The sequence below is a fragment of the Saccostrea cucullata genome, unplaced genomic scaffold (genome assembly GCF_032062105.1).
Source record: "Saccostrea cucullata isolate Sc308-1 unplaced genomic scaffold, CSIRO_AGI_Scuc_v1 ctg4925, whole genome shotgun sequence".
Lineage (NCBI taxonomy): Eukaryota > Metazoa > Mollusca > Bivalvia > Ostreida > Ostreidae > Saccostrea > Saccostrea cuccullata.
The window spans coordinates 3,142-121,141 of NW_026920346.1; the positions used below are offsets into that span (position 1 = coordinate 3,142).

Genomic DNA, 118,000 nt, shown 5'->3' on the forward strand with positions numbered 1-118,000 from the left:
TAAACCATTAAGAGTATCTTCCAAATTGTAATTTTTTAAAGATTTGTATCAGAAATTCAACAAATATAAACAACCTCAAAATATTTGCATAACAGCCCTTTCTCTTGGAACTGTCGGACCCAAAAGGTTGTATCCATTAATTCCATGAAGTACGCCCTTTTCATGGAGGAATCTACCATACTTCTATTCCAGAAAGTATAAAGAAGTTGTACACGGTGAAGGTTAAATTATTATGTTCCTAAGCGTTTTGAATAGAATGTAAAATTCCTAGATTATACTAAATTCACCATGTAATATTGTGTCAATTGAAAAGTCGGTTCTAAAGTTCAGAATTTATTGTAAGTCCAAAAATCTAAATTTCACAAATATAATTTGCAACAAATTTCGTAGATAGACTACAAAACTGAATAACACAAGAATGTTCCTAGATTGCCTTCCTTACAAACTCACAAATCTGTTCTTTGACAACTCTGCCTACTTTCATACTGACCGGTCAATTAAAATTAAGGATAGAAAATGTCATGAACATAGGGAATCCGTAAGACATTAATTTACCACACTGAAGTTAGGTTAGCAAATTTAAAGAACGCAATCCTAGGATCTAACCATAAATTTGATAACAAGATTGAGTTAATAACATTGCTATCGTCAGACAGGAAAGAAATGTCAAGAATGAAATACTGCCACCATGTGCAAAAATGCCCTTTCCTAAATATCAAAAGAAAACGATTATCTTTCAACTACAGATGTCAAACAAGACCGAAAAATAATAGAACATTTATATAAAAATATGTTAGAGAAAATTTTACATGGGGTTAATTAATGCAAATTAATATTTAAAGATAAAGACCGCAGAAACGTACAATGTACAACATGAGCTAGTAACTCCAAACAATGTCTTTCATTATGCTGTCTATTAGAAACATTTTAAAATAATTTATTATTATTATTATTATTATTATTATTATTATTTTTGCGACATAAGAATTAGATTTATTCAGTGACCTGACACCCATGGATGCTGCTTTAAGGCGGAGCTCCGTAACAGGTTTTTCTCAAGGTAAATTTGCCGATTCTCTAATCTTTCTAAACGATTCATCATAATTTCTCCAGGCTTGATCAACATGAAGCCTGCTGATTTCGCGGACGGTGTAAGCGTATTTAATCAAATTGCATGCCTCTTGGGGAAATTTTTGTAAGTAAATGCAACTGAAAATATGAAAAGCATCTGTCCATTGATTTATTGACAGTGGGGTTTTGTTATTCGATGCTTGTTGAAATTCAATTTTGCCTGCCTTTATTGTTATTGATAAGGGGTCCTCATTTGTGGATGGCAATAGTAAGCGCATCTCAAAATACTCATTATTCCATATTTTTTTGCTTGATTTTGGGAGACACCATTGCCCCAAGAGGCACACAATCACTTATTTCGATGGGAAGATGCTCATATGACCTGCTTGCTGACTCACCTGCAAAAACTGTGTCTAATAAAGATGTGAGTGACGAGACAGCTGCGGTAGATTTTTCTGTAGATAGCGCTGCAGCGGTCTGTAAATTAGGCTGGCTCGTTAACGCTACAGGGGGAATCACCGTTGTCGTTTGATTCAGAGGTAGAGATTGGGACGCTGATAGGGCAGGTGCGGATGACCATTCTGTAGATAAAGCTGGCGCAATATGTTCATTGGGCTGGCTTGGAGTTAACGTCCCGGGGGACACCACTGTTGTAGCTTGATTCAGAGGTACAGTTTGTGATGCTGCAGCTGTGCGCGTATCTAAGTTCTGTTGTTGCATCAGTATTTGTTTAGCCAGTTCAGCGTAATCAATTGAGACCTGATTTGCTATTTGATTGACAGCCAGCCTCGGTTCAAGAGTTTCAGGTTGTCGAATGGCTCCCTGAGAGCCAGCGGTCGGTACTCCTATGCCGTTAATCTGAGGCAGGGGTGGTACAGATGTCAATGTTTCTACCACTGCGCTCCCCGGGGACTGCATCCTCCTCCTTTTTCTCGGTGCTTTTCCGGCTTGCTTTGGGGGCATTGTTCCTGAAAACAATACTAAAATCGTGTAAAACATGCCAAAATGATAGAATCTTGATTACAATGTTTACCTGTTACCCAGCAATCACTTTATATATCTTGTCGCCTTACGATATGTGCGAATTAATGAAAAAATTAATTAAACTAAACACTGGGTAACGTATCAACAATTACTTAAGTGAAGCACACAGTGCAATCGCAACTGAACTTCCTCAAACGATCATTAGCAATAAAATAATATAGAACTTATCAATCCAATGTTTTTCGCTAGGTACATACCATAAATATTAGGCACAGTTTAGAAACTTGATAGACAAAAACCATTTTTTTTTTTAATCAAGTGCGACTGGTAAAAAACATGTAGGAAGACTACAATTCTGTACTGTTATTTAATACTTGGATAAATAGGTACATAACAACTTTGAACCTAAAACTCCCACACAATAAGTACATATATGCGGCCTAAACCGTACCAATGTTAAACATGGGTAGTCACAGATAAACTTTGCACCTAAACTCCCATACAATGAGTACATATATGCGGCCTACTCTGTACCATTGTTAAACATGGGTAAGCACAGATAAACTTTGCACCTAGACTCCCATACAATGAGTACATATATGCGGCCTTCTCTGTACCATTGTTAAACATGGGTAAGCACAGATAAACTTTGCACCTAGACTCCCATACAATGAGTACATATATGCGGCCTTCTCCGTACCATTGTTAAACATGGGTAGGCACAGATAAACTTTGCACCTAGACTCCCATACAATGAGTACATATATGCGGCCTACTCTGTACCATTGTTAAACATGGGTAGGCACAGATAAACTCTGCACCTAGACTCCCATACAATGCGTACATAATATGCGGCCTTCTCCGTACCATTGTTAAACATGGGTAGGCACAGATAAACTTTGCACCTAGACTCCCATACAATGAGTACATATATGCGGCCTACTCTGTACTATTGCTTAACACGTGGGTATGTTCATATATTGACTGTGTACCTCTACTTCCAAACAATAATTACATAAGACCTAAACGTCATACCGATTGTTATCAATAATAATCAGACAGAATATATACTTTGACTTCTAGTTTCCTACCTATATTGTACGAAAGAAACGAGATAATGCGAAACAATGCCCAGATAAATAACTGCTTCATAAGACGAAACCATTGTCATTATGAGCCACCTGGTCCTGAATATGTCTCGTCAGTAACAAGTTCACCAAACATGCATGCATGATTCTAAATATTTCGAACCTTGATTTAATTGCCTAACAGCAAACAGCCATCAAGACATCAACTAGCCTTTAACAAACAGCACTGACTGACAGAGCAACTAATTCTATCTTATGACCTTAAAACTTGGTAGCCTACCACAAGCATAAGCACTCCAGTATGCAATTCATGTAGAATGAGACAAAAAGTTATACTGGCCTTAATAAGCTTGGCGATTGAATAACTGCATTCCTTATACTTCGAAGGAACTTCCGCATAGGCTGGTCGTGCGAGGGGGTGCAGCACAGATGTAAATATGGGAAACTGATTCATATGGTAAATCTAAATCCGTATAACCGTGTCTTAATTATTATTAAGACGACTGAATTATCTGCATTCCTATACATCGAAACCACGTCCGCATTGGCTGGTCGTGCAAGGGGGTGCAGCACAGATGTACACCAACTGGACTTGCTCTGTGGCTCCAAAAGTGAAACCCTGACAAAGACTGTCATGATCTCCAGCTGCGTATTTGTTTTCCATCAACGCCATCCTGCATATACTGCCCATGATGAATATTATCACAACTTCTCGCCAAACAAATCCGTGTCTCCATTGATATAAATGTGTTCAGTTTTAGTCGTTTAGTTTAACAAACAACAAAAATCAGAAATCACGCGCATTATGTGGGTATATGGGAATCTCTGTCCTTTAATTTACGAAAGAATGCCAGTTCAAAACACAACACAAAGTTAATCAAGTCCAATCATCAGAAAAATATACTCCACATGACTCCACCTGGGCACTGCAAAATCTGTACATGTGAATAACCCGCGCACGTCTATCACAAATTGTGGGCAACACCCTCGGTTAAGTAAACAAAAAATAATCTCAAACAGCACAAATCTTGCAAATTGTGACAATAATCAACAAAATGATGGAATAAGAAAGCACTTCTCTTGGCTGACTATAACGATCACAAAAAAAAAAATTGTTGGCTCTTCAAAATAGACGTGCTTCATGTTAGCGGTGGTGAGCGCGCGAGTGTGAATGACTCGCTGAGCTGACCACGTGACCTTACACAATCCCTCAGGCAAGGCGTGGATCTGAGAATTTTCACAATTTACCAACGTAAATGTTTCCGGAAACCTCCAAACAAATTATCGCATTAAATACATAAATACAATTATTATTCTAATAATTGTTGTTTGTTTTGTAGGGATTTGAATTTTTGATTGAAAGTGTTGAGTAGCAATGTATATCAAACATTTAGTGGTGATCATGGATTTGTTGGTCTCTCTATACCTCGAAAACAGCGAAAATTAAACCCCCTCTAAATTTTGTGATTGCACAGAATGTTTTTACAGTGTGTTTATTTTAGGATTTTATATTGTAGTAAACCTTATTACGGGTTTTATTCCGACATCAAGACTGATCGTGATTACAGATTGCTGACCGACAGACCCCATAGACATTGATGACAAACCCGAATCTCCAGCTGCCTCTGAAAATCCATTTAGTACTGTAAGTATCTTCTTTAAAAATGTCGTTGATTGCTTTATATTTCCAAATGTAAATTCGTTTTTCTCTGTAGTAACTCTTTCAAAATTAGTACATGTGTAGGAAGGTCTAATATGCTTGTAAATTCTGTGTGTCTGTCTTTGTGTGTGATGCTAAGGAAGCTTTATATAATATGCATGGATGTGTCGTGCGGTTGTCTTTGCGTTTATTATCAGTGGACGGGGTGTTTTGAAATTGACATGGGAGGGCTCTTGTAATTTAATTTATTAGTGTGTATTAATTTTAAAAAGTCTAAATTTAATTTTTTTCATAATGAAATGAAAATATAAGTAATCACAGTCTAGTAAATAGAGAATGCCAGGAACATCAACAATAATTTAAAATATGGGAAAATTATGCATAAGGGGCATAATTGGCTAACTCTGCTAAATAGACAGTGATTCCTTATGGTAGAATTCTTATCATTTTCTTGTAATTAAAATTGATGAAATTTTCACAGAATTAAGAAGGCAATATCACTAAACGATGGTATCAGTGAAATTAAATTTGACCATTTTATATTAGCGACAAGTTCAGTTCAAGGTCATTACTTTTATCCTAGAAATGAATAATAAAAAAAATACTATTGCCAATTATGCGATTCTTACTTGTATTGCAGAACATTAAATATTTTTCTGTTTGCATTGTAAGATACTTCCATAAAGGGTCTATAAGTTATATTACCAAATTACCAATATATATTTTAACTTAAAAGGATATTGGTTTATCCGAATTTTCTCTAATTTTCTTAAATTGTTAGGATACATTAGTTATTTTTGCATGCTTCCTATATTTGAATTTTCATATTTCACATATGGTAAAATGGTCACATGAAGATAAGAAAAACAAAATTGTGTACTTAGAGAGATAATTTAAAAATACTTTTTACGTATTTTTGGCTCAAATCTGTAACCAGATTAGAAGCTTATAAAAGCTAACATAGTTCTAGTTTGTTTGAACAATCTATTTATTTGATATATTTAACTAAAGTCCATAATCATCAATTAAACTTACATTTGAAAAGTTCCTGAAGTCTTTGACTGTGAAAAAATTATAACTTAATTCACTGTTCTATAATAAGTTTGAGAAGCAGAAAAGAATATAGTTTCTTACGCCACTGTCCCGTAAAAAATATAGTCCCTGCTAATTATCAAACACAGTTCACCAATTCTATCTAACGTTGTATAATTGTGATGAGGAAATAAAGATATTGTCTTTTAAATCTCTCAAACCTAGCTAACACTACTGGCTTTTAAAAACCATGTCTTTCTCTGTATCCTACAGCATTTTCACAGATCCACACAGATCCATACGGTATATCTACAGTTTGGTATAGTATGCCAGTTCTGTATATACAGTTAATCTCTGTACAGTAAATATATTATTGAAAGTCCAGGGAAAAATAGCCAATTTTAACACAAACTTGACAATTTGTAGTAATATCGAAAAATTTACATTATATACCCTCATTTTTGATGTTCTTTTCTGAATATTAAAAAAACGTTGACCTATCTGCTTAAATTCAGCAAAAGTTTAAGACTTTTAAATAATTTTCTTGCTTATTAAATTTTCAGTGCCGGAAAAATAACATTTTGTGGGTGCAGAAAGGTCAAATTATTCCTTATGCGAAGCAATTTGAAACTTTTTACTTCGTCACAATTTTAAAGTGTCGTTTTAAAAAAAAAACTTATTGTTCATTTTCCTTAATGCTTTATTTGGCTAATAATGTTAGGGGGCTAATGTCGACATTCAGTGCCAAAGGCCATATTAAATATACTGTAGCACCAAAAGAAGTATATTGACCACAATTTTTTGATTATATTTTTAATTTTAAAAGTTATGTGTGCAGAATCTAAGAATATACTTGACAAAAAAGTTTGAGACTTTAAATATAAGGGGTCAACCTCGTTAAATGTTTTTCAATATAAAATGCAAAAGACCAACTTTTCACGCTTCTGCGTTTTTTCTGTGTCCTTATTTTAAAAATTCCTGGTGTTCGTACCTGCAACTGACAACATCTGTCAAATTTAGGAAGTAGTACTTTTTATGATGCAACAATTCTAAAAGTGAATAAAGTTAGAAACCAAAGAGTGATCACATTCCCTTCTTACAACAGAAGTTCGTAATGCGGAAGTAGAAACTAGTTTTTGATATTTTATATTATAAAAATAAAAACATATATATTTTTAAAAGTTATAAAGTAGTTTTTATTAATAATGAGTCGAAGTTATCAAGATGAAGCTTACTGGCAGGAAAGAATAAGGAGTGAAATAATAGAACGTAAGTATTTCATGTGTGTGTACAGATTTTGCCAAAATTATTCTTTGTAAGAAATATACACGAATAATTCACATATCCACCTAAAGCAATTTCAAATATATTTCAGTTGTATTTTACGTATTTCTTTCCTGAATAACCCTAATACATATGTTTCAGAAAGTTTGCGAAACACATGTATATTGCAATTCATTGTTTGTAAAACTTTCGCAAAACACAGCATATGCAGGGCAGTGGAGTCTCTATAGTTTTTGCTTTGGATACATCAGAGAGAAAGACGAAGGATTTTGGGAGATGAAGGAAGCGTTTGTATCGATCATTGAAGGCACGTTACAATGTAATATCGATAAATATTAGTAAATCATATTTTGTTCGGTTTGTTTTAAACAGAGAAACGAAACGTAATTAATAACTTAAGAAATAGTTTTATGTTTTCTACTTTTTATTTAATACAAAAAAAAGATAATTGTAATTAATTGTGATTACTTTGGTTTTAGACTTTTACCATCATTCTTAATTTGATCATAATGTTGTTGTCATTTAGTTTGGAAGGGATGTCAAATACCTACATTATTACTCCAACAACTACTTGACCTTAAGGAGGAACAGGACCTTTTACTGAAAAAATTCCTGTAGTGAATTTTTTTCGTATTTTTTATACTACTAATTGAATATGTACTTAACATTCTAAAACGGTCCTGTCGTGGGATTTCTTGACTTGTTTTAAAAGATATCGCCCCACAAATACCGCCTTGTGTAGAGTTTGTACGGAGATTAGATACTTCGTGTTTACGGGCCCATAACGTAGTCCATAATGCGAATTTTTACGCACAAACGATAAATATGATAGATTACACTATATAATCAAATATTTCAGAATATTCATAGTGTTTGAATTATCTGAAAGCAATTGTTTTAATTTTTTATAGAATTTGGGTGGGATAATTTCTGCATTTTTCAAGGTAGCTTCAACGACAATCACCTCATTTGGAAAAAAATCTGTCAATAAATATTTCTAAATTTTCGATTGAATGCCAGTACTTCATCGTAATTATTTACTGCATAAATATCACAGGATGAAGCTTACCTCAATATTGCACAGGTCATCGTTGGATTAGACGTAAGCATGATAAAAACGCTTCACGTTCGTATTTTCCGAGTGCGGGAAATTAATTGTGACATCACACGAAAACTTAAACATTTGAAAGTATCTAAATAGAGATAATTTCTGCTACTAAACACGAAAAAATATTAATTTAAAAATCTGCTTCAGAAATTTTTCACGATACATTGACTGTGACCTGTTTATTATGAAATAAAACTGATCATGACGGGTGTGTGTACTTCATCTCGCTGTACTGAGAATTCAAACACTACGTCTATGACGTAACTGACGTCAGACTGTAGGGTAAAGAGAAACAAATGGGTGGATTGGGCAACTTCACAATATCTAAATGATGGGAAGATCTTTAAGATTTTATTAATAATAATTTCTAGAATTAAATGTTTAAAAAACAATTTTAGAACTTAGAATAAAATTACACAAGAACTGTTGATTTTAACAACGTTTTACATGTATATCATCACCGATTATGACGTAATATGTCCTTTTAGTCATGTGACATGTGTCCTGTCTCCCCTTAAAGCAAGTTTTAGGTTTGTTGAATTGTTGTTTTAGCTGTTTGATACAAATGAAGTATGTTTTTTTATAAAGTATAAAGGGAATGTTATAAAGGGAAAGTTATTTACATAAGATCATTAGATTGGTATTGATTTTGTTTCAAGTATGCTGCTTCTGAGAGAAAAAAAGAATCTTCATTACATCTGTACCAAGTATACCGCTAATTTGATTTGTTACATGTACGAATTAGATATATGTAGATAACGAACAATATTCAAGTTCATAGTCCATTAAACAATACAAAATAGGAGCAGAGCAAACAAAACATCAAAGGTGGAATAAGATGCAAAGGAGGAATGAGCATCTCCTGCCGACCGGTCAAACCCGCCTTCTGTTTCTTGTCATGATCGGGAAATAACGTAATGATCAGACGAAAATTCATTGTGTAAATAATGGCCTTACAATTATATACTTTTGGCTATTTTCTCAAATGCTAGGGACAATGCTTTATACAAATCTTGTTGATTGTTAGATTATATTTTTCAAGCATATATTTTACTTCTTAACTTCTAAAATCATTTTTGTAGATGACATTACTTGTGAAGGACCATCAACAATTATGGAGGGATTAACATTGTCAATTTCTGCCCTAGATGATGGAAGTAGGTACAAATATAGCAATTTAACTGTTACATGTTACATAAAGCTTAAACTGACATCGATTATGTTCAGTCATAAAGTTTTAAAAACATTTTCAACAAAATCGTTATCGATTCCGATATCATATCATGTCTTATTAGTAATGTGTAAACTTTGCTAGTTATTTTTACATAAAATGTCACAATTTTGATTTATTTTATTTAATTCACCAGTTTTTGCCAAGGCTAATAATTTTCAATTGGCTGTTCGAATTGTGTAACTTCTGCAAAATAGATATTCAAAATGAGGCGTCACGTCCTTTTTAAAAAAGACATCAATTTTTTATTATAATTTGATATCATACTTTACATATTTAGATTAGATCGATTGACCATTGTTGGACCATTTACCAACAGGGCTAGAGTGGTTTTCATTTCGAATGGCAGTACGAAGAAAATCAATCGTTTATGCGAAGATGGACATTCAACCGATATCTCTAGAAGAGAACAGGAAGTAAACTAAAGTTACATTAGATTTTTGAGGGTGTGAAAAAGGTCTTGTATTGCAAATTGAAATCTTTTTTCCGCAAAGACAATTCTAACATTTTAGATAAGTATTCCTTTTATGTGAAGTAGCATTTATATATTTTTCATATTTTCTAAGAAAGTGAATATCTTAAACCTCGCCAAGTGAATAGGAAATGCAAATCCAATTGTCTGTATTCCTGTTGGACAAGAGCCAAATGTTGTAAGTTAATTTTATATCACGTGAACTTGAAAGCAAGACACACACACAGCGAGAGAGAGAGAGAGAGAGAGAGAGAGAGAGAGAGTCAATTTTCCGTTCATTTATTTTCAGTGTTTACTTGGAGCAGTTGCATATTGGTCGAAGGACGGAAAACTCCTACATCACAAAGGAGTCAAGCAGTATGCAAGATATACTTTTAACATGGTATATATTTCTAAATGCATAAAGAGAATTTTTTTGATTTTTTATCTTTATTTAAGGAATGAATTTAATAGCGAAGCGGTTTATAAAAAAGCGTAAACTGTTCCAACCCAGTTTATACCGTATAAAATGGGTAGCTATTAAATTCATTGCTTATAATTTAATTTTCATTCATTTGATGCAAGAAAAAAAGATTGTTGTTCTAAAAAAATGACTTCAATTTGTACAAAAATTTGAATGTAACGTCAGGCGGATTGATACGTTTTTGACGTAAGTCATTGTGACGTAAGCAACCCATTTTATACGATATGAAGTAAATTTTTTATCCAATCAAAAACAGCGTTACAACCTGAATTAAATTATTTTGTTATGAAAAAATCATATTGATGTAAAACACTGTATTTTTTTAAACTATATTGTTCAAAATGATTTGTAGTTAGTTGCCGGAGAAATTATGGGACGAATTTCTCCGTCTGTATATACAATGGATGATATAAAGACAGCTGTCTTCGTTTGAAGAAAGCAACATGATTTCAAAGAAAAGGATGTGGTATTTATTTGATCGAGACTTTCTTGGATAGATATGAGTGTTGCTGTCTGTTGTTTAGAATTTAGCTATATGTACGTGTGAAAAGTAAGAGAGAGAGATAGAGAGAGAGAGATAGAGAGAGAGAGAGGATAAGATATGATATGATATGATGATTAGAAATACATGTATTTGTATACAAAAGTTACAAATAAATTTACATATGCGAAGAATATAAATGAAAATATTCAGGGTAGCTTATCATGTTGTTTTTCAATTTTTCAAAGAATTTAAACCAAAGTTTAACAGATCGCCCTTCCTATTTAGGAAGACGTGTTTGAAATTTCGAATAACAGACATGCTTATGATATGAATGTGTACTCTAATGAAGAATCAATGGAGGAGAGTGAGTACCGTGAGCGTGATAGTCGACTTCCGCCTCCAGGAACACGTGTTTGAAGAGGAGCAAATTGGCATTATAATGATCAGGACTCAAACGGTCCGGGAATCATAATTGGGCATTGGACTCGGGGTTTGAAAACACTATGTTCCTGGTAAAAATTATTTTGAAAAAAAAAATCATCGAGTATTTCATGAAAAATAAAATGATTTCTTTCGGATTTGGATAGATGCCTTGGTTTATGTTGAATGGGATACCGGAATGAATTTTCCATATGAATATGACACTGAAAATGTCGATTTCAGAGATATCGTCATCACTGATGAACCTTGGTTATTGCAAAGGGAAAACATCGGAGTTGGATGTCTTGTTCAGAGAGGTCATTTTTGTTTAGAGCGACACATCATTGATGGACAGTCTAAGGTTTTTTGTGTGATGCATGGTTATTGATCTCGTGACCTTTAAGCAAGACCTTTGATCTACTTCGCAAAATAGTTATTAGTGCATATAAATGGATGTACTTTGTAACAGCTTCAGTGTACTTAACAAGCTGAAGATGAAATACTTTGAAAATACATTGCCTGATCAGGAAATATATTCCCAAATAGATCACTGTAGACTGTGCATTACAATTTTAGTTTACACCTTGAAAACTTTTTTCGAGGATATTAATAAAATAATATATTACCTGTATTACCTTTATATCCAATCCAATGGTCTATGTAAAATTTGTCTTTTTAATCATGCATGGTTTAAAAGACAAATTTTACATAGACCTCCTTGATTCTATACACCGTCCCAATATTTCAAGGACCGCCATCTTGGTTTTTCCATTTCCAATCAGGACCTAAAATAAATGATACTAATAAAATTTGTCTTAGCATTTTAAATAATTATGATTTAAGACTTCGAACGTTGACTAAACAGGATACTGGAAACTAGTGTTAAAGAAATTAGTATTAACATATATTGAGATTCTGATGGAATCAAGCAATCAAACAGAAAGTAGCTAAATAATTAAAAACATTGAAATCATGATTTTTCTCTTATTTTTATTATATTTAACTTGAAGGTACGATGAAAAAATGGAAATAAAAGCAATTACAGATTTGGTTTTGATGACAAAACAGATTTTGTCGTTTGGAAAATAATATATTCTTGTAATGTTAGTATTTCCCAAACGTTAAAAGGCTGAATTCATGACAAAAATATTATAGATTATTTCATTTAACTGAATGTTCTTATTTCTATCTTTATTTAATTTTTTCAGTGATCCATTTGACGAAAGCATTTCCCATTGCATTAATTAAATAGCCCGTATATCAAACAGATTTCCCAGTTAAACCACGGACTCCATGTTTTACTGACACACAGTATCTTCTGGGGGGAAGAGTACCAATTAATTTCTCTTAGAACTCTATACAAACCTTATGCTCCCTCAGTAATTTACTTATTCCCTTTCAAAAAAATCTCATATCATTTGAAAGTTCATTTGAAGCACTTATTAAAAATACGGAAAAATATATACCGTGCCAGCGCGTTTGTAGGTCAAATTTGCAGTTATTTGCAACTTACAGCGATCGGCAGTAAATAACACCCTACCAAAAATATCAATCCCCACTCCTACAATCTCCCCTGGTATTTCTATATTTTCTGTAATATTCCTTCATTCCATCATTTATATCAAATATTAATATTTTTACTTTAAAATGAAAATATTTACATACCTGATCATGAATTCAGCGAATCGGGTAAAGCCTCCCATTTATTACTCTGCTTCATTTTGTTGAACCAGGAAATGATGTAAACTTCCGGTGATTTGGTACTCTTTTTCGGTAACTAAGGTACTGTCCATATTGTGTATCTGCATCATTTTGTGAGCCCTAGCAGATTCCATTAAAAAAAGTGTTATCCTGTCTTCCTTCTGGTTTTCGTTTTGAGAAAATTGAAAGATCACGTTGTCAGCATATTCGAGATTATCCTGCAGTTTCCACTGAAATAAATAGACCCCTCCTAGTGATCCCAGGGTCCGTGTTTACTCTGCTCCTGTTTTGTATTGTTTTATGGACTTTGAGATTGAATACTGTTCGTTACCTCCATATCCTTCTTGCATAATGTTACAACTACTTAAGACATAAGGTACATAAGGTCATAAACCGATCCATTTCGGAGATAAAAGCAGTTACATGTTGTATCAAGTTACAGGACCTAGAGGCAGGTTTCCTCTCTAGTCTTATAACCTAAAAAAAATCAATGAGACACAATTTTATCTGTTGTCACCTTAGAAGCTGATTTCTTTAACTCTGTACACAAAAACATAGCGTTTAAAACAACACACATGATAGTTGTAGGATCATCTGAAGAAGAAGAAGACAGGGGTACTGAAAGGTACCTTAATTACTATCACTCTTCCTCTTTCTTCTTGTCGTTGACTCGGTCATGTAGTTTACAATTACTAAAGGGGACGTCACTTCACAATTTTTGCGGTGTACATCAAATTGGATAAATTTTTCGTATTTTACTTTTTTTTAATTAGAAACAAGACTGCAGAATCAATTAGAGTTATTATGTAAATCACTCAAATTAAAAACTTCAAAATTTTATTTGCAAAAATCAGAATAATGAAATTTGAACAAAATAAATCACAAAACTCATATAAATGCTGCTTACTGTGTACATTTTTTTTGTTTCTATATGAAAAAAAAAATTATCCAAAGTTTTATACATGTTTAAGAATAAAAGCACTTGCAGTAGCCTTCAACTCGACTTTTAGAAATATCACAAACGTATTATCAATTATCAAAGTTCATTTCCATTGATTTCTTATGTCGAGACGATATATCCCAGTGAGCTTGGAATTAAACATAATACAATGTCTGACACATCTGTTCCATACTGGTATTTAGATATTTTACTTGAAAAAGAATTTAATGAATACCTTACTGCTAATGTTTATCTTAAAAATGATGACTTTAACTATTCAATCGTCATCTACGTTTACTTATGCAGCAATATAATTATATCTTCATTACCTGGACACGGGATTTATATCTCTCAGTTGATTCGATACGCAAGAGCATGCTCAATGTATGAGAATACTAAACCAGGGCAAATTATTTACAAATAAGTTGATAAAAGATAAAAGAGTATTAGCAGTCTCGTTTAAAGTCATCATTGCAAAAGTTCTATGGTCGATACAATGGTATTCCCAGCTAATACATTTTATCATTGAGTCAAATGCCGACTGACGTTTTTTATACTTATTGTTAGATCATTTTTCATACTCTGAATTGTCGAGGATTTTTTTTAATTTCCTGATCATAATAATGAGCACACGGCGGGTGAGACCGGTTGGCAGGGGATGATCACGTCTCCATGGCCTGCTCTGCATTTGAGAATGATAAAGGTTTGTTATCTTATTTGGGATTTATCTGATGAAAATAATCTCAGTGTCCCTCAAAGTCCTACATGTGTATTGGACAGGCTCTTATAAATAGATAAAAAAAATGATTACAGACATAATCGTCATATGAACATCAGAAAACAAACATTTAAATCACTGTACAAATACATACGGGCTTCACCAGTACAATAACAGGTAGGACCAAAGGACGTTATAAACTATGTGAAACACCACTAAATATAAGAACTACTGTAAAGGTATTAATTTACCAAAATTAAATTACAGCTTTTAGTTTGATTTTTTAGGGTTTTATTTTTTTGCTTTTTTTATTTGAAGATTATATTTTTCATTTATGATGGCGTTGGTGAAGTATCTATTTTGATTTAAAAGTTTGACAACTTATGTCTTTACAATTGCTTTTAGCAGATAAACGTAAAAAAGTAAACTGTCTACATTAAACATGTCTCTCTGAGCTGTTTTACTGATATGTGATGAATTACTTAAAGATTCTTTTTCTTTTAAATAAGCAAAAAGCCATGGATCCACAAACTAGTGCCCAAGAAATTCTGCAATGTGTAAATTGTAGTTCCTTTGAGGTAAAGGTTCTCTGTGCGCTTTGTGATGTTAACCTCTGTAGAACATGCATTGGGACACATGTCTTATCAGATGTCACCCGGTGTCATACGTTCGTGGGTTTTTATTTACGAAGTGAAGCTACCATTTTCCCTCGTTGTCCTTCCCACCAAAAGAAAACTTGTGAACTTCACTGCAAGAAATGCAACCTTCCAGTTTGTATAGATGCACAATTTCAGAAAAACACGAGAATCATACATTTTTAAATATTTTTGATATTTTTAAGAAAAAACAATCACGATTTAAATCGGACTTGGAAAAACTGAAGAAGGTTTTTGCTGAAAAGTATAAAATTCTTCTATCTGACGTAGAAAAACAAGAGTCTGAACTTGAGGCGGATTTTAAGAATCTTAAAACAGATATTTCTAATCAAAAAAAGAAGTGGTACATTGCCATCGAAAGACACTTCAATAACCTGAATTCTGAAATAGCAAAACTGGAAAACAAACACAGAGATGAAATGAAAAGATGCAAGGCCAAAATAAATCAGAATATTCAAAAAGTGGAACAAAATATGGAACAAATAAATGGCATCCTTAAATCAAATAATATTTCTAAATCCCTAAAATTTCAAACAGACTTTGAAATGGAGATCATTCCTCAAGTAGAAATACGTTTACCAACCTTTTCCCCGCTTCGAGTTCCAGAGGAGCTAGTTTCTATGTGGATTGGGTCGCTAAGATTTGATGCGGATAAAATAACACCAAGAAATATCAAACAGATTCTTCCACAACCTGGTATCATCGCCAGCGTAGGCACACAATATACCTCTAATCTTTATAACGTAGTAGGCTATACTGACAGACAAATCTGGACAAGCGGAGATGACTGCTCTATAAAAGTATTTCATTCTGATCAGAAAGCACTTTTGAAGACATTCAGCACATTGTCCGGTCATCGTCCAGAAAGCATAGCAATTATAAGTACTGGACATTTAGTTTATACTTATTATCATGAAAGATCTGTAAATATCCTAAAAGATGAAGAAAATTACCATGTAATCAGACTAGAAAACTGGATACCTCATGGAGTCTGCAAAACCTCCTCTGGTCGTTTCCTTGTAATAATGATCAGCAATGACTATAAACAATCAAAAGTTGTCCGTTTCGTAGGTTTCAGAGAGAAACAAACCATTTTTGCTTATAGGGGTATCCCTCTTTTTTCATCAGGAGATTTTTACAGATACATAACTGAGAACAGGAATCTGGATATCTGCGTATCAGACCATGGGGCTGGAGCAGTAGTGGTTGTCAATCAGGCCAGGGAACTAAGATTTAGGTACACCGGCCTTACTCCTGATCCAAAGAACAAACCATTTGATCCACGAGGAATCACCACAGACAGTCAGAGTCACATCCTTATAGCTGACATTGAAAATCATTGTGTTCACGTTATCGACCAGAATGGACAATTTCTCCGTTATGTAGAGTGTGGCCTGGGTTTTCCGTGGGGACTATGAACTGACGAAAATGATTTGCTACTTGTTGCTCAATATAGAAAAAGAAAAATTGATATTATCAGTTATATGCAGTGAAAGACATGAGATTTTATTGAAAGTCAAGGCGTAAACATCACAGAATACGTATATAAAACATTATTGTGTTCGTCTCATAATGTGTGATTTTCTTTCAGAAACATTCTCTGGGTATTCGACTAAAACTATGCAATCGCTAGTTTAATCAACTCCAAAATGCCAAACTATAAATCTGGGATATTTTTAAATGTACTTATAGTACTCAACATGTTATCTTTTTATGTCTCTTTGCAGATAATCACCAAGTATTGTACAAAATACTACATTCAAATATTGTTTGATAACATCAGTCAAAACACATACATACCCATTCTGCTATTTCACTTTAAGACCTTATTGGAAATTACTCAATATTATGTGAACAGATTTCTCATAGTGTTCTCCATTTAATATAACTTGGACACGACGAAAGAATATCTGTCATATTGACTATAGATCATAATGGCGTGTCACTGATTTTAAAATAAAACTGCTATACAATGAAATATACACACCTTTCGTCCGCTCTATTTTCAGCTGAATATTGTTGCGATCAACGTGGTCTGTCCCTAATGCATGTTCCTCCCAAACACTTTCAATTTTGCGTGCAAGGAGCTCGTCTCTGTATATGAATTGTGAATATTTTCTCATTGGTTTGAACATTGTTCTTGATAAATATTTATTCAAATACAGTAAACATACATATTTATTTCATAATACTTATGAGGTATGTTTTCAAAAAACATAATACCCATACTTCCTGAATTTTTCATTCATTTTGGCCTGATGCTCCATTAGTATCCTCGGTACATCCCTGCACTCCCCTGAGGCATGTAGCCAGTTACATGGAGATAACAACACCTGATTTTGAAGTGTACTATTTCTTTCCGGAACAATGTGTATGCTGTCTGTAAAACACTAGCAGTACACTTAACTCTTTACAACTTACCGAACTGTTATGCAACATACACTTAATGATCACGTCATAGAAATAGAAATTTACCATTTCCCCGCAAGCACCTTTTAGCGTGGTACACGTTTCTCTAAAGTTTAGCGTAAATAATATGACGTACGTAATATTTTGATACAAACAAAACTTTTCTTATTTTATGAGATATTTGCAAGTATAAAATAGAAGAAAATTGACAATAAATTTAAAATTAAATGAACTTTTTAAAGTGCGTGAAAATGCGTGATTGCGAGGAAACGGTATATGCGTGATTTTGCGTTAGAAAAAGGAAATGGTATATGTGTTAAAATGCGTTACTGCGGGGAAGGAGGTAAAACCCCAGTCACATTTCCAAAAACGACCAACGGTCGATGGGTTTTGAAGCAAAAATGGGGTTCTTCGGGTGACAGTCGTCAGTTCATCGGCCGTTGTCCTGGCCGATTTTGACCTCTTTTTTTGTCGGCCGACCAATTTTGTGTCCATCGGTGCAAGTTATAATTTTTTCTGCGTCGGTGGCCGATTTCTTCAATTGAAGCAATCCGTCGACCAACCTTCGATCATCGTCTGACCATCGGCGGTCAGTTTAAGTATAAGTCACATTATCCAACGATGGGGTATACGATGAGAAACCGATGCGTTTTTTGATGAAAATGGCGTGGTTGCCGGCCGGGCACCATTAGTGATCGGACGGTGACTGAGTCGTTTTTGCGAATCGGTGGGGTCATCGGTAGGAAATAATTCGTAGTTAAAATTCAGCGATGTCTCTACCGATGCCTCACATCGCTCCTCATCGGCAACCCATCATTAACAAATCTTTCAAGGATCGGCCGATGTATGACCGAGCATCGTCCAATATACGTTGAATCTGAGGTCATCGGGGAGTTAAGTTGTGTTCAACAGATAACGACCGATCATCGGTCGATGTTCGACCAAACATTGGCCCGTAGTCGACCGATGTACGACCGATGTTCACCAATGTATGAGCGATGTAATATACATCGACCGATTATCCTGGAACATCGTTTTATGATTAGCAATGTATCGCTGGGCCTTCGTAAGTCCGGCCGGCAACCACGCCATTTTTCTCATAAAACGCATTGGTTGCCCATCGTATGCACATCGCTGGATAATGTGACTGATACGTTAAGGACTACTAGGCCGATGTGGACCGATGTTGGGGCATCGTTAACACCACGGAATACTACCGATTACCACCGGTCTACGGCTACCGGCCGGGAAATGTGACCTAGGCATTATCAAGTCGGTTGTCCTTCGTTCGACAATAAGGGTGTTTAAAATTTAGACCGACGGTTAAAATCAAACTTTAGTTCAGAGCTCGATGATAGGCGACGATTGGCCGACTTGTGAATATTTAACCTATTAAGGATACATAACACAAACAAAATTTTGATGCATGAATTGATACATATATCTTGAACGGAAATTACATAGATAATTAATCCGTAAGAAATAAAGAAATCTGAATTATTCTTTGCTGCTTAGATATGCACCATTTGTCGTTTTTATGCAGTTCCATACACAAATTTGCACACATTTTGAACTTTGAGTCACAATTTTATAAGATTCTGAAGCTTTGCCTTGCGAACATTTCTCACGTTACCTATCTGAATATAGATGTATGAAAAAATATTGCTGATTTCTCAAGAAAAAAAATATGTATCCAAGTCATCGGTGTCCCTAGAAATTAATGTGACTGCTCCGTGTCGCCCGATACTGTGTCGGCCGATCATGTTCTTTCAGCCAACAAGACCAAAAAAATTTAGTCGCCCGACCAACGGCTTAAATGTGACCTAGGCATTAAAATCATACTGGACTCTCCATTTTCTCTGCAGGATTTGAACGTAATTTATGAAACAATGATTTGCAATTATGGAGAAGATGAAATGGATTACATTCAGAAATTTTATTGGAACATTTTTATTTAAAATTTAGATGAAGGAGACCTGCACATCAATCTGCATTTATAAATCTTAAAATAATAATGAATATACTATATAGTATATGAAAATATATAGGTAATAAAGCTGCTCCAAAGCCCTGACCTTACATACCCCCATATTTCTATCCCCGGATAATCCATAGAGAAATGAATTTATCAGAGCACGCCAAAATATTTGGTTGCACTTCTGTTACTTACTTGGATATTTTACTCGAAAAAGACATTAATGGTAATCTAACAACCAAGCTATATGATAACGTGATGACTTTAACTTTTCTATCGTCAACTTCCCTTACTTATGCAGCAATATACCTTCATCACCTGCATACGGAGTATATATGTTACAGTAAATATGTGTAAACAGGAATTTCACGTATTTCCTGAATTTTAGGAAATACATGAAATTACTATTCTGCTTAGGGAATACACGTATTTACTAATTTCAGTTAGGAAATACACGTGATTACTGAACTTTTCAATACTTTTTACATATATTTACTGACTGCGTTTTCGTGGGATAATTTAGAATTTGAATCATAAAATATGAATAGATGAACAGTATAATCAATGTTCATATCAATGAGCATACCATATGTGAATAAATAATATTTGAAATAAACTTTTATTTATGTATAAATTTTGAAAATGTATTATTTGTAAATATTAACTTAAAATATAATTATACTCTGCTTTCATTTTTACTGGAATGTGTTTTCTATATCACAACATACTTTAACTAACTTTCAATTATTTTTATATATTTTTATCTAAAGAACTAAAATCGCTTACTGGCATTTCTTATTTTATTAGCTATTCATACACTGCTACAGTTTTTGACAGTAAATTTAACACCCTGAAGCATCGTATTTACAAATAAAACAATTTTTATGCTGTCTCCTCAAAAATGCAATAAACCACCACCCCCTCCCTTTGTAAAATACACATAATGTAACGAAATTAAAGTATATATATATATATATATATATATATATATATATATATATATATATATATATATATATATATATATATATATATATATATATATATATATATATATATATATATATATATATATATATATATATATATATATATATATATATATATATATATATATATAAATATATCTCAATTGATTCTATACGCAAGAGTATGCTCTACGTATAAATAGCTTCTCAAATAAGATAAATTATTGACAAAGAAGTTGACGAAACAAGAATAACAGCAGTCTCGTTTAAAGTCTTCATTTTGTAAGTTCTATGGTCGATACAATGACCTTGTCAGCAAATACAGTTTATCATTGAGTCAAATGCTGACTGACGTTTTTCATTCCGATTGTTAGTCCATTATTTTTACACTGAATTGACGAGGATGTTTCCGTTATTTCCAGATCATGACAACGAGCACACGGCGGGTGTGTCCGGTCGGCAGGGGATGGTCATTCCTCCATGGGACCTGATCCCACCTCTGATGTTTCGGGGGTCCGTGTTTGCTCTGCCTTTATTTTGTATTGTTTTATGGACTTTGAGATTGAATACTGTTCGTTATCTCCATATCCTTCTTGCATAAAGAGGAGAAATGACGTTTCTTCCCCCATTGACTTATTTTGTATACCCTGCAAAGGGAAACAACTTTTGCAAATTGTTGACTGGACTATCCCAACCTGTTTAAGGTATTCAATCCCCAAGAGGAACAAATTCAATGAAATTTAATACTTAACATATATGTAGGCATTGAATACTCAATTTATTTAGACATGCTTCCCATTTATTACTATTAGTATGTATTGTAGGATGTTTCCTAATTTATGACCTTGAGTGTAAGTAAAATTTATCTCCCCTTTTTCATTAATAAAATAAAAAAAATTAAAAATCTTAAGTTTGTAAAAATATTGTTTTCAATTGTCATTCTATTTTTAATATTTCATTGCATCTTTCCACCGCAGGATTTATTGATATTCAAATTATATGAATTTTAATTTTGAAAAAACGCTTTTCCCCATAACGTACGAGTACCCATTATTGCCGATTTTCGTTTTTACGTTTAAAAATCTGTCAAACGGTAGTTATTTGTAATTTTTTCGCATGATTCACGAATTACACAATTTTTGTTTAAAACCACCAATCCTATTGGAGATAGAAAAGGTTTTTTTTAGAATTTATAAACTCACCAGTATTTTTCAAGTCTTGGAAAACACACACAAAAGCAGTCGTGCGACAGGACATGCCATAGAATTTTCGACTAGATTTCCACTTTCCTGACAGAACCAGTCATGTTTTTGTGAAAATCGAATGAATATTTTCCTGCATGCAATGATACTAAATGAAATTATCCAAGATAATATTTCTACTTGCAGTATTTCACGAAAATTACAAGGAGTCTGCTATGCGACGCCATTTTGTTTTAACCGATAGCGGATCAAAATCCACCACATGCACCTGTTCTTAATAAATCTACATTTTTGTATGGATACGATGTATACCAGTGAAATGCATGATTTTTTAATGCAATTGTTAACTTTACAGCTATTCTACAAGTCTCACAGACAAAAAGACCTGATTTTGCAAAATTACCCCCAAATTTTGATCTCAATTTTCATTTGTTAAATTTAGATGCAATTCCTTCAGGTACAAAAGGAGCTATCAAAAGCGGGGGTTCTCGATATTTTGAACCTGATTTATCTAAAAAATAAAGCTTCCTAAAAATGCTGCATCTGAATGTTGCATAACACAAAAAGGAAAAAGGGCGACTGGAAGCAGGGGTACCGCAATCTACAATTGCAAGAGGTTTTAATGTTACACACAGACCATATCTAACCTATAAAACATAAACCATTAATATCGAACACCCAATGTTCGCAAAAATATAGTAGACTACGTATGACATCAGCAGCACAGCATCACTTCCGAGGATTACGTAAATTGCATGAATGTAATGCAAGGCCGTCATCTAAAACATAAGCTATCCCTGAACTGCACAAATCATCTAACAAGACCGTTTTCAGTTGACTAAGAATGATTGCAAGAGGAATTTACATGAGATTGTTCCGACCCCACAACACCCCAAATATCGACTTCAAAGATCTCAAATCAATTGAGTATGACCACAGCATCACTGCTGAACATTTTGGTTAACCTACTAGTCCAGAAAATTTATCTGAAAGCATCTTATAAGTTTAAGAGTGCTAATGCTTTGAAATGAATGTTAGACAGATAACTGCCTCCAGGACGTTAAAAAAGTTGGTGGTGGTAGTGTAATGATATGGAAAAAGGTATTATAAGAAAATAAGATTGTTTTTTTCGAATTCAATGAACTTTGATGGAAAAAGGTACTCTAACCATGTTCTACCTACACATACCCATTCAATTTTGCAGCATCCTAATGCCGTATTGCAATCGCACAATGCACAGACACATATGGCTCGTCTGAAACATCTATTCTTGCAAAGAAAAAACAACCTGTTTCAGTCAAAGTCATCTAAATCGCTAGATTTAATCCAAATTAAACAGCATTGGACATAATGGATTGACATGATTTGCCAAAGACAATCGCATCCCCAGACTTTGCAACAGCTGACCAAAGTTCTACATTTGGAGTGGGAGAGTATTCCTATACAGTTTTTATTACACACATTTGCTTCCATTAGATGCCGTTTGTGGCTATCACTTGTGTCTGCGGGGGGCATACCAGATATTGATCTTTAATGGTCTTAAACTGACTACAGATTAAAAATTGGTGAGTAATTATGACATTTAGAATTAGTATTCCTTTTGCTTACCTTTTGCATTTCTGTTTTATCAATGCACCATTTTACTGAATAATCTTTATTTTCAATGTGTCACTAAAATTCTACTATGCGTTTCTTTTTTTGAAGAGTATATTATTATTTTTTATTTAAAAAATATTTATAAACAGCCACACAGCATCGTTTTTGAAAGTAGGGGGGGGGGGGGGGCAGCCAGAGAATTTTTTTTTACTTACCGAAAAAGTTAATATGCAAAAAAAAAGGAGTGAAAAGAAATTTTGCCCAAAGTTGAAAATCCTATTTCGCAAGGGGGGAGGATTAAAGGCCAATTTTTTTTAATGTTTGGGGGTAACCAACCTTTCAATAAATATTTCCTATAGTATATGTATTGTTGTGGAAAAAAGGGGGGCAGGCCCCCCCTGACCCCTCCCTACTGTTGCTACATGCCTGATAAATTGGAATATGAGAAAAAATACACAAGTTCTGGATGACATGAGAGTACATACATTCTGGATTCATCCTTGGAAAAACAATATACTCACTTAATAACTTGCTCTTATTGGTTTTTTTTTTCTTCAATAGATCACACAAAATAAATATTATGAAAAATTATATTCTATTGAGGATTAGGTGCCAGCTACTTTCCTTCAATGACCCTTTTTACAATCACCCAAAGCCATTTTATAGCTTCAAAAATTGGAAAATGAAACCCTTGGGCTGCAGGGTCCAAAGCCTCTATTCATACCTTATAATTCTTTCAAAAAAATAATAACACGGTCACCCTCAGCTACTGACAAAAACATGGACTGTAGTATTTAACACTACTCTGCTTTTGACATACATGTCCAAGAACGAATTCGAGGTCGATATAGACAATATTATGTCGACATCGTATCGATATCGATCGTGATGAGCACAATTATATTGAAATACTTGGTACCATATATATGAGACTTTGTACTATGTCGATGTCGTCGATATCGACAATACCAAGACGATATCGTATCGATATCGATCCTTTTTAGAAGAATTTTTTTTCACATTGCGGTATAACATAATTTTACAAGGTCATAAGTGATAGCAAATTTTATTCATTATTAGCATAAATATGAAATAAAATTATGATAAGGAAAGGGTTAATGGTTTTATTATTTTGGATTACGCTAAGAGTAAGATGTTTGGTGAGGGTGAAAGTTGTTAAATGTGTTTTAACAATCAGGATTCAATATCGATACGATATCGTCGATATCAACGATATCGACAGTAGGGTAAATTTATTAATCAGAGAGTAAATATGCAAAAGCATTTCATGAACTAATTGTCATGGGATATGTTAATTTAAAATATATATGAAGATTTTGTATAAGGGTGAAGGTTGGTTATGTAATATGTCTTAACAATCATGATTCGATATCGATACGATATCGTCGATATCGATGATATCGATGGCACGTACAATCTTCGTAAAAGTAAAGTAATTAAACATAAAAACACATACAAAGTAACAGTGACGGTATTTATAAGGGGCTGGGCAAACACGATTCGATATCGAAGCGACATCGTCGATATCGACGATATCGACACTACAGGGGAAGTTTTATAAAAGACAGTTTTCAAGTAACACAATGTTATAAACAAAATACTAGAATTCTAGATGGAAACCATAATTCTTTAAGCAATCCTGATTCGATATCGACACGATATCTTGGATATTAACAGTAAAAAAAACTTTTCAAAACAAAAAGTATTGTAATAAGCACACAAAAATAGAGAAATATTATAGTAAACTATAAAAAAGTAATGTGTCGATATCGTAACTACATCGTGTCATGGACATAACTCGCTTTTGAAGGGGGAAATAAATTATTTACCACAACAAATCTTAAAATAAACACGCATTGCCAAATACATTGTATACTTCATAGATTATTAAGTTTAATTTCTGGAACATGATGGACAAACTTACACAATTTTCTTTTTTAAAAAAATGGAAGGCATTGGGAAAAAAAAAATACCACACCAAAAAATTAAATTTGCATTGCAATCCAATTTTTCTCAGTGGAATTAAAGGTTTTTTTTTTTTTTTTTAATTTTTATATTAAAGAAGGTGGAATAATATTAGTTACAAAGTCAGTGATATAATACGGAGTCAAACAAGGTGTGAAATGGAAATCCGTATTGGGTGAGGCGCAGCCGAGTCCCAATACGGATTTCCATTTCACACCCTGTATGACTCCATATTAGGTCACTATAATTGACTGTGTTACGAATTTATCCCGCTGAAGACCCTTCTAAATATTAAAAAAAATCTTTACGCATATTATGAAAATTTCAAGGTTTAATCCAATATCAATCAACATAAAATATCGTTACAAGAAATTTAACTAAACTACCTACTGTCCTTTCTGACATAATTTATTTTATAAAATAAACTCTGCAATTGCAGAGTTTATACGATAAAATAAATTATGTCAGAAAGGACACTACGCAAAACGTTTCTTAGCCGCCATTTTATTTACAATAATAACGCCTCGAACGGAATCGTATGCCCGATTTTCATATTACTCCTCGACGGAGACGTAATACGGAAAATTTCAAGGCGTCATGTGATTAACTTTTATCCAATCAGTAATGTACAAATTTGTCTGAGGCGGGATAATTGTTCAACTGGAGATTGCCTGTGTAAAATGCAGATGAATTAGATATACAGGTATTTAAAATATCTGGTTTATGATAGACATAAAAATCTACTTACTGAATGTAATTGGAATGTATTTATAGTTCAAAAACATTTTTTCCTTAGTGCTAACAGAAAAGACAAGGAAACAAACACGTGCTGAAAGTGTTTCATTTGCAAGCTACATCAACATACATGTGTGTAACAGAAAATGTTCAAATAATTATTTGACTGCCGTTTTGAGAAAAGGACCCTTAAAGTCCGGCCCGATTTATAGAAAAAATACTTCTAACGACAAATAATTATTATTTGGTCCAGCATAGTTTTTTAACCTAATTCAAGTATGCTGATTCCGAAAAAATATGCTGGCCTTCATGAAAATGGCGTTAAAGAGGTCAAAATGGCGATTCAAAATGGCGGACATCCAATTTCTCTTAATATCGGTCAAAAAGGAGAAATAATGCAAAACGACTCAGAATTAAGCAATTTGAGTATTTTACGAAAATCGAGTGTATATGTGTAAACCTTGGTTGTATATTGAAATAAAACAACAGGTTTCAAAGTTCAGCAGGTTATATTATTTCAATTCCGATTTGTTTCACACATGGTAATTAAGACAATTATCATGATTATGGCCCTGCAAAATCAATGTACAAAACTTTGGCAATGTATACAATAATCAAGTGTTCATATTATAACACAAAACACTAATCATAAAATAGTCTCTCACTGATAAATACGTATCTGAACGCATTTACTCAATATATTTATAAACACTTTAATTTATAAAGTGATCTCCACTGAACCTATTTAACTATGAAAGTTTAGTGATAAAATAAAACAATTATTTACACTTATATTTACAAATAATTTTTAACAAACAACTTATCAAAATTATGGAATTTAGGCTCTCCAAAAATATCGGAAATTTATCTACATTTGTAGGTGCTGTGCTGTGCTAAAATAATTAAACATGCAAGTTTTTAACTACTGGAAAATGCAGAAATCTCATCCTGAAACAATTCTCAAACTTCAAAGTTAAAAACCAAACAAAAAGTCAAACATACCATGACTGAAAATCCAAAGTCCACTAAAGTAAACTAAATATAGACACAACTTGCTGGTACCACAGCACTGGACAAGAATGACCAACACCCCAAAAAGATTCAAAAACCTGTCTATGGTCACTAGTCAAGTGCTATGTTTACACCAATCGCTCAACAGAGCTTTTGGCGGGAAAATAATTAATTCAACAAAATGTAAAATAAATCAACACACACACTTTTAATAACTTTGTAATTTTATATATTTGTAAAACTTTTATTTATCTACCTATATTTCATAATTATAAACGCAGAAAAATAAAAACACAATTTTAAAGTTATATATACAAAATTCTTCTATGCTACATCCTCCCCCTGGCTATGAAATGATGTCCCATCATTTTACAATGGAATCAACCACTTTCTCAGGTTATAGCTTTGGTTCTTCCTGTTGCTCATGTGGAGTTTCTTCTGCTTTTCCTTCTTCTTGAGCTTCCTCTTCTTCTTGAGTGACCTCTGGTTCCTCATCTTGAGTTTCCTCTGGTTGTTGAGTCTGCACTGAATCTGGCTGTGGTGCCACATCACGTCTGACTACAACCATGTAAATCTCATCTTCAGTCTCACTATCACTACTTTGATATTTTCTCTCCTCTCTGTTTGAATTGTCCACCTTCTTAATCTGTGAACTCTTCTTCTCTGTTTTCCTTCTTACACTTGTGTCAGGCCTGACATCTGTAAGTTCTCTTCTTGTTCCTGTAGGAATTATCAAATTCCTGTGGACTGTCTTCTCTACACCATCTTCATCTGAAATTAGAAAAACTGGAATATCGGGGTTAGGTTGTGATTTTATAAAATAAATTTTCTCCTCAAACGTATCTGCTATTCTATGCTTTCCTTCATATTTCCTTCATCCAACCCTACCCAACCACCAAAATATCAAGAAGAGATGTGAACAATATCAGAATGAAGTCAATCATTGAGAAAACCTCATGAAAGTCAGATCTGAGTTTAGGGAAATGGGTTGTAACAATGCCAGTAAGTGTATCAAGAGTATTTCGAAATCTTAAATTTGAGTTAAGTATGTCTGCATACAAGATTTCAACGTTTAAAATCAAATGACATTCAGAGCCGGGGTAAAAGTTTGCAAGATTGACTGAAAGGAAGAGTGAAAGAAGTGGACACCAAATAACACATACCGGTAGTTCTGAAACGAAACATTTATTTAAATGCAACTTTAAATAAAAATAGATATGCACTTTGGGGGTTCTAAAAAGCCAGATATAAAACAAGAAAAGTCTCAGAAATCTTACAGAACTTACAAAACAGTGATCAGAAATTTATAAACATTAGTCTCTTAAGTTATTTAGGACAATGTTGGGAAAACACTTGGAGAATAACATTTTAGGATTTGTTGCCATCGTAATTGAGGTGGTGGATTTTGGATACTTCTGACTAAAAAAAATAATTTTGAATATATGCCGATTAAAATGATATATAAAATGTGTATGTAGCTTTTGTTGTTATTTATCTATCTGTCTTTAGATGTGTGACATATATTGTGAAACACCCTGTACTATAAAGTTTCTGCTGTTGTTTTTTGCGTTTGGTTTCTTGTTGGAATGTCCATGGCATATCTGGTATAGTGATCAGTAATGACCAGTAATGACTAAGATGTTACAAATCCCTCCTTTGCATGGTTCCAATGTCAAGTAATCTAAGCAAACTAATTCTAATGGATGAGATGATGTTATGCTGACCAACGGAGCTTTCTGGCATGTTGACTTTCTCCTTAGACATCTGTCACAGTTCTTTATCCAGTTTTCTGTATCAAAACTCATCCCTACCCAATAAAATCTGTCTCGCAATAGAGCTGTTGTCCTATCTTCTGCGGGATGACCCATGTTGTTGTGAAGTCCTATAAGTGCTGATTGAATAAGTTGTCTAGGCAGTACTAGTTGGTTTACGTTGTTTTCTTGAAGCTTTACAGTCCTGTATAGTACCCCTCTGATTAGTCTAAAGTTGTCAAAATTTTTCATCATTGTACTGTGGTCTTTTGTTCTGGGTATAGCGTGTCTAGGTGGTAAACGTTTGCTTCTATCCAAAATCTTAACAAAGTATCTTCATGTTGTAATTTCCTCAGTTCTCTAATTTCCATTTGAGCTAACGGTTGTCCTGGAAAGTCTGTTATTTCTATGATGTCCAATGGTTCCACAGATTCTGCCATGTTTACGATATGTGTACTTACCTGAGTTTTCCTGCATACTGCCTGTACTGCTTCTGAGGTGATGTTCCTATTGGCCAGTGGGTACCTGGACAATGCATCTGCATCCGTGTTGATCTTAACTGGCTTGTATGTTATATCGAAATCGCATCTAGCTTGGCTGTTGTCAGTATGTAAGTTAAGGGGTTGTTGTCAGTTTTTACCACAAATTTGTGTCCGTATAAATAATCGTAGAATTTCTCGGTGACTGCCCATTTCAAACATAAAAATTCCAGCTTCATTGCCGGGTAATTTTCTTCTGAATTTCCTAATGTTCTGCTTGCATAACTTATTACTCTTAATTTTCCTCCTTGTTCCTGACATAAAACTGCTCCTAAACCTTCTGTGCTGGCATCTATATGTAGTTCGAATTCTTTGTTGTAATCTGCATATGCTAGTATTTGGGCATGCGTCATATGATATTTCAGCTTATTGAATGCTATGTCATGTTCTGGCTTCTATCTCCAACCCTTTCTTTCTACTTTGATCCTCTTTTTCCTTTGGTTCTGTGATGGCATTACTTCTTGTAGCGGCTTGACGATTTTACTAAAGTCTTTGATGAAACGTCTATAAAATCCTGCAAATCCTACAATCTGGCGCACTTCATCTAGATGTGTAGGCACTGGCCACTCTAAAACCTTCTTGACTTTTTCAGGATCTGTTGAAATTCCACTAGCTGATACTATGAATCCTACATATTTCACTTGTTCTTTGAACAATTTGCATTTCTTGGGATTTAGCTTTAAGTTGCATTCTCTTAGTCTGCTGAAAATAATCTGGAGACGTTCTAGATGTTCCTCATAAGAATTTGAAAAAATGATCAAATCGTCCAAATAAATAACGCAAATCTACATGTTTAAATCTCCAAGACATCCTTCCATGAGACGTTGATAGGTCGCGGGATGTTTGAAAGGCCAAAAGGTAAACGGTTAAATTCATAAAATCCAATGGGTCCTACTGTAAAAGCTGTCCTATGTTTGTGTGATTCCTCAATTTCGATTTGGTGATATCCCGATTTCATATCTAAAGCAATAAAGTATTTTGATCCAGAAAGTATGTCTAAAATGTCCTCAATCCTCGGTAATGCGTAGGAGTCCTTGATGGTTCTCTTGTTCAGCATCCTGTAGTCCACGCACATTCTAATGCTGCCATCTTTTTTCTTCACCAGTACCACGTTAGATGCAAAGGGTGACTTGGATTTTCTAATGATCCCTGCTGATAGTAACTGTTCTATATGTGTTCTTACTTCATCAATCATAGACAGGGGGATCCTTCTATATCTTTGCTTGAATGGGCTCTCATCTGATAAATTGATCTGGTTTTTCACATCTGTAAAATGTCCAATGTCTGTATCTCCTTTGGAAAATATGTCATTATATTCTCTCAATAATCTCCATAGTTGATCTGTCTGTTTCTTAGATAATAATAATGTCTCTAATGACACACTTCTCAAATGCTCTGGACCTATATTTTGGTGATGTTCTTCATCTGGCAAACAGTAACTGTTGCTAAACTGTACCGGTTGAATTTCACATAATACTGATCTAGGCTGGACTGAAACCATTCTTGTTGTCACATTCGAGATATAGATGTCCACTTCCTTGATGTTCATGGAATAATTAAAACAAGTTGGGGTTATATCCAAATCCTTTGGTAGACATGATTTTTCTGTATGTTCAAATATTGCAGATGTTGTTGGGTGTTGTACCATACTCTTACGATCAATATATCCCTTTATACAGATGTTACTATTGGGCTTTATGATGATCTTATTCTTTTCTGCCGATCTTACTAATCCTAATCTGTTGTTTGTTTTCCTCAGAATTTTCTCCTGAATGATCATCGATCTGAACGCCAAGTACCACGGAGTGAACAATGCTGCATTTTGTAAGAATCTCTCCCCATAGTCCATTTTGCAGTTGTCCATCAGATGCCTCAAAATGTTCGTTCCAATAAGAATGGGAGTTTTCTGACTATAAGCAGTTGTTGGTACTATAAGAAAAATACTGGTTTGAGAACTTCTAATGGGAATACCATATGATTCAAAATCCACTTCAATAAAACCTAAGTATGGTAAATTCTCTCCATTGGCACATTCTATTTGCAGCTCCTCAAATGACTGTAAAACTCTATGGCTAAGATTCTCTCTATAGAATGTTTCGCTAATGGTATTCACACCACTGCCAGTATCTACTAAAGCCTTAGCTTGTATCCCATCTACTTTCGCTTCTGCCTCATTACTGCTTCCTACTATCTCTACTGGTGGGCTAGTCCTCTTATCACCTAGTACCCGCCCCTGGTAAAAGGTGGTCTCTCGTTTAAATGTTTCATATGATCTAACTTCACATTGCACTGCCATTGATAATGTCCATACTGTTTACATCTGAAACATTGAGGTCCGTTGTTGTTAACTCCTGACTGGAATCCTCTTCCCCTACCATAATTCGAACTAAAAGGAAATCTTGGTGAAGGGTTATAATTTTGTCTAAACCTTGAACGACCTCTTCCTGATTGAACGTAGGGATTGGTCCTCATAATTGTTGTTGTATGTTGTTCTTTGAAATTTGTAATCTCCTTTCCCATGTCATTCATTTTTAGTGACATATCCTGAATCAAGGTTTTTAATTCTGTTATGTCTGACTCCTGTTGACTTTTTTCAGAAACTTGTTGTGTCAAATTTGTTGTTTTTTTTGTTTCCTTTGTATCCTTTTCTGTTACTACATGTTCTTTTTCTATTTTTTTTTAATTCCACTCTTAATTTGTCGAAGTCATTGATCATTTCAAACTTAAATCCAGAGATATCTTTTAAATCCTGTCTTAGGCCTGCCCAAAATTTTGATCTTAACATCTCCTTTGAGTTATAAATTGTGATAAGGTCCTGTTCTATGATTCTGTTTAATATATCTTCAAGCCTACATGACCAAGATGTGATATCCTCCTTTTCGCCTTGTTAAGCACTGTAAAATTTGGTTAATAATTCTTCTTTGGCGTCTACTGTCCCATACACACTTTCAAATTTTTCCAGTACAGCACAAATACTTATACCTAGACCCAATTGCATCAGTATTCTTCTAGCCTCACCTCTGGCAGATCTCTTAATGGCTTGCATAATAGTGTCCTCTTTGTATGTTTTCTCAAACAATAAACTCTTCACCTCATAACGCCATTGTTCATAATCTGCCTCTCCTTTTGTTGCACTTTCTCCATAAAAAATTGACAATCTTGGCATGCTTGTGTGGCTTGACTGCACAATGGTAGTTGAAATATCAGGTTTTGTATCTGGCTTGGCTGATGCTGAAAAATCCTCTATCCATTTTTGAAGATCAGCTGATGTTTCATACTTTGGATTCAAGCCAATATCTTTAAAAGCTTGTATAAGCTTTTTCTCTTCTTCGGACGCCATGATCAATGTTAAGGAAAAACACGACAAAACCGAACGCAAAAAAGTGCACTTATGTTCCACGACTGAGCGGTTTCCTTTACACACACACTCTCACACTATGAATCAATGATCAGTACAATAACATATAACTGTATAGCTTAAAAAATGGTGACCTATTGACGACAAAGGTCAAATGATCAACATAGCACTTTGATCAGAAAATGCAAGTTTGTCATACACTCTCAATCTAATCAATCTAAAATTTCTAACACAGTACCCAATCTATTGAGTAGTATTACTGATAATACCCTTTGGACAAGTACCCTGTAGACAACAGACAAACTTCAATCAGTATGCGTGTAAGTATCTAGGTCATTGTCTACAATGTCAACTCAAAATACCCACAATTCTTCAATACACTTACTGGACGGCTTATAAGAGAACTGTACAACAGAATAGACACCTGTGAAAACATTGCTTTGTGACTGTAGATCTATAAATACTACAACTTACCGGTTAGTGATACCATGCATTGTTAGTAGTGCCATGCAATTACCTACTGATTGTCTTTCTTAATATTATTTCTTAATGTTTTAAAAAATGTTTAAGTATTTTAATTCGTTTAGCTTATCGTTACTTTACTTGATGCTGTTAACTTTGGTTTCACTTTCACTTAAGTGGAGACACAACACAATTTAGACTCACAAAAACACACAGAAAAGAAATATAAATCCAAAATGAAAAGAAAATAATAGAGATGAAAATAAATAAATCCAATAAATCCAAATAGAAATGAATTAAAGTCACAAAATGAAAACACACTCGGTAATCACAGTTGACACCACACTGTTTACATCCAGCAACACATGTTTCCGGTTCGCAGTTGTAGGTGAAGTCGTACACAAAATATTCGACAAGGCAACGGCTATGTTCGTTCTTCGGTGTAAATCGAAACACGTCACTGGTAGGAAATTTTCAAGTTGCCTGGGTCTATATATATAATAACCGGAAATCCAAATGGAAATGTTGTTGATTATAAATCTATAAAGTTTGGATCCATCTCTATGCTTACTTTCACGTCAGGAAGTGACTATTTCCCGGGGTTTTCCATTCTTAAATTAGGACCCAACAACAGGTACGCGTCACTCAGGTGTAACATGAATAGTTCTCACCGCACAAAACACTGTGTAAATCCCGTGAGTAAAAATAATGGAATAAAGAACACAAACTAGTTCTGCACAAATTCGATCACAAACTAGGGGGCTCCAAATGTAAACCTTGGTTGTATATTGAAATTAAACAACAGTTCAGCAGGTTATATTATTTCAATTCCGATTTGTTTCACACATAGTAATTAAGACAATTATCATGATTATGGCCCTGCAAAATCAATGTACAAAACTTCAGCAATGTATACAATAATCAAGTGTTCATATTATAATACAAAACACTAATCATAAAATAGTCCCTCACCGATAAAACATATCTAAACGCATTTATTCAATATAATTATAAACACTTTAATTTATAAATGATCTCCACTGAACCTATTTAACTATGAAAGTTTAGTGATAAAATAAAACAATTATTTAAACTTATATTTACAAATAATTTTTAACAAACAACTTACCAAAATTATGGAATGTAGGCTCTCCCAAAATATCGGAAATTTATCTACATTTGTAGGTGCTGTGCTGTGCTAAAATAATTAAACATGCAAGTTTTTAACTACTGGAAAATGCAGAAATCTCATCCTGAAACAATTCTCAAACTTCAAAGTTAAAAACCAAACAAAAAGTCAAACATACCATGACTGAAAATCCAAAGTCCACTAAAGTAAACTAAATATAGACACAACCTGCTGGTACCACAGCACTAGACAAGAATGACCAACACCCCAAAAAGGTTAAAAAAAACTGTCTATGGTCACTAGTCATGTGATATGTCCACACCAATCGTTCAACAGAATTTTGGCGGGAAAATAATTAATTCAACAAAATGTAAAATAAATCAACACAGACACTTTTAATAACTTTGTAATTTTATATATTTGTAAAACTTTTATTTATCTACCTATATTTCATAATTATAAACGCAGAAAAATAAAAACACAATTTTAAAGTTATATATACAAAATTCTGCTATGCTACATATGATGTCATTTTGAATCACCATTTTGAGCTAATTAACTCATTTCAAATTTAAACGACTAAATTTTCCGAATTAAAGTGATAATATTAGTGATCAATTGTCAATTTACATAGTTATTCTATGCTCTGTTAGATATTCAAAAATCCTTTCTCCTATTTAAACGACATTAAGAAATAAGTTGGAGAATATCCGCCATTTTGAATCGCCATTTTGACTTTTAATTTACAGCTGCACCATCATTCTACTGAGATGTAGAGGAATAAAATACAAATCTGCAGTGTATGAAATTTTGCAATTGTAAAATTCCGAACAAAGCAGATTATAGAAGCAATAGACAAATAAATCAGAGAAAATTCGAATTAGGTGTAGAAACGACTAAATTTTCTGAGTTAAACTAATTATATTAGCATTCTATTATTATTTTTACACTTGTATTATACCCAGTGAGATATTCACACATTAAATTTCCTTTTCTAACGATATTGAGAGAAAATTAGAAAAGTGTGATGTCCGCCATTTTGAATCGCCATTTTGACCTCTAACGCCATTTTCATGAAGGCCAGCATATTTTTTCGGAATCAGCATACTTAAATTAGTCTTTGAAAACTATGCTGGACCAATTAATAATTATTTGCCGTTAGAAGTTATTTCTAGCCTTCTTTTTAAAAATCAGGACCAGGCTATTATCGTTTAACGTCATTATGCTCAGAAAACGATGTCAACGGTATTGTAAACACGGAAGTAATTTTTGTCGACAGCGTATCGTGAACTAAAAAAAATATTTGATTTCAAAGTGAACAAAAATTTGAGATTTGAGGTGGACATTTTTGAATAGGTATGTAATATGATACTAAAATTTATTACGTGAATTTATTCATAATTCTGTTTAAGTATTCAACTTGGCGTTGATATACGCGACATTGGACATGCACATTGCTAGGAACATCGATTAAAACGATGTCTACGCATGACTACATTTAAGATGCTGCATATTTGTTTTTGAGCAATTAACTAATGCTTAAATTTGAATTCATGTTAAGAAGTCTTAATATTTAAAGGTATATCCCATGCACACGTACACTTTTTCTCAGAGAGAGAGAAAAAAGAGCAATAGATCAATGCATTTATACTATTACCCGTTCTTTTACACTTTTCTTTTTTTTCTGATTAATTATATACCATTATTTAAAATGTATTCAGCCATTTTAATTTTAATCCATATTTAATCATACTGATGTACCCCGATAGCCAGCCCACGGTGAACGGTCGATTTTAAAATGTGTGTAAGAAGGATATGGAAATAACGAACAGTATTCAATCTCAATGTCCATTAAACAATATACAAAATAAGAGCAGAGCAAACACGGACCTCCGAAACATCAGAGGTGGGATAAGGTGCCATGGAGGAGTGAGCATCCCCTGCCGACCGGTCACACCCGCCGTGTGCTCGTTGTCATAATCAGGAAATAACGGAAAAATCCGTCGTCAATTCAGTGTATAAATAATGGACTAACAATTGGTATGAAAAACGTCAGTCAGCATTTCATTCAATGATAAATTGTATTTGCTGACAAGGTCATTGTATCAACCATAGAATTTACGAAATGATGACTTTAAACGAGACTGTTGATATTCTTGTTTCATCAACTTGCTTGTCAATAATTTACCTCTTTTGAGAAATTGTTCATACGTAGAGCATGCTCTTGCGTATCGAATCAACTGAGATATATATATTCCGTATGCAGGTGATGAGGGTATATTGCTGCATAAGTAAGGGAAGTTGACGATAGAAAAGTTAAAGTCATCACGTTCATCATATAGCTTGGTTGTTAGATTACCATTAGTGTCTTTTTCAAGTAAAATGTCCAAGTATGAAGCAGAAGTGTCGAAGAAGAATAGATAAGGCAAAAATATCTTCGAATAAAAAGACGTTTCGGTTAAAGTTCAAGCTAAAAAATATAACCCCTCTTTGACTGGATATATAATCTGGTAACATGCGAGATCCAATTAAACCTTCTACTTCATTAATAAATAATTCTATACTAAATCAACAGTAAGAGAATATGCTAAAGGGAAAAAAAAAGAAAAAAAATACGAAGGATGGGGATGCCATGAAAATGTTGCTTAAAATAATTTTGTTTCAAAAACGTATTTAAAATGATCCAATAAATATATTCAAAGAAATGTATGTTTAAATTTTCTTAAATCCTTCAGATAAACTGAATTCCAATATGTTTATAAATAATTAATCAAATACAGCTATTGTAGACTTTTCCCATAAACATTATTCCCAGTGTTGAAGAAATTAACATTTCATCGACAATGATATTATGAATGAGGATATTCATAAACCAGGAAAAAAAACTATAGATTAAATGCAAAAAGACCGACGAATTTATGGCAAATATCAGATATATATGGCGACATCTGAGAATCACTGATAGAGCAATAATTATAAATGACAAGTGGTTATGGATGTAATTTCCAAAAATTATGAAAATGTTTAAAATCATAAACCACTTCAAACCTTAGACAACAAGGAAGTCTAAATTTTTGAATAATGAAAAAATAAATTTAAACACTGGTGATGTTAATTGCGGAAAAAAGACGTTCGTGCAAAACTCTAATGACCGTGAAATAATTTCACTGACTGTTGAATTTATTATATAAAATAAATTAGTCTCGTTTTGCGTTGCAATCTTCAACTCTGATACATGTACATGTATCTAAATATCCTGCAAATCTCGACATTCATTAAAGTTCCGTTGAAATCGAAATACTGAAGTTTATATCATAATCCTTAAGTGACTCTAAGGAAAGGAATGAATTAATAAACAAACACAATTATTTCTGCATTTGTCTATATTACAGTCGCACGCAAGTAGCATCTGGAGGGGGGTAATCCAAATCATCAAAACTCATCATTCACTCACCATCACACTCGCACGTATCTTCATTCCCTTTAATGTAACAATAGGATAAAAACACCATGTACAATATTTATTTTCTGCATGGAGTAGAAACATAATAAAGAGTCAAATAATGTCGAAGGATTGTCTTATGAATGGTTTACTGTAGACAAATATTCACCATGGTTTTAATTTCGCTATGTTCGCGATTTATTAATTTTCCGCGAAATTAAAACCTTCGTGAATGTTATCATTACTTTTTGATAATGTTAAATTGCTTATTCGAAATTTTGAACTAATTTCTTGCAGCGTGAAATTAAAACCATCGCAAATGCTACTTTTTGAGATAACGTGAAATTTTAACACCGTGGAACTAAAATGATTTACAGTATATACCATACCTTAAATTGAAACTTTCTTCAGTTTGAACTTACACCTAAAATTGAACCTCTCTTTTATCTTCTAACTTTTTTAAGCAAATCACAATTAAAATCGGTCACAAATATTTCTGCACATTCACCTTTTTTGAGGCACCAGTACCTTGTACATGTACCTTGTTTCACTTGAACATAACGTTGAATTTTGTATATTTTTACAAGGACCGCTACTATGATCTCCAAAAATGATTCATGTATATTGTTTTAAATTACCTACATCCAAATTCTGTTTCAAGCAAAATGATACATGTATATCTGTACATCAATTATCAAAAGGTACCATAGGCTAGTATTATCATCAAATATTTCCATCATGTGCCTCTGCCTTGTGTCTGACACTAAGGAGGTCCAATATGCAAGTAATTCTTGTGCAGCGGCCTTTGCGTTTGACGTCAATGGGTGGGGGCTGTTAAAATTGACACGGGTGGCCTCGAGTAATTTGAATATATTGATTCATATTTTTAAAATCGAAATTTACAATTTTATTTCACAATGAAAAGGAAATATAAGGAATCACTGTCTAGTTAGTTAGCGTCACTTATAATGCAAATTATCCCACATTTCCAAGAACTGTTGATGCCTTTGCATACTCCACTATCTTGACAGTTATTCCTTAAATAGTTATTGGAAATGACTGTCTTAATTTTATATACATTGAATGGACACATACATTTCAACAATTTTAGACTCAAAATGATTTCAATCACATAACATAAACTTTTAGGTGTACAGTTTACATGTGCAACTTTTTGACTATTCAATGTATATTTTAATCTAGATGAAAATATAGAAAAGTTAATTCCATTTACAGTGACAACATTTCTATACATACTCATATATATTTCTTTATTCTTCACATAAAATTGTCAAGCTTAAGTTTAGCATCCATAGGCAGAGGTTTGTATGACAATCAATCCTTACAAATCTTCAGATACTGAAGTCAACCATTTATTTGTTCATTGACAAGACAAAGTGCGGATAAGTGCTTGATATGTTTCTAAAAACAAAACAAATATTGGATATAGAAGAATAATCCAAAATAAATAAACAAATAAGTTATTTTCATTTTATTAATGATTAAAATTATAAAATTCCAATTTCTATTGCTAAAAATATTTCGAACAGTAACAGTGCATACTGAAGATTAGTTGTTAAGAACTTTATATATCTTTAAGCTCAAATGTAACAAAAAATAAAAATCTACTTGACAGATTCATAGAACGTTTCCGAGTTAATATTATACAATTATGGACTTTAATAAGGTCAATATGACATTGTGGTTATAAGGACTCATGGCAAGTGATATTGACCGAAAACACAGAATGTCATAATTATTTTTAGATGGTACTGTTATACCTTTGCACATCTCTCGTCTTCCTCAAAGAAGCTCTTCTTGACAGTCACGACATACCCTGCCATCTTGTGCATATTTTCTGGAAATCACCAACTGGTTTTATGATAATTGTCTTATTCCGAAAACTTCTGAATTCACATGAAAAGGACCTTTAACAAATATAAAGAATCATGATAAATTCTTGAACACATATTAAATAAACAATTATACCTACACTGATTCGACATAAATGTGACTCTCAGTTACCATGTTAATTTTCCTCAAGATTAAAAGTTTCTTAAAGATTTCCTTCATTTCATGCAGTTTGTTGCATAATGGCTGGAATGGGGGGAATGGTCTAAATTGATTTGTTTCATAAAAATACAAAAAAAAAAATTCTAATATGTATATTAATTGTAATGAAATAAATAATGTCAATACTTCAAATTATTGAAAAAAATGACACTGAACAATGACATCCGTTTACTGCCATCGACGTGGATGTACGCCATGGGGCTCACGCCTCTCGGCTTTAACACGGAGTCCCTCCCACCATTTCGGACGGAATATTTGAAGGCTGGTTCACAAGCAAAGTATACACAAAAACTGGATAAAAAGTGTTTGCTAAAGCTCTGTACATCAATAAGATTTCCCAGTTAGACCAAGGCCTCAATGCTTTTACTGGCACTCCATCTTCTGTTACTGAGGTACTGTCAGTGGTGTGCATCTGCGTCATTTTTGTGAGCCTTGGGGTTCATGTAGCATATTTCAATGGAAGGAGTGTTTTCCTGTCTTCCATTTGGTTTTGTCATATTTTCAGCGGATTCGAAGTTATTAATCCGTGTCCACTGAATTAAACAGATTCTTCCTAGTGTAATGTAGGAAGTACTGAAAACCATGTATGGTTATAAACAGATACATTTCGGAGACAAAAGTAGTTTATATCAAGTTACAGGACATAAAAGCAGGCTTTCCTCTCTAGATTTATAGTCATAAAAAGTCATTTAGACACTTTGGAAACTGGTGACATCGTACGAAATACCTAAGAAACTAATTTCTCTAAATAATTATCTGGATCTGGAAACATGGATGAGTTTTGCATATTAGGCTGTTACTGTGGAAATTTAGTCCAAAAGAATATTTCTCCTTTCAAGTTGGATAATTTATGACTTCGGCCAAGGATTTTCCTTACCTTTGTGGCAAATATCAATGTAGATAACAAGAATCAGCTTTAAATTATATTTATTAGTTCTGAATATGGGAGAAGTTATCAAATTCAATAATTATTGATTAAATCTAGAAAAAAAAATGCACAACAATCTTTTTTGAAAAGCTACCCTATCCCATCCAAGAGATAAATTCCACATTCAATTAAAAAAACTGAATTTCCATCACACTGGGTTTTCTTAGGGGTTGTAGGGACCAGTATTCTGCCTTATTCCTTATGAAAAAAGTATTCGTTTCATCAATATTATTCTTTAAACGAGCAAAATAATTTCTTTTTATGAAAAGTAACATGCTTTTTACTCATGTACAGACAATATACAAATGTATAACATTGACACTATACCGGTAACAGTAGGTATGCATTTGTTTCTTACATAAACTATCTTAAAGTAATGCCTTGTCTTCACTTCACGATATTTGATTGCAGAAATGCTGGTACTGAATGATTGATTGTATATTGTTTACGTCCTTCTCGAGAATTTTTCACTAATATGGAGACGCCACCACTTGCCGGTGCAGAGCAGCATCTTTTGTCCTATACACGGCACTATGGCTCATTGAGCAGAGTTATCCTTTTTCTTGCCAACAGCTACTGCTAAACGGGACCTCAGTTTATACTGTCTCATTCGAAGGACCAGTCTCCACGTCCCACATCGGATTCGAATCCACGGCGTAAGGATCAAATCCTTACTTCGCGACTCTAGCACAAACACTCTAACCTCTGGGCCACACGGGCGACGATGCTGAACGAAAAACTTTCGTTAAAATTTGAATATAGCAAGTATTATTTTCACTAAGAGACGATAGTTAACGTGTTTCATTGCCTTTCCAAAGAAAATCCTTTCGAAACTGTATTGCATGTTTTTCAATATCTCGCAACATCCAATTTTACGACTACAATTAAACATTATTTTAACCTGTTATTATTGTTAACCATATATACGTATTTAAAATCATATTCGTTGGGTTAGGGTGTTCTGATTTACTTAGAATTATACTAATCAAAATTTCTTAGTCCCCACGTAAGTTTTTGTTTTACACTGCTTTAACATTAAATAATTCAGACAATATAAATTTAAAACTACACAGGATTAAAAGAAGTAAAATATTTTTTTTCACTTAATCTAATTATATTGAAGGACTTTAAAACAAAATGCAGAAGAGTGAAGGCACCCTAGAATTAAAGATTCGCAACGTTTAATACCGTTTTTATCCTCCTTGCAAACGAATTAAGATCAAGACAATTGCTTCCCAAAGAGTTCAAACAATTAAAGAAAAATCTTTATTGAAGGTTATTCCATGTATGGACTAGGTCATCCTCTATAATTCTGCTGCTAGAAAAGCGCTCAATCTCGGGTCAATTTTGTCCCGTTCATGTTCTTTAGGGTTGAGATGTGGATGACATTGAAGCTTACTGAAATTGTTTGTACCTAATATTAATCCTATAGTACTTAAGGTCTTCTTAAACGCATTCCCCACTCTTCCAGATTGTTTCTAATAATTTGGATAATTAAGGAGACTTGAATTAATTTTTAATGAGTGCAGAGCAATTGCACGTGCAGATAGGTTCCTTCCACAATAGTTAGTCATGCTTATGTAGTAGCCCTGTTGATGTGTCGTTACAGTACGTGTATAAGCCTTGACCACTGGCATTTCCGGTTCCGGTTTGAGTGAATTTCCGGTTAAACTCTATGATGGTTAAGTGGTATTTCTTGAAAATCTAGCAATTTTTAATGATTATAAGGAATAAAAGTAAGCTTTGTGCATCTTCCTGACGGTATTTTTAACGGTTTTACATAAAATAAACAAATACAAACGAAGGAAATACAACTTTCCTTTACTACTGCCAGCTTGGACCATGGCAACTTCACTTGCACATTGTCGTTCGTACATACACGGCATTTTAAACAAGCTTTTTTCTGTTTTTCCTAAACAACTAAAGATGGAGAACACATGGCAAATTAAATAAATGGAAGATACACCCAAAAACATATGAAACTCGCACTTCATGCTTTTTAACAAAAAGGGCCATGGATGAGTAATTACACATTCGATTTCAAATATTTTTGGCCGTAACAGGCAATCATAGAAAAATTAAGTCAAAGTTGTAAACGACTAGTTAATTAATGTGAAGGTTTTTAAATACTTAAAATAATAAAAGTGGGGACTTAGAAATTTTGACAAGTATACTTGAAAGTTCATAAAATGTCATCCTTGTTTTATATGTTATTCTTAAAGAGAAATGTAATCATCAAAATAGAAACTGAATGGAAGACATATGTATGTGATGTTTGAAATTTTATGTGGACTGTGACATGATTCATTAGTACATGCAGGGTCACAATTGTGCATTGAGTGAACATAGCAAAAGTGGTCTCGTCTTAAGCTTTCTACATATATATTGGAACATTTATGAATTTACACATTTACATTTTTTTCAGAATGGCGTTAAGTAAAGTGTTTACTCCAAGTGACAGAACAAGATTTGCGAGACTTGCTTTGATCATAGTGGAGGAGCTGACGCCTATTTTACGAGACGTGTTAGAAAAGGAAATTTCTCCTCGTGTTATATTCAATACAGTCAAAGCAAATATACCATTGTTTAAAATCATTCGAAAGGATCAGCTTCTTGTCATCCAGAATGCCCATACTGATGGATACAAAGACTTTGACATTACATTACTTTATACATTGATACGTAATCTTTGTTCCAATATCCCATCTCCCACACAAGGATGGGGGATCACAGAAATGCCATGTCAGGGAGAGGTTAGTCTTGGAGATGACATAGAACGCATCCGCTTAATTAAAAACAAATTGTATAGCCATGTTTCTAACACGTGTGTTTCCCAAACTGAATTCAATGAGTATTGGGCTGTCATGTACGGCTTGTGTCAAAGAACAGGGAATCACCTACATAAAAATTACATTCAGAGTCTTCAAATTGCACAAAACCGACCATTAAATGAGGAATTAGAAAGAGGGTGGATGGAAAAAATTAAAAATTCGTCTGAAAGTGAGAAAGAAATCATTGAAATTATCAGAGAACTAACAGCTTCAAAGAGATTAGAAAAAGGTATTGATTTATCTACAGCATTGAAACATGCAATTTTAGAATTAAACTAGAGCAAGCAATCACTCTTCTGAGGGTATGGTATAAGATATTTCCTTACAGAAACTGACTTTTACTTCCCCGTCTTTATCTGTATATAAATTTTCCCCATGAAATAGAATATTACTTAATTTTCAGTGATAATACTCTCCTTCCATCATTAGAAGCTATTTTGTCCACGGTGTGTCTTATTATTGTAAATGATATTTTTTTACACTCACACTCACGTTACTACCATCAACACCATCACTCATCCCCTACCAAACAAGAAAGTATTAGACCAATACTTAAGGCCTTGTAACGTGTAATGTAGAGATAAAAACTTTCAAATTGCTGTCATCCAGTTACAGTTAACCTGCAAGGCCTACACTTACGGATTCAAATATAAATAATAATATAAATCATTACTAAAATGTATTTTTCTTTTCTTTTTGAAGGATTGTTTACTGCATCTGCAAAAGTGAATGCCGAAGCAAAAGACCCAGCAAAGAAAGAACAAGCAGATTTTTTACTGGAAACAACCATTGACCTTCTGAATCATATGGTAGAATGTATCAATGAAGTAACAACAGAAGAGGAGTTAAAGGAAATTTTTGACACAGTAGAAACCCTTTTAAAGGAAGGCTCAAACGAAATTATACGGGACTCTATCAAACCTTTCTTTGACAAACTGTCATCAAAAATAAAAACCTATGCAAATCAGCAAGTCCGAAAGATCAGTATTTTGGCAAAATTCACGAAATTTGTCATCTTTTTAAGAACAAAGTATGGTGCTGATATAAAAAGCTACCAAAGCAGTTTATTACTTCACCTGACATTTCTTTCAAAGGAGGGATATGAACTTTATGAAAAAGACTTGGAGAGAGGAGAGATAGGAAAAGAAATTCTGGATTTGCTTTTATACCCGGTGTATTTAGCTTGTTTCGATTTAAAATCTCACGATCTGTTAATATCACTAAACAACCAAACAATCTACGATGATGCTGGTAAGTTACTTTGTTAAGTACTGTTTGGGGTTATTAAACTGGATTATTGACACAGAAGCTTTTTATTTAAGGTGGCTCATTACATCCATGATTTATTTTGTATTTCATAACAGCACCACTTAAAATATAGATGTCAAATATCCAAATGGAGGTATTGATATCATAGATATTTTTCAGGATTTTTTTTTCCAGTTTACTTTGAAATATATGGTAAAATTCTTTAAGGTATATTGATAGTCTGGTGAGAGAGATAACTCTTAATGACACCAATGTCTATCATTCCTTTATAAATTTGTCAAGTTTAAGTGCCTTTTCTGTCAAATTTTGCTCCGCAAGCCCTGCTTTAATTGTTCATATATTATTCGGCATATACATTTCCTTTTGAAAATCATAATAAAAATAAAGAAAAATTTCATATGAGTCAGCAGAGGGTTTATGAACCTTAAAAATCTTCTTCTCAAGAATATCAATGACTGATCATATTTCTAGAGAAGTATCCTCAGGTAGTGTAGATTCAAGTTTGTTCGAATCATGACCCCCGGGAGTAGGGCGAGGCGAAAATGACCGATCAATCCTTTACATAAACATATATAGGAAAATTCTTATACATGTAAATCTTCTTATCAAGAATATCATAACAATATTTGATCATATTGATATGGAAGCATTCTCAGGTAGCCTAGATTCAACAATAACAAAGCCAAAAACGCTCATATTTATATGGAAGCATCCTCAGGTAGTGTAGATTCCATTTTTTTTTTAAATCATGACCCCAAGGAAGGGCGGGGCCAAAATGGCCGATCAAAGTTATACATAGAAATATATTGGAAAAGTCTTTAAAAACCTTCTTCTCGAGAATAACAAAGCCATAATTGATAATATTTATATGGATGCATAATCATGTAGTATAGATTTAAGATTGTTCAAATCATGACCCCCGGGGGTCAAAATGGCCCATCAAAATGAATATTTACATAGAAATATATAGGAACATTCTTTAAAAACCTCTTTCTTTAAAAAAGCAAAGTCATGATTGATTATATTTATATGGAAACATCCTAAGGTAATAATGACCCCTGGGGGTTGGGAGGAGCAAAATTGGCATTTAAAATTTTAATATAGAAATATATAGGAAAAGTCTTTTAAAATCCTCTTCTCGAGAATAACAAAGTCATAATTGATAATATTTATTTGGAAGCATCCTCAGTTAGTGTAGATTCACGTTTGTGCAAATCATGGCTCCCGGGGGTAGGGCGGGGCCAAAATTGCCTATCGAAGTTTTACATAGACATATACAGGAAAATTCTTTAAAATTCTTCTCAAGAAAAGCAAGGCTATGATTGATCATGGGAAAACTTTTGGATTTAAACCTTTTCCTGACCACAATGCTCAAGTGAGCGATATGGCCCATGGGCCTTTTGTTGTTAACCCGAGTAATCATTGCAAACTACATCAAAGAAAAAATTGCCAAAATTGGCTTTAATGTTTTTATAAAAAGCTATAATTGATTGGTTAATGAAACAAGTCCGGTACAATTACATATACAAACTTACAATTAAAGCAACTTTTAATGTAACACATGTACATTTTAAACTGCAAACAAAGTCATGACGTCAAAGTAATGTTTTAATCAGTGTGAGAAGACCTTTCATTTGATTCCAACAATACCCATACTTTAAAACTTAAACATTGGCCATAACTTTTTAACGGTAAGGTCAAGGGCTTTAATACTTTACATATGCAATCCTTGTGAGAAGGATACTGCCAACTTTGACCCCTTGACCTTGACTTAGGAGTTTGAACTACGTTTAAGAGACTTTAACCTTGGCCATAATTTTTGAACAGGTTTTGCAAGGACTTTAATATTTTACAATTCATATTTACAGTTGTATTTTTTGTGGGAAGGCCTTACTTTGGGAATCAACATATGTGATTTGCGTTTGAATAGTTGCGTTTGAAAAAGTTAAATCTTAAAAATGTTGCCATTTGGGAGCCACTGTATTGCACAGACACATCTCTTTTTGTTGTACTTATACTTTAATTGTAAATACATGTACTGTTTCAGAATAAATGTTGAATTTATTTACATTTAAGACATACTGCATCGAATGATGGACCCCCGTACCAGTGCTCTGGACTTGATACGATGTGACCTGTGTGAGACCGCTGTGGTACAGTTGCACTGTGATACATGTCTTGTCAAACTGTGTAAGGCCTGTGTGGGAAAACACACGAAATATGATGAATCCAAACCCCATAAATTCGTCAAATTTCAGTTCAGGAAATCTACCCCCGTCTACCCTGGATGTGAATCTCATAGCAAACAGCAATGTACAATGTACTGTAACCAATGTGCCATTCCTGTTTGTACAAAGTGTCTAGCATCTGATCAACACCTGGGTCATAAGTTATCAGAAATGTTACAGATTGTGGGCGAGAAAAAGAGCAAAATCATCAAAGATCAAATTGAATTTAAGGAAACAATTTACCCAACCTACCAGGACATTGCCTCTGATGTACAAAACAGAATGAGTCAGTTGGAAAAGGAGTATGGAGATCTCTCAACAGCCATAACAAAACATGGAGAGAACTGGCACAGAAAAATTGACAAACTTGTCAACAAACTTAAAGCTGAAGTTGCTGAGATGAAAATCACACAGTTAAAAACTCTACAAAAACATCTGGTTGAAATAAACAAGAACATTACTGAAATTCAGGATGAAATCAATTCAGCTGAAATGGCTTTAGACACACATGACATGTCAAAACTATTCGCTGTTAAATCCAATTTAGACAGATATAGAAAGCTTCCACAAAAGGTTGTGCCTTCAAATCTGAAATTCTTGCCTGGGAAAATTCAACGAAAAGAACTCAGTAATCTGTTTGGAACTTTATTATCAAGTTCTCTAACTTCAGATAAACATGGCTACAGCATGAAGACAACACAAAAATCATCAGAAGCTGGGACCTCTTCTCTAGTCAAACAGCTGCTTGATGAACCAGAGACTGTCACCACCATAGACACGGGGTATAGTGAACTTTACAGTGTGGCCTGTCTGAGTGATGAAGGAATCTGGACAAGTGGAGATGATAACACCATGAAACTCTTCAGCATCAATCAGGGATCACTACTCAAGTCAATCACAACCACGTCAGGGAACTGGCCAGAGGACATAACAGTGACAAAAATTGGAGATCTTGTTTATACTGATTACCATGATAGAACTGTGAGCATTGTGAAGAATGAGGAGGTGATCAAACTACAGAACTGGGGACCTGATGGTGTCTGTAGTACCTCCTCTGGTGACCTCCTGGTTATCATGATCAGTGATGATGACAAACTGTTACAAACAAAAGTTGTCCTTTACTCTGGCTCCACGGAGAAACAAACCATTCAGTTTGATGATCAAGGTAAACCTCTCTATTCATCATTTGGTAATTATAACACATACTACATTACAGAGAACAGAAACTTAGATATCTGTGTGTCAGACAATGAAGCTAGAGCAGTAGTGGTGGTCAATCAGGCCGGGAAACTGAGATTCAGATACACTGGAAATACTCCTGCTCCAAAGAACAAACCATTCTACCCACTTGGAATCTCCACAGACAGTCAGAGTCACATCCTTACAGCTGATTTATTCAATAACTGTGTCCACATCATAGACCAGGATGGACAGTTCCTACGTTACATAGACTGTGGACTGAGTTATCCCTGGGGACTGTGTATAGATGCAAATGACAATCTGTTTGTTGCTCAGTGGGGAAACAGACAAGTGACGAAAATCAAATATCTGAAGTGAATTCTGCTTATTTACTGTAGTTAAGCATTTTAAAATGGTAATTCACAGTTGAACACTCACAGTTTGTTTTAATACTACATGTATATCTCGTTCAAGCTAAATTACATAATAAATGTGAATGTTCAGCTGAAATCAAAATATAATAATATTTCATATACATGTACGGAAAAAGTGTATTATTCTATTGTAATCTTAATGAGCAACAAATTAATGAAGCTTTCTAAAATTTTAATATATCCATAAGGGTTTTTTGTGTTCTGTAACAAGACTTCATTTAACAAAATATATTGCTTAAATAGCCAAAATATCCACAAAAAGTAAAACATAATGTACAATAAACTTTAATAGTCTGCAATATATAAATATAAACGTCAAAATTTTGTTTGAGCTATGGAATTCACTTTGTGCAAAGCATCCATAGGTGTTAAAAATTATTTAAGATACAAAATTTTTTAATGATTGATTGTATGTTGTTCACGGCCCTAATTTTTCACTCATATGAAGATGCCACCACTTGCCGGCGGAGAGCTGCAAATTGTGTCCTGTACTCACAATCGCGGACATTGAGTAGTGAGGGATCTTGTGTAAAAACCTTCTGTGATATGGGGCCTCGGTTTATACGGTCTTATCTGAAGGACCGGTCGATCCCCACATCCCACAGTGGGAATTTTTTTTAAAATGAATGGAAACGAAAGATACAGGTAAGAGTTATCTCCAATGCACATACATGTATTCAAGCAAAAGGATTGTCTACATAGGGGATTCCTACATTTATCTCACTTTATGATTTACTAGCCACACAAAGTAAACGCCTTGATATGCATGTCTAAGTTCCAATTCTTTTATTTTCTTCTACTTCCTACACGCCAATTTTGAAGCCTCATATCTCACTCATTTCTCAATGGATTTTGCTCAAATTTTCAGTGTTTATAGACGTTACTACTTTCCATCAGATTGCTGATTCAATTCCACTTCTGAGTTATATCCTTATAAATGAAACTTTATAGGCTTTTATTTCCAGATAAAGGCTTGGAGACAGCTAAAGCTGGAGCAGAAATTCTACTGATTTTACACTACTGGCTTTTAAAAACCCTGTCTTCCTCTGTATCCTACAGCATTTTCACAGTTATCTACGGTATATCTACAGTATGCTACGGTATCCCAGCTCTGTATATACAGTAAATCTCTGCATGTCACTGATGTATCCCCAGCATGCCACAGTTACATACAGTAGGCCTACAAAATGCCACTGTATGGCAACGGTTTACTACAGAAACTACGGTAAACCCCAGTATGTGCCACAGTACGCCCCTGTATACATGTGTTCATTGACGCAAAAAGAAGAAGTTCACACAGTCCCAGAGCACTGCATGTTTACCTAAGATGTGGGATTATCAGTTTAGTACATTTAGTTTTTCACCTGAGAGATTTTTTAACAAATTACACACACATAGTTATATTATTTTAATTTGTGAAGAGACTAATTGAGTTCGGTCAGAAATCTGAAATAACTCTGAAAAATTAAGAAATCATTACAAAAATATTTACCAATCTTTTTTTTAATACTAATTATTTAATCATTGTATGAATTAATTAATTAGTTATTTATTTATTTATTTTGCTAACACCTGTTTAATTCATAAAATACTTGTGACTTTGTACATTTTCTTAAAAACAAAAACAAACAAAAAAAAATCAATTGCTGCATTTTGGAAAATTCTATTTTATTATTGATTGATTTTCTTTGAAAAAATAAATAAAACTAATTTAAGGCATGAAATTAACTATTGAAAAAAGAAAAAAAATCAATGTATTTTTGACGATTGCAGGGCTACATAGTGGACACGGCACAAATAAAAACAAGGTACAGTTGTCAGTGAAAATTAAAAGAAATAAATGACTTTGAAATATACAAAATTAATAAATAAATTAATAATTTCTCTTATTTATTTATTAAAAAAATAATTTATTTATTTATTTTTGTAATTGACAAGACAACAAAATAATCAATTATATACGAGGGTTGTTCCGCAAAATCGTGGAGAAGTTGTCTAGTTTGAAAAATAATCATCACTGCGTTCTGAAATTTTCACTACTCTTTAGTACATATAATATGAATATGCATAGCAAATTTCAAATAGATATATGCATAAATAAACAAAGTGTGATATTTTATGTTATGTACTGTATCGGCGCACGGATTATAACGTCAAGGTGTTAAAAAAAGCGTCGCGTTTCATGTTTGCTAATTTTAAAATTGGATAAACCCCACTTAAATCTAGAAATTTTATTGATTTACATACGTGAGTGTTTATAACCAGTTAAGGAACCAATGTGGCACACTCATGCGATCTTCTGAACATTTATTAGCAAGTTACGGACAGTATTCTTACCATCATTCAACTAAAAGAGAATCTCATATCGACGGTCGACAGTGAAAGCGGCTTTTGCTATTACAATTGCAGTCTGTCCGTATGTTTTGTACTACTTGGGGACTCGATCAAGAAAACTTCGCTAAGAAAACTACCATTTCATTTGTATTTTAAAGATCTAGTGATGTTTTTCATATTTTCTTTTTTCTGAATTCATTTAAAGTCTCTTAAGGTGTCATTACAACATCCTAATCTAATTGAACTGTTCTCCGGCGCGCCGTAACGTCATCAAACGTTGCCATTTTTTGTGTATTGTGTTTACCACTTTCCCATTTCGAATGCTCGGGAAACTGCAAAAAATTAACCAAATGCCTTGAAATTTTCAAAAAGACGACAGAATTGATTAAGAAATTTAATTAGAACAATTTTTATCCTAATCTTTTGTTTTGAAAACTTTTATTACGAATTAATACTTGTATATCCTCTAATATAACCTTGTTATTTTTACCGTGCGCCGTAGGACCGTGCCCTGTGCACATTCAAGCAGAATAAGATCTTTATTTTTGAATATATATTATCAAAAACATTATGATACACTTAAATATGATGAATAAACATGTCCTGAAAATTTCAGCTTAGTGCGCCCATTACTTTTCGAGAAAAGCGCTTTGTCCACGATTTTACGGGACAACCCTCGTATATCCCCCAACATTGATTTTTTAAGTTTTATTGTACATAAACATTTTTATCCTAAAATATGCTTATCGGTCAAGGCATACAGACTCACAACACCACCACAGATATTGGGTATGGAAGCCTTTACAAAGTGGTCTGTCTGAAGAAATCTGGACAAGAGGAAATGACAAGACCATGAAACTCTACAGCATAAATTAGGATCTATACTTAAGTCTGTCACAACCAAGTCAGGAAACATACCATCTGACATAGCAGTGACAAAAAATGGAGATCTAGTTTATACTGATACGGGTGATAAAACTGTGAACATTGTCAAGAATGAGAAGATAGAGGAGGTGATCAGACTACAGAACTGGAAACCTAATGGTGTCTGTAGTACCCCTCTGGTGACCTCCTGGTTATCATGTAAAGTAGTTAACAAACAAACAATAGTTGTTCGTTACTCTGTCTCCAATGAGAAACAACCCATACAGTTTGACGATAAAGGAAAGCCTCTCTATTAATCTAGGCGTTTTAACAAATACATAACTGAGAACAGAAACCTGAATATCTGTGTGTCTGACAGTGGAGCTAGAGCAGCAGTGGTGGTCAATCAGGCCGGGAAACTGAGATTCAGATATACTGGATTCACCCCTGCTCCAATGAATGAACCATTCAGTCCACGCGGAATAACTAGAGACAGTCAGAGTCACATCGTTTTGGCCAATAATAAAAATGACTCTATAGACATCATAGACCAGAATGGACATTTCCTCCGTTACATACGCTGTGGACTGAGTTATTCCAGGGGATTGTGCATCGATATAAATGACAATCTGTTTGTTGCTCAATGGGAAAAACACACAAGTGAAGAAAATCAAACATCTACATTGATGTTACTGTTCTTAATCTCATACGTTTAGGAGATAGATTCCATTAGATAAGCTAATACTTTATCGACCTGTAGATGCTTTATCAATAGCACTTCCGGTTTTAACAGAATCTGTCGTTTGAAGATTTTACTTTATTGAAACTTTTATTTGTGAAAAATATAAACATTTGACATTTGATATTTTTTTTGAAAAAATCGTTTTGTTTCAGATTCGTGTAAAGCTATGGATCCAAAAACTAGCGCCCAAGAAATATTGCAATGTGTAAATTGCAATTCCTTTAAGGTAAAGGTCCTGTGCGCGTATGTGATGTCAACCTCTGTAGAGCAATGCATAGGGACACATGTCTTATCAGCTGTCACCCGGTGTCACACCTTCGTTGGTTTTAATTTACGAAGTGAAACTGCCATTTTCCAGTTTGTATAGAATGTACAATCTCAGAAAAACATGAGAAACATACGTTATTAAATATTTTTGATAATTTTAAGAAAAAGCAATAACGATTTAAATCAGACTTAGAAAAACTTATGATATAATGATATTCTTTTATCTGACGTAGAAAACAAGAATCTGAACTTCAGGTAGATTTAGAAAATCTCGAAACAAATATTTCTAATCAAGAAAGAAAGTGGCATAATGCCATCGAAAGGCATTTCAATAATCTGTCTTCTGAAATAACAAAAGTGGAAAACAAACAAAGGGATGAAATGAAAAGATGCAAGGCCAAAATAAATCAGAATATTCAAAAAGTGCAACGAAATATGGAACAAATAAATGACATCCTTAGATCAAATAACCAGAATGGACAATTCATCCGTTATGTAGAATGTGCGTGGGGACTATTTACTGACGAAAGTGACTTGCTACTTGTGGCTCAATATAAGAACAGAAAAATTTATATGATCAGTTATATGCAGTGAAAGTCCTGAGAATAATTATATATCGAAAGTTTATAGAAAATATGCTTGTGTTCGTCCCATAATGGTGTTATATCAGGTACATGTAAGAAGTACAAAATCTCAAGGCTGCGTACAATCATCTGTACACTAAAAATTATTTCATATACTTGTACTTTTTAATAAAATGAATGCTACATGTAACGTCCGAATGTGATTTCAAATCTTGCAATTCATACAAATAATCATTATTACAGTATCGTTTTATATTTTAAAAGCATACATACATGTATATACATACCATCTGTCTTTACGTTTGTATAAGCTAATGAAATGTTGTATCATTTGATCGACAATCAACCGAGCTAGCATGATTGCTTATCTTTTAGGCAAACATTCATTTCTAATTTTAATTCATTTTCTTTTTTTTTTTTGCTCTTCATCAATAATGTGAAACATACAGTTGTATGGAGATATCGAACACTATTCAAGATCAAAAGTCCATAATACAATACAAAATGTATGAGCAAAGCAAAAAAAGACCCCCATAGCATCAGAGGTGGGATCAGGTGCCATGGAGCAATGAGCATCCCCTGCTGACCGGTCACACCCGCCGTTTGCTCTTTGTCATGATCGGGATTTAACGGAAAAGTATGTCGTCAATTAAGTGTACAAATAATGGACCAAAAATAAGTAAGAAAAACGTCGGTCAGCATTTTACTCAATGATAAATTGTATTTTTTGCCAAGGTTATTGTATCAATCATAGAACTAACGAAATGATGACTTAAAACGATACTGCTAAATTCTTGTCTCATCAACTTCTTTGTCAATAATTTTCCTAATTTTAGGAATTGCTCATACGTAGAACATGTTCTTATGTATCGAATCAACTGAGACATATAAACTCCGTATGCAGGTGATAAAAGTATACTAGTGCTGCATTCTGTATATTGTGAAGCTATGAATTTTAAATTTTCCTTAGTATAGATCATATGTAGATAAAACCATTAAAGTCGAGTGACATTGTCATCTTTTTGTTACACCATGTTTCTGTCTACTTGATACTTAACCATATGTACGTCGAAAATTTACAAAAATACAAACTTCAATAACATATTTGACATAATTTCAAATATTATTAATGTGTCATTTAATCTGACATTACCTTTTTTAAAACCCGTAGCAACGTTTTTGAAGTGGACTACAAGAAGCAATATTTTTCTTGACTTCTATTGCAACAAAAATAAGGGTAGTAAGCAAAAAATAAAGGGGTAGGAAAGCAGGTTATCAAAGAAAATGTCTTTACTTTGACACAGCAAAAGACTGTTTTCCAAAATCGGGGGGGGGGGAGGGAGGGGGCTAATGGGTGCCCCTCCCTTCGTACCAGGGGGCCGCCTGTTTTTGTCATAGAGTAAGTGGGTTGATTCTAAGTTATGCATTAAATTAAAAGAAATATATCTGCATTATTATAAAGTACAAAATTAAACTAAAAGTATTAAGTTTGGAATGATTTGTTTTTAAACAAACAAATCCTTAATTTTTTTCAAACCATTTAAAAAAAACACCCTTGATTATTAAAATACTCGTCTAAACGCAGTGTAGCACTGTGTATTGGTTAGTTAATGATGTTTGGGGTGCAAAATCAGACAGGCGTAAAATATACCAGTAACTTATATAATAAAGCAGGAAGTATAAAATACCAGACAGGTAAAACATACGGGTACCTACACGGTAGTCAAGGTCTCTGATCGAGTTAACAATTGTAAACAACTGGGTGATCGCCATTACCTTCCTAAAAAGGTAAGGTAATTCTCCAGATTTCAGACATTATTCACCAGATGTATACTCATACTTTATATTTCCAGTTCTATTCCTCCCAGGAATGTTTATCCGTGCCTTGATATATACTCAGTACATGACCTCTACCTTTGTACCCGAAATAAGGCTATTATAATTTAATTATGCCGTTCATATCTACGTGTATGTTTGTACTTTTAAAGGATCTTCGACCCATCACACAAGATTGGTATGACGTGAAACAAGAGGTGCAATTTGAAATAAATTATTGACAGGTGAAAGATAAAAAGTTTTGGCTTCAGTACTTATATCAGATAAAGTACGGATTCACCGTGATTCGAAGTATTCTATGTTCAGTTAATCGGGTGGAAGCTAGAATAAGTGCACAGAAACTTGTTTCCTTTATGGGGCACACCTACTTATTTTTACCACCTTGCGATAAAAATAAGTAGATGGTGCCCCGTACACAAAACAAGTGCTTATGGGTAGGTCGTTCCAATCTTATGGTTCTGGAGAAGAAACTGTTTTATATTGTGCACCAGTGGAGCCAATTCAGCACTACCTTTTGGCTTTTCAGTTGTGAAAAATCATATTGTAAAAATTAATAATACCTTTCAAAATCGTATAAGGAAAAACATGAAAATGATTATCACATAACTAGATGTACAACTGGATGTTGATCCTTTGTGAAAAGCTTGTACTCAAGTACCAAAATTTAAAGGAACCAAGTAAAATTGTGTGTGAATGGCATTCTATGAGGAAATGACGCAATAAATGAATTTTTTAGTAATCAGACTATAGGCGTTTGGTTATGGTCAGATATTAGTAGTGCTTTAATTACGAGTATACGTATTCGTCTAAGGTCAAATTGTCAATGTGTTTATCTGTAATTTGTTTACAATTCATCTTCCTCGTTATGAATTGTAAATACATGATAAATAAATGTTGATTTGTGGTATATTTAAGAGAAAAACATCTAATGATGGACTCCCGTACCAGTGCCCAGGACGTGTTGCGATGTGACCTGTGTAAGACCGCTGTGGTACAGATGCACTGTGATACGTGTCTTGTCAACCTGTGTACAGCTTGTGTAGGGAAACATATGATATCTGATGAGTCCAAGGACCACAAAGTCGTCAAATACCAGGTCAAGAAATCCACTCCCCTCTACCCTGGATGTACAACTCATAGCAAAGAAAGATGTGAAATGTACTGTAATCAATGTGACATTCCTGTTTGCAGTACTTGCATTGCATCTGACCAACACTTAGGGCATAAGTTGTCAAAAATTTTGCAAATTGTGGAAAAACAAAAGAGCAAGATACTTCAAGAACAAACTGAATTAAATGAAATAATTTTTCCAACCTACAAGGACATTGCCTCTGATGTACAAAACAGAATGAGACAGTTAGAAAAGGAATATGGAAATCTCTCAAAAGCCATTACAAAGCATGGAGAGGACTGGCACAGAGAAGTTGACAAACTTGTCCAGAAACTTAAAGCTGAAGTTGATGAGATGAAAAACACACAGTTAGAAACTCTACAGAAACATCTGGATGAAATAAACAAGACAATATCTTATATCAAGGATGAAATCAAATCAACTGATATCACTATAGACACGAATGATTTGTCAAAACTATTCAGTGTCAAATTCTATGTAGACAAATACAGAAAGCTTCCACACAAAATTGCGCCGTCTTTACCAAAATTCATGCCAAAACAAATTCAAGGAGAAGAATTAACTAAGCTATTTGGAGCCTTATCATCAAGCTCTACAGCATCAGATGAGCTTGGCTACAGAATGAAGACAATACAGAAATCACCAGAAGCTGGATCCTCTACTCCAGTCAAACAGCTGCTTGATGAACCAGAGACTGTCACCACTATAGACACTGGGTATGAAAAGCTTTTCAGTGGGGCCTGTCTGAGTGATGAAGAAATCTGGACAAGAGGAAATGAAAAAACCATGAAACTCTACAGCATCAATCAGGGATCAATACTCAAGTCAATCACAACCAAGTCAGGGAACACATCAATAGATATAGCAGTGACAAAAACTGGAGATTTAGTTTATACTGATTATGGTGACAGAACTGTGAACATTGTGAAGAATAAGAAGATAGAGGAGGTGATCAAACTACAGAACTGGAAACCTGACGGTGTCTGTAGTACCTCCTCTGGTGACCTCCTGGTTATCATGGACAGTGATGATTACAAACAAACAAAAGTTGTCCGTTACTCTGGCTCCACAGAGAAACAAACGATTCAGTTTGATGATAAAGGTAAACCTCTCTATTCATCTGGTCGATATAACACATACTACATTAACGAAAACAGGAACCTGGATATCTGCATGTCTGACTGTGGAGCTAAAGCAGTAGTGGTGGTCAATCAGGCCGGGGAAACGAGATTCAGATACACTGGACATACTCCTGCTCCAAAGAACCAACCATTCAGTCCACGAGGAATCACCACAGACAGTCAGAGTCACATCCTTACAGCTGATTATAACAATGACTGTGTCCACATCATAGACCAGGATGGGCAGTTCCTCCGTTACATAGACTGTGGACTGAGTGAACCCCGGGGACTGTGCATAGATACAAATGACAATGTGTTTATTGCTCAACAGGCAAACAAACAAGTGAAGAAAATCAAATATTTGAAGTGAATTTTTCTGCTGTACTGTAGTTAAGCATTTTAAAATGGTAATTCACAGTTGAAATCAATCATCATTGAAGTTTACATTTAATATCTTGTCAGAGCTGAATTAAATGATGAATGTGAAAGATAAGCTGAAATAACTAGAACTGTCCAATCAGGACAAAATACCCCCCGCTGGGTTTTTCAGAAGTAAGTTTTTGCATAATAAAGATATGTATCAAACACGAATTATAAAATTTTTCTTCTAGTGACCTTGAACTTCCCCAAATGACCTTGGGTCAAGGTCATGACACACCCTTGGGTCATAGGCAATCTTTGAGTGAAATAAGAACCTTCCAAGTTTATCAATAAGAAAGATATGGACCAGACACGAATTATGATATTTTTCTTCCAGTGACCTTGAACTTCCCCACATGACCTTAGGTCAAGGTCATGACACACCCTTGGGTCATGGGCAATCTTTGTGTGAAATGAAAACCTACCAAGTTTATCCTTAAGAAAGATATGGACCGGACACGAATTATGAAATTTTTCTACCAGTGACCTTAAACTTCTCCAAATGACCTTGGGTCAAGGTTTTGACACACCCTTGGGTCAAGGTCATGACACACCCTTGGGTCATGGACAATCTTTATGTGAAATGAAAACCTATCAAGTTTATCCATAAGAAAGATAAAACGTCGGACACGAATTATGAAATTTTTCTCCAAGTGACCTTGAACTTCCCCAAATGACCTTGGGTCAAGGTCATGACACACCCTTGGGTCATGGGCAATCTTTGTGTGAAATGAGAATCTACCAAGTTTATCCATAAGAAAGATATGGACCGGACACAAATTATGAAATTTTTCTTCCAGTGACCTTGAACTTCCCAAATGACCTTGGGTCAAGGTCATGACACACCCTTGGGTTATGAGCAATCTTAGTGTGGAGTAGTAGATTCTAATGTCCCTCTGTAAGAAAGATATGGACCGGACACGATTGCACAGACAGACGGACAGCTAGACAGACAGACGGAGACAGACAGACGGACAAGGTGATTCCTATATACCTATATCCTATATATAAAAATTGATAGGTAATAATGCATAGACAAAAAAAGTGTATTATATTGTAATCTTATATTTACATTTATTTGTCTTTAACAAATTCCTCACAAATAAGAATTATGTTCTTTTTCTCATTTACTACCATTGATGAGCATGAATATCTCATTTCTTATGTCATAATACCATATTTTACGTCAAAACTATAGTGCAAACTGTTTTGCTTTAAAAATGCAGTTGAATGGCGTAATTTGTGGTAACTTATCAGAAAATAATGTGAATATACGAAATGAGTTAATGTCCTCATGAATTTTCAAAAATGAAATTTAATTCATAAAATGTAAAATAAATAATGTACTCACCTATAATAATCTATAATAAATATAATATTTCAAAAATGTGTCATGTATTAGCTATGGAATGTACTTTATGCCAAGCATCCTTAGGTGTTGAAGACTGTGTTAAATGCTTTTGAGGATGAATGAAAACTAACGATAACTTAGATAAAAGTTATCTCCTTTGTTCATATTCTAGCAAAAGAATTAACTATGTAAAGGATTTTTACATTCATTTCACTGTATGATATATTTGTTACACAAAGTAAAAGTCTATTTGTGATAACATTATCTTATCAAAGTTTTTCAAAACTTCAATTTTACTTTGTAAATCAAGGAACAAGAAAAATCTTAAGAAACAAGCCTAAGCAAAGGCCTCTATAAAACGTTAAATTTCTGGTCAGTTTTTGACATTTTCTATTTATCAGGTCTGGACGATTTCTAAATAAGGAAGTCAAGAACGATAACCGTGAATTGCTATTAATACACAGAATAAACAAGGCACCAATCCTTCTGACCAATCAGATAACAGCATTTAGACAAACCCATGAGAGAATAAATAAAACACGTGGTTTTTAAGTTTTTTGCTCAAAAGATTTTTTTAGAAAAAACTTTTTGTAAACTTTATGCGCATTTGGGAATATAATATTTATGACAATTCTACCGTGAACAAACACGACTTGAAAGCTTGGAAAACATTTTAAGTGGGATCAAAAAATCTGTCTCTAGGATTTAGCAATCCCAAAAGTTTACTTACGTTAAAAAATCGATATAAATAGGGTAAATTTTCAGTTTTTAGAGCCTGACATAAAAATCTTATCGAAAAGATACTAGTCCTTATAATTTTTGAGTGTTTATTACAGAACACTAGTAGTCCATGCAGTTTCTGATATGCGAGGTAAGATATTGGGATAAAACGCATTCATGTATAATTACAGGATTCTTTTTTCTCCACGTTAAACGCCTTTCCTTATTCCCATTTAAAGTCTGCAAAGCTTTAAGTATTCGGCGCTCATGAAACCCGTGATAATGCAAAACTATATGTGTATACTCCATACGATAAACACTTACAGTTTGAGTTGATCTATACACATGGACTTAAAGCATTATCGATGAAAATCGGACGGCTAAGCAAAATTATATTTACCATCATCTAATATATTCTGGTAAATGTTTTTATTGAACTTGGTAAAAACTTGCTAGTGTGATCTATACCTCTGTAAACGATTACATTCTATCGTGCATTATTTTTTTTCTTTACCGATATAGAAATGTCAAGGTTGTTCACGGTAAAAATGTGGAGAATATCTTATTCTTCAAAAGTTTTCATCTAACTTCTACAGATTTTTTGTTCAAAAAATCTTTTTGAGGAAAAAAACAAAAGCACATGTTATCTTTTTGTTCTTTTAAAATATGTTTTGGGGTATGTAAAAATGCTGTTGTCTGATTGGACAGAAAAATAATAACATGTACTTGATGTACATTTATAGCAACTTTTGGTTATCGTTCTTGACTTCCATATTTAGAAATCGTCCAGACCTGTTTATAGTACATAAAAACAGAGACATATAATACTATTATATGTCTCTGATATAAATAAAGACATAAGAAGTTTTTGTATAGAAATGAAATAAGCCTCATTTTCGGTTATCAATTTGATTTCTTTCAGCGTAAGCATCCTTTTTAAAACATAAGAGAAGGATCAAAACAAAATAAAATATTTTACTTTTAAATGAAAAAGCCATTTCAATGCTTTTAAATCAATAGTTAAAAACATATATTTATGTTTTAAAAATCACATGGTACATTTACAAAGAATGAAATGTTCTGCAGTGTGACATAAAAAAAAATAAATCATAATGCAGCTTATATTTCCATGAAGCGCTCTTAACAGTAATAAGATAATACTTCAAATGGTTTTTAAAAACAATAAAAATATTCAATATCAGATCTCAATAACTGAGTTTTAAAAGTCAAAAACAGATTCATATATGGTACATTATTTAAGGGTCCTCCACACCATGTGACTTGTGACGTATATAGAGAAAAAATACTTTTACTTCCGGTTCGATCGAGTTTCTGTAAGAACGAAATAACCTAACACCGTTTATAAACAATGAACACATGGCATGATCACGGAGTGACCGATGGAAAAGGATGTGCGGTTTTTTGTTAAATAAAAGAACAACAGACGTCTTGGATTATGTTACATAATAATTCGTAAACAACAGGTACCGGTGGTTATGACGAAAAACGTATAGATTATTTATCCTTTCAGACTAATCAACCGATCGAGTCTGTTTTGATAGTTGAAATTTCGGCACACTAATTTGTGCGTTTCAATAATACATTATCTCATTGTTGTTTATAAATATTAATAAAATAGTGTGTATTTCTAGTTTTCCTCTGTTATATTTGTCCAGTTCAGTGGCTAGTAATTACTAAATATAGTATAGTGACGTATGCGGAGACTTGCCAAAGTTTTTGAGTCCCGTGCAACAGGAAAGATAACTCCAAAAAGGAACTTTGATACCAAAGATTTGGAAAATGTTTTTTCTACATCAGTGCATTTAATTTTAATTCAATTTTTTGATGTAATCTAATTTATTAATGTTTCTTCTCCACAAAAGGAGTCCTTATTGATTTTTCTCGAAATGTATTTCAGAGAAAATAAGTTTTATGTACTTTTTATAAATAAAATAAATTTCTGTAAAAAATATGTTGATAGATAAAAATGAATTTTTATGGTTATTCCGTGAGCTTAAAAATATACGAAAGGATAAGACAAAGTTTGTTGTGCTAGGTATGAAAATGCTCTGGGAAAAATTTCTTATAACTTGTGAAATAATTATTTTAAAAAATCAGTATAAATTACATTTTAATCCCTGGACAGTTTTTAAAGGTTGATATGCTTGTTTAAAGTAATGCTCAATAATATTAGAGCATAACCTGTGGGTGTGTGGAGGACCCTTAATACAATTTTATTAGAAACCAATTTATAAAACTTAAAATAGGCTTAAAAAACAATAAAAATGTTCAATATCAGATCTCAAAAACTTGAATTTAAAAAAAATGCAAAATATGATATATTGTATATATTATATAATTAGATACAAATACAACCAAAAGATCTCATTAGAAATAAATACATGTAGAGCATGAAACAACAAAATACAGATCTTCATAACACTGATACAGTAATACAACAATGAAATGTAAAGATGGAATAATATTAGAATATCACATAAAAATATCAACAAACACAAAGTCATGTAAATTAAATGTGCAGGAATTAAACTGCATTCTGAAACAATTAGAATAAAACTGTTTAAACTTCAAAAGAAATAAATGGGGTATGTTTTGAATGATATCTTCCAGTACTTAACTGTAAATTGATTTAGCTGCCGATTTCTGATGCATGAAATCTTAAATATTTGGAATGGTCTGAAGTCATGTATTGTTTTTAAAAACAAATTCTAAAACAAACCAAGATAAGATCATTAAATACTCCTTTATAATAATATAAATATTTGTGTATTGAATAAATGAATACACTACCCTGAGATTTTTTAAATGATGTACATTGTAAACCCTGTTTATTCCCTAAAACAGAAAAAAAAAAACTTCGGTTATAAAACTGAGCATATTATCTTTTCACAAAGAAACGTATGTCACTGCATTGCACTCATTGCATCATGGACTCAGTTTTCATATGAAATTGCTGCATTGCATGATGGGAGTCTGGATCATTATCACAGTCAGCTTGATATAGTCATTTACCCCTGGGGTGTGGCCTGATAATATCATGATACACCTTTCTGCAACCACTGAAATATAAAATTTACAATCTTAAGCACTTTTTTCACATTCTTTTATCATTAGAAGTATACAGACATTATTATTTCTTAGAATAAGAAATTCCACTCTGAAAATGGAATAGGATGGGTAAAAATTGAGAGAATTCTTTCAGACTTGGAGAAGTTGGAATGTATCAATTAATTTACCTGTGACAAAGAGAGGGTAATTTGTTCATTTTTCTTCAACTTGCTAAATTCATCTGAAATTTAGAAAAAAAAAGTGATATCATAAACAAAAACTAGTCAAAATTTGAATTTGTGCAAAAAGAAAAAGGATCATATTTAAATGATCAGTCAATATTTTAGCTATCTATATGTATGTTCCAAGTAATTGTGTTCCATAATGGAACTTCCATGATTGATAATTTCATACACCTTCTACTCACTAAAGCGTTTCATCAGACGAGCGAGACAGATGAAGTAGTTGTCCAGACTGACACAGAATTTCTCATCCGCGTACCACCAAACCAGGGACCTCATGGTGGAATTATCTACCTTGAATCCTGCTGCACCCAGAACCCGTCTGAGCTCAAACGAGTTGAGCATGCCTGAGCCATCGACATCATACTGATAAAACAACCTCTGTAACAAAACATAATCAAACAATGTTTTCAACAACAATTTTATCCTCACAAATTTTTTTTTCGAATTTGAGTAGACTTCTTATCAATTTTTAAACAAATGACTTTTCAGTTCTAACCTTCCAACTACGAAGTAAATTCCACAGGTACAAGAATTCTGTGAAACCAAGTTTACCCGATCCATCAACCTGAAAGCTTGTTTAGGAAATTATATACCTTGTTTATTTGTTCAGCTGCTAAATATTGAAGTTAACTTCTATGAAATTCAAACTTTTATGTTTATAACCAAATATTGAAAATTTAAATTTAATTAAAATCTGATAAGCAATTTCATGAGATGAATTAAATATTCACTGTAAAAAGATATTTAAAAAAATGATATCAATGTATAACATATCAGTCTATTTAAATAGAATGTTTTCAAAGAATATAATCACATGGTTTTCAAATTGTAAGAATCTAGAACACACAAAGTAAAGGGGAAGATAACTCCTATTTCATCTTTACTTTTAGCTGAATGTATCATACTTGTATACTCAAGTGTTTGCAATGTGTATAGAAAGGATACATCCATTAAAGCTACGAAGGATTTACAGGCCTGGAGTCCCAGGAGATGATGTAAAGGTTCTGTAAAAAATATTTATCCATTCATCAAATTTATAACTACTGCATGTAATTATAAAATAAACTTACTGGCTTATTTTTCCAAAATATCACAATAATTCATGAAAGCCCTACACACATTTTCTACTTTGAAGTGTAAATGAATGTTTGGATGCTTGAATATTATTGTTATGTATTCTTTAACATTGCTTACATTTCTGTTACTGCAATTTAAAAGTTTGAACAAATGAACAAAAAACTTCTGGAATTTATACTTATGCACCTATATACTGATATTTTAGTCTCCGTTCACAATATGTCCCATGCAATAGAATACTGTATAGGGGGAAATAAACTTGCGGTGTTAATATTCGCTATATTCACGGTGTTGATGAAACTGTGAATTCAAGAAACAGTGAATAAGTTTTCAATAGGTATAGATAGGGGTGGAAACTTTAATAATACACAAATTCTGCAAATTCAAGAAATCGCAACAGTGTCAGGAAAGAGAAAAACGTGAAAATTACAACCCGTGAAATTAATCCCCTATACAGTATCATAATATCCAGGTATACCGTAATAAACAACCTCACCTTTCTGTAAAGCTTCGTTTAAGGCTGTCTGTAATTCAAACGCATTCACTTCCATGTCCTGTAACAAGAGATTAAATCAATTACTTGAAAAATAACATATTGTTTGTATTACAAGGGCAGATAAAGAGTTAATTCAAATAAGATATAAAATCTGAGAAATTCCTCATATTCAGATACGTTCAATATATCAGTACATTACTCATTTCATTAATTTCAGTACAAAACTTGTATTTTGTATCCCAGTGATTAATTACCTCTATCATAAATTAAATCATTTCTTCCATCTACTACACAGGAACATACACTGTATATCTCCTGGTAAAATCACGAGTTTACAATCTTTTGACAGCATGTAAGGAAGTCAAATAAACTAAGTAAGAGTTACCTCCCCTGAAACTGAGTGAAAGAAGCGTTTGAAGTGATCCTCCTTGTCTTTGTCAGTAGAGGGGAGGGGCATCTCTTCTCTCACCGGGGCCTCGTCCACCTCTCTAGAAAAAAAGAACATTTCTATACTTTTAAATTATTAAACTTCCTTGAGCGTAAAGAGCCTTAGCGCATTTGATAGTCACTTTTGCCTACTCTAGAAATGATTTTTAAATACATTATTTAACCAATTTTTTTGTCATACAATGTTAGTTTATACATGCCTTAAAGCAAATCACCCAATAATAATATTCAAATATTGATAGTTCCATCATATGATAGATATAAAAATCATTCAGTTTATAATGAGAATATAGTAAATACTGAGGTGCCCCCCTTAACAATGTGAAAATGTAGCTAAAGACCATCCTTAACCAGAAAAACAACTTCTGAATAATTTTATTTGGATATGACTGCACTTCATTACGCTTAGATAATTTTGGTTAAAGGTGGACTTTATATTGAAAATGTTGAAAATATGTTTTTAATTTTTCTTCTAAAATTATTTCAAAATTCAACAATTTGTCTTAATTTTATCCAATTGATTGCCAAGACTTCGTGGCATAGTGGTATGATTGCTGGATTGAAGATATAATGATCGTGAGTTCGAGTCTCACTGTGCGTATATTACGATTTTATTTTTTTCTCGTGTGCATTTTCCTATGTTTTCTTTTATTATTTTATAATACATGTATAAAAAAATTTTAGAAGAGATATATAATGTAGCATTACACATTGAAAGTTTATCTTGGAGAAAAACAGTCTTAATTTAATGATCCAAAATCATAGCTGCTAGCCTGTTTTATTTTTAAGGTTTTCAAACAATCTTGTTTAGAATAAAAGTATTGGACAAATAAAATTACTGTCATGCAACAAACTTGCAACTATGAAAATATAACACTGGTTCACAAATGTTTACATACATGTGGATTGATTTTGATTTGAAAAGGTACATGTATCTATAAATAGAAACAGGTGATTTCCTTTTAAATACTTGTGTAGGCCGAGTCGTCGGTAAGGCAGCTATGGCTCTTTTGATCTTCCTAAAAACAAATGTCCTTAACTGATCTTAAAAAAGTTAACATTATCTACATTAAATTTTGTTAATGGGTTACATGCATATATGTATATGTTTTTTGCTTTTCTTGAATATGGGATTTTATAGAAAAATTCCAGCACTTCCTTTTTTCTAACATGATATTCTTTGTAGATTTTTTTTTACTCTAAAGCATTACTTACTCAACAGCATTTCTGTTCTCAAAAAAGAACCTTAGATAAAAATCGGCTTCCTCATTCTGGTCCCACGTACAGGGTACCACAACGTAATCCCCGGGGGGTAGGGACAGCCGGGCGATTCTCTGACGCATGTTGATAAAGTGACCGCTAGATTCCACGCTCTGATTGGTATCAAAGAATTCTCTCTTTAGGGGAACAGTGTGATCTCGTGATAACTAAAATAGAAAATAAATAATAAAAATGTCTTTTTTTTCCAATACACTTGAACTTAAGAATATTTTGAAGTCATTTGAAAATTCAAACCACCATTTTTCCTACATGCATGTATTTTATACGTATACCCCAAGTTTTTAGACAATATCATAAATCCTGGAATATCTCAATTTCTTTCCTTGATTTCTCCAACTTCCAGACAATGATCCAGGTTAGACTATGCATATACCTTCATACAATTATTAGGAGTGAACATTCATAGCCTATAATCTTCTTGATAAATAAAATAAAGAAGATCATTCTATGAGTTTAATTTTACCCTATACACAAGGAATCCTATGTAGATGAGCTTCTCTCCCCTGTGTTTGATTTTCCGTCGGTCTTTCTGCATCAACTGAACGATAAAGCTACACACTTTGTCGCCGTCCTCATCTGTGTCTGACAAGGTCACCTTGAAGTGGGGGTTCGTCCAATGAGAATCTACAACAGACAAAAGAAAATAATTCACATGAAAACACGCCAAGTAAACAGACAGGGTTTAATCTTACCTCTCTGATGTAAAAATCAAATTATTATTATTAAGGAAATTCTTTTTTTTTCTTCCAAAGTATAAACTTCCAAATTAAAATGGGATAAATACTATATACCATAAAAGTTTACATTCATAGAACTTTGAATACTTTTATGTACCCCCTACTTCCTCCTTCTGTCCCCTTAAACACTCAACATTAAACCATCTCTCCAAAGGAGTTTGTTAACTTAATCCTGATACTTGAGTCAAGAACCATATGTGCCAGGTTTTATTAAAAATTAACCTTGTCCTTATTGAGGTTCCTCCCCACTGCAGACTTTGCCCTGTATTTACCCAACCCAACACCTTCCATTAAACCCCCCTCTTCTGATAATCATGAGTACTCACCCCTGTATTTAGGCCTCCCCCTGGCATTACCTCTGGTAACTCTGACTACTTACCTCTGTACTTAGGTCTCCCTCCAGCATTAAACCCCCTCATCCATCGCTCATGATACTCTGCTGTGTGCCACTGTTTAGGCATCTCTACTGGAGAGTCAGGGGTCAGGTTACAGACGTCTAACGAATCAAAGTTACGCATAAAGTCTGTAAACTCCATCCTGTGTAAAAAAAATAATCAAAGTTACGCATAAAGTCTGTAAACTCCATCCTGTGTAAAAAAATAATCAAAGTTACGCATAAAGTCTGTAAACTCCATCCTGTGTAAAAAAATAATCAAAGTTACGCATAAAGTCTGTAAACTCCATCCTGTGTAAAAAAATAATCAAAGTTATACACATAAAGTCTGTAAATTCCATCCTGTGTGAAAAAATAATCAAAGTTACGCATAAAGTCTGTAAACTCTATCCTGTATAATAATCAGAGTTATGCATTAATGCTGTTAACTCCATCCTGTAAAACAATCATAAACCTATCAAATTATCTTATAAACAGAGAAATGTGTATATGAAATATGAAAGAGTATACAAAAAATTTCTACATTGAATTCTGTTACTATCTCACTTAAAGATTGTATAGAAATATGCTCTGATTGTAATGTTATTGAAAATAATTATGATCCCCATGAAAATCTTCATTCAATGATGCTTATTCATTGATCATGAACAAATCTGTATCTGATCCCTGATTCAAGGTTAAGGTATCTGTACCTGTACCTACAGCCTCTGACAGATCTGATTCTGTCCATTTAATTAATTATTTACCAGAACTCGCCGTCATCCCTGAAGATCAGCCCCATCTTCTCTCTGTCGTCGGCTGGAATACTGTTCCATTCTCGTGATCTGAAAGCACAATTTATACCTAAATTAGTGTCCTTGACCATAGAATTCAAAACCCTCCCCCCACACCTGTCCCTGACTGTAGACACACACTCCATCATCCAAACAACCCCCTTACTATACACCTGTCCCTCATTTCTGAAACACCCTCCACTCAACCCCCTCAGCACCCACCTAATTCTATTGTAGACACACCCTTCATCTTCCACACAATCCCATGCCCCCACAGCCTGACTGCTGACACACGCTCTACGCAATCCCTCCCTGCCCCCCTCACCTGTCCCCCCAGGCTCCCCTCCACTCCACTTTGTTCCCCCAGGGATTTCGGACTCGTATCAATGTGATAGGTGTCTCTCTGTTGTCAGTCATCAACAAAATCTGAAGAGAAAAATTGTTAATTACTGGCAGTACACAGATAAGAAGTAAACAAAGATGTCATTTGGACCTCTTTTCCTCTTTGAAAAAAATGACATCACAGAAACTTCACTTTTAACATCTTACAACTTTTTATTTGGCAGTGAACATAAGCAGGAACATGTATGTTTATTTTGGCCTATAATACTTTAACATTAATATCAACACTTACCTCCCTTAGATCTGTGACACTGTATGCGTGCCCTGCCACCAAACCACTAGGCAGTTTCTGTTCACCTTGGTGACCTTTTACTGGCTGTAAACATACAATATTTTACTTTTAAAAAATCTGCATTCCAGAAAACTCAGTATTAATCATTGATATCAGAGGTTAAATTTTTTTTTAAATCTACCTTCCAGAATAATTTCAGATTTGATTTATTGTCATACAATGAGAGGATACTGTGAGAATACCTTTAAAGCCAAACAGATTGACATAAAAAACACCACAACATTTGCTTCATGACTTATGATTAAAATACATGCAGATGACAAAATGGCCAAATAGCAATCATATCACTGACATTGATACCTCAGCCATCCACTGGAAGTTTCACTTACAGACACTGTCATTTTAGTGTCAAACAACCAATCAGTGACATTTTACTTACATTGATGCCACAACCAATCAGTGATGGTTTCACTAACATTGATGTCACAACCAATCAGTGACATTTTACTTACATTGATGCCACAACCAATCAGTGACTGTCTGTCCAGGGCTTTGAACAAAATGTTGACAATATTCCTAGGAACGTTAGCATTGCTTCCCCTGAGTGTATACCCCTCACATATCCCCCCAGTGAAGTCCGTCAGAGCGTCCGCCACATTACCTCCCTTTAAAGCTTCATAGGAGCCATACAATCTGCCAAAAAAACAAATTAATATAGGAATGTTGCTTGTGAAATGATAATGTGAACATTGTTTCAAGTAGTCAAATTCTAGTGCAATTGTCAGTCACATATCTATGCAACAATAAATTACACACTAATTGGATGTTCTTTTATGGACCACTGACCATGCATACTTTCTTTGACAGTGTGGACTTTTTAAAAAATCATTTTTAATTTGCTTACTTTGCATATGCTTTCTCCATTAGTGCTGCCCAAAATTCATTTTTGTGTAGAGAGTGAACAAACATGAGTTGTCCGCGATACGTCGGTAATCGATCATCTACTACCACCTCAACCCACTTCCCAAAATGCCAGAAATTAAATCGGAAGATTCCCGCGTACCAGCCATCCTGAAAACCTTGGTCCGCCGGAACAACGCGACGAAATAATTCCCGATGATCTGGACTCGTTAAACAGGCAATGGCAGACACCACCCAGCAGTCACCTGGTCAAAGAAAGACAACTCTTAAAACATATCAAAGTGTTACCTGGTCAAAGAAAAACAACTCTTAAAACAAGATGTGTTTGTGAAACACTATGTGCCTGGCGGCAACAAAGTTCAAAAAATCTATTTTTAGCATATTGGTCACAGTCAAGGTCACAAGGTCATTGATCTTGGAATCATTTGAAAGAACTTAATCGGTGGAGTATGCATACCAAATATGAATTCCCTACCTCCTATGGTTCAAAAGTTATGGCAAAAAGTGTAAAAAGCTATTTTTAGCATATACCGTAAATCTGGAAATTTTTGCTGTAGATAAATTTTTAGCAAATTTGTGAGTTCATCAAATTCGCAAAAATATTTTACTTAAAAATAAATTACCCATAAGGAAATGTAAACAAAGCAGTGGACATTCGCAAAATATTGAAACGTAAAAATTAATCAACACCATTTTGACCAGAATTCGCAAAATAAAATCGACGTAAAAATTTCCAGATTTACGGTAGGTCACAGTCAAGGTCACAAGATCATTGACTTGTCGTCATTTGAAAGGACTTTATAAGTGGAGTAAGTATACCAAATATGAAGTCCCTATCTCCTATGGTTCAAAAGTTATGACAAACAGTGGAAAAAGCTATTTTTAGCATATAGGTCACAGTCAAGGTCACAAGGTCATTGACCTTCATGTCATGTGAAAGGACTTTATTAGTTGAGTATGCATACCAAATATGAAGTCTCTATCTCTAGACTTATGGTTCAAAAGTTATGGTGACAGGACAAAAACAATATACTCACCGGATCTATCGATCAGGGCGCATAAAAATTAAAGTAAATTATCCTAATGACTGGAGTGGAGATTAATTAAGACTTGACACAGACATTTGTTAATCACGAAATTACCCAAGTCTCCCTGAATGACATCAAACTTGGTGGCGTTGTCCAGAAAGAAAGCTGGCTTTAATCTGTAGTGGCTGGCTATCTCCTACAAAAGTCAACAGAGAAATGATATACAGACAATGATAGCATACAATATCAACTCATAAGGATAAAAAAAATTCTCCATCCTGTGGTTAGCTTGAATCATCATATAGAATATGTTCAAACTTGGTACGGTCCGCTTCTGATAGAATTTGAAGACAAGCAAATGCTCTATCCCTTCCCTACACACCCTAGTCCCTTTTTTGCTTTCCTTTGGGGGAAGGTAGTGTTGGTGGGGGTGGTGGTAAGCTCAAATTAATATACATGTTCTCATAATTGAACAAAAGAAATATACATGTACTATCAACATCAAGTCATTTCTCAACCATCCAAAATATTGTTATATTTTTTTATATAATGTACATGTATATACACTGTATATACTGGTATATATGCACAATTATTCATCATGCTCATATAATTAAATCTGAATTTAAGAAATATTACATATTTTCCGTTCTGCACCCTATTTTTTTTCTCGTTTTTCTTTTGTGTGTGTGTTTTTTGATTAATCTTTGTATGTATTTGTTGTTTTCTTTACACTTTTGTGAGTGCCCCTGTGTATCCCCCTCTGATGTTAGCGGTGATATACAGGTAAATACCTGTCTGATTAAAATCAGTGATGACAGGTAACATGCCCCCAAACAAGACAGGTGATACCTGCAGACTCAGGTAAAACAATACACAAGTATATAGACTATATACTGAATAGAGCCATCTGGGATTGCATTCAAATGTTATCCATAGAAAATGAACCTTATATCGAACATTGGCATTGAGATTGAAAAATAAATTCATAATACATGATATCTAAAATTACCAAACCCTTCTTATATTTTCAAAATACCTACTAAGCTTACATGTGCAAAATACATGTACCTTTAGTCCTAGGCTACACATTACAATGTGCATGTATCAAGTTAAAATCTATCATGTAAGCATTTAATGGGTTAACTTCAGTTAAGATATTACATTACAGGTCAAGTTATGAAATTTCATAAAACAATAATTATAGCAATAAACCTATACACTTAATATCACAGCAATAAAAAAATTAGCCATGATTTTCTCCTGTATAATATTATGGTTTTTCTAACACATTATAAATATTTTTTTTTTTGGGGGGGGGGGGGGGGGGGGGGGTCAGTGAGAGTTGAGTTGGGTACATGATCTAATTTTCATACTTCATGGACTCGATCTTTTGTTTTTCTTTTCATCTCTCTTTTTTTATATGGAAGGGGGGGGGGGGGGGAGTTGCTGTCATTTTGTATAAAACACATAAAAAATAGAAGAAATTTAAAAATTATAAATCATTGTAAGTTGTATTCAGTTTTGGAACAAAAAGTTTCTTGAAATTGAATTCTTTTCATTTATTCTGGTTAACATCTCTATTCATTTCTCTCTATTCCCATGCAGTGCATTGAGTTCCTACTTTTACAATATTTTTTTTGTAATTTAAACTCTCAGGTATGTGGGATATTCTTAAGCCCCCCGACAGAACAGTTGCATTCCTGGGGCGCTCTTTTGTATCGCAACAGATCTTCTTTGAGCGATTATGTAAAGACGGTTGGCCTTTTAATCTAATCAGATAAGTTGTGGACACGCTTGAGTGACTCAGTACAAACTGGACAGAACACTGGGCATAAACACTTAACAGACCAGGATATGCCGAATATTAATTAGTCTAATTGAAAAATTAATATCAAAATTATTAACATGATAAATAAAAGAAATATTACAAGTGATATTATGGAATTTAATAACTTAGGAAATTTTTTGCATTTAACATATTTAAATGGATTTTCAAGACAAATAAATATAAGAAATGAATTTAATTTTTGAAGATTCATGAGGTACAGGAACTACATCAATTCATGCTGGCATATTTAACATGAAGTGCTAACATGCTTCAAAAAATATGCCAGCATAAAACATTGTACATGTAGCTCATGTCCTAGCTCATGAATCTTCAAACATTCAGTGACAGAGTCAGTAATATGCTAATTTAGATATGATGTGCCTACTGTGCACTGCTCAGCGCTAGCATATCTTTCAATGATTTGAAAAATGGAAATTGCTCAATTTAAATAAAATGAATTAATGCTCTTAAAAACACAAAAATGTGACTGATTATTCAGACAAAAAGGAATACCATTTTTTATTAATGATTTTGCTTATTGCTTGCACATTCCAAGATATTAGGGTTAGTCCTCACACACCACTCGATTGATTAGGATTAGTCCTTGCATTGCACAACCCGAGTGAATTAGGGTTAGTCCTCGCACACAATTCCCAAGATATTTAGGTTATTTATACACATGCTTACTGAGAGATAAGACTTTTGTTAATAAAATTCCAGATTTATTTCATTTATTTCTATCAGGCCCTGAATTATCATGATTAGTAGGGCAATGCATTAATGATGTACCAGTTATGTAGGATACAATTTGAATGATGAATATAGGAGGCAATTTCACTTTTGGACACAACACATCAGAATCTTAACGTTTTCTGTAATTTACAGCAAAATAATTGTTGTTTGTGTTGTGTGTGTGTTTTGTTTGTTTTTTTTGTAAAGGGAGGGGGGGGGGGGGGGTTAGAAGAGAGACATACGTCAAAAAAAAAAAAAAAAACTTAAATAACACAATCTTACTGTTGGTCTTTTCCATTCAATTTTGAAAGACGGACTTCTGCTGAAATATACCGAGGTCTCGTGCGCCAAAAACTCCGGATCCTCATACAAGCGTCCGCGCCGGAGGCATTCCGAGCGGATGTTGTCAAAGTTACTCTTCCCACGGTGATGCCGACTGTGGGAGTCCGCCTCCCGCACGTGGGGACGACTGGACACGCCCATGTTGTGGAATTTTTCCAGGGACACGCCGTTATGATACTGGTGTGGGAGCGCATACGGTGGATCATTTGGGTTGTTTTGAATCATAGTGCTCGTGTTTGCATACCCCGGTCCGCTCGTGGCATCCATGTTAGAACCTCCTCGACTCATGCGAGTATTCCCTGCGTGTGATGCCATTCCATTCAAACATAAACCTTATTTTCACCTGGTTTTGCACCTGTACTGTGTTGTGTTTACATGGTTTACGATTCACAAAACCGCTTCCTGTCAGAGACAACAACCTGTTTGAAAGGAGCAATCTGATTGGTTCTAATATTTATAACCATTTTAGCTTGCCAGGGGTCTTGATATAGTGAAAGCAGTAAAAGAGAGAGAGAGAAAGAAGAGCTGAAATATTTGTTGTGTTTTCATAAATAAAATTAATTGGCTAATATAAATAGCAATATATGGGGTGGTACGGGATATATGGTACATTTTGTTTGATTTCATTGTGGTACTTCTAATAAAATCATAATGATTTCATAATGATTTATTGCAAAAAGCCACAGAACTCCCCTCCATCAGACCGGTTTTTCTCATGTTAGACATTGATTTGCTAATAGCAAAAAAAATAAATAAATAAATAATAAATAAAAGAGAGAGAGAGAAAGAAGAGATTCTGAAATATTTGTTGTGTTTTCACTAAATAAAATTAATGTTCTGTGAAAGGCTAATATAAATAGCATGCTGTGTATATATGACATTTTTTAAGAAATTCGGTTGTGAAAGCAACATGGGACCCCCACCCACCTTACAACATAAAAAATTCGGTTCGGATATTTATTTTCCTTTCTTTGTCAAAATTAAGCTTCCAGGTTATCCATATTATTTTTTCCATACTGATGACCCGACAACTTCTATATTAATACGATGCTACATATGTACATGTACATCCAGTTGAATGATACTTTCCTCTACATCTTCCTCCTTCAAACCCCTCACTTCATTTATTCTTTATTATTGGTGAATAAGTATTTATTTCCAATTTTGGGCCCAGAAGGCATACAAAAGCCCAAGTAACAAAATAGAGAGTGAAATTTCTAAATGATAGACATTTACAAAGCCCTATGGCTTTCCATAATTTAATGAACATTAACTATAATGATAAAAATACTCGTATTTCTCATGATAAATCAACTTTTCTTCTTTTAAAACGGCTATGTATGGTGGCATATTTCTGCCCCCTTCATGCAAGATAAATTATGTTAACATGCAAGAAAATTATGTCAACATGCAAGATAATTATATTGACATGCAAGTTACAAATCTTTTAAGAGAATCTGATTTAAATATGGGTAAAATCCCGTGCTGACGCTTGTATCTGACATCGTAGATGCAAGATGCAACATAATTATGAGAAGATGCGATTTACTTATGTTAACATGCGAGATAATTATGTTGACATGCAAGATATTTATGTATCGAATCAACTGAGATATATACACTCCCTATATGCAGGTGATGAAGGTATATTGCTGCATAAGTAAGGGAAGTTGACGATAGAAAAGTTTAAGAAATCACGTTTATAAATCATATAACTTGGTTTTGAGGTTACTATTAACGTCTTTTTCAAGTAGAATATCCAAGTATGAAACCGATGTGTCAGACTCTGTGGTATCTTTTATCTCAAGCTCTCCTGGATATATCGTTTATCATATAACTTGGTACGTAGGAATGTAAATTACCATTGTTAATTGACAATACGTCGTCGTCGATATATCTGAAGGTCGAGTTGAAGGCCACAGCAAGTGTTTTCTTCTTTTCACGCATAAGACTTTGCATGAATTCTGCTTCATATGAATACAAATTATGTCTGTTAATAACGGAGCGCAATTGGTTCCCATGGGAATTCCAATAGATTTTTGGAAGAACCCACATAGATATTGTCAATCAGAAACTCAAGCATCTTCTTGATGTCAACTTCAGAGTACTTATGTGTGCAATCAGAATCTTTTTTAACAAAATAATTTTGCAAATGACCAATGACAAGGTTTGTAAATTAACGAGTTCCATCTTTATTGAAAAAGCAGCTGTCAATGATATCTAAAAGCTTGGATATTAATTTATCGTGGGGAATGGTTGTGTATAAAGTTGAGAAGTCGCAAGTTTTTAAGCTGTTGATTTTGGTAAAACCTTGTGATTTCAAATTGTCTAAAAGTTCTTTTGAATTTTTTAGTATCCACATCTGATTCACACAACTTCTTGAATACTGTGAAGTTTTTTTCTATCAATATTTTAGTGAGCAAAAGACCGATGAACATTTCTAGAACCCACAATGTGTCTTTGTTGTAAGCTTAGAAGTTTCGGAATCCAATATATATAAGGTAGTTCAAATTCATTTTGGCTCTGTGGGAATATTAAAAATATTCAAAACGGACACATGATTTTGAAGAATTTGTATATGCAATGTTTTTATCCAAGTTCTTGTAGAATACAATTATATAATCCGTACAAACGAAGACAATGTTGTTACCTGTTTTTCAGCAAAAAAATGATCCATCGAAAATTGATAACACAGAAGGAAAATTGCCCCCTCAATCTTTTAAACGACACGTAGATCTATACATTTTATAGCACAAGGTGTCAACGTCTTGAAGTTATTTCCTTCACTAATTTTCATAAGAATCCATAACATTTATGAAATTCCGACGCCAGTTGAAGGATCGGAGTTTACCTATGTTTAGGACCTTTTAAAATAAGTGATCTAAGGTCCTCATTATTAACTATATTTACGTCACCTGTAATATAACGTGTCCTGCAAGACTATAGTTGTATGCAGAACACGATGGAGGATTTGTTTGTATCCAGGTCATGTAAAGTTTTTTTGTAATTGAAAAGTTTGGAAGCAACGGTCGATGTATTTTTGTACTTTCAATGAAAAAATAGAATGATCAGGTGAATTAAAATGTTTGTATAAAAGCTGCTGACCACCATGATTTATTTTCTGATATTCTTTTGGCTCTTGGTTTCCCAAACATAAACAAGTCCACACAGATTATACTCAATTCCATAGACAGCGATTAATATTGCATAAACTTACACATGTGTTGTTAACATAATTATCTTACATGTTGACATAATTATCTTGCATGTTAATATAAATAAGTTGCATGTTGACATAATAGTCTTACATGTTGACATAATTATCCATTTGTTAATATAAATAAATCCAATGGTTCCCACTTTTTTGTAGTAAAATCACAATTTATATAATGAAAACAGTAATTACAAACGAAGACTTTAAATTAAAAAATGTTGTTACCTGCTTTGTCAGATAATAAATTATTTATTGATAAAAAGTGAACCAGTATATTTTTCTGTAATGATCAATGTCTCATCATGTGTTTATTGTATTTTTTTTTATATCTAGTAAATATTATTGAACACAGAAGGATAGATGGTTTTCTAATTACTGTAAAAACCAATTAACTAATCAAAACATCTTTTAATACGCGATTTTTAAAAATAGATCTAATACATTTTATCCATTCTGACATAAAGGTGTCAAGTTAAACGTTCTTCTTTTTCATATCTGGCCATATCAATGGTACATGAGGTTAATTTTCAATATATACAAAGAATCCATAACATTTATGAAATTATGTAACAGCCAATAGTTTGAAGCAGATGACAACAATTCTGATAATTTGAAAAAATTTGGTCTATTACAATATATTTACAGAAAAATATTTGCATACCTTTTAAAATAAGTGATCCATACAGGTCCTCATTATTATCTATATTTACGTCACCTGCAATAACGTGTCCAGCAGGACTATAGTTATAGGGCAAAGAAGAACATGAACACGATGGAGGATCATGTTTCAGATACTCGGTATCCAGGTCGTGTAAAGTTTTTTTGTAATTGAAAAGTTTGGAATCAACGGTCGATGTATTTTTGTACTTTTAATGACAAAATAGAATGATCAGGTGAATTAAAATGTTTGTATAAAAGCTGCTGACCACCATGATTTATTTGAAATCGATGACCTGATATTCTTTTGTTAAGTGATCCCTTGGTTTCACCAACATAAACAAGTCCACACAGATTATACACAATTCCATAGACAGCGATTAATATTGCATATCAACTTACACATTGTGCATGTTAACATAATTATCTTACATGTTGACATAATTATCTTGCATGTTAATATAAATAAGTTGCAAGTTGACATAATAGTCTTACATGTTGACATAATTATCTTACATGCATGTTAATTTAAATAAGTCGCAAGTTGACATAATTATCTTGCATGTTGACACAACAAAAAGTCGCATGTCTACATAATTATGTTGCATATTGCAACTAAAATGTCAGATTAAGGCGTTAGTAGGTAATTTTACCCATATTTAAATTATATTTTCTTATAACATTGGTAACTTGCATGTCAACATATTTAACTTGTATGTCATTTAACATATATAACTTGCATGTCAACATATTTAACTTGCATTTCAACATATTTAACTTGCATGTTTACAAAAATATCTTACATGTAGGGGGTAGAAATATGCCAACATAGTTATGAATGTAATTTGAACAAAAAATCGTGATAACGTTATGATTTTCATTACTCTTAAACCATAAGACCTAAAACTTGTTTCTATTAGATAAACCTAATTCTTACAGATCGTATTAATATTTTATAGATAGTCTCTCTAAAAATGGTTTTCGTAAGTCCTGGTATACTGAACAATAAAAAAAAATGTATTTCATCTTCTACACCATCTTCTCTAGCCAAGGGTTTCTGATACGCTACTCTCCTCATGATTATAAGGTCAGCGTATCAGAAACCCTAGAGAAGATGTTTCTACACAATCAGACTTGCAGATAAGTACATTTTCTTTCATTAAAAGTTTGTTTATACCGACCAGTTTCACTAGCAAGAGGAGCTGATTTTAACATTTAGCATTTTAAAGGGGCTGGGTGGTGGCCATTTTTTGACTATTTTGATCTGCTTTAGAGGAAGTGCTCCATATAAAGATAACAATAAAATGATCAAATTTCAAAACTAAAATTTATAAGAAAAATTCTTTGCCAAATGATAGTTGACAGCTTGAGATATCATATCCTAAACTTTAAGTTATATCTGGTAGAAAACAAGAAAACATTGATGTAACCATCATTTGTCGCCCGGGAAATAAATAAAGTAAACAATGGAAACGAGTCTTTACCATCAGACCGCTTCAATATGTGTGGAAAAGGCATGCGTCTAAATGATGAAGACGATAGTGGAGAATATTTTGAAAACTTAAAGTCGGATGAAAATCGAGCAAAAACGACACTCTTTTAACTTTATCAATTCCCCAAGTAAATGTTGGCAACATAAAATGTAAATTAAAATTAGACACATGCATAACCTACATTCAAAATGTATTTCACTTTAACATGTTTAAGAATATAAAACACGAACTGTGTAGAGTATACGCTTTTTTGCGACATGTAAAATTCGATGTTCTAAAAAGGGGGACCTGTCGTCTTTATCGATAGCAAATGATAAGCAACTTAATATACTAAATATGAAAAACATATATATATTTTTACAGATTCACTTTATAGATCAGTATAAATATATAATACATCTCGTAATTTAAAAAGGGAAAGAACATTCTGATTAACAATATTTTTAATCTTAAGAAAACCTTTAAATTCTGAATAACTTCTCCCACCTCAATCTCCATACACCAACACCTAACTTATATGTATAGAGCAGCCCGGTCCTACGGGCTGCAATAAAAAATAATTTTTTGATCCCCAAGCATTAGAGAGCATATGATCTAAGCTAGCCTACCTCCATTGTCTGAGAGTGTATTATTGTCTGAGAGTGTATTATTGTCTGAGAGTGTAAATTGTGAGAGTGTAAAATGAGAGTGTATTATTGCATGAGAGTGTACATTCTGAAATGTATTTCACTTTGAGAGTGTATTATTGTCTGAGAGTGTATTGTTGTCTGAGAGTGTATTATTGTCTGAGAGTGTATTATTGTCTGAGAGTGTATTATTGTCTGAGAGTGTATTATTGTCTGAGAGTGTATTATTGTCTGAGAGTGTATTATTGTCTGAGAGTGTATTTACTGAAATATGAGAGTGTAAACATATATATATTTTTGAGAGTGTATTACTTTAGAGTGATTGTTGTATAAATATATGTCTGAGAGTGTATGTATTGTATTGTTGTCTGAGAGTGTAAAGAAGTGATAAACTGAATGTTTTTGAAGTGTTTAAGAAAACCTTTAAATTCTGAGAGTGTATTCTCCCACCTCAATCTCCATACACCAACACCTAACTTAGAGTGTATTATTGTCTGAGAGTGTATTACTGAGAGTGCATTATAAAAAATGAATTTTTTGATCCTGAGAGTGTATTGAGAGAGCATATGATCTAAGCTAGCCTACCTGCTTTTCTCTATTGTCTGAGAGTGTATTGCACCAAGTCAAGTGGCTTTATATTTTTCACATAACTTATTAGCAGCTATTGGAATAATATGATTATCATGTTCAAGATGTTGTATATCTATAGTTTACTGAGAATAAGATAAATACTATAAATTCCAATCAAGTTACTTTTGTTGTTTACATATCATAAATTGTTTTCATGCATAGCTTCTTTAAGTAGTGAATTATCATCAGAACTAAAGATCCTTTGAAAGTTTCAGTTAGCTTTTAACAATTATATCAACATGCATAGGAAAACGATACAAACAATTGCCTTATGACCACCACAAATACTAGAAGTAATATTTAAAAATGTTATATAAAGTTATGTCCTATAAAAGTTTTGAAGGCAAAAATTGGTATTTTTTAAACGTACCTATCTTAAAATCAATTGTACCTACATGTATCTTTAATTCAATGATACCTAGCATTAATTTTAATTGTACCCATTTTCAAAAGATTGAAGATATGTATTTTTTTTAATTCCATTGAACCTATCGTTAATTGAATTGAAGACAGGTATAATTTATTTGAATCTTTGTTTAATTATTTAGAGATAGGTATAATTAATGACACATATCTTTAATTCATTTGAGTGTCAAGTGTTTGATCGTGGATGGGTAGATATAAGAATATTTACATTTACTATCTTTTCTAGTTAGCCAACTGTGAAATTGCATGAGCAGTCTCTTTTAAAGTCATCATTTCGTAAGTTCTATGGTCGATACAATGACCTTGTCAGCAAATACATCGAAGCAAATACTGACTGACGTTTTTCATACCAACTGTTAGTTCATTATTTATGCACTAAAATGACGACGGATTTTTTCCATTATTTCCTGATCATGACAAGGAGTACACGGAGGGTGTGACAGGTCAGTAGGGGATGCTCACTCCTATATGGCACTTGATCCCATCTCTGATGTTTTGGAGGTCTGTGTTTGCTATGCTCCTATTTTGTATTGTTTAATGGACTTTAATGGACTTTGAGATTGAATATATACTGTTCGTTATCTCAATATCCTTATAGAATATAACATTTCAGCATCGAATTCATATTTTTGAATGTCTTCGGTCCTATAACACATGCACCGTGCCGTGCCGACAAATACTGAATACTGCGTGTTAGCGTGGTATGATAATTTGTCGGCACGGCCAAGTGTGTCATAGGACCGAAAAATCCAAAGTTATGAATTCAATGCTTACTTATATATTTTACATTCTCCATAAGTTTCCTTCTTCATAATTGCTTATTTCGTTGATCTCTAATGTGAATTTAGCGCCCTTCAAAACTGTCATGGTTAATAGACGTAGGAGCCGTTTGTGACATTGAATGGCGTTGCAAAGTTAAATAACGCAACCAAACATTGCGAGGGGAAAAAGTGACAAATGAATTTTAGTCCTTCATGCTAAATAATAAACTTATTATTATTTTCCCACATGAGTGGGTCTTCGCTCCACTTTTTGAAAAATAATCCTAAAACAAATATACATTTTTTGTTCACAAAAACATATGGATAAAGACCCACCAAAAGCTACACTTTTATGACATAACATTCGCACCTTTCCTAGAAATAAGTAAAGGGTCATATCTCAAACATGTATAGCGTCTCTCAGAAAGGTTTGTTTCTCATAATTTTATAAATTTCAATAATGAAAACTTAATAAATTTCAATAATGAAAACTTAATTCCAATACTCTATTCACAGATTGAATATGGTTTTTTAATATCTGAAGCTATATGGACATTCTAACCGTCTTGTTCCCATCTTCTTTCTAAGTTTAAAGGAAGGATCAATTTTCATATTTTTAAGAAAAAAAAAGAATTGCATCCAAATTTAGGTAATAAGAAATAATTACCCTGTAAAACAGTTAAATTTAGGTTCATAGAGCCTCTGCTTACTCATATGAATGTTTCTTAAATTGTATGATTTTTCAAAGCAACGTATAAACTGAATAAAATGCAAACAATTATAGCATGGCTTACGGGGCAAAATTTGACAAAAAGGCACCTAAACTTGACAAAATTTATAAAGGAATAATAGATGTTTGTGTCATTGAGAATTATCTCCCTTATCAGGGTATCAATGTACATTAAATTGGAAATTTAATATTTTCATGCATGGAATACGTATATGAAATATAGAGAGAAGATAACGGTAACGAAAAGTATTCAAGATTAAAAGTCTACTTTTCATCAAAGGTCAACATGTCCAAAAATTATTTTTACAAAAGCTCCAAAACAATATGATATATAAAGTTAAAACTTCAATCTGGATGTATTTCCTTTCTTTTATAATAACATTAAAATCGATCCTTACAAAAAGAAAAGAAAAAAAATTATTATTAAAATATACCTTCTTTTTTATGCATCATTAAACAAATGTTAAATATCATTGATGGAATTTAACAATGAAAACGAAAATGTAAACAATGATTGGGATCAGTAAGTGACTTCTTTTATTTTTTGGGACAACTTTCTCTGATCATGCTGATGCCCCCGCTAAAGAGAAATTAATTAAAGATCATTCGATACTGAGCACGATAGAGTCCTGATTTAGCCTTAACATGAACCCATTTCTGGTTAATTCCGCAATGGCATGAGACAGAGGGATGTGGACTCAATCGAGATCCTGTTCTGTACAAAACTGGGGAAGGTTAATCCGGCAGTTGTTTACCGTCTCATAGGCTTATATACCCACCCACAAGAAACACCACTGGACTCTGAGGCAGCTACTTGGAGGAACATCACGCTTCCATTGAAAAGGTATTTCATTTACAATGAATTCAATATTTATTATTCGTATTGATATTTGATAGGATTTACAATTCAAAACTGAAAACACACGGCTTTATTTTTCTACTAAAGAAATCAAGTGTTGCATGGTTTTTGAAAATGTTTCATGCACATTCTTATAACATATAACATATAAATAGACGTTTATTATTATATATTCATATGATAGTTTAAAAAAATTAAGTTCTGACTTAGTTCTGAAATTGTTTGGATTCCTTGTGTAATAAATATTCATTTCATTTTTTTTTTTAATTTAGCATCCAGGTATATCAAAATAAGAAAGAATGGCTGAACAATTAGGTATGTTAATTATATATTTCCATCCATTCTCTAACAATATAATTTTGTTGTTATTATTTTGAAAGTATTAACATATCTGCAAAGATTAAAAGTACATGTAACAAATATCAAACCCTTTCCATTGTAAATATTCACCAACTTTGGTTGAGTGATGTTATTAATTTCTTTACCTCGCCTATTAATCTGAAATGTATCCAAGATTTGGCTTACTGAGAATTGTACTAATACGTTACCTCTACATTGGTATGTGGTTCAATTTTTTGCAGATAACTAAACACTGTACTGTATATCAAAAGTTAAGCTCAATTCACTATAGAGAAAAATGAATTATAATAAAAAGAGGTAAGTTCAAAGTCTTAAAAATGCCTTATATAATTGCCTGCTGATAAAACAGTCCGCCTTTCGGCAGCCCTTTCAATTCCTTTTTTCTTTCTTGTAAACGGTTGAGTTTGTGTTTCCTACATATATTGTACGACATGGCATTACTCTATTTATTTTAAATTGAACAAAACGTTTATTATAATATTTGTATAATTTTCTTTAAAGTTTAAAATAGTGGCACTTTCCTATAAATTCCTTTTGTAAATGTATTCTGTATTTTGAGATGGTCCCATAAAAATACATGGGCTGTAGATTTTCTCTGTTCTTGGCATGTACATGAAATATATGAAGATAATGAACAGTATTCAAGCTCAAAAGTCTATAAAAGAATACAAAATAGGAACAAAGCATTGCATTGAAGTTAATGCAAATTAGATGTGATCTAAAATTAAATTGTATTCAATTGTAGTTTTCACAAATCAAAACCAATTCGGCTCACTTAAATCTAAATAACTTGATTTCCAAAAATGATGATTCAGTGAACAAACACTTCAGAAGGTGAATAGAGCTGATCTATTTATTAGACCTGCTCAACAGAGCAGCTAGTTTACATGTACTTGTGTATGGTTTCTTTTTATCATTTATAAGGTACTAACAATACTTTCATTACTTTGATCCTTTATAAGGTGAAAAGAAGAAGGAAGTTTTGCAAGAACTGGAAAAGATAGCAGATCTCACACAATTAGATGAAAAAGAAACAGAATTCTTGCATCAGATGGTAGAGAACATCATCAAAGATGGTTCGGATGAAATAAAAAAATTTTCCTGGCTTCCTGAACATTTGGAATCCGCTTCAGACGAGGAAATTCTCAGTTCTCTTGAACAACAACTGAGTCGTGAAGAGAACCTGCTTCTGAATCATGCATTACATCTGGAGACCTTCACCATGACCCTGGAACCCGCTAATTCACCAAAAACTGCACGTTTTACAAGAGGGGGGAGGAAATTCTTGCAAGACATCAATCTTTCTACATCTAGTGGAACCCTTACAGCCATGAATAAGCAAATAACAAGCATACTCGTGGAGATAGTCCTGGTGGTAATGTCCTCCCTTGGCTTGACAATTTCCTATACAGACGAGCAAATGGATTCTGTCATCAACGAGGTCAACCAGGTGATTACTGATTACATTCACCAAAAGGTTGAGGAGTTTGTCAAGGAATGGCCAAAGGCAACTACTATCATGGCCAAGGCAAAGCTAGTATTTAATCTGCTGAAATCCTTAGCTACAGGTGATACTGGCCTTCTGATGAAACTTGGCTATGCTATAGTTTCCCAATTGTCATGGTGGGAAAAAATGAAGATGATTGCTAAATTAAAGGTGGCCTACGACGATGCGATGAAACATCCAGCCGCAATGATAGCAAAAATAGCAAAGTCGTTGACAAGTGCACCTGGCATCATTGAAAAGAAAGTACTTAATATGTATGCCTTGAAGAATCTTCAACAAAAGTGATCAGTTTATTGTTAAGAGACAATGACGCCAAGACCATATGTTTATTAAATAAAGTATTATTATTATTATTATTATTATTATGAGTATTATTGCTATGCTTTAGTCTCCCCTTGGTAATTTTGGGAAAAATTGAAGATGATTGCTCTACTTAAGGTGACCTACGACAATGCGTTGCAACATCCAGCCGCAACGATAGCAAAAATAGCAAAGTTTGCCTTGAAGAATCTTCCACAAAGGTGATCAGTTTATGACATGAAGACCTTATATTCATTAAATAAAGTTTGTTTATTTTTATTATTATTATTATTATTATTTTGTTGTTGTTGTTATTGTTATTAAACTTTCTGAAACATGTATCAATAAATAAAAATATATTATTATAAACAGTCGTCAAATTTTTAATTTCAAGAAAGAGAGAGAAATGAACATTAGAATGATATGGAGATATAGAACAGTTACAATATTCAATATCAAAGTCCATAAAACAATACAAAATAGGAGCAGAACGAACACGGATCTCCTGAGCAATGTGGCCAGGAGAAAAATCAGAACTCATTTTATTACTGAAAAGTTGAAACCCAATAGTGGCCCCAACCAATTCTTAAAGGGGAGAGGGTATGATTTGAACAAACTTGAATCTACATAACTAAAGATGCTTGCATATTTCTTTGACAACCTGTGGCTTTATTGCCCTTCACATTTGAACTTAAATTGTGGCCCCGTCCTACCCTCACGGGTCATGACTTGAACAAACATAAATGTACACTACCTGACTTAAATCTACACTACCTGAGAATGCTTTCATTTAAGAAATAAACAACGTTATTTAGTGCACATGGCGTTATGAATAGCATTTGCTCTGGTGGGATATTCCATATGGAAAATGTTCCAGCAGAGCTATGGGTATTCATAATGCCATATTCACTAAATAATTGTTGTTTATTACTTATATTTGCATTCTTTGATGATGTCAAGAATATCAGAGGAAATTCTGGCTTACATAAGGATGTGGCTTGTTGTCTTCAGTAAAGAAAAACACACGACTTTAAAATTAGTATACCTGATCAATGCAACTTTTCTCGAATAAATCACAAACAATTTATAAAGTATTAGCCTCTTTTAAAACACAGTTATCAGATACAAGCTGCGCCTTCGTCACATTCTCTTAATTTTTGTTTTGATGCAGATGTGACGTCATCGATCAATGTTATTGAAATCCTCTGACAAAATTCAATACTGTAATTTAACTTTATGATAAAAAAGAGAATGCTTAAATAATCATTATAACTGCAGAATGCTTTTCTATATGATTTTTTTCTATTTGTTTTTTAAAGTTGAAATCGTTCTCACCCAAGTGTGAAGAGTTATCGTTCTTTGTACAAATATGCAAAAATACGATAAGAAAAAATAAAAATATGGCAGTTCTTTTCAATTCTAAAAAGTTTTATTATACAATTAAATAGATTAACTAAAATCAAATTTTTAAAGATATAAATCAGGAATTTTAAATTGTTCTGAATATCTTTTTTCCCAAAACAAATCATTAAAAACTTATATATTCTCCTTTTACGAATATACTTCTCAACACAATAAGTAAGTGTCGTATACCCTACACTACACGAGTGTGAAAGAGCAATTGCAATCATAGCAGAAGCAATTGCTTCTATAGTGCTATGAATGCAGTTGATGACTATATGTTCATAGTAGGAGAGAGCACGGATTTATGCAAATATATGATAATGACTTATCATGGCTTTCCCATTCTTAAAACGATTTTTAGAGATTTTCTCTACACGTTTCTATGTTGTGGTCCTGCCCTACTTCCAGGAATAATGACTTGAGCAAACTTGAATCTACACTACCTGAGGATGCTTCCTTATAAATATGACTTATCATGGCTTTCTATTCTGGAGAAGAATTTTTTTTAAAAATCTATATGATTATATGTAAAACTTTAATCAGTCATTGTGGCCCTACCCTATCCCAAAAAAGTTAATGAAGACATTGAAGCGCTTAACATTATCAACAAGCTAATTCAGAGAATTTGTGTTTCCCGCTTTGGGTAAAAATAAACTATGCGCAGTTTGTGGGGTAGGGTGGTGGATGGGTGGGAGAATCGGATCTCCCTGACTGAATTTAAAGAATTATTAGAGTTATGCATGTAAATTGAAGCAAATAAAATATTTCAATATGGATATAAAGAATTGATTGCTTATTCTTTATTATGTGTATAGAAGATCCTTTTTATGTTGAATATTTATCACACTGTAATGATGATTTTATGAGTTTGTACAAGCTAGATCTCATAAAGTTTTCATTGCTCATGCTGAATACTATCATTTAGTTAAAAAAAGTATTTCGAAAAAAAGTGGATCGGCCTGGAATCAAACCCTGGACCTCTCGAGAATATTTCAATCATATGGAGACGTCACCGTATGCCGGTGAAGGACTTCAAATTTTCACCTTTACTCGGCACTCAGAGCCATTGAGCAGTGAGGGATCTTTATCGTGCCAACGCCTGCCGCTGACACGGGACCTCGGTTTTTAAGGTCTCATCCGAAGGACCCGCAAGTTTCACTTCTAAGTGCCGAGTGCATGGCGAAGGAACAGTACTAGTCGCTACCTATTTAAACGACTAGGCCAGTCGCGGCCGAGATACGAACTCACGACTTCCCGATCAAGGAGCAAGCGCTCTACCGACTGCATGAGCTACCGTGAACGGTACATTCACGTTCGATATTGTCCAAATTTTACACAATGCATGCTGTCTAATTTAACCTTTATTAAACAGGTTTAATAATTGTAATAAGAATATAAAGTCCGCCGAGAACCTGTTTTATAGACTGGCAGTACCTGTCTCATTCGTACGAAACGACTGTATATCGAATATCAGACAGGCAAGCCTGTCTACCCGTTTTATACGTAATAACTCTCCTCATGCCACTGTGCTAAAAATAGCGACATGTAATACAATAAATACTAATAAACAAACGGGGCGGGACACTTTGAGAGGGATGAAAGAGGTCCTAGGGAGTGTTGGTATAAATCTACATCGCAAAAGCTTAACATTCCTTTTGAAATATCGCCCGAAAATGAAAGTGTTACAAACAAACAGAATGTATACATATATGACCTTGAACTTTGACCTTTTGACCTCAAAATCAATAAGGGTCTTACTTAGGCCACAGAGGGTTATGTAAAATTTCATTGCAAAAGCTCAAAGGGTTCTCGAGATATCGCGCGGAAAAGAAAGTGTTATTATAATAGCAAACAGAATTTGCAAATTTATGACCTTGACCTTTGACCTTTTGACCTCAAATTCAAAAGGGTTGTTCTTTAGTCCATAGGAAGTTGCTATCCAAAATTTCATTGCAAATTAAAGCTCAAAGGGATCTTGAGATTAGCGTTACAGAAAGCGATACAGACAAACGGAATGACGGATGGACAGCTATATAGTTGAGATGTACATTGTGCATTTTACGGAAGGTGCAGGGTTATCATTTTGCTTTGTTGGGTTATTACAAGTACAATGGTGACTTAAGAGGTTTCACTAGGAATTCAAAGAAATAGTATATTGTGGGGGTGATTATCTATATTTGTTGGGTTAAAAATCTATATTCGTGGGGTTAAAGATCTGTATTTGTGGGGTTAAAGAATATAAATTAAGAGGGTTAATATCAAATCAAATATCTCAAAATTTTTTCTGTTTATCTGAAAAACTTAGAATAAATAACAATAACATTTTTCGACTTCTAAATACGAGTTACAATGCAAAAATGTTCTTATTTGAGGATAGCATGCACCAAAGTAAACTAACACATAAAGATGATAGACAAGAATATCCAACAATTTTTTAAACAAACAACCCACTATGTTATATAGATATAACAGACAACACTAGGCCCATAAAGTATATGCCAAACAATCCCACTATATACTCTAATGAAGATAATAGAAAACACTAAGCCCACAAAGTGTTAGGACATCATCCCAACTATGCACTCTAATAAAGATAATAGACAAAACTAACCCCATACAGTACCGACCAGACCCCTTGTGTATTCTGAATTTGCAGACTCCCTGTTGTTTTGTTTACTTGCAGCAAAGAGGAGTTTAAACTATTTTAAAAAAAACAAGGATTTCTAACAATCTTTTAATATGTAGAGATTACATGTATAATAATTATTTGATATTTTCAGGGACTGTATATTAACACAAATGTACATTGTAGTTTAGAATGAGTAAGTAGGAGAATATTTTTCCCTAAAATAAACCACCTGTTCATGAGAAAAAATATCTACATGTAGATTTTATTATAAAGTGTAAAATTAAATACTCAAAATTTGCATTACCACGATTAAAATTAAATCATTACATTTAGATATAAGATTTTTTGGGTGAAAAATCTACACTTTTTACAAGTGCCAAGCTAAAAAAGAGTGTTCCTTGAAACCCTCAAATAAATCCTAACAATTTATTTTATGACCATGAAATAAAATTCTGCCAACATTCTTCCGTAACATAAACAATGTGAACAATTATTAGAGAATTTATATATCAATTAGTTTTTAATTGATTAACAGGTTATTAAAAGAGTACATTTATTTCAAAAATAAATAGTTGGAAATACCGGGAATTGTGATTTGTTTCTTTTCCTTTTTTTTTTGTTTTGTTTTGTTTTGTTTTGTTTTGCTTGACATGTGTTTACCTGGTCGATAATGTGTACATAACGGATTTTAAGGAGGCTCATTACACCCCTTTTTGATGACGTACTACACAAAAAAAATTAACCTCCATTGTGTCGACTGGTTTCCTCTGGGGACGAATTATACAGATACCTCTATATTATGACCCTGACCTTTAAAACTCTTTAAAAATAGACGAAACATGCGGTGTTATAAACAGTGAAAACAAAGAAAGAGATTCATAATGCAAGAAGAAGAATTGCTGTTAAGCAGAACCAAAAGAAAACAACAGTCAAATCTTCGCCAAACAAGTAATGTCAATTTCATAGCGATGCATGCAGTGAGCTCTATCAATCAATGACATGTTTTGTATGGAGGAAATTTGAGTTAAAATCTACTACCTTGTTGAAATAAAAAAAAGTTATTTACTTGCACTATTTACTGTGTTGGTGTTGATTTATATATTTGCTTTATTGATTTTAAATGTATACTCTGGCAATTTAAAGCTTTGTTCTGAATTTTAGATGTAATGTCAAACGTTCCCTAGTGTTTTGAATCTTAGGTTATTAGGAAAGATAACTCTTAAAAGTGGACTTTTTATACCAAATATTTTCTAAATTGGATTTTTCATTTCGTTTAAACATTCTTCATTCAATTTGATACATGTAATTCATTGAAATACATTCCTTGTCTCTTCAGAACTCATTTTCTTAATGTTTTATGCATAGATTAAAAAGATAATGACATTAATTGTTTTTTAGGAGAAAATTATTTTTCTTATAAAATTATTATTAGATATTATGATGTATTTTCACTCTGTGTACTTGTCTTAAGAAGATGACCAACATTTGACACTGATAGTTCTGAAATTCTATTAATAATAAACTTGTAAAAAAAACATTTTACTAAAATTAGACAAAAACTAAAAATTTCTATAAAAAGTATTAATGATATCAATACCCTCATCTGGATATTTGACATCTACATTATAAGTGGTGCTGTATTAAAATCCAAAATAAACTGTGGATGTAATAAGCCACCTTAAAAAAATGGTATCAACACTTGCGGTTTCAATCGCCTTTGTGCAGAAAATCAATCATGCATGCATTTGGGTACACATATCAATGTTACACATCATTGAACAAGCTGCTGACAATAACATCAATTTCAATCTATGTAAAGCAAAATAATTGCTAAATTTCTTCCAGGATTAATTGATTTTAATCATAATCTTTAGGTTTCATACATTTACAAATAAAACACTTAAAACTGAGTATTAAAGAGATAGAGACACAAATATTAATTAAATTGACATGTCAGTAAAAATAATACTTGGCAAAATTAACAATTAAGAATGTTTCAAAAGCCCCAATTTTATTAGGAAAATGCATTTAGAGTATCCCAATAGTATGGGAATATCCTTACTCTATAAATTTAAGATCTATTAAAAGCTAATTCTGGTGGAAAATAGTGTAAACAAAAGTTCAAGAGAGCCTCGTCATCGCGAATATTTCAAGCCGCGAACCGGTCCTTATAGTATATTTGTCTTTTAAAAATAGATGCAAAAAGGCTTGATCGCGAAAATTAATCGTCGCTAACCAGTTTATCCCTGGTAAATCGCGAAATAAAGTCGTCGCGATTATATTAAAAAATACACCACTATACATTATAAGGGATATAATGTATAGTGGTGTATTTTTTTAAAAATTTTTTTGTGGAGCGATTGTTTTGGGGTTTTGACGATTTTTTCATATTGTGCACACGATGAATAAGTGTAATAAATATAATTTTTGAAAGAAATGTCCAATAAGCCCCGGGGTTGAATATCGGAAAGGGGGGAGGGGGTCCTGTCCACAAGTACCTCTGTTCTTATATTGGTAAAAAGGTGAAAAGTATAATAAACTTTCAGGCAATTTGTTTGTCTAAACTTAAATACCATGAATCCGTAATTATAAATTAAAGAAAATCGGACCAAGCAACTTTAACAGAAAAAAGGTATTAGCTCAGGTTTTGGGATAAATTTAAGTAATTAAATTTTTATTTCGTTTGTTTTTTTTTTTTAAAGTAAGTTGGGGTGTGGAGCACAGCAGCCCCGCTTGCAGGCAAAGATCCTCAATTAGAATACTATTTGAGAAAAGTTCAAGAAATTTCACTGTCCTGTGCAGGGCCGAATATGGGCCTTATAATTCCCAATAGCAAAATTGATCTCTACCATCAACCAATAAAGTAAACCATCGAAGTTCTGTTTTAAAAAAAAGCAAGACAGGGTAGGAAAATCTGAAGAAAACATTTTAAGAAACTTGATTAAAACTTTATTATAAATGACCTATATTTTCTGATAGATTTACAATTCAGAATAATTAAGTGATAAGATCAATTTATTCATCATAGATGTGTCTCTCTTGAAAAACATGATGTATTATAATTTCCCAATGAAGTGAATAATTGTTGTTTAATTCCCAATTCAAGGGACCTAAGCCAAATTCCCGAAATGGGGTGGAAAATCCCTGTCTTTTAGTGATTTACAACTTAATAACAATCCCTTAAATTGCTAAGTAAAGAGCAAGAGCCATCTTATGCAAAAAAATGGCCCTGTTCTTATATCAATTAATAAACCATCACCCTCTTTCCCATTTCATATATTAAAATAAAGTAGACACGTTGTGCTTTCATTTCCTATGATAACATTTTTTTGAGAATCAAGATATTGGGAAACAGGCTTTGAGAAATTGCAATGTTCTTGAAATTTGCAGAAAATATGGGTATTTGACTACTTTCAGCAAAGAATTAAAATATGAGCACACCCCACGATCCAAAAAATAAAACATGTTTTTTGATCTTCAAAAACAGAGCTTTCATGATGTATTTGCATATTTTGGATCGGAGGTTGTGCTCTATATGAAATATTGAAAAAATGCTTCAACTTTAGGTCATTTTCAAAGAAATTTACAGGATACGAGGAAAATGACGCATTTTATGACGTCATAATGCATTGACTAGATGTAAAATTACGTCACAATCAATAGATACGTTGTCACCAATACTCCAAGTGATAAATACTGCATTTGCAACCTAAACTGAGCGGTTTTGATTTTTCAGAAATTCTCAGAGCCAAATAAGGCCCAACTTGGCTCTTGATATTTTAAAATGACGTTAACTTCTTTTCGTAAATTTAAGAACAAACCAAGTAAAAAAATTATCAATGGTTGCACATTTTAGTAATACAAAATTTATGCATGAATTTTGACCATCAAAATATGAGCAAAATGGGAAATGGGTTCCATTAGCAGTACAGGGGAATTTTGGACTAAGACAATCGCAGGCGGTAGTATCGATTACAAATAAATAATACAACAGGAAAGAGTAGATAAAATAATCAAAACAATTAGACTGTTATGCTGTTTTCACTGGAAGGTAATTTTAACGTAATATCTTGCTTTAAAGCCGGCAAACCTAAGATTTGACAGCTGCAACCATGATATAGATGCTTAAAAAATAAAGCTGGTCCGACTTGTAACAGGATGCCAGGTTTTTGAACAGACCAATGAATACCATAAACACTATTTTTTTTTACGGGTTGCAACAATTTATGCCATTCAACTGACTTCCTTTTTTCAAAACTGTATGCACTATATTTTTGACGTCAAGTACAATATAATGACGTAACAATGGAGATATTCATACTCATCCATGGTAGTTCATGAGCCTGGTCCCCTGTCTCATCCTTGCCAAGGCAGGAGAGCCAGGTGGATTAGATTCTATGCTTTCCATTGATTGGTCAGAACAATGCGCGCTAAATCGTGGGTTTTTGAGCCGTTGCCGTTAACCACGGAAATAAATATCGATGTAACAATGACACATTACGTCGACGACGTAGAAAATACGACGTCACAATGAACGTCTTCACCGGAAGCGTTGCCATTTTCGCCCTAAATCCATTGTACTCCACCTGGCCCTAGTGACGCGGAGTATACGAAGCAAAACAGGGACAGGGAACCAGGCTAGGTAGTTCATGAGAATATGAACAGTCTTCTAAGTAACAAAGAACCTTAAAGAAAAATATTTGGAAATATAAATATATACCTATGAGACAGTAAACAACTACCAGCTTAATATTCCCCAGTTACGCACAGGACAGGATCCCAATTTAAACCGCATCCCTCCGCGTTACAAAGCGTTACAACGTCGCGGGTTTTGATACAAATAAAGATAAGGCGGACGAAGTGCCTATAGTGTGACAAATATGAAGTGAAAAATATTAAAATCTCAATTCTATCCAAATTTTCTTTGATTTTTCATCTAAAATTAAAGTATACTTATTATAATAAAAATATATACAATGTACTTATTATTATAAAAATATATACAATGTACAAAAAACTCACAGACTTAAATTATTTGTTAATATGAAAAAAGGACACACACATTAAAAAGAACAAAGAAAAAAATTATTTTCTCACATTTTTACAATTTTTTTCAATTTTTCAATATGAGTGGGTCTTGCTCCACTTTTTGAAAGATAACCCTAAAAGTTTGCGATAAATATACATTTTTTTTTGTTCACAAAAACAAATGGAGCAAAGACCCACCAAAAGCTACACTTTTATGACATAACATTCGCAACATTCCTAGAAATAAGTCACAGGTCATATCCCAAACATGATCTAAATGCCTTAACTTGTTGTGAGCCATGTAGCGTCATGTGTTAGACTCAGAAAGAATATTTGATGCTACCGATTTTTGTTGCTATAGAGTTCGAATACACACGAATATCAACTTAATACTTTTTATCGAGGAATAATTTTTCCTAGATTTTATTTTCTCTCAGAAAGGTTTATTCATCATAATTTAATAAATTTCAATAATGAAAACGTAATTAGAATTCTCTATTCACAAATTGAATATGATTTTTTAATATCTGAAGCTAAGGGCATTCTACATGTCTTGTTTCCCATCTTAAATTCTTTCTAAGTTTAAAGGAAGGATCCATTTTCATATTATTAAGAAAGAAAAGAATTGCTTCCAAATTTTAGTAATGAAAAATGATTACCATGTAAAACAGTTTAAACTGGAAATTTAATATTTCCATTCATGCAGTACGTATATGAAATATAGAGAGATAATGGTGACGAAAAGTATTCACCATCAAAAGTCTGCTGAGTTTTTATCAAACGTCAACATGTCCAAAAATTGTTTTTACTAAAGCTCCAAAACAATGTGGGGTATAAAGTTAAAACTTCAACCTGGATGTATTTCCTTTTTTTTTCATAATATCATTAAAATTGATCATTACAAGAAAAGAAAAAAAATCAAAATTAAAATCTACCCTCTTTTATGCATCATTAAATATCATTGATAGAATTTAACAATGAAAACGAAAATGTAAACAATGATTGGGATCAGTAAGTGACTTCTTTTATTTTTTGAGACAAATTTCCCTGATCATGCTGATGCACGCACCATAGAGAAATTACTTGGAGGTCATCATAACTTGAAAATGATCTCGATGCAATAGTGATTACGCCTTAACATTACCCCATTTTCTGGTTAGTACCGCAAAGAAAATCCGCAATGGCATAACGCGGGGGGATGCGGTCTTAATCGAGATCCTGTTCTGTACATAACTGGGGAAGGTTAATCTGGCAGTTGTTTACTGTCTCATGGGCCTATATATACCCGTCCACAAGAAACACGCCGTTACTCCAGCCAGCAACACGGAGGAACATCAAGCTTCCATTGAAGAGGTATCGCATTTACATAGAATTCAATATTTATTACTCGCATTGATATTTGATAGGATTTACAATTTAAAACTGAAATCATACAGCTTTATTTTGAACATCCCATTATAAGAAAATTATACAAGCTTTTCTTCTAAGAAATCAAGTGTTGGATGATTTTTGAAAATATTTCTTGTACGTATATTCTCCTATAACATGTAAATAGACGTTTATTTTAATTAGATATACATTTGATTGTTAAAAAAAATAAAGTCCTGATTTTGCCTGAAATTGGTTGGATTGCTTTTGTATAAAAATAATCTAATATTCATTTTATTTTTTTAGATTTTAGCATCCAAGTATCAAAATAAGAAAAAAAAATGGCTGAACAATTAGGTATGTTTTCCAGTATAAATAATTATATATTTTCATCCCTACTCTCTCCCTTCTCTCTCTCTCTCTCTCTCTCTCTCTCTCTCTCTCTCTCTCTCTCTCTCTCTCTCTCATGTTTTAAATTCTATGTTGTTTTTATCAATGTTTTGTTCTTGGTTCACTTGTAGCAGCTGCTTTTTATTTTTAAATTCTTAAAAAATGTTAACAAACAATTGTGAACAAGAAGTGAATTGCAAAGACATTGCTTGTCTGTAGTACAATTCTTATTTAGCTTGCACTCTCAGAAAGACTTGGCATTCTCGACGTTACATAATAAGCGTCTGAAATGTGCTCAGCTTTCGTTCACTGCATGTTGAAATATACATGGGAAAGAAATTCGGGCGAAGTCAACGAGTGTAGCAAATAGTTAATAACGGTGTCTAGTACGGCAAATAGGTGTGGCTTAAGTCTTCTCATCGTTGTCAACAACAATTTAAAGTTCCTGTTGTTATTAATTTCTTAACCAATGATAATCTATTAGACAATTGACAGACGCTAATTACGAAGCGCCGAAAATGCCACTCCATACTATAAGTCCAAGGTTAACTGAGACTTGTACTAAAACGTTACCTCTACATTGGTATGTGGTGCACTTTGGCTGTAACACATGCAGATAACTGAACACTGCAGTATGCTAATAGTATATTGCAATTTTTTTTTCTTTTTTTAAGTTTCATAAGATTTTGTTGGGTTATACTTGTATATAGATACATGAATGTAAATAATTCGGTGTTATTACTTTGAAAGCATTTACATATCTGCAAAGGTTAAAGAGTATATGTAACAAATATCAAACCCTTTCCTTTGTAAATGTTCACCATTAATCACCAACTTTGGTTAACTGAGCCTTCTATTATCTGAAAGGTATTTTTTCTTATTCTCTATACTGTATGTATTAAAAGTTATACTCAATTCACAAGAAATAAAAATTTATATGATAAAAAGAGTTCAAAGTCTTAAAGATGTCTTATATAATTGTCTGCTGATTGACCAGTCCACCCTTAGACAGCAATTTCAATTCACTTCCCCTTTTTTCTTTCTTGTATACGGTTGAATTTTGTGTTTCGTACATGAAATGAACGATATGGCGTTATCTTATCTTATATTGAACAAAACGTTTATTGTAATATTTGTATAATTTGCTTTAAAGATCAAAATATTGGCACTTCCCTATATATAATCCTTAAGTAAATGCATCTCTGTTTTGAGACGGTCCCATAAAAATACCTGGGCGGCAGATTTTCCCTGTTCTTGGCATGTACATGAAATATATGAAGATAATGAATAGTATTCAAGTTCAGAGGTCGATTAAACAATACAAAGTATGCACAAAGCACAGCGCTGAAGTCAATGTAAGTAAGATATGATCTAGAATAAAAGAGTTTCTGTTAGTATTGTAGTTTTCTCACAACCCCAGACGGCTCCCTTAAATCTGAATAACTTCCTTTCTTTAAAAAAAAATGACGAATCAGAGCATAAAAACTTCAGAATATGAATCGAGAAGATCTTTCAATTAGGTCCACTCAGCATAGCAGCTTGTTTACATGTACAAGTATATAGCTTTTATTTATCATTTATAAGGTGTTTACAGTACCTTGATTTTTTTATAAGGTGAGATGAAGAAGGAAGTTTTGGCAGAACTGGAAAGGGTAGCAGATCTCAAACAATTAGATGAAAAAGAAACAGAGTTCTTGCATCAGATGGTGGAGAACATCATCAAAGATGGTTCGGATGAAATAAAAAAGTTTTCTTGGCTTCCTGAAGATATGAAATCAGCTTCAGACGAGGCCATTCTCACTTCTCTTGAACAGCAGCTGAGTCGTGAAGAGAATCTGCTTCTGAATCACGCATTACATCTGGAGACCTTTACCATGACCCTGGAACCCGCTAATTCACCCAAAACTGCACGTTTTACAAGAGGGGGGAGGAAATTCTTGCAAGACATCAATCTTTCTACATCAGATGGAACCCCTACAGCCATAAAGAAGCAATTAACAAGCATCCTCGTGGAGATCATTTTGCTGGTAATGTCCTCCGTTGGCTTAAAAATTTCTTATACAGACGAGCAAATGAATGCTGTCATCGACAAGGTCAGTCAGTTGCTTACTGATAACATTCAACAGAAGATTGAGGAGTTTGTCAAGGATTGGCCGAAAGCAACCACTGTCATGGCCAAGGCACAGCTAGTCTTTAATCTGCTGAAATCCTTAGCAACAGGTGGTACTGGCCTTGTGATGAAAATTGGCTATGCTATAATTTCCCAATTGTCATGGTGGGAAAGAATGAAGATGATTGCTAAATTTAAGGTGGCCTACGACAATGCGATGAAAAATCCATCCGCAACGATAGCAAAAATAGCAAAGTCGTTGACAAGTGCACCTGGCATCATTGAAAAGAAAGTATTTAATGTGTCTGCCTTGAAGAATCTTCCACAAAAGTGATCAGTTTATTGTTAAGAGACAATGACAATAATTATTGTTTGTTTAATAAAGTTTTATTATTATTATTATTATTATTATTATTATTATTATTATTATTATTATTATCAACTGTTATTATTATATACTTTCTGAAACATATATAGATAAATAAATAAAACTTTATTATTTACAGTCGTCAATGTTTAAATTTCAAGAAAAAGAACGAAATGAACATTAAAAGGATATGAAGATATTGAACAGTATTTGATATCAAAGTCCTTAAAACAATACAAAATGGGAGAAGAGCAAACATGGATCTCGATAGGAATATGACCAGGGAAAAAAAGCAGAAATCAGTTGTTTATCATTGAAAAGTTTAAACCCAATATTGGTTCCAACCAATCCTTAAAGGGGACAGAGTATGATTTGAACAAAATTGAATCTACAACAAAAAGGATGCTTGCATATTTCTTCCACGACCTGTGGACTTACATTAAGGCCCCGCCCTACCTCCAGGGGGTCATCATTTGAACAAACTAAAATCTACACTAACTGAGGATGCTTCCATATGAATATGACTCATCATTACTTTCCCATTCTTTGAATGATTTTTAAAGATTTTTTTCTGCACGTTTCTATGTAAAATTTTGATTCCATGTTGTGACCCTGCCCTACTCCCAAGGATAATGATTTTAACAAACTTTAATCTACACTACCTGAGGATGTTTTCATATAAATATAACTTATCATGACTTTGCTATTCTTGAGAAGAATTTAAAAAAAAAACATTCCATATAACTTTGATTAGTCATTGTGGCCCTTCCCTACCCCTAGTAGTCATGATTTCAAAAGCAAACTTGAATTTCCACTACCTGAGAATGCTTCCAAATAAATATGATCATTCGTACCCTTGCTACTCATTTCCCAGAATTTCCCTAGACATTTCTATGTTAAAATTTCATTGGCCATTGTAGCACCGCATTTGAACAGACCTGAATCACCGCTACCTAAGAATGCGTCCATATAAATATTACAAGTAAGATAAGGCTAGGTAGAGGTTTTTTATGCAAATGAGCAAACGAAAATACATAATTTGTGTAATTTTACACAGAAAAAGTTCGAGCTTATTATACCCCCCGCTTGAAAAGCGGGAGGGTATATAGTAATCGTTAATTCCGTCCGTCTGTCCGTCTGTTACGCTTTGGGGTACCCATCTCTTATCCGCAACTACTCCCATACCACTGAATGAAATTTGATGAAACTTTCGCAGAATCTTTATTACATATTGCCATTGTGCACCTCTTATTTTACTTTTTGATCTGACACATATTTTTGGTTTCCCGGCCACAGGAAAACATGGACTTTTTCACCATTTATAACCATATGGGAGGCGGGGGGTATCATTTAGTGAGCTCATCGCGCACAGTACCTCTAGTTATATATCATTTTTAAGACATTTAGCGATGTATTCAATTAGCGAAAGCATCTTTCCGCCAAAAGTGCTGAAATGAATACATCGCCAAATGTACTACTTTTACAATAATAGCTAAGCGTTTTCTCTATTGATAAAAAACTATTAAACTTATATCGGAAATTGAATTTCTTTCCGCTTTCAACTTTAAACATTTAAAATAGTAACTAAACAATTGCACTGTCGACATTTGTACATCGATATCATAATTCCTTTAATATTCTGCGTCATATAATACCTTGTTTCCGAGGAACAAAGTAGATTATACCCTTGCGCCGAAGCTACATGTATTTTGTTGATGTTCCTTATAAACTTGTGTAGTAGAGGTCTTTGATGTCATAATATTAGGCCTTTCAACTAGTTTTTCAAGTTGCACATATGGTGAAAAACATTGTATAGATAGATTTATAGGTACATAAAATTATCAAAAAAGATAATAACTTGTTCATACTTTTTTAATTACCTCATTAAAAAGTTTAATCATTTATACTTGACTTTTCCGATGTTGTGTTTTAGGACAGGTAACTCAGGTGTGAAAAATGACCAACTTAGTGCCGATTTGTGAGTTATCGTTTATAGGAATGACATATAGGCTGCTTCAGCATTGGTATTGTAATATACACAAAAGGGTTCCTTCCTTACATTGTTTTGTTCACAATAAAGAGAATGACATCTCTCTACCTGAAATAAGAGGGTCAAATGAATGAACAGACTTTATTCAATAGTTTAACTCTCTTAGACGATTATTATGAAGAAGAAAATTTAATGTCATGTTTTTTGTGTTCGCGCTTTTTCGCTTTCTATGTAAATATATATATATATTTACAATTAAATGCAACAATTGATCATCTTATTTGTGTTACTAAGCACGAAGGGGAACGACCGAGTATAAAAAATTAAATAGGTTAGAACTTAGAAGGAGGGTAAATTTCACTTTTTATTTTAATTAAAAATTTTAATTATTTGCAGTAAACCGGTGTCTGCAACTATAAAGTAAATAAGTTTAACATTGGTGCTAAATTTTAAAACCACTAGATCCTACTGAAAGCAAAGAAACACCTGAAAAATGCTAAAAACTGCCTTGCGTATAAACAGTTAGATACCCCGAGCCTGCTCTAAACAAGTTTCAGCAGCGAGTTATCGTTCATAACACCGACCCCTAGCGGCAGTTGAAAGGCCTAATAATATTATGTCACAATGTGCACTGGCTATAAAGCATGTCGTGGGTACCAAGTTTGTATAATGAAACAAGTATTAACTTTTTCTTCGCAATAAATTCGGCCCTAATGCTTTTTGAATAGTCAATTCATAGAAACCTGTATATGTTGCCTTAACTTAATTGAGATGATCATTCATGCCTTTGCTATTCTTGAAAAGAAGAATTTTAAAGAATTTTTATGTATATTTCAATGTAAAACTTTGATCTGCCATTGACCCCCCCTTACCCCCAGGGATCATGATTTGATCAAACTTGAATTTCCACTACCTGAGAATTCTTCGAAATAAATAAGACCAATAATGCCTTTGCTATTCTTGAGAAGAAGATTTTTTAAAATAAAATACCTATATATATCTACAGTTAAACTTTATTGGCCCCACCCTACCCTGGGGGTCATGATTTGAACAAACTTGAATCTAAACTACCTGAGAATGCTTCCATATGAGTTTCATTTTTCCTTGCACAATTATTCTTTAAAAGTAGATTTTTAAAGAATTTCCCTATACATTTTTTATGTTAAACTTTGATGTATTCTGGAAATTGAACAAACTTGAATCTACACTAATTGAGGATGCTTCCCTACATCTGGTACAAAAGTAGAGAGTTTTGCTACACATTTCTATGTAAATCTTTGATCAGCCATTGTGGCCCCGCCTTAACCCCAGGGGTCATGATTTGAGCAAACTTGAATCTACACTATGATGCTTCAATATAGATATGATCTTTCCTGCCTTTGCTATTCTTGAAAAAAGATTATTTAAGGATTTTCCTATATATATCTATGTAAAACTTTGTTCTGTCATTCTGGGCCCGCCTTATCAATTGGGGTCAAATGAACATACCTGAATCTACAACCCGAAAATGTTGTGTTTTAGGACAGGTAACTCAGGTGTGAAAAATGACCAACTTAGTGCCGATTTGTGAGTTATCGTTTATAGGAATGACATATAGGCTGCTTCAGCATTGGTATTGTAATATACACAAAAGGGTTCCTTCCTTACATTGTTTTGTTCACAATAAAGAGAATGACATCTCTCTACCTGAAATAAGAGGGTCAAATGAATAGGGAACAGACTTTATTCAATAGTTTAACTCTCTTAGACGATTATTATGAAGAAGAAAATTTAATGTCATGTTTTTTGTGTTCGCGCTTTTTCGCTTTCTATGTAAATATATATATATATTTACAATTAAATGCAACAATTGATCATCTTATTTGTGTTACTAAGCAAGGGGAACGACCGAGTATAAAAAATTAAATAGGTTAGAACTTAGAAGGAGGGTAAATTTCACTTTTTATTTTAATTAAAAATTTTAATTATTTGCAGTAAACCGGTGTCTGCAACTAAACAGTAAATAAGATTAACATTGGTGCTAAATTTTAAAACCACTAGATCCTACTGAAAGCAAAGAAACACCTGAAAAATGCTAAAAACTGCCTTGCGTATAAACAGTTAGATACCCCGAGCCTGCTCTAAACAAGTTTCAGCTGTGAGTTATCGTTCATAACACCGACCCCTAGCGGCAGTTGAAAGGCCTAATAATATTATGTCACAATGTGCACTGGCTATAAAGCATGTCGTGGGTACCAAGTTTGTGTAGTATTAACTTTTTCTTCGCAATAAAGCCCTAATGCTTTTTAAATAGTCAATTCATAGAAACCTGTATATGTTGCCTTAACTTAATTGAGATGATCATTCATGCCTTTGCTATTCTTGAAAAGAAGAATTTTAAAGAATTTTTTTGTATATTTCAATGTAAAACTTTGATCTGCCATTGACCCCCCTTACCCCCAGGGATCATGATTTGATCAAACTTGAATTTCCACTACCTGAGAATTCTTCGAAATAAATAAGACCAATAATGCCTTTGCTATTCTTGAGAAGAAGATTTTTTAAAATAAAATACCTATATATATCTACGTTAAACTTTCATTGGCCCCACCCTACCCTGGGGGTCATGATTTGAACAAACTTGAATCTAAACTACCTGAGAATGCTTCCATATGAGTTTCATTTTTCCTTGCACAATTATTCTTTAAAAGTAGATTTTTAAAGAATTTCCCTATACATTTTTTATGTTAAACTTTGATCGGTCAATGTAGCCCCACCCCTGGAAGCCCTGATTTGAACAAACTTGAATCTACACTAATTGAGGATGCTTCCCTACATCTGGTACATTGGTTCTGGAGAACATTCCCTAGAGAGTTTTGCTACACATTTCTATGTAAATCTTTGATCAGCCATTGTGGCCCCACCCTATTGTTGGGGGTCATGATTTGAGCAAACTTGAATCTACACTCCCCGATGATGCTTCAATATAGATATGATCTTTCCTGCCTTTGCTATTCTTGAAAAGAAGATTATTTAAGGATTTTCCTATATATATCTATGTAAAACTTTGTTCTGTCATTCTGGGCCCGCCTTATCAATTGGGGTCACGAATTGAACATACCTGAATCTACAACCCGAAAATGCTTCCCTATAAGTTTCATTTTTCCTGGCAAAGTGGTTCTTGAGAGAAGAATTTGGAGATAACGAACAGTGTTTAGTCTCAAAATCCATAAAACAATACAAAATAAGAACAGAGCAAACACAACCCCCAAAACATCAGAGGTGGGATCAGGTGCAATGTAGGAGTGGGCATCCCCTGCCGACCAGAGAAAATTTTTGAAATATACCACCAAATGTTTACTATGTCTAAATTATCTCCCCTTAAATGAGGGTGTGGCTCTTTATTTGAACGAATTTGAATCCCCTTTACCATTGTGTCAAGTTTGTTTGACATTAACCAAGTGGTTCTTGAGAATAAGTCGAAAATGTGAAAAGTTAACGATGACGAGGACAATGATTGACATTGGACAACTTTTGATCAGAAATGCTAACTGGAGCCTTCGGATCAGGTTAGCTAAATGAAGACAGTGAAGCGCTTAACAAAATATCAAAAATATACCTTTAGTGCTTAAGATTTTTTTTAAAATTATAAAAATCCTAACATATATCCATGCACTGCATAAAAAGATAATTGCATAATTTGATCTTAATTATCAACATATTACAATACATTGTCGAAAAAATATTCTAGTATATTGACAGACCGGACGGTCAATATATGTTTAGAACGACTTATATTTCTGAAGCTTGATTTACATTCATACAATGTGTATAATATCTGAAAGATGTTAGACAGAGTAAATTTGATTTTGTAAGTTTCTGGGAAAACAATCTTTGTGCTAAAGTTAGCAAACATTTCCATAGAAACTTAAGGTACTGTGAGCGATGAGCCCATCGGGCTTTATGGAATTTAACCTTGTGACCAACCCGTATTTATATCCTGGTAGATGTTTAAAAATGACACCTTATTTCTTAAATAAACTCTACCGTTTTTAAAACAGAACAAAGTAGGAGTAGAGCAAACATTGACCCCCAAAACATTAAAGTTGTGATGAGGTGCCATGGAGGATTGAGCATCCTCTGTCATCCTGCATATTCAACTGATCTTTCTCCTTGTGACTTTTTCTTGTTTCCTAAACTAAAAGAAGCTCTCTCTGAAAGGCGTTTTCAATCGCGGTCAGCGCTGAGATCAGCAATTTTTGCGTATTTTATTAAGGAGTATTCCACAAAAGTCTTACAAAAGTTGTTTTTTGACTGGATTAAACGACTTCATCTCTGTACTAAATATAAAGGAGATTATTGTGAGGGAATGTAATAAATAATTTAAATTTCTATTTTGCTTTTTGTTGCTGTAATATGGACAAAAAATATTGAACACCCCTAGTATTCTGTTTACCTTTTTCAGTTTTGCCAATGCATTTATTTTTCATAAGATACTAGATCAAAATCCTTCCTTTGAATGTGAGTTAATAAAGTATAAAATATATAAATACTTCAAATCAAATTTGCATTATCATTTATTATGTTTAGGTTTGAAGGGTGTGGATTCGTGCTTATTAAAAAAATGCAAAGTTTCTTGTTTCTAATTTAAAAACCTCCAAAAGTTATAGTAATGATAATGCATTACTTTGCTAAAGTAATGTTAATGATAATGCACTACTTTACTAAAGTAATGGGAATGTAATGCATTACTTTAATAAATCAGAGTAATGGTAATGGTAACTTCATGACCAAATTGTTGAAGTAATGATTATGTAATGCATTACTTTACACTTAAACTCGCCCCAAGCCTGGTCCACGCATTTACAAAAATAAACTGATGTATGAAACACGTGTAAAACATTGATATATATCAATATTTTGATTTCCAAATATTTCTTTGCAAATAACAAGATTCTTTATTTTTTTTATTTTGAGCTATCATTGATGAGCAAGATTATCTCCATTTTCACGTCATGATACCGTATTTGACATCAAAACCATTGTGCCATATGCTTTCTTTAACTAATAAGAATGACAGTTGAATGGCGTATTTTGTAGCAACTCATCAGAAAATAATATAAATATAAAAAATGAATTTTAGTTTTGAACATTCACGAGGAACATGAACTACAAAGCTTCACGCCGGCATATTTATCAGGAAGCGCTAATACGCTTCATGAAACGTGACCGGACGGGTGAATCATCGTGGTTCATATAATTATTTCCTCACAAATCTTCAAAAATGTCATTAATTTCTTAAATATCTTGTCATTCATTCTTGGAAATACTAGTGTTTGATGCCACTTAACTAATTGAGAGTAAGTGACCAATTGCGGTGTCAAACACCTAAAACCTATGTGCTTCTAATATCAAAAGTCAGTGCAGTTTCATTTTGTTTATTTATATTCCTACATCTTAGTCATATACATGTAGCTAGAAATAACATAGAATATTTTTTAAAAGTGAAGAATTGGTACACATATATCTATAAAATGAAATATAAACTGCTTCATCAGTAAAACGTCATTTTAATTGTCTTTCAAATTCCAGCATATTATTTGCTGAGCGCTTCCTGCATGCCCTTCATTTTGGAGAGGTTGGCTACTTTCTTTGTTATCTGGTATGCATCATTCACGACGAGAGCAAGTTTGGCCATCAGTGCAAGGCCATCCGTAGCAAAGGCAGCAGCAACCTGAGCAACTATGACTGCGACAGTGATCGTCTTGTCCACAATAGACATCGACTCAAAAGCTAATTTAACGATGTTCGCAAAGATTCCTGCGGAGTTGGTATTTTTTACCAAATTGTACATTGCCTTTGCTTTATTCATAGCACCTCCCTTATTCCACTCCTGTATAAAATCTTCTACATACCGCTGAAACGCAGGCTTTCGCACTACCGGTAAGATCTCTTCAATGATCCTGTTTGTCAGGGGTTTGGTTAGTGCGCAGTGAAATCCGAAAACATCCAGGACTATCAGCGAACATTCAAGGACAAGACTGGCGATCTGGAATGCTTTGGAGTCACTGATGCCCTGTAAACTGTACAGTTGGAAAGGTTCACGGAATTGTTCTCCGCCACGATGGACGGTAGCTACGTCATTCTGGACCTCCATTGTAAATGTCTCTTGGTCAACGATCCTAGATATTCTCTGATAGTCTTCTACCGAGCGGAGTGCATCTTCTATTTGTTTTCTCATATGCAAATCAATTTCATTCATCTTTCCCTTGGACGTTTCCTTCAAGGAGGGGTCGACTTTTTCTAACATATCCTTGGCAGCTTTCATCACATCGTCAACGTTTGCTACAAAGAGACATCACAGTTTTTTTCTCCTAATTCAATTATTTGATTTGATTTTCCCTCAATATAAAATTAACACCCCCGGTACATTTATATCAAATTGTTCTTTTTACTTATTACTCAACTGTAAAATACTAGTAACCAACGACACAAGGAATAAAAAATGTTAATTTTTTTCAGGACACAGAAAAATAGTTATTACGTCAGTAAAAAAAAAAAGAAAAAGGGCAATAAAAAAAAACTAGCAGTACTACTAAACTATGCTTAGTTCTGAGTAAAGGACAGGGCGTCCCAAAAATCTATTGTCTACGTCGTTGATCACTTCTATTGCCTTATATAAATTTCCTGACCTTGTATCTACTTTGTAATTCCGACATTTAAGTGAAAAATATATAAAAACCATTGCATGTGTTTTTCCCTTTTGTTTTACATTATAATTATTCTTCAATTATTAAAGTTCCATTTAATACTCTTTGTTTGTCAGAGAGAGAGAGAATGAGAGAAAGAAAGAAAGAAAGAGAGAGAGAGGGAGAGAGAAGAGAGAGAAAGGGAAGAGATAGAAAGAAAGGGGAAGAAGCGAGAGAGAGAGAGAGAGAGAGAGAGATGTACATTGGACAATAGACCTTTTAATTGTACAGCCATCTTCGTATTTCAATATTTCGATCCTAAATTAAAAAATATATGTATTTTTTTTTAACAAACAACCAAACAATATATACCTGATTAATAAATCAGGTCTACTAAACAGAAGGAGACATAAACTATTTTCAAAAACAACCACTTCATTACTTTAGTAGAAAAGCTTGTATTATTTCCCTTATGATTTGATGTTCAAAATGAAGCCGTATGATTTCAGTTTTTAGTTTTAAATTCTATCAAATATCAATATAAGTAACAGATATTGAATTAAGTGTAAATAAGATACCTTTTCAATGGACGTTTGAGGTTCCACTCGATTCAGGCACTGGGGTGTCGAATATTTGTCTGGGACGGGTATATATACACAAAGGACAAGAACATGATATGGGAAAACAACTTCCAAAATTATGAAAACAGATGTTTATTTTAGTTACTTTGCACTAAAATCACTAGTACTCAACCATGAAATGTATGGCATCACGTAGGGGAAATTAAAAAAGGCAAAAACACGTGCAAGTTAATGATGTTAATTTTGTAATAAAATTTTGTAGCACCATACTATGCATTAGAATTATAGACATCGTTTTTGCATATTTGCAGTCAGTATAAATTTCTTGCAATCGTTATGGCTGACGGAATCTACTTGGGTTCGTAATTGGTTCAATATTGCATAAGTGAATAAAAAGGGAAAAACACGCTGATGTACAGATTTTTTTCAACTTTTCAACCAAATAAAAGTGTTCTTTGGTTGTAGAGAGTGAACTTAAAATGTTTCCAACCAACCAACGGCGACGTTGGCGCGTAAATCACAACAAGATAAGGCTTTTCATGCCACCTCGATTATTGTCAAGGCATTATAACCGAAACTGATATTATCAAGAAAAACATACTCACTTTTTTATAAATGACATAAACTCTCTGCTCTAATTTCAAGCTTACGTCGATTTTCCTTCAAACGCGCATTACGCGTCGTTTACGTAATGTTTTTAGCATGTTTACATTGGGAAAAAGTTGTCGATACTTTTTTACAAAATTCACAAGCACCAAACCTGCTGGGTTTTATGATTCCCTAATTCGAAAATCGCGGGATTCGATTGAGCTATGTGTTGATTTTGGAATAATACAGCTAGTCTTCCATTGTTATCGGAAGGGTTCTAATAATGCTATGAAAAAATAAATGCTCTGGTGAATCAATGCACAGGAAAATCAAGTTTGTTACCTGATGCGAAAGGGAGATTATGAGAATTTTTAGTTTTATTTTTGGGGGGTGTCACCATATTGATATCAATATATCAGGAACTATCACTCAAAATCGCACAAAATTTTGGTAAATTGTTGATTAAAGATGAATTAAAATGTATGATAAAAATGCTGAAAAACGTTTTTGAAATAATCGTTTTAATTTAACTCAAAAGTTTAATATGCGTTTCTTAATCCTTTCAGTATATACACATTGGACGGTAAACAACTGCCGGATTAACCTTAAACAGTTATGAAAGGGACAGGATCCCCAATTGGACCGCATCCCTCTGCGTTATGCCTTTGCGGGTTTTCATCGCGGTGCTAACCAGAAAATGGGGTAATGATAAGGCGTAATCACGATTGCATCGAGATCTTTATCAAGTTATGATGACCTCCAATTAATTTTTCTTTGGTGCAGGTATCAGGAAGAGTTGTATCAAAAATGATAGAAGGTTTTTAAGCAGTATATCTCTCTTTCTCTCTCTCTTTTTCTCTCTCTCTCTCATATGAGGGAGCCATCTTCTGGTATATGCCTGCTCAGTTTTTTACTCGTGAAGATTTTACCTACTGTGAGTGTGGTTCACATGTACAAGAGGCACTTACATTTACGGGTCTATCAACATAAAATTTTAGAATATACTGGCTAAAAGTTCTAATGTTTCTATTCCATCATTTAAATGAAAAGAGATTCCTTTTTTTCGCTTTTTTTTTTTTTTAGCTTTTTGTTGCAAGTGGAATATTCTGTTTTGGTTGCGTTTGGGGGGGGGGGGGGGGGGGCAGCACTTTTTTCCATACATAACTTTTTACTAATGAAAATGTACATTGAAAAGCAGATTGGACCACAGGACGAAAGACCATCTTCAAACATGTTTAATGAGGCTTAGGTTTTTGTAATTCATTCCTTTAGGCTATCATTAAGCTGCAGCTTCTACACAAGCAACTTCGCCACATATGATACACGAAAGGTAATGCATATGTGGATCAAATGTGGCTAAATTGCTTATGTAGGTGTGTAATTTAGTTTTATTTAGCTACATGTACCATTAGGCCACCTTATATTGCAGATTAAAACTTAATTATAAACCACCTTTACGCAGAATAAACAAGATTATATAAACTAACATTCCGCGGTCGAATTCATAAAAAATATTAAAATATAAAGCAATTTTCTTCTGGAAAAAAAATAATAAATTCTCCATAAGTGTCTTCTTTTTATTTCGGTAGAGAAATTTTTACGATATAGAATTTTTTATAGGTATATGTAGATTATTTTACCAAAATTTAATTCCTATCAAGAATAATTTGAAGTATACGAAAGCCCAATGAGCTCATTTTCGTACGTTAGATAAATAGAATTTTAGCGTTATAACGCGAAACTTTCGCGTTGTAACATGTAACTTTCGCGATATAGCGCGAAACTTTTTCGAATAAACGCGTTACTTTCGCGTTATGACGCGAAACTTTTGCGAATTAACGTGTAACTTTCGCGATATAACGCGTGACTTTCGCGTTATAACGCGAAACTTTTGCTGTTTAACTAGACATTTGCTTTAGTCTCAACGTTCTTTTAATTTTGTCATCAATATTATTCATAACAATGATAAGCAAAAGGCTATTTTAATCTTAGACTATCACAAGTTAAACTAGTGCTAATTGTAACGGGGACCGTTACAGATGTTCCCCAAACGCTCCCCAACTCCCTTTTGGTGCCATATTCCCTGTAAGCTTCATTAAATAAGACAAACTCTATGCATCTGCGATTTTAACAACATTTACAAAGAAGTGTACACAAATCATTTAAACTTTAGCATTGCACGCGTGCACATGTGAATGCATTTGCGTTGACCATAATCTTGTCTACACAATCTATATTTTTAACACATTGAATATTAAAGTATTTAATCCAAAATTATTTAAAAAATACGCTCATTCAAGTGTATGTTTGATTTTACTCATTTCATGTGCACGCACGTGCATACATGAGCATGTTGACCATACCTTCTTGTAGAAGTCCATTACATCTGTCCATGTTAAAAATCCGTTTGGGTGAAAACTAAGGGAGTTATAGCTGTTCAAAGTTTCAGCCAATCAGATTGCAGCACATGTACACGCACGTGTATGCATGTGCATGGTGACCATACCTACTTGTAGAAGTCCATTATATCTATCTATGTTCCAAATCCCATCCTATTTGGTTGAAAACCAAGGGAGTTATAGCTGTTTAAAGTTTCAGCCAATCAGATTGCAGCGTACGTGCATGCACGTGTTTTCATGATAATTGCTTTATTTCATGTTGTAGGATATCTTAATGCATGGCTATGTTCAAAATTTCAAAGGATTTCGTCAAAAAACAAGAAAGATATTGAGACTATAGTTGCAGCCAATCAGAGCTAAGTGCACGTGCATGCGCGTGAGATCTTGCTATTTTCACCATGTTTCATGAATTTATACTAGTAATATATCCTCACATTATGAGTTTCAAAGCATTTCATCTAAAAATAGAACAGTTGTGGCTATATCTATTATATTGGTCATATACGTGTTGCACGTGCAATCTTGCAAGCACGTGCGCGCAAAATAAAACCTTGATTAAATCTACATAACATGTCTACTAACCCTAAAAAGGTTTTACCTACATCGGACAAACAGTTTACAAGATCATTCCCGGACAAAAAAGTTCCAGGAAGAAGAAGAAGAAGAAGAAAAATAATAATAATAAGAAACAGAGTAAAAACAATATGTTCCCCAACTTCGTTTGGGGAACATAATTTTAAGCTTTCTTGCTATTGAATCAATCTTTACCGTCACAATTTGTCTTTCTCAACGCTGTTCAAACAATTCAAAGTTTATGCGAGTTTTCCAAAATTTAAACTTCAAGATTATTAATTTCGAGGAAAGTCACGTACTTCTTTCCGGTTTTTATCCACTCTCTAGAGAATTTGAAATAATGTTATTTTATAGAGATCAAGATCTCAGAAAATTGACAATATTGGGTAAATTTGTCAATTATGTCCCACTGCATTTGTGAAAATTGGATAGCAGATTTTCATTTGTCTCCGTTGGGTTCACTGTGGAAATTCGATATCCTATTTTGAGGTTGCACCACGTTGTCATTCCAACGCTTATGAAAACATAGGCAATTCCAAGTGTACAAACTCTGCTGTATACCTTCATAGTTTTTATTTATGGCTAGTCCACGAACTTTTCTATTACCCAATATAAAAATATTGGAGGCAATAAAATTATACATTGTTCATTCACTTTTAAGTTATGTTTCTACAGTGTATAATTTTTTATCCTAAATGATTGATTGCTTAATTTACTAGTGGTACAGTTGTAGTAAATGTTACTGATTAAAAAACGGCTAGAAAAAAATGTCAAGTGGAGATTTTCCTTAAGAAATAATCAGTCTAAAGAATTTAACAATTGAAAAACATGTACAAGAAAGTATAAAATTCATTTATTTAATTCAATAGTAAGGTTTTAAAATTAAATAAAATATTCTGATGACTAATATATCCTATTCTCTCATTATATTGTCTGGGAAAGTTAGGCGTTTATTCGCGAAATGTTCGTGTTATAACGCGAAAGTTACGCGTTTATTCGCGAAAAAAAAATTCTTACCTACGGAAGTAATTGGTGGTTAATTGCCTTTTTTTTTTAGATGAAGTACATAATGCAAAAATTTCTCAAAATATAATCGGTCTTCATTAATTGTTATTTCAAAATCAATTTTCAGAAGAGCAGCCAAATAGGTTACACTTGACATCCGATGTGGAAGTGTAATACTTTTGCATAAGAACAAACAAACCTGATAATTAGATTAAGGCCCGTGTAGGCTTCCAGGATATCTATCTATCTTGGGACATTAATACAGGAACTAGAACTGAACATTGCTTAAAATTTTGTTATATATTAACTTTTGCACAATATCAGGGTAATGAACTAATTAATATAGGAACTAGAACTGAACATTACTTAAAAGTTTGTTATATATTAACTTATGCGTAAAATCAGGATACTGAACTAATTAATATAGGAACTAGAACTGAACATTGCTTAAAAGTTTGTTACATATTAACTTTGCACAATACCAGGACACTAAACTAAATTAAAAGCTTAAATTTTAAAACATCAATCTACTTTAAAAATTTCTTGCATTTTGTCCAAATTAATTTTATAAATTGTTTACTTGAATCTTATACTTGTTTGTTTCATTTGTAAAATATATGAGTATATTATGCACTATATATATTGCATATTATAAAAATGTCATTCAAACTTTACCGAGTAGCGTGTCAGAAGGGTTTCTTAAAATAAACGCTTTCCTGTCTTTGAAAAAGATTATTTTTTCCTCATTGACTTACAGAAACTGCATCTGATATGTGCTTATTAGTCACTTAAAGCAACCATTAAGCCATCATTTAGGACAAAAAAATTTCATTTTGCCATGGCAACACAAGTCTTAATATTTTTATGAACCACCAATCCTGCCTGTCAAAACTATTATTTCCGCACACCAACCCCCCCCCCCTTACACACACACACACACACACACAAATCGCCCACAAATCAAGAGTCGGTATAGTCCAATTCCAGCAATAGGATCATGACTGTAACCTTCTTTAAAAAAAACCCCTGAGCAATCTACTTTTAGACTTTTTCCAATAAATACAATTACTTTGTCATCAAATACAATTTATCATTGAGTCAAATGCTGACTTACGCTTTTCATATTTTTTTCCCGTTATTTCCCAATCATGACAAGGAGCACTATTTACTATACAATTACCGACCGAATGATGTATTGTTTTCATGATATTCTTTTTAATAGAATTTTTAATAGGATTTAATAGGATTTTTTTAAGCCCTCATGGACTTCAATTTCATGGAATCTTGGTTAATTAGCAACTGGCTAGTTAAATAAATTAATGTTTTGAAAATATCTCTTGTTTGATCCTTTTCTGCTGTAAATTACTTTAATTTCCACCTACAGGTTTTGAACTTGATGGGCATTCAAGGATAGAAAATTCTTTCAGACTTATATTTTCACATAACACAGTCACTCATGAGCAAATTAATTAAATAATAACATTTACACTGTCCACTGAAGTATGTTTTTACCCTCATAAACTGTTCAACAACTGCAAAAAATGGTTAAACATTAATATTTTACATTCAAATACAAGTGTTTGGAAGAACAATTTATTAAGTTTAATAAGATCTGATCAGGTAAGTATTCCAGTCTTCTAACCATATTAAGGAGGAATGCCACACCAACTTTTATTTGATAGATCTCTCAGTCAAACTTTTTAAACAATGGTTTCAGCATTGAAAGGTCGACATTAGCTCTTAGTTATTTTACAGGATTCTTTTTGTATTTTTTCAAAGAAAATGAAAAAAAAAAAAAATTATTTACATACAAATTGTATGCTTTCTTGTAAAAGTTTGCTATAAATTGATGCATCACATGAATATCTAATAAAATATATAAAGATAAGTCGTACATATATTAAAATTTTTTTAATAAAATATATTTATACTTTATGAAAATAAAATACATAATTTGTAAACATTTTTTAAACTTGTGCATGGTTGAAATCTTCAAAACAAAAAACAAGTCACAACTGGGGAGAACATGTTTGATAATCATATTTAGTTATTTACATAGGAAATTGAAATAAAATTGAAATGAAATTGCCAAATTTTAGATATTTTTTTTTATTATTGGCCAATCCCGATCAAAATTAAACAGATCACAACAAGAATTGTACAATTATTGGATATAAATAAAATTTCCCCAAGAACACTAGTCTGATTAGGTGTAATAAGGATTTTAAATTAATTGATCTTGGCAATCAAATATAGATTTCTTAATAGTAAATACTTTAAAAAGGCAATGAATTAGTATTTCATTAATTTTGTGTTAATTTTGATCGAGATAAGTTTTATTTTAATCGGGTAAGGTCCAAATATTAAAAAGATTAATTTCTCAAAAATTTCTCAATTTCATTTTAATTTCTTTATAAAATATGATTGACAAACATGCATATGTTCTCCTCAGTTGTGACTAGTTTCATGGTGTTTTTAAAGATAGGTTTAAAATATTTTAATAAATAATAAGTTAAATTTTCATAAATAATTTTTTTTTATAAAAAAAAAAATAAAGAATCTTACCAGCCTTTCTTTACATACGTTATTAGATATCCATGTGATGCATTCTTTTAAAGTAGAATTTTAACTGGAAAACCTCATATTTGGATATAAATATTTTTTTCATTTTCTTTGAAAAAATTCAAAAAATTATCATATAAAATTTATAATTTAGAGCTAATACGGCCTTTCAATGCTGAAACCATTGTTTAAAAGGGATGACTCAAAAAGTTGTAGTAGCATTCCACCTTAAGCAGATCAGCATCATTGCTGCATGTTGATCTCCATTTTCTTAATGAAAACACACCAAACAAAAAAATGTAATGTTTTATTACTTATGTAATTGTCATTTTCCTTCATTTGCTGAGATGTTTGTGTGTATTTCACTAGATGGTTTTGTAGTATTTGTCTATCAAACAGCGTCTATAACAGTTACTCTGTATTTTTCTATCCAATAAACTACATTTTCTCGATTATTCGAGGAATCTATTTTTAGACCATTGTTGCTATAAAAAGAAACGAGAGTCGATCCTGAATATTGCATGCAATTATTGTACAAATATATATTCATTTTGAAGGCATATTGTAGAAAGGTTAATATTTGTTTAGACCTTTTCTATGAAGCTTCTACTTAGCATAAAACTGCCATTTTTCATTATATTCAGAGACATATCCATATTTGGGCACTTGATACTAAAAATAGAAAGGTAATCCCCCTCAACCATTGTCCGCTCCAGCTAGTGGTGTCCAGCTTCTGTCATCAATATCTTTAAATTTTACCATGTACTTCATAATTTTGCAGCAGTGACATCTAAAACTTTGCCAAGATTTGATTTTTTACATTTCTCTAAAACGTATCTATTTATAGATATACGTTACTAAAAATAGAATTAAAAACCCACCGATATTTTTTCATGAGATGGCACTTCTAATTCTCATGTATAAAAACACACATAAGATTTTAAAATTTTCAGCAGACAATTTTTCTCATTTAGCCTAAATAAAAAATCTATAAAATGCCAATTTTCTCATTTTTCAAATTTTCAGAAACATGTCAGTTTGTATGACCTTTTTCTAACAGGAGGAATAATTCTGGAATTAATTATTATAGCCCTGGAGTACCTAAAAGGTTCATGTTATCATATGATCCAATGATTTTTGTTAGAGTGTACATGTAGTAGATACATGTACGTACATGTAGTTATCACATTTAGTAAAGAAAAATTCATATGATAACAATGTAAGAAGAAAGCTGATCGAACCCTCATTCACCTTTCTTTTTTCGAAACCATTAAATTTTACTTGATATTAACCAGGTTATCCATTTCATTGGCTTTTAAATATTAAAATTATACTCTAAGCATTTATGTGAGCCACCTGAAAGATTCTTTTAGTTGCTGATTGGATGAAAAATCGGGATAGGATATGACGTCATGGTAACATCTAATATAAATCTTAATGGTATCAATATGGCGTCCGCTGCACGATATGTTTGAGTAATCACTTTTTTTTAACTTCGAGAATATAAAATCACAATAACCATACAATTTTATGTATTTTGGTGCATTAAAAACTGTTCAGTGAAAAGAATCTTTTGATATACACAAATAGATGATCTACACATGCGAGCAACTTACTGTAGCTTGAAACTAATCATTCTAATGCAATTGTTTTGTAAAACGCTCTTTGATTGGCTAATGCACTGTTGTTTGAAGCAGTAAAACGAGCATTAACGAGCCTGAAAGCTTTTTCATTGTGACGTCATAATAGAGCGACGCAAAAATACAATGCTCCGTGACGTATTTCATGTAACAAAATTCAACAAAATAAGAAGTAAACAACAAACAAAATGCATGGATGGCATTAGAATGGGAATAACTAAACTTCTAATTTGGTATTTGCGACCGTTAATGCTGATTTAACGGTCGCAAACTGAGTTTTACCCAGACCTGCCAAGTGACCCGCATTCGGTGGGTCACACCCGCAAAATTGACCTCTCACCCCCCACTCATAATGACCCGCGGCGTGTCATCGTTTTCACCCGCAAAATCGATCATCCCAATTTTTGGACCCAATATTAATTAAGCATGTTTGTCTCAACAAGAAAGATCTGAAAATTCATCCTAAAATTTCCAATTTGTGTTTTATAAATCAGGATATGAACATCTTGTTTATTCAATGCACACAGATTAGTATCTTTGTTTGCCGAGGTGTTAAAAAAACTGATAATTAGCCACAGGAAATCACTTCACGCTTGATCGCAGACTGACACAGCTGTACAGGTAATATGCCTGGAGCATTTAGGGGATTATACGTAACCATTTGAAGGGGTATATGCATGGTGAACCACATAGATTTAGAGGTTAATTAAATATCATTTTATAAAAAACAGAAATTAATTAATTAAATACAATGATATGATAAACATTGGGATCGTTTTTTAAAAACGAAAGTAAAAAAACGAAACTACAAAGCATAACTGACAACAGCTGATTTTATCAGCTCTCGTATATTGAAATTATTGTTAAGTGTAGTGGTTAAAAGAAAATCATATTAATTAAGATAAAGCAAGAGTCTAAAGTGAAGTATATTGAATTTCTC

The 118,000-nt window shown here is 33.2% G+C and overlaps 7 protein-coding genes and 1 long non-coding RNA gene across 9 annotated transcripts; 6 read left to right on the forward strand and 2 right to left on the reverse strand.

Annotated features, from left to right (window-relative positions):
- Positions 1 to 6,901: 6,901 nt before the first annotated feature.
- LOC134247395 (uncharacterized) lies at positions 6,902 to 10,333 on the forward strand. Its single transcript, XR_009987826.1, has 3 exons — positions 6,902 to 7,104; positions 9,310 to 9,384; positions 10,220 to 10,333. It is a non-coding gene; the product is annotated as an uncharacterized LOC134247395 (long non-coding RNA).
- Positions 10,334 to 14,522: 4,189 nt separating this feature from the next.
- LOC134247402 (uncharacterized) lies at positions 14,523 to 16,809 on the forward strand. Of its 2 annotated transcripts, none has more exons than XM_062729785.1 (2): positions 14,523 to 14,641; positions 15,166 to 16,809. In XM_062729785.1, exon 2 carries the CDS (start codon positions 15,414 to 15,416, stop codon positions 16,728 to 16,730), a length of 1,317 nt encoding a protein of 438 aa, XP_062585769.1. In that variant the 5' UTR covers positions 14,523 to 14,641; positions 15,166 to 15,413; the 3' UTR covers positions 16,731 to 16,809. The 2 variants fall into 2 exon arrangements, with proteins under 2 accessions (XP_062585769.1, XP_062585763.1); XM_062729779.1 differs by lacking the exon at positions 14,523 to 14,641 and adding an exon at positions 14,803 to 14,833.
- Positions 16,810 to 29,879: 13,070 nt separating this feature from the next.
- On the reverse strand, positions 29,880 to 31,780 carry LOC134247460 (uncharacterized). Its single transcript, XM_062729822.1, has 2 exons — positions 30,380 to 31,780; positions 29,880 to 30,218 (listed from the first exon to the last, which is right to left on the reverse strand). The coding sequence occupies exons 1-2, from the start codon at positions 31,778 to 31,780 to the stop codon at positions 29,880 to 29,882; spliced, it is 1,740 nt and encodes a 579-aa protein (XP_062585806.1).
- Positions 31,781 to 47,671: 15,891 nt separating this feature from the next.
- LOC134247417 (tripartite motif-containing protein 3-like) lies at positions 47,672 to 48,838 on the forward strand. Its single transcript, XM_062729794.1, has one exon. It carries the CDS (start codon positions 47,697 to 47,699, stop codon positions 48,759 to 48,761), a length of 1,065 nt encoding a protein of 354 aa, XP_062585778.1. The 5' UTR covers positions 47,672 to 47,696; the 3' UTR covers positions 48,762 to 48,838.
- Positions 48,839 to 51,890: 3,052 nt separating this feature from the next.
- Positions 51,891 to 52,731, forward strand: LOC134247470 (uncharacterized). The gene is made up of 3 exons (XM_062729829.1): positions 51,891 to 51,962; positions 52,018 to 52,301; positions 52,395 to 52,731. The coding sequence occupies exons 1-3, from the start codon at positions 51,891 to 51,893 to the stop codon at positions 52,729 to 52,731; spliced, it is 693 nt and encodes a 230-aa protein (XP_062585813.1).
- A 2,629-nt stretch (positions 52,732 to 55,360) lies between these two features.
- LOC134247427 (uncharacterized) lies at positions 55,361 to 58,194 on the forward strand. Its single transcript, XM_062729800.1, has 2 exons — positions 55,361 to 55,396; positions 56,360 to 58,194. The coding sequence occupies exon 2, from the start codon at positions 56,373 to 56,375 to the stop codon at positions 58,065 to 58,067; it is 1,695 nt and encodes a 564-aa protein (XP_062585784.1). The 5' UTR covers positions 55,361 to 55,396; positions 56,360 to 56,372; the 3' UTR covers positions 58,068 to 58,194.
- A 4,379-nt stretch (positions 58,195 to 62,573) lies between these two features.
- LOC134247502 (calpain-9-like) lies at positions 62,574 to 74,615 on the reverse strand. The gene is made up of 17 exons (XM_062729857.1): positions 74,136 to 74,615; positions 71,405 to 71,486; positions 70,246 to 70,507; positions 69,854 to 70,034; positions 69,342 to 69,425; positions 69,033 to 69,133; positions 68,681 to 68,758; positions 67,920 to 68,077; positions 67,267 to 67,427; positions 66,738 to 66,949; positions 65,461 to 65,563; positions 65,076 to 65,133; positions 64,448 to 64,506; positions 63,999 to 64,067; positions 63,685 to 63,880; positions 63,446 to 63,498; positions 62,574 to 63,268 (listed from the first exon to the last, which is right to left on the reverse strand). Exons 1-17 carry the CDS (start codon positions 74,508 to 74,510, stop codon positions 63,245 to 63,247), a joined length of 2,256 nt encoding a protein of 751 aa, XP_062585841.1. The 5' UTR covers positions 74,511 to 74,615; the 3' UTR covers positions 62,574 to 63,244.
- A 21,876-nt stretch (positions 74,616 to 96,491) lies between these two features.
- Positions 96,492 to 99,021, forward strand: LOC134247480 (uncharacterized). The gene is made up of 2 exons (XM_062729839.1): positions 96,492 to 96,544; positions 98,192 to 99,021. The coding sequence occupies exons 1-2, from the start codon at positions 96,529 to 96,531 to the stop codon at positions 99,019 to 99,021; spliced, it is 846 nt and encodes a 281-aa protein (XP_062585823.1). The 5' UTR covers positions 96,492 to 96,528.
- Positions 99,022 to 118,000: the final 18,979 nt, after the last annotated feature.

What these genes read in the sequence shown, in the direction of transcription:
- LOC134247402 (XM_062729785.1), top strand. Translation starts at nt 15,414, where the DNA reads ATGCAACCTTCCAGTTTGTATAGATGCACAATTTCAGAAAAACACGAG.
- LOC134247460 (XM_062729822.1), bottom strand. Translation starts at nt 31,780, where the DNA reads ATGGCAGTGCAATGTGAAGTTAGATCATATGAAACATTTAAACGAGAG. An exon ending in AACATAGGACAGCTTTTACA is followed by an intron (nt 30,219 to 30,379) that starts GTAGGACCCATT and finishes AATTCTTATGAG; the next exon opens with GAACATCTAGAACGTCTCCA.
- LOC134247417 (XM_062729794.1), top strand. Translation starts at nt 47,697, where the DNA reads ATGGCTTTAGACACACATGACATGTCAAAACTATTCGCTGTTAAATCC.
- LOC134247470 (XM_062729829.1), top strand. Translation starts at nt 51,891, where the DNA reads ATGCTTATCGGTCAAGGCATACAGACTCACAACACCACCACAGATATT. An exon ending in ATGGAAGCCTTTACAAAGTG is followed by an intron (nt 51,963 to 52,017) that starts GTCTGTCTGAAG and finishes GAAACTCTACAG; the next exon opens with CATAAATTAGGATCTATACT. An exon ending in AATGAGAAACAACCCATACA is followed by an intron (nt 52,302 to 52,394) that starts GTTTGACGATAA and finishes TGTGTCTGACAG; the next exon opens with TGGAGCTAGAGCAGCAGTGG.
- LOC134247427 (XM_062729800.1), top strand. Translation starts at nt 56,373, where the DNA reads ATGATGGACTCCCGTACCAGTGCCCAGGACGTGTTGCGATGTGACCTG.
- LOC134247502 (XM_062729857.1), bottom strand. Translation starts at nt 74,510, where the DNA reads ATGGCATCACACGCAGGGAATACTCGCATGAGTCGAGGAGGTTCTAAC. An exon ending in ATGGAGAAAGCATATGCAAA is followed by an intron (nt 70,035 to 70,245) that starts GTAAGCAAATTA and finishes TTTTTTTGGCAG; the next exon opens with ATTGTATGGCTCCTATGAAG. An exon ending in AGGGATGACGGCGAGTTCTG is followed by an intron (nt 68,078 to 68,680) that starts GTAAATAATTAA and finishes TTTTTTACACAG; the next exon opens with GATGGAGTTTACAGACTTTA.